General features: G+C 41.8%; 6 protein-coding genes across 10 annotated transcripts in view; all 6 read left to right on the top strand.

Moving 5' to 3' along the window:
- The window catches only part of LOC115775229 (transmembrane and immunoglobulin domain-containing protein 2-like), a 5,271-nt gene extending 1,983 nt beyond the window's left edge, over window positions 1-3,288 (top strand). Inside the window, exons 4-5 of the mRNA XM_030722799.1 lie at window positions 2,080-2,180; window positions 2,474-3,288. Coding sequence (XP_030578659.1) covers window positions 2,080-2,180; window positions 2,474-2,536 — 164 coding nt within the window. The 3' untranslated portion in view covers window positions 2,537-3,288. The remainder of the gene's footprint in view (window positions 1-2,079; window positions 2,181-2,473) is intronic.
- Window positions 3,289-13,715: 10,427 nt separating this feature from the next.
- LOC115775152 (protein S100-A1-like) lies at window positions 13,716-14,563 on the top strand. The gene is made up of 2 exons (XM_030722679.1): window positions 13,716-13,942; window positions 14,314-14,563. Exons 1-2 carry the CDS (start codon window positions 13,802-13,804, stop codon window positions 14,458-14,460), a joined length of 288 nt encoding a protein of 95 aa, XP_030578539.1. The 5' UTR covers window positions 13,716-13,801; the 3' UTR covers window positions 14,461-14,563.
- Window positions 14,564-49,120: 34,557 nt separating this feature from the next.
- LOC115775205 (protein S100-P-like) lies at window positions 49,121-50,356 on the top strand. Its single transcript, XM_030722759.1, has 2 exons — window positions 49,121-49,362; window positions 50,113-50,356. The coding sequence occupies exons 1-2, from the start codon at window positions 49,225-49,227 to the stop codon at window positions 50,251-50,253; spliced, it is 279 nt and encodes a 92-aa protein (XP_030578619.1). The 5' UTR covers window positions 49,121-49,224; the 3' UTR covers window positions 50,254-50,356.
- A 24,730-nt stretch (window positions 50,357-75,086) lies between these two features.
- Window positions 75,087-88,688, top strand: kiaa0232 (KIAA0232 ortholog). Of its 2 annotated transcripts, none has more exons than XM_030722617.1 (8): window positions 75,087-75,382; window positions 77,219-77,786; window positions 78,196-78,336; window positions 83,260-83,329; window positions 83,437-83,521; window positions 83,635-86,989; window positions 87,136-87,225; window positions 87,787-88,688. In XM_030722617.1, exons 2-8 carry the CDS (start codon window positions 77,550-77,552, stop codon window positions 87,898-87,900), a joined length of 4,092 nt encoding a protein of 1,363 aa, XP_030578477.1. In that variant the 5' UTR covers window positions 75,087-75,382; window positions 77,219-77,549; the 3' UTR covers window positions 87,901-88,688. The 2 variants fall into 2 exon arrangements, with proteins under 2 accessions (XP_030578477.1, XP_030578478.1); XM_030722618.1 differs by having other exon boundaries at window positions 87,117-87,225.
- A 4,886-nt stretch (window positions 88,689-93,574) lies between these two features.
- Window positions 93,575-139,340, top strand: tbc1d14 (TBC1 domain family, member 14). 4 transcript variants are annotated; one of them, XM_030722692.1, is made up of 14 exons: window positions 93,575-94,081; window positions 97,277-98,015; window positions 111,683-111,806; window positions 121,456-121,580; window positions 122,975-123,057; window positions 123,202-123,319; window positions 124,597-124,703; window positions 128,909-128,986; window positions 129,078-129,166; window positions 129,374-129,445; window positions 131,867-131,995; window positions 133,252-133,361; window positions 135,648-135,906; window positions 136,028-139,340. In XM_030722692.1, the coding sequence occupies exons 1-14, from the start codon at window positions 94,033-94,035 to the stop codon at window positions 136,094-136,096; spliced, it is 2,151 nt and encodes a 716-aa protein (XP_030578552.1). In that variant the 5' UTR covers window positions 93,575-94,032; the 3' UTR covers window positions 136,097-139,340. The 4 variants fall into 4 exon arrangements, with proteins under 4 accessions (XP_030578552.1, XP_030578553.1, XP_030578554.1 ...); XM_030722693.1 differs by lacking the exons at window positions 93,575-94,081; window positions 97,277-98,015 and adding an exon at window positions 104,119-104,427; XM_030722694.1 differs by lacking the exons at window positions 93,575-94,081; window positions 97,277-98,015; window positions 111,683-111,806 and adding an exon at window positions 116,026-116,204.
- A 1,138-nt stretch (window positions 139,341-140,478) lies between these two features.
- On the top strand, window positions 140,479-141,440 carry LOC115775207 (C-C motif chemokine 3-like). Its single transcript, XM_030722761.1, has 3 exons — window positions 140,479-140,646; window positions 140,733-140,844; window positions 141,150-141,440. Exons 1-3 carry the CDS (start codon window positions 140,574-140,576, stop codon window positions 141,241-141,243), a joined length of 279 nt encoding a protein of 92 aa, XP_030578621.1. The 5' UTR covers window positions 140,479-140,573; the 3' UTR covers window positions 141,244-141,440.
- The last annotated feature ends 2,739 nt before the right edge of the window (window positions 141,441-144,179 follow it).

Raw genomic sequence — 144,179 nt, 5'->3', positions numbered from 1 at the left:
TCTGTTTTTGGTAATGTGCCCCTGACACACAACATAATCATATTTGACTAAAATTGATACTGAATCTAATAAATCTTAATGTTTTCAAATAAAAACTAAACCAAAATGAAGAAACTAACTGAAATGAAGCTGACCAGCTGCTGATCAAGTTATATATAACATTTTCACAGTGGTTGTGATGTAAAAGTGCTTTCAGGGATCAGAGAGAGTGGAAAAGTGCAGTCCGTTTACTTTGGCACGCATACCTACTTGTAACATTGATTACTGAAAGATATGTTGATTTTCATATTAAGCCAGCTAGTATAACTAATGTAATGTATTTTTAATACTCGAAATGGCTCAATTTCACCAGGGTTTCAGCAGAAAAAAACACATAAAAACTTGAAAAACTGTTATTCAGTTTTTGAGAAAGTCCTGCCACAGCTCCCTCTGTATAATCAGCACTGTAGAATATCTCATAGAGCAGAAAGGTCCATCGTGTATTTCTGCAGGAAAACAAAGGGGAAGTGAATCTGAAATAGATTGGAACGCAATTACATTTTCTCAATTGCTAGCTTCATTTCATTAAGTTAAATAATAAAAGTCAATATCAAGAAAAGTACTTTTTTGAAAAAGCTCTGGAAAATATTTTGACACTATCAGTACAAATACAAATTTGACTGTTGGGTCTTCTCTATTATTTGCCTTAGTTGCCTTGAGGCGACTGTTTTATTGTGATTTGATGCAATACAAATAAAATTGTATCGAACTGATTTGAAGTAGATAATAGAAAAAACAAAAGTCTGCATTGTTTGTATAAATGTGGTAGGAATTCAATTCAATTCAATTTTATTTATACAGCTCCAAATCACAGCAAACAGTCACCTCAAGGTGCTTTATATTGTAAGGTAAAGACCCTACAATAATTCCCTCAAATTCTGAATGAGCTGGAAACCTGAGATGAATTTTTCCACTGATTAAGAGATAAAAGGGATTCTAATAGGGCGTCTGGTTTTGATAATATGAGACAGTGTTTTTTCATATGCATATTCAATTAAATTCCATTTATATAGCACCAATTCACAACAATAGTTGCCTCAAAGTACTTTATATTAATATCAGCCTAACAATAACGTAACCAGCACATTCTGATTGTCCACGTCAGTACGTCTCAAGATTGCATAAACCTAGTTTGGTTGCTAGCTGCTGCACACTGTTGTAATAGTCATCTGCACATGGCATTTACCCAGTGCAAAAGTTTGTATATCAAACCAATTAATGTCATTTTTGGGGTATCGTAACAGAGTTGGTGTTACTAATTTAACCACAAGACATTGTTTCATTAAGAAATGTAAGGGGCCAAATATGGAATCCTGTGGTACACCATGGACAATGTTGTAAGAATAATGAAAAATCTATTAATGCAATGGGGTTGTGAAGGGGCAAATAAATGTGGTGACAATGTTCTCATATAGAGAATGCAACGGTTTAGCTTTTAGACTGTTGGCATCAGATTAAAAAAGAAAAGAGGTCAAAACAGATGTAAAAAAATCTAAAGTCCAATTCAAATGAAAAGCCAGTCAGCAAAGTGTGGGTAGGCGCAGAGTGAGCTGAGGCACACGAGGACAGTGGCTGAAATAGTTTGTTCATATATAGCTGGAGGTGATTAATGAATATGGAAAAACCAAATGGCTGTAGTTAGCTCTTTCTCCTTACAGCAAGAAGGTTTGAATCTCCACAAGTGTAGATGTGAGGCAGGTCAAGTTTTCATAATAAAAAAAAAAAATAAGCTGACTAGAAAAGTCCATTCTGTATTAATGGCAAAACTGAAGTCATGTAACTATCACAGGTTTCACACCACAATTTAAACAATGAAATGTTTAAACACAAAAGGTAGGATGAAATTTTTAAACATATTTCTAGCAGTGACAGAGACTCAAAAGGATTGAATGCAGCTCCCAATTAGGTTATAAGAGAGAATGTGATTTTCATCCTACTATTCATTTCTGTGTGTGTGTGTGTGTGTGTGTGTGTGTGTGTGTGTGTGTGTGTGTGTGTGTGTGTGTGTGTGTGTGTGTGTGTGTGTGTGTGTGTTTACAGCATTAGCAGCCAGGGTGATCTACGAGGTTCCGCACATTGACTCTGAGACAGCAGAGATGGACAAACACAGCACAAATTCCTCCAGAGGCTCTTCTCAGTGGGTGAGTGGGGTATGCTTTTTTTGGGGGGGGGGCATTTTAGTTAGTTTAGGCAGACATTAGAAAAATACTAAAAAATGATTTTAAGCAGTCCACAGACCTGCTGATCCAGTTTAACTGAGTAATTCAGGGTGACTCTGGCATTAAGAAATAATAAAAATATATATATATGTAATTAACATCCTGTTTCTGCCTTTAACTCATGCATGTTCAGCTTTAAGTTGTGCACATTAGGAAACACTGAATGTAGATCACCTCAGTCTGATGTACTACTTCTATACCTCTGTCTCTTTCAGTGTCAAGTACCTGTGTATGAATCCTTCTACTTCGAGCAAGTGGATCCCAAAGAAAGTGGATGAGGATCCACTCCAGTATTTTCTCATGTACTTTTTACACAACATATATGCTATATATTCTATATAGCATATATTTTATATAGCATATATTCATTTACTTCAATGTTCAAAGGCATCCAAAAAAATTCTATGGTTGTAAATATGTGTATATTTTTCTATAAAATTTTTATATAATTTTATATAAAAATTTTTTCAGTGATGGAAAAACGTGACCAGAGATTTAAAGACGGTTCCACAGACAATTATATCAGGCTAAATTTGAGATGCTGCTTTTATTTTGATGAGATCAAACTAACACACAAACTCACAAACATGAGAGACGTCAGTGTGGGTTACTAATGCTGCACTGAAGATGCAGGTTTCACAATAGTTACAGCTCACAATAGGCCTGCTGAGTGGAAAGTGTGGTGTTCAGGGGTCGTCGCTTAGTAGGTCAATGACAGGAAGTGGAAAGAACGCCTGTGACGGTCGATGGTCGTTTTGCTGTGTGCCTAGTCATCATACAGGCACACAAAACTTGTACATCTCAAATAAATCTAAGAGCTTAGATGCACATCAGTGAGACTGTAAATCTATTCACTTTAAAAGTAGCTTTATTGATCCCAGAGGGAAATTCATATGTCTGTATGTAACTCAAACAATCAATGTGAGGCTGGGGAAGAATGTCTCGGACTCCCGGACCATCAGCACTGGCACTCCTCAGGGCTGTGTCCTCTCTCCTCTGCTCTTCTCCCTGTATACCAACTGCTGCACCTCTGACCACCAGTCTGTCAAGCTTATTAAGTTTGCTGACGACATGACTCTCATCGGACTCATCTCAGACGGGGACGAGTCGGCCTACAGGATGGAGGTCAAACGTCTGGTGTCCTGGTGCAGCCACAATAACCTGGTACTGAACGCCCAGAAGACAGTGGAGATTATAGTGGACTTTAGGAAGCACACAGCCCCTCTACCCTCCATCATCCTGACTGACACCCCCATCACCACAGTGGACTCTTTTCGCTTCCTGGGAACTACCATCACCCAGGACCTCAAGTGGGAGCCCACCATCACCTCTGTCGTCAAAAAGGCCCAGCAGAGGATGTACTTCCTGCGGCAGTTGAAGAAATTCAACTTGCCAGCAAGGACCATGGTGCAGTTCTATACTGCCATCATTGAGTCCATCCTTACCTCCTCCATCACTGTGTGGTACACTGGAGCCACCACTAGGGACAAACAGAGACTACAGCACGTTGTGCACTCTGCTGAGAAGGTGATTGGCTGTAACCTCCCATCTCTCCAGGACCTGTACACCTCCAGGACACTGGGGCGTGCAGGTCGGATCACAGCCGACCACTCTCACCCTGGGCACAGACTTTTTGACCCTCTCCCCTCAGGCAGGAGGCTACGGTCCATACGGACCAGAACCTCCCGCCATAAGAACAGTTTCTTCCCCTCTGCTGTTGGACTCATGAACAATTACCCTAAGACTGTTACCACCACCCTCCACAAACGCTGATGACCCTATGTCTATGCACCTGTCTGATTGCACTGATGTACATATTAGTGGAATATAGTTTACATTCTTTTATCTTTTAATTAGTCTCTGCACTGTATATTTTGTAAGCTCTAATATCTCTGTATATTTGCAATTTGTATACTTGTATATTGTCTTATAGTTTTTATACTTATTTGTTTTTGTTTTTTTCTGTAAGCACGAAGTACCGCAGCAATTTCCTAATGCTGTGAACCTGTTCACCCATATGGCAATAAAAACCTTCTGATTCTGATGTGTGATTGAAGTCAAGAATTTCAGCTTTGATTCAAGGGGTTTACAAAAAAGTTTGCATGAGCTATTTAAGAATCACACCCATCTACAATCCCCATGAGTAGATAGTGGCATATGTAGTCTACAGGCTTTTACCTGGTTTATGTACCCTAATAGCACCCTTTTAACCGAGTACAAATGCAAGTGAGGGAGGCCCTCATTGGGAAGAAAAATCCAAATAATGCTGGAAAACTGAAACATCTGGGCTTGCTCTGTATCGCTGCTTTTTTTTTTTTCTACAAGAAAACAGATTTACCAATAACAGACGTTACACAGTACATGGCTGCTCATCCCTCTGAAGTGAGTACATGCCAACTAATCTCAGTATATTCTGAATAGAGATATATTCCAGGTGAAGTGGAATAACAGTCTGATGTTAATCTCACAGACAATTACAGCATTATTAAGTTTTCCCCATCAAAATGTTTAAATTTGCACCAAAATGATTCAAATATTTGCCTAAATGAGAAGTAAACCTTAATCCACAATTTCACCTTTTTATATCTCTGTGCTTGTATAGTAGACTGCCTCAGTCTGTGCAAATGCTGGATTTTTACACATTTACAAATTGGCTCGTGCAAATATTTAATGTTTTTGGCCAAATATTAATATTTTGGGAAGGTTTCCCAGACGTTTTTTAAGAAATGCTAACATGACACTTAGCGTCAGTGCTATTGTTCTATGTTCTTGGGTTCCTACATACACAGGTCCCGTGTTTATATATGGCAAATAATGGGAACACGACAAGTGGTCTCTTCCCTTGCTGTGTGCCCCAGGTCTCTGTGGCTTCCTTGAAAGGTTTGTGCACTCATTCATTCAAATGAGTTTTTATTTATGTAGCATCAAATCACAACAACCAGTCACCTCAAGGTACTTTCTATTTAATAATGGTTTAATACAGAGTAAAAAAAAGAAGGAAAACAACCTATAGCAGTATAACTATAGGATGAATTCTAGGTCACCTGATCCAGCACTAACTATGAGTTTTAGGAAAAAGTAAAGTTTTGAGCCTAATCTTAAAAATAGAGAGGGTGTCCGTGACAGCGAAGCAAGCCCTCTGACAGCCAACATCTGCAGAGATGAGGTGTCACTTTGGGTGGCTTGTCTGGAGGCTGACAATGGAGAAGATGTCATGGCTCAGCAAGCAAGGGGACTCAGAATGTAGACTCATACTGAAAAGTCAAAGGTTTATTTATAAATTTGGACAGTTCAGGTCAAACAGGGCAAGGTTTCCAATTCACAGATTTTGTCTCCACTGAATGGTAAGTCCACAAACAGCTGCTCACTCTCACAGACAGGCAGGGGTCCGAATCACACAAACAGACAGGCCAAACACAAGCTCCTCACTCCCGCCGCGTTTCTCTCTCTGGGAACACCAGGGAAATCTGTACGGAGGAAATGCACAGAAGAGATGACAGGTATTTCGTTAAGCAAAACTTCTAACAGGGCAAAACTGAGCAACTAACATGACAATACAGCGTTTACTGAAGGTCACTGCTCTGCTTAAGTAGCAGCCAGGTGCGCTTCAGTGGCAACACGGGAACCCCAGAGGACCCAGGAAACTTAGGTTGAGCAGGCTGGGGCTGTGCAGGGACAACAGCTGACTCCTCTGATGATTGAAGCTGCTCCACAGAACTCGCAGTCCTCCCAAAAGCCTGGAGTCGCACAGGGGCTGCTGTCAAATCCAGAGGTTGCAGCAGAAGCTGGGGCCTGGTCTTCATCACGCTGGGAAGAGTCAGCTATAGGAATGGGCTGGGCCCTGGCCAACCCCACCAAGGACGGGTGCAGGGTGTTCAATCTTAGGGGAGGCCCCTGGAAGAGCAGTAGCCCCTGAGGAAGCCTGCTGTGAAATATTAGTCTCTGTGGAGGCATGCTCTGAGGCTCTGACAGTACTTACTGTGGTTGTAAGCAGCACACAGTCTCAGAGTTAACTGGCCAGAAAACATTAACAGTCTCAGGGAAGACCGGCTTAGCATCAGAAACAGTCTTAGAATAAGCTGGTCGAGGAGGGCAGCTTTTGGGTTGGCTGTGAGGGAATTTAAATAATATGAGTGTGTGCTGCTTAAGCCTTCGGGTTTCTGTGCGTTCGTTTATCAAACAGTATGACACAAAACAAACGGAATAAGGAGTCCAATTATTAAATTTAATAAAACCAGTTCAAACAGTTTACAGATATGTGGGTCAGACTGCATGCCATGAGATGGCATGAAGTACTGGCCCATTCTAATTCAGCTTACAGTTTCATATAGTCACAGCGTATCAGTCTTGGTTACATCATTTACAAAACAGAATGTGGAAAACAGAGAATTTCAACAACAGGGTGACCTCGAAGTCTCCATTGTGTAGTCTTCATCAGTGTGGCTCATTGTACAGTCAGAATACAAAGATCATGATGACACGGAACATTATAAGCTTCTGTATTTTTAATCAGTTATGTTTATCTTCCAATATAAAAACAAATTTCTCAGGGAAGCAAATGTACATAAGATATATATGTGGCATATATCATGAATGTCCCAACAGCTGGCTCTTCCACACAGCACAAAGAAAGTCTCAAAGGGAGCTGGCCCTTGAAATGTTTCCATTATTAGCCAACAAAGCATAGAATATTTATTATATACTGGCTCAGAAACAAATAATTAAAGGCTTGGAAAAAAACATGATTATTCAGTTGTTCAGACACACAACATGAAATGTAATTGATCATCAGTGAAGGTAACTGATTTGGAAAGAGACTGCTTTTTTTAATTTCACACTCATGTTTTTAAAATAAAAAGGCTCCAACAAGCTTCCCTCCCTTTATGGGTGGGTTTGGAGTTGTTGGGGATTATTTTTTACTCAATGAATAAAATGACAAATGTTTAAAAGTAAAACTCCAGTAAATTAATTAATAAATAGTGGCTGAAGCAAATAATAGACGATTAAATAATACATTAGACAGAGAGAGACAGAAAGACAGTGCCGGACCAACTTCACGGCCTTTGGGAGACATGTTTTTTTTATTTATGACCTTTTCAGTCTCAGAGAGGAATATTTTTATCTTATCCTCAAATGTTTTGCCAAAACATGCACGTGTGTCTAAGCAGGGAAGGGTGTGCGTAGGTCATCGTACTCTGTTGCTATGGAAAATAAAACTGCCATGTCATGATTAGGAATATGTGAGAGGGGAAGTGTGTGTGTGTCTTTTATGGAGCTTTAATTGCTGATTGGGGGAACATGTGCCATGATGCTGGAACCAACTACTGGACGAACCAATCTGAGAAGGCCAAGTCTAAACCAGGGCTCTCTTCAACTTTTTTTGAATTGATAGCGCTTGTAGTATAAAATTATTATGTTTAGCTTAGAGCAGTGCTCTTCTGGGGAGGGAGCACAGGCAGCTGGCTGGGAAGGCCTGTGTCTCCCTCAGCAAGATTTGCCCCCATGTACATGTGATTTCTTCTGTTTCTTTGATAGATTAAATGTCATAATTGTTTAATTAAAGTGTTTCAGGTGTCTTCCTTCACAAACAAATCACACGACCTGTCAAAAGGTGAGGAGACAGTAAGGGAACAAGCAAATCCCTGTGCTTGTGATGCTTCTTTTGCAGTGGTCAGAAAGGTGCACAGACTGGAAACCTTTGGAAACTGGAATATTTGCAGCTTCCTTTGAATAATGGCATACATGGCAGCTAGTCCAAATGAAAGAGTGTCGTAATCAGAGGACTCGTGGCTGCAAGCATCAATCTCGTAAAGTCTTTCTCTGCTCTCTGAATTCCGCCACAATTGCAGTCCACACATCCTGTACTTCAGTATAATCTGAAGTACAGGATGTGTGATATCATTCGTGAGAGATATGTTTGACATGTTTCACAGATTATAGGTCAACAAATCATTAACAGCCATTTAAATACAGGCAATCATTTTTTGGCAAATACCAAAAAATCACTTTATGGCAGATGATCACTTTTTGGCACAACAGGCCTCCTGCATTAGCCGTAGCTCTGCTTCGCACCACCTGGTGGGACTCGCACTGTAAGTGTGACTGTGCCGTGACTCCAGATGTTTCTTCAAGTCTGACGCTGTTTCTGAAGCTAGATAGCACTTTGTCACCAGCACAGAGTGCACAACTAACCTTGATATTGTCATCTTTAGCTGACACAAACTCACAACAGTTCCTGTATTTCCAGCTAGAAAACACGAATCTCTCTCCTCCCTCCATTGTTTACGTTTGTGTGTCTGTGTGCTATTATTGTCCTCATGATGAAAACAGGACGTAATTGTTGCATCGGCCAGACGTCACTCCCTGAAATGCAAGAAATAAGCAAAATACATATCTTTTTACTGAGGAAAATGACAACAATAGTAAGGCACAGTGACTTGGAAAAGTAACTAATCTGATTACTGGACTGCAAATAGTAACGCGTTAGATTACTCGTTACTGAAAAAAGTAGTTAGATTAGAGTAACGTGTTACTGGCATCACTGCTAATACTGAATATGAAACATAAAACAGAACTAAGACTATTAAACCATAACAGTGAAAACTGTGAACTAAGGTAGCTTTGGAAACTCTGAGGCTAGGAAACACAGAGGCAAGGGAACTGGGAATGTAAACAGAGAGCCTGACAAAGGACAAGGGGACACTGAGATAAGAAATCTGACGAGGGATGATTAGGGAAGTGTAAACAGCTGTGGAGACCAAGACAAAGCTGAACTGATTCACAAGAGACGAGACAAAGGAAGCTAAACTGAAAGCGAGACACAAGGACTACTGACTCTCAAAATAAAACAGGAAGTGTGAAACTAAATGGGGAAGCCAGACACACAAATAACAGCGCAGGAGACTTGATACATGAGGAGGGAACGTCGAAGGAGAAACACAGAGGAAAACAAAACTCTAATGCCACAGGGAACTAAGAACAAACTAAGTATACTAAAGAGAGAACCCGTGAAACAATATAAACATCAAACAACCCAAGAATCAATAGGATAAATAAACAATAAGAAAGTTAAAAAAAAAAAACATGCTAGGAAACTGTCCCAGCATCAGGACAGAAAGTTCCATGAAAAACTCCAGATGTTTTTTTCTTATAGAATGGACTATGATGCATTCATCATTTTTACTGGGCATTAAAGCCCAGTAAAAGCTGGAGGTGGGTTTTTGTCATCTTCCAAAAGTGAGTCTGCACTGATGCACATTCACTATGAAACTCTATATCAGACATGCATTCAATGTGCTCATTTCAGGAATATCTGTGACAAAAGAATGTTTTGTGTACATTGTCCCATTTAAAAGAGAGAAAAAAGAAAAAAAGTGACTCATGATTTATTTCTTTTGTTATAAATTCAATAAAGGACAAAAAACCAAGAAAACCAAGAAAAACAATTAACAATAATATTTAGAACTTTGGAGATAATCCAAAATAAATGCAAACTGTACAATCATTTCAGCAAGAAATTATAAAAAGCCCAAAAAGACTATGACATCCATGCACACAGTGGCTGTATTTAAACTTATGATCATAACTGTACATATATTAAAAGTAAATATTTGTGGATTGCTCCCCGTGATCTGTCAATAATTGGTATACTCCAGTTAGCATATCCTGTATCTGGGAATTCCAGTCCCGTCTTTTGTTCATTTGTCTCAGATGAGATCAACACTGTGCAAGACTTCTCTTGTACAGAGGCCATAACAAACACCTGACATGGGTGGAGGCGGCCTGGAAGCACAAACATGAATGTGGCACGGAAGCCTCAGGTTAGTCCCGAAACACACGCAGCAACACTTGGGTGTTTGCCACAATACCCTTTATTAAATTTCCCTTCACATGTTTATACTTGCTTTCCGTTTCCTGGCAGGCATTCAGCTCAGCTCAGATCAGCTCAGCTCAGCTCAGTTCAGTTCAGTTCAGTTCAGCGCTCTTCCTGCCAGCTACTGTGTAAAAAAAACATAAACATATATAATCAATCCCACTTCAGGCAGCGCGCAGTTGCCCATCCCCGCTTATGCCCCACTCTGAACCCACTCCCCCACCCCTCCCCTGCAGTCATGTCCCAAACCACACACTGCCATCACAATGAACAAGAGGCCAGCAGCTGAAGTGGAGCTCATCTGATCATCAGGCTGGAGGTCGACGATGATGTCAAAGGAGACCCTCTGAAGACATCTCTGGAGAGTGACAGACTTTGGCTGGGCTGGGAGGTGACAACAGCATCAAGGACCCTGAGATGACTTGGTGAAAGCCTGGTGAAGACAGAGGAGGTGAAACCCCTCCAGGTCCTTGGCCTGTGAAGAAGGTGTAGACCTACAGGTGAAACAGGACCTACTGGCTCAGGCTCTGGCAGTGTGGGAGACGTATTCTGGAATTGCAGGCTCTGGAACCTCGAGCTCTGGCAGCATAGAATACACAGAGCCTGGACTCATGTTCAGGTGGCATGGAAGACATGCTGTGGGCTCTGGTGGTGCAGGACCCACTGATGCAGGACTCACTGGCTTGGGCTCTGGATTCACAGGGAATACAGGAAGCTCAGGATTCAGAGCAGGCGAGGGCTGCTCAGCAGGGGAATGGAATCACAAAAAGGAAATTAACAAAGCTACATCATCATCCTAAAAACTGAATTTATTCTGCAGTTTCTATAAGAAATCGTGATAAGTATATAATAATCACCATTCTCGTCTATATATAGTTATCAGCCATCATAGCGTCTCACCAGTTTATTACAAAACAAATTACACACTTTGAAACACAACTGCACCATCACGTTGCACAAGGACTACAGACACGATTCTTAAAAGGTGCATTTGCATTTTGTTGTCAAACAGCAAATGTCGAGACAGCGCCTTTCATAGGAATTTCTGACGGTTAGATGCTACAGATCTTTTTCAGGTGCACGGTGCTGGTTTTGTTTACGATGACTGAACTGCCTAAACTGCATGTTTAACCAGTAAGTTCAGTTTCCAGTATGTATTGACAGCATGCAATCTACTGTTTCTCACATCTTACATTTGCTTTACTGTAAAATATTTTGAAAATGTTGTGATTATCAGGTCAAACTACAAAATTCAATGTTGCAGTGTCCTAATAACACATCTGCCTTGAGCAGAGAGTGTACACAGTGAGTGGTACTAAGAGCTACATGATAGATCAAGTTTAGTGTCACATTACTTCTCCATAACATATATAGTTATTAGCACCGTGCACCTGATAATATCATATGTGAAAGCAGTGATTAATGAGTAGCAGCCTGCTGGGCACCTGTTGAGCACCAGAAAATGAATGCAGACACCTGACCCACTGAGTCGGCCAGTTTCGGACTGATAACAGTTGTGAACAGAGAGACACTCTTTCACTCACGGGCAACAAACCAAACTTACAGTCTGCTACTATCACTGCCACTGCTGTACTCTGCAAAAGGTGTTAACCACTCCACACATGGCCAGCTTCTTTTATAGTCACCCCTGCACCATCACCATCACCACATCCACATACAGTTCATAATTTTCATAAATTGAAGGTGAAGGTGTTCATCCTACTGTTCTTAAGTTCATTCGTCATTGTGTTTGGCGTCATCCAGCGACAGGAGTGCTGGGACCTGTTATTGAGCCACAAAAATCTAAGATGTACAAAAATAGTGAGTATGATTTCCGAAAAATCAGCTGTGAGAGAACAGAGCACCACACTCATGTACTCTTGCACATATTACAGTTTTCCTCTTGTGGTTTAAGCCCACCCCTACGCAGATGCATAGACAATCACCAAACACACTAAATGCACTGACAGCTGGTTCAAACTTGTTTCATTATTGTGTTTTGATGATAACCACAAGACGGTTCGCAGCTCGGCTCGCACAATGGTAAATGGGCCAGTTCTTACATGGTGCTTTTCTGCTCTAGCTGGGCGCTCAAAGCACTTGATCAATAAAACAATCATTTACCATGCATATAGACTCTCAGAATATATTACCATTGTTGTTCCTTTAATGGAAAGGCCTCGCCTTAAGTCAACAAGTAAGTAACAAGTAAATGAACAGAGCTGCATAAAGCCTTTCAGGTGATGCGTACACTGGGCGTTGTAGGACTAAGGTTGTGTTTACACTGAGTCAAACATCGGCAAGCACTACCTCAACTATAGAAATTAATCTTATCACTGGTGTCAAACCCATTTTTTAAAAGATATAAGAAGAATCCACTCTCTTTGCTGTCATTCCCTGTGCAGCTGCTGCTCCGTCCACCTCCAGTTTTCCCTCTTTACCTGAATATCCACCCGTCAAGGAGAAACCATGACGCAGCTAGAGACATCTATGGCTTGCCTGATGAAGATCTTTGATAAATATGCAGGAAAAGAGGGAAAGCCAGACACCCCCACAAAAGCTGAGGTCAAGACTCTGCTGGAGAAAGAGCTGCCTGGACTGCTCAAGGTACTGTTCACCCGTGGAGAAGCAGATATGTGCTCAACATATGTGATGATATCTGCTCAGCGAGGAGCAGCAACACTGGGTCAAATCTATATCGGAGAAATATGCGGTACGCTGTGTAGTGAAAGCTTAGCATGAAGTTGGAAAAGGGTTGCGTTATTTTCAGGTATAGAGCTGGTTGTGGCTGGTTTTGGTGGGTAAAACAGAAAAGGTCAGCAGGTGCTGTGGAGGAGTTTTGAGAAGTTTGAATGACAAGATCTTGATGAGGGCTGAATTTGAATAGAAAAGAGAATAATTTGTAATAACTGTGGTGTTAATGGCATTTTCTTTTGGTCTATACAGGGAGCAAAATCCAAGAAGACGTGAACAAGCTGCTCAAAGATTTGGATTTTAATGGAGATGGTGAGATTGACTTCACTGAGTTTATGGTGCTGGTCACTTCTGTTACCTGTTTCTGCCACTCCCGCCCTTCCAAGAAATGAGGATAGTGACCACACCCTGGAATGGAGCCCAAAGACAGCAACAACTACAGAGCATGTCTGTAATGCCACTTGTTTTGTAACCGTTGGATAAAAGGATGTATCTACCTGTACATGGCTGTCAAGTGTTGAATATAACAATGTATTTGTTAGGATAATGTTTACAGAATACAGAATACACACTGTAAAAAATATTTCCCAAACCGCGAGGATAAAAATAGTAGTGGTGCAGCCCTACACAGACACATTGACAAATCACATGGGAAATATAGCAAAACAATGTTTTTATCTCAGCTTGCACAGTAAAAAATTGTGCTCTGAATGAGAGGGAAAAGCTGCATATGGCTTTTCATTTGATGTGTATTTCAGGCATTGTAGGATGACAGTTGTGTGACCCCACCTTTGCAACATACTTTAGCAAACACTCCCTCACCTGTAGAGGCTTGTCTGACCACTGTGGCCAAGCCCATTTTTCAAATGGTATAAAAATAATCTCATCTCATTTTTTCCTTCACTGCCTGCAAGGCTCCTGCTGTTGCTCTTCCATTTTTCTTCTCACTTATTTGACCACCCATCAAGCAGCAACCATGACCACCAAACTACAGGCCTCCATATGTCTGCTGAACGACACCTTTCAAACGTATGCGAAAGAAGATGGAAAACAAGACACCCTGTCAAAATCTGAAGTCAAGAAACTGCTGCAACAGGAACTGCCTGGACTGCTCTCGGTACCGTATACACACACACACACACACACACACACACACACACACACACACACACACACACGCTACACATTACAAAATATGCAGACTCATTTGTTGGTGCTTGGTTTTGGTGGTTAACTTGTGCTACAATTAGCAAAGTTAGGACAGTAAGAATATCATCCTGCAGCTGCACAGTTTTATTAAGTTGTTTCTGAAAAGTTTTGAGAATTAAAACTTTAAAAGTATCAGTTTAATTGCATTTGTACACCGATTGTTGAACTTGAACAACAATATTTTACTAAGTGTGAAATTTGTCTAAAAAGTTATGGAGGCACTTCTGGCAGCTTGCAGAATGTAAGCTTACAGCACTGGTGTTATGTTGGTCTTTACAGGAATCAAAGGACCAAAAGGTGGTGGATGACCTTATCAGCGGTCTTGATATTGATAAAGATGGTGAGGTCGACTTCATAGAGTTCATGATCCTGGTAGCAAGCCTAAGTTGCGCCTACCGTGGACAAGTTCCAAAGAAGAGAGAGTAGACACCAGATCCTGGGTAGAGACAGAAGACACCAACAATTGTGTAACATCTCTGTAATTCCCCTTGTTTTGTAACAACTGAATAAATGAATTTATCTTCCTGCACACGACGTGTTGAATATGTGAAGTGTGAAGTGTTGAATATGAAGCTGTATCCAATTAGAAGATATTCGCAGAATACATTCGCACGGTGTAACACAAATAGCAAATAATAGGTGTAGCAATAAAAATAGCCACACAGAAACATACACAGGTACACAACAAAGAAAATACAATGACAGCAGGTTTAAAGTTTCAGCATCATCTTGTGGCAAAGAATACCAGCCCGCGGAAAATGGAACAACAGGGAAGTTAAACCTGTTTATATTTCAACTGGCACAATAAAATCATTATTTACTTTATACTGAATGAAACAATTCACAGAAAATATTTGTACAGGTGGTAGGTGATGTCACCTGAAACATTATGTGGGAATTGTAGGTTGGAGATTGTGTTCACACAGTCTGTAACACCAGCTGCATGAAACAAATCAGTCAGTGCGTCACTCCCTGCACTCAATCTCCCACTTTTACTTTTATATGTCGGTGATTCCTGCTTGTACCCGTATGTGCTATAAATGTACCTTCAGAAAATGAATAAAACAACCACACCCCAGGGTGGAGACAGAAGACACCAACAACTGCGCAACAGTTATATAATATCCAAGTCATTTATGTATTTACATGGTGGAAAAATGAAGTGTGGGGGTGTATGATGGAAAGATTTTAGTGTGGTCAGCGGGATTTCCTGTCCAACTACAGTACTGTGCAAATGTTTCAAGCAATCCCTCATTTCTGCACATTTTGCGAGGAAAATGGGGAAAAGGTGCAATGATTTATTGAAAAATGTGCAAACATAAATCAAAATATTTCACCCGATGTTATTAAACAATAAGTCGATGAGTTGGAACCATTTTGATGTAATTAAACGACATGAAGCTCAAAACCAGTCAGTGACATTCTCTTGGTAAAAAGCGGTCAAACACACAGCTGAGTGTAACTTCATTACTGTATCACAGATGCTTGGAAAAAAGTCCCTCTGCCAGGCACAAGCAGGGGAAGAGGACATTTGCAAAATCGCAAGCGAGTGGTCAGAGTTGCGGTTTTTGGTTCTTATGCAACAGACACAGGATGATGCTTGCTCACAAACACATTGTCAAACATGTGAGCGGTTACAGAGCAGACCTATTTTGAACTTGAGTAGGAGTTAAAAGCAACACAAAGACAAATCGTAATCTGCAGAAAGGCTCCAACAGTTGTGCGGTGGTTACAGCCCTACGGTACAAACTAATACTCCTCGCTGAGCCTGAGTGGGGCTGATAGCTGACCTGCATTGTGTTTACACCTGATTACTCAGATATCACAGTAACAACAGACGAGCTTCAAAGACACTCCAGGGGAAAGTTTAATCCTCTGATCAGAGGCATCGTGCTGCCTCTTAATCCATCTCTGTGATACTTTCTGTCTTTAGGTGAGGGCCTTGGCTCTTTTAGCCCACCAGGGAGCACTGACCAAGTAACACACTTTCTCCAGCCAGGACTGAAGGTAATGAAAGCCTTTGCTTCCCTCTGGTGGCAGAGAAACATTCTCCTCTTCACTTCCACAGTACAGAGGTAGATCATGTGACTCTCTGCCTTCATCCTGAGCCATGCATATCTTGATTTGTGGTCTTCCTGTTAGCTGATTTTGGTGTTCAGGCTGTGCCCAAGGCCGTGTATAGCTGTTTGTGAACCTTAGCTGACCTGTAGTCCACTTGTGAGGTCATTACAGTTTTTCTCAATTGCCAAAACCCTGTTGTCTGAAACAACTGCCCAGTGCCCTGAACCCATTTATTGCAACGGTCACCTTTTTGGCAGAACTTACAAACATATTTTCACTCACTAAAACACATTTTGCACTGTGATGCACTTGGGTTGCATAATAGTAAGCACAGGTAGCAAAAGTGAAACTCAGTGAAAGCACAGTTGTCTCAACTCAAAATTGATCACACATGTGGCTAATGATGTGAAGAAACCAAGATAAGCCAGTACAAGAGAAGCCCTGGTCATTGAGCTGTGTGTGTGTGTGTGTATACATATATATATATATATATATATATATATATATATATATATATATATATATATATATATATATATATATATATATATATGCATGCAAGATGTGTTTTTGCATCTTTCCAAGCAAAATGTAGAGCTTGTAAAAACAAGTCTACGTCTTGATTTAAAAAAAAAAAAGGATATTAAATTATATTAATAACAAAAAATATATACACATCACAGCTAAATTAAAAGGCCTGAACACTTCCATCTTGTGGTCGCAAATGGCTATTCCCGCTAGAAGCACGTTTGCCTTGGATCGCAGTTGAAACTGTAGCGTCTCCACCTCTAATTGAAAGCTGAGAGGCCATCAGATTGTTTCTGGTTGCTTGCACATGCGCGTTGTGGATAACCCTGCAGTCTTTGACACGAGACTGACAGGAAATTAGCGTGATGGATAAGCTGCCAGTGGCTGTGCTTTCACTGGGCTGAGATCAGTTATGAGCTGTGGATTGTATGAAACAGAGGAGCGCAATCTTTTTTGGATTTGAATCAGTACGTTTTGCATCTAATAAAAGTATGGATGTTAACAAATAAATTGGACAATATTCTGGCAATTTGATGATATTTCCACAGCTGTGGTCTTGACTGGTCTTGAAATAAAATCCAGAGTGCTTAGTGTCCGAGACTGAGACAAGACCAAGTACAAGTGCAGTCGAGTCCATGACATGATCGAGACCATTAAAAAGCGGTTTCAAGACCAAGACTGGACTCGAGACCACAACACTAGCAGAACTCTGGAATTGAGAACCTGGTTGAAGAGCTTTGCTCTAAGCTGAAGGACATCCAAAACAAACAGAAAGGTTTGATATCCTTTATCATACCTAGCATCTTTTTATTTTGACTGTGCAAACAAACTGTGTGACAATTGTTTTAATGTTATGTTTTTTTCCTCTCTCCAGCTCGCCAGCAGTAGCCTTGGAAGCGCCTTCCCAGCGGAGAGGACTGTGTGGAAACAGCCTCAGCCGGCTCTAAGGACTGTGTTCTTTTCCCTGAATAAAAACTCATTTAGCCTCACCACTGTGCTCTGCACTTGTGTCCTGGTTAAAAGATGAAATTTAACACCAGTGCAGGACGTGTGAGAACAGAGCTGAACTCAAAAACAGCTTTAATGCTGGAGGCTATTACAATGTTCAAAAACACAAAATGCAAAAATACTAAATCCCAATCCAAGCTAGGAAAAAGTCCACAATACAAAAACCTCGGAGCAGCTGAAGGGAAAACTGGAGGGCATACAGACAGCTTAGGCGAGACAAGGGGAAGCAGGAAACGAGACACAAAGAACACAAGACTGGCAAAATAAAACAGGAAGTGAGAAAGCAGGGAAACAGAAAACTTGACACCACATGGAGAGGCAGACTCACTACGGATAACGGACACAAGAGACACAAAAGGGAGGAACATTAAGGGAGAACACAGGGAGAACTAAACTCTAAAGCCACTGGGATCGTAATTATACAGGAAACAGTAAAAACACAGATGATGATCTATGATAAAAAAAGTTCTTCTTCTTCTTCTTCTTCTTCTTCTTCTTATTTCTACAGGTCCCAACAGTATTGGGATGATCCCCCTGGCTGTAGTGTGTCCTTTGCTTCTCCTCACACTTGTCTGTTACTGCACTCTGTGAAGAAAACAAGGTACAAATGTTAAATTATCATGGAGGCATCAGAGACTCAGTTATATGTGATGAATTGAACTAAGCTACTAAACACATACATTTCTTTCTTTCTACTTTTTTTTTCTTGATCCATGAAGACAGTATAAGCTCAGTTTGACCACTTTTCAAAAATAAAATGTGGGTGAAGAATGACTGCAATGAAACTTATTTAAATCTTTTACCCAAAGAACACGACAGCAAAAATTTGTCAGTAGGGAGATTTATAAATGGGATAGTGTTTACTTCTTTTAAACAATAAACAAATAACAACATTAATAACTACATTAAAAAAGCTCACACCAACCACTGAACCTGGACATTAGTACTGGTGTATATGTAGCAGCTAATGTTTCCATGTGTCTGCTAAAAAGTTGCAGAAGGTGTGAATTAAAATAAAACTAGACTTTAAAAAAAAGGACCGACTGGAACAATATTGTGCAGGCACAAACTAAATTAAACTAAATTAAAATAAACAATATACAGGAAATGTCTTTGACAATGTGATCAAACTGGTCAGAACAGCCTTTGGCTTTGGTGCAGATGCTTGCTGGGATTGGGATATCTACATGACTGTGAGTGAAATGCCTTCAAAAAGATCTGTTTTGTGTAATGTGCCCCTGGCACACAACACACTCATATTACACAGCCTAAAATTGACACTGAAACAAATACATATAAATATTTTCAATTAATAAAAACTAAACCAAAATAAAGAAACTAACTGAAATACATCTGGCCCGGCTAGCTAGCTACTGTGTTGGCTGCCTCAATGTAGAGGCAGTCAACACAGAACAATTAGGTTTTGTTATATGCATATTCAATTAAATTCCATTTTCACAACAGTAGTCGCCTCAAGGTGCTTTACATTAAAATCAACCTAACAATAATATAACATAACCATTACATTCTGATTGTCCATATCAGAATGTCTCAAGATTGCATTTAAACCTAGCTTGGTTGCTAGCTGCTGGACTGTGGTCAACTCTTTCTCCTTACAACAAGAAGGTCTGAATCTCCACAGGTGTAGATGTGAGCCAGGTCAAGTTTTCAGAATAAAAAAACTGTGTGAAAATGTGACTGTAGATTGTAGTATAAGTGATTTAGGTGGGTCTAGACTAGAAAAGTCCATTGTAATAATGACAACACTGAAGTCATGTAACTATGACAGGTTTCACACTACAATTTAAACACAGACTGAACATAAGCTGGTCAAAACATGGAAGGTAGGATGAAAAATTTTTAACATATTTATAACATTAACAGTGATACACACTCAAAAGGACTGACTGCAGTTTCCAGTTACAGTGTATCACAAAAGTGAGCACACCCCTCACATTTCTGCAGATATTTAAGTATATTTTTTCCTGGGACAACACTGACAAAATGACACTTTGACACAATGAAAAGTAGTCTGTGTGCAGCTTATATAACAGTGTAAATGTATTCTTCCCTCAAAATAACTCAATATACAGCCATTAATGTCTAAACCAGCGGCAACAAAAGTGACTAAGAGACTACACCCGTAAATGTCCAAATTGAGCACTGTTTGTCATTTCCCCTCCAAAATGTCATGTGACTCGTTAGTGTTACTAGGTCTCAGGTGTGCATAGGGAGTGGGTGTGTTTAATTTTGTAGTACAGCTCTCACACTCTCTCATACTGGTCACTGAAAGTTCTAACATGGCACCTCATGGCAAAGAACTCTCTGAGGATCTTAAAAGATGAATTGTTGCTCTACATGAAAACTGTTACATAAGCTGCACACAGACTACTTTACATTGTGTCACAGTGTCATTTTATCAGTGTTGTCCCATGAAAAGATATACTTAAATATATGCAGACATGTGAGGGGTGTACTCACTTTTGTGATACAGTTATAATAAGTTATAGTAGAGAAAGTGATTTTCATCCTATTATTAATTTCTGTGTGTGTGTGTGTGTGTGTGTGTGTGTGTGTGTGTGTGTGTGTGTGTGTGTGTGTGTGTGTGTGTGTGTGTGTGTGTGTTTTTTAGCACTAGCAGCCAGGGTGATCTACGAGGTTCCACACGTTGACTCTGAGACAGCAGAGATGGACAAACAGCACAAATTCCTCCAGAGGCTCTTCTCAGAGTGGGTGAGTGGGGTGTGGTTTTAGGGGGGGACATTTTAGTTAGTTTAGAGCGACATTAGAAAAATACTAAAAACTTATTTTAAGCAGTCCACAGACCTGCTGATCCAGTTTAAATGAGTAATTCAGGGTGAGTCTGGCATTAAGAAATTAAAAAAAAAAAAAAAAATATATATATATATATATATATATATATATATATATATATATATATATATATATATACATATGTAATTAACATCCTGTTTCTGCCTTTAACTCATGCATGTTCAGCTTTAAATTGTGCACAGTAGGAAACACTGAATGTAGATCATCTCAGTCTGATGTCTGACTGATGTACTACTTCTATACCTCTGTCTCTTTCAGTGTCAAGTACCTGTGTATGAATCCTTCTACTTCGAGCAAGTGGATCCCAAAGAAAGTGGATGAGGATCCACTCCAGTATTTTCTCATGTACTTTTTACATGTATATAGCATATATTCATTTACTTCAATGTTCAAAGGCATCCAAAAAAAATTCTATGGTTGTAAATATGTGTATATTTTTCTATAAACTATATCTTGTCCATGTTTGTGGTCAAAATTTTTTTCAGTGATGGAACAACGTGACCAGAGATTTAAAGACAGTTCCACAGACAATTATATCAGGCTAAATTTGAGAAGCCACTTTTATTTTGATGAGATCAAACTAACACACAAACACACAAACATGAGAGACGTCAGTGTGGGTTACTAATGCTGCACTTAAGATGCAGGTTTCACAATAGTTACAGCTCACAATAGGCCTGCTGAGTGGAAAGTGTGGTGTTCAGGGGTCGTCGCTTAGTAGGTCAATGACAGGAAGTGGAAAGAACGCCTGTGACGGTCGATGGTCGTTTTGCTGTGTGCCTAGTCATCATACAGGCACACAAAACTTATACATCTGAAATAAAACTGAGACTTGAGATGCACATCAGTGAGACTGTAAATCTATTCATGTTGAAAGTAGCTTTATTGATTCCAGCAAGAAATTCATGTCTGACATAGCTCATCTGCTATTAGTATGAGAATTGAAAAGCCTGATGGCTGTAGGTGCAAATGATTTTCTGTGTGGAGTCTTCCAGTACTGATGTTCTTTTTGATGTTCTTTTTCTTTTGAACGGACCATCAGAACCACCCTCCCCAACCTGCAGGACATTTACACCAAGCAGTGCAGGCTGAGGGCCGTGAAGATCCTAAAACAGCCCAGCCACCCCGGACACTCTCTCTTCTCCCTGCTCCCATCAGGCCGGCGTTACCGCTGCCTGAGGACTAAGACTGAAAGGTTGAAGAAGAGTTTTTACCCACAAGCCATCCGTCTGCTCAACTCTGAGCTCTAAACTGGACTATTATTGCACTATGTAAATATTATAATCTATAATTCCATGTAAAAGTGTGTAGTGTATAGTATATAGAGTATAGTGTGAATTATTTATTTTTATTTTTATTCTTCTGATTTATATGTGTGTGTATACATGGTTGCAGGTACAAATTACATTTCACTTGTCACTGTACTGTGTATAACTGTGCATGTGACAAATAAACACTATCTTATCTTATCTTATCTTTTCTTCCATAAACATGTTATAAAGTGGTTGATCAGAGTTGTTCAGGGTGTCTTCTAACATCTTTGTGTGCATTTTCCCACCACCATCCAATTACTGAGCCAGATTTCCTCACTGGTTTGTCCCGTCTCCTTGCATCCTTGCTGCCACACCAGCAGACTGAAGCCCAGAACATCAAACCTGCCACAAGAGACCGATACATCTTGAGCATTTTACTGCAGATCTCAAGAGAGATCTTAGTTTTCTTAAAAAAAAGAGATGCTCTGCCCCTTTTTGGCTAGTTCATCTGTATTCAGGGACCAGTCTAGTTTGTTATCTAGGTGTAAATAGGGGTGAAAGTAAGCCGGTATGGTCTGGTACTGCGTACCACTAAAAGTTTCTGTGCCTGTACGCAGTACCTGGAAGAGGGGGAGCATCTGTCTCCTGTAAAGCCATATTTCAGACCCAGTCACAGCTGCACTTTGGGTCAGAATAGATCTGCTAGCAATAAGCAGTCTAAAACATGACTTTTTTTCTCATTTCAAATTGTTTCTGAACTGTTCGTGCTATGCTAGAGCCTCACTTCTTCAGCCTCTTGCCCTCAGAGCTCGAGGCTTTCATCAACAGTCAACCTTTGCTATGTTTAGCCTGTTAACTGGCCACGTCTGTGGGACATACGTAGTGCATTTTATATGGCAGGCTAGACCCTCTCATTTTGATTGACACCTCATTCGACCAATCATGTAACTGGCCGTACCAAAATCACCTGAAAAAAATTACATGATTCCCTCTGGTTATTATTTGCTCTGTAAAATCCATTTCTTAACATGATTGGCTGAATGAGGTGTATATATATATATATATATATATTCATTAGGAACAATTTGGAGTTCAACCTCTTACCCAAGGAATCAAACCAGCAGATCCACTTTACCATCTGAGCCTCTGCTGTCCCAGTAACATTCTCCAATAACAAACCTGGAATATTAAGATATTAAGAGGCCAAACCTTTGACTGGTACTGTACTACTGCAGACAACTTGAGACTCTTACATGCATAACCCTCCCTAATGTTTGGGACAAAAACATAATATTTGATGTTTGTAGTTTTGCCTCTGTACACCACCTCAGTGGACTGTAAAACAAACATGTGTGATTGAAGTAAAAACTTTCAGCTTTAATTCAATGGGTTTTACAAAAAATTTGCATGAGCTATTTAAGAATTACACGCATTTACATTCCCCCATTTTCAGAGGTTCAAAATAATGGGAAAATTAACTAACAAGCAGCTTTGTGGCCAGGTGAGGCCTGCTTCCTTGGTATTTCATAATTAGAATGGCACTCAGTAGAGCGCAGTAGAGCCCTCCATCCAAAATTACTAGATCACAAAGACTCAAAATGTGTTTTATTGGTTTCTAAAAACTGTAAAATATGATTTTCCACATGAGCATATATAGTCTGCATAGTCTTTTATTGAGGTTATGTACCCTAATAGCATCCTCTTACAAAAAAAAAAAAAAAAAAACTACATCAAAGTGAAGTATGTGCAAACTAATCTCAGTATATATTCTGAATATAGATATAATCCAGTTAAAGTGGAAGAACACTCTGATGTTAATCTTCCCATTCTCTGATGTTAATCTTCCCATTCTCTGATAACAGCAGGATAGCAGATTCTAAGAAAGCTTGCCTAAGAGAGTTCAGTTTGTGTTGAAGAATAAAAGGTGATCATACCAAATATTGGATTTCAAGCTCATTAGACAATGCTTATATATTTCATTTTCTTTTATGGTAAATAGACTAGTTCTTATATAGTGCTTTTCTACTCTGTTTGAGCACTCAAAGCACTTTATACAACACATTTACCCCATTCATATAAGCACTTCCTTAACTATTCCATGACTAACTATTATGTAACATTCACACTCCAACGCTTGCATCAGAGAGCAACTTGGGGTTGAGTATCTTGCCCAAGGACACACTGGCATGCAGTCTGGAGCAGCCAGGAATTGAACCGCCAACCTTATGATCAGGAGGTGACCTGCTCTACCTTCTGAGCTACAGCCACCCCTACTTGCATGTTTCAAAAAATCATTGCACGTACTTCCCCATCGTCACAGAAAACTATAAAGAAATAAGGGGTAACTCAAGACTTGTACAGAACTGTAAAACTAATTCCAATTCCATTGTATGACAATTTGAAATATAATGTTTTCTAGCTTCTAGTTTTCTCTAGCTCAAGAAACTCCTATCTCAACTCTCAGTGGGTTGCAGGTCACCTGGTGGAATATAAGCCATCCATCCATCCATTCACTTCCGGTTACCCTGTTCAGGATTGCGGGGGTGCTGGAGCCTATCCCAGCTGACATAGGGCGAGAGGCAGAGTACACCCTGTACAGGTCGCCAGCCTGTCGCAGGGCAGAATATAAGCCCTTAACTCATATTGTAGCTTCTACTTTTATACAACTAACGTCCCAGAAGACTAAAAATGTGTTGGTGTTGTTGCTCTTAGCTTGTTAGCCAGCAACTATCACATTGTTGGATGTAGTAAATAGAAAATTATCCCAATATTAAGCCCCCACCACCACCACCACCAAATAATTAAAAAAAAAAAATTAATGTTGTGGGATCACAAATAAAACTTTGAAAGGTTTCCTGGGAGTTTTTAAGAAATGCTAACATGACAGGAGTCATTGCCATTGCTCCATATGTATATGGCAAATAATGGGAACTGTCCTATGTTCCTCAATTCTATATATGTGTTACCTTAAGGTCTATCAGCTGTTTTAGCTCAGTATAGTACATAATGTGAATCTGAAACCCCCATGACCAAAACATCTTTTTTCATTCTTTCTTTCTCTCTCAAGTATGGGAATTCACTTTGAAGCAGGCAGTAATCAAGATCACAAAATGGCTGAAAAGCACCCGATGATTATCATTCATCTCACTCCTGTGCTTATGAAGACCTCTTTCTTCCCTTGCGGTGTGCCCCAGACCTCTGTGGCTTCCTTGAAAGCCTTGTGCGCTGATTAATTCAATTCATTTTTATTTATGTAGCACCAAACATAACAACCAGTCACCTCAAGGTGCTTTATATTGTAAGGTAAAGACCCTACAATAATACAGAGAAAACCTCAACAATCAAAATGATTTCCTATGAGCAAGCACTTGGCAACAGTGGGAAGGAAAAACTCCCTTTTAACAGAAACCTCTAGCAGAACCAGGTTCAGGGAGGAGCAGTCATCTGCTGTGACCGGTTGGGGCTGAGGGGAGAGAGAAAGGACAATAAAGACATGCTGTGGAAGAGAGCCAGAGATTAATAACGATTAAATACAGAGAGAGTGAAAAAGATGAAAAAACAAACAAAACAAAAATAAAAACGCTCCAGGTCCATGATGCACATCATGCGTCATGGGAACCTCCCAGCATCCCCCCAGCCTATTGCAGCATAACTAAGGGAGGATTCAGGGTCACCTGATCCAGCCCTAACTATAAGCTTTATGAAAAAGGAAAGTTTTAAGCCTACTCTTAAGAATAGACAGGGTGTCAGTGGCAGCCCTCTGAAGGCTGACATCAGCAGAGGCAAAGGAGACTCTATGGGGGTCGATGTCAGTGGAGGCAACGCATCACCTCTGGTGGCTTTCGTGGAGGCTGGCAGCAAAGGCTGGTGTCAGTGAAGGGAATGGATCAAGTCTGGTGGTTTGGCTGGAGGTCAACATCGGTGAAGGTGTCCTTCTATGGGCTGACGTTAACAGAGGCGATGGGACACCTCTGACACAGGCAACACTGTATCATTAGACTCTGGGTCGGGGTCTGGGCACTCGGTGGAGCAGAACTCTGGCTCCAGCGACACTGGGGACACATGGTGCTCAGTCTCTTCTGACAACTGGGGCTGCAGCAGCTCAGGTGCAGGATGCATAGGTTGAACAGGAAACTCAGGTTGAACAGGCTGGGGCTGTGCAGGGCCCACAGCCAACTCCTCTGATGATTGAGGCTGCTCTGCAGAACTTACAGTCCTCTTAAAAGACTGTGTTGGGTTGTGATTCGGCTCTCTCTCTCGCTGCCCCTCTTACCAGGCAGAGGCGAGACCAATGGAAACAAGTGCACTTCGATAGTAACTCCACACTTACAAAAACTCACTGGAGCTGAGCAGGTTTCATTGCCAGGATTTATTGAAGCACAGAGTTAAACAAAGTACAAGAAAGCAAAGAGCCCTCCTGGGAGTGAGTGCCTTGGAGCCGCTGCAAAGGTAAATGGTAAATGGACTAGTTCTTATATAGCGCTTTTCTACTCAGTATGAGCACTCAAAGCGCTTATACAACCTGTTTTGCATTCACCCATGCACTCCCATTCATACAAGCACTTCCATTTTTACAAAGCTAAGTGCTTTTTAATTAACTAACATTCACACTCCGACAGAACGGTCAGAGAGCAACTTGGGGTTAAGTATCTTGCCCAAGGATACATTGGCATGTAGCCTGGAGTAGCCAGGATTCGAACCGCTGACCTTCCGATCAGTAGGTGACTTGCTCTACCTACTGAGCTACAGCCACCCCAAAGGTGACAGAGGAAGAGCAAAAAGTGTGCTCCCTCCCAACTTTACCACTGCCTTTTATTGCCCAGACTCACACCTCCCCCTGCTGTTATCAGGGCCAGTGGGCATAAAAGGGTGCTTCCAATCCACTATGAACCATACTAGTTTGATCCTTTTGCAGAGGCTTCATGACACAGTTCTCTGGGGGCTGTCAAAACAAACGACTTTCCCACGTGAAAATATGTCCCACAGGAGCACTACCCCGCCCTTCTATCCATATTTTCACATTACTAGAAACACTTTTAGGGCGGTCTTATCTCAGTACACAAATTTACTCCCTTACATTTTTTTAGTAGCTCAGGTGGGACTTCAACCCCCACTTTGGGACACACAGCTCCCAGCTACTTGACCTTCATACTGGCAATACAGTGTCAAAAGTGCATAGTGTACAAAGGTGAACCTCTAGATATGAATGAGTGCAGTTCTACTAGTGGAAAAAACCCGAGGCCCTGGGCCAAGCAGGCCTCACCTAATGCATGCAGTGTTCCAGTGTGTGAGTGACAATATATGTAACAAACAATATATAATGTGACCACTAATCCAGTGTGTATGATTATAATATGTAACAATACATGGTATAAAATATTGATACTGATGTCAAAGTGATAAAAATACAGCACAACTGGAGCCTGACAGGGGCCACTGCCGAATCCAGAGGCTGGTCAACCCCACCCTAGAAGCAAGGAGTGGTGTTCAATCCCAGGGGAGGCCTGGGAAGAGCAACAGAGCGAAGCTGGCGAGGAGCTAACTGGTTGTAGGATGCATGGGTGTGGAGTTGATGTGCCAAAGGGGAGGCGACAGTAAGGGAACAAGCCAATTCCTGCGCTTGTAATGCTTCTTTCGTAGTGGTCAGAAAGGTGTACAGACTGGGAACCTTTGGTGTCATATCAAGATTAAGGCTAAAGCGGTAGTTACACAAGCACACCCAGTTAATGCCATGTTTTCCCAGCAGTCTGCTCAATAACACCATGCAAACATTCATCATTCTTTATTTGTAAATAGAACCTGATATCATGATATTTGGTAAGAACGTGCGCCTCAAACAGTGCAAAGATGCTTCAGATCATTGAGGTGTGTGAGCGTGTGCGTGCAGGTGTGTAACTGAAAGCATTGCACTTTTCCAGGAGAGGGCGCTATAATTGAAGCTTCGAGTAATGAACCTATTTTCGAAACAATTGTTCAAGTGGTTCAGTGCTTCACAAAAGCGTCATTTTCTCATCACTACTAAAAACTATTAACTAAGGTAACATAACTTTGGAAATACAGAGGCAAGGAAAGTGAGAATATAAACAGACAATCTGACAAAGGACAAGGGAAAACTGAGATAATAAATACAGAGAGGGATGATTAGAGAAATGTAAACAGCTGTGGAGAACAAGACAAAGCTGAACTGAATCACAAGAGATGAGACAAGGGAAGCAAAACTGAAAGCAAGGCACGAGGACTAGTGGCTCTCAAATAAAACAGGAAGTGTGAAACTAAATGGGGAAGACAGACACAAATAACAGCGCAGGAGACTTGATAAATGAGGAGGGAACACCGAAGGAGAAACACAGAGGAAAAACTAAACTAATGCCACAGGGAACTAAGAACAAACTAAGTATACTAAAGAGAGAACACGTGAAACAATATAAACATTAAACAACCCAAGAATCAATAGGATAAATAAACAATAAGAAAGTTTAAAAAAAATTAACTTTGAGTGTTGTCAAACAAATCCTTTTTATGGTGGCAAAGTGAAGCTACCAGTTGTATGATTACTAACGAGAGGCCTTGGCCTTGTCAAGTTAAAAGACATTGTAGCTCCTTCAGCACCACTTATTAAAATATTTAACTGAGTGTATGTATACATTTGAGCATGCATGGGTCTTTTGATCCTGTGTGGATTAGAGATAATCCAAAATAAATTCAAACTTGTGCACCCCATTCTTCTTTTTTAAGTTATTAAATGATGTATGCTATACAATCATTTCAGCCTGGAAAAAAAACACTTCAAAGAAATTATAAAAAGCCCAGATTACTATGAAATTCATGCACACAATGAGTACATTTAAACTTATGACCACAACAGTACATATATTGAAAGTAAATATTTGTGATTTGTACCCAGTGATGCGTCAATACTTCGGGGCACTCCATTCCAGTCTCATCTTTTGTTCATGAGATCAACACTGTACAAGACTTAGCTTGTACAGTGGCCATAACAAACCTTTGACATGGGTGGGTTGAGGCGGCCTGGAACACAAACATGAATGTGGCACCAAAGCCTCAGGTTAGTCCCGAGACACACACAGCGACACTTGGGTGCTTGCCACAATACCCTTTATTGTATTTCTCTCCACACGTTTACACTCGCTTTCTGTTTCCTGGCAGGCAGGCCCGGATTAAGGTGGGTCTGGGCCCCGGGGCAAGGAGATTGCAAGGGCCCCCCCTCCCCCCCTCCCGCTCCGAGCCCATACCAACCCAATACCCCCCCCCCGACACACACTCCCCTACAAAAGTCTCTTTCTGCTCTTCCTTCGTGCAAAATCATCTACCAACTCATCAAAGTTCAGCTGTTGCACAAACTGTGATTCAATTGCAAGAAGTGAGAGGGAGTTCAGACGATTTTGGGTCATTTTCATCCTGAGCTCATTTTTTATTCGAGCCATTCTGGAGAATGACCGTTCCCCTTCACAGTTCGTAATTGGCAGAGTCAAGAACAGTCGAAGTGCGATGTAAAGACTTGGAAAAGTGGACTGCAAATCCAAATTTACCACGGTCTTTAGCATTGTATTTGGGCATCTTTGTTCTTTTGGAATGAATGATTTGAATTGAACAAGTTCATCTGCCAGGCTCATGGTTAGATCAGTGGGATATGCTGCAGCAAGTGCTTCGGCCCTTGAAGTGAGCTCACTGATTGACATATTATCAGGCATGAAAAGAACATGAAAAAGATTGGTCAAGTGTGTGTATGCAGTTAACCGATGGTCAAGACAGGACACAAGCTTGTCAATTAGAACACTGAACGTTTCAATTCGAAACTTTTCTTTTCCACCTAATTTAACATCTGGCTCTGCACTTTCATCAGCCATATGTTTGCGCTTCTTTGTGTGCTGGAGATCATGTCTGTAGTCTTGGGAGACTGAATCAGTAACACTTAAGGCTGATCTTTCAAAATGGGCAAAATTGTCTCTCTGTGCTGCCACAAAATCACAAAGAGAACTGAGAAGCTGTGTTGCCGTATTTATGTTGATGTTAGGCTTCTGTAACTGCAGGCTTGTGGCTTGGAACCGCTGCAGTATTGTATCCCAAAACTATGCCATGACAGCTATCTCTAGGGTGTCCAGCTTGCCACAAAGTGCAGAGGCCTCACTTCTAGTGTCACGTTTCTCCTGTGGATCTTTGGAAATATTGTTCAGTGAATCTCTCAGTTGTGCATAATATTTCCACAGAGCATTTGTTGATTCAGCTCTTGCACTCCAGCGAGTGCCTGACAAGGACTTCAGTGTGAGTTTCACATTTGTATTTCTGAAAACCTTTCCCCACCTGTGTGTTGAAGAGGCACAAAATGTGTACAAAGATTGCAGGAAGTCAAAGAAACGCCCAGCTTCTGGGCTACTGTCAACAGCATTGACACTAACTAAATTCAATGAATGCGCAGCACAGGGGACATAACAAATCAATGGGTTTATGCGTTTCAGATGAGCTTGAACTCCATTGTACTTTCCTGACATATTACTTGCATTGTCGTAAGACTGGCCACGACAGTTACTTATGTCTAGGCCCAGGTTCTCCACCATTGCAACAACACACTCAGCCAAATTGCTCCCGCTATGATTCTCAATAGGCTCGAAACCCAGAAACCGCTCAACAACGTCTCCCCCAGCTTCAACAAATCTGAAAATAAAAGTGAGTTGGTCCACATGTGCAAGATCGGGAGTGGAGTCAACAATAACAGAAAAGTATTTGGCCTCTTTTATCTCACTGATAATCGCTTCCTTTGTTCTTTCTCCCATTAAGTGGATAAATTCCCCACAGATTGTGGATGAGAGATAGGACACAGAGCCTTTGCCCTTGCCTCCAAACCTTTGGAGATGGTCAGCTAGAAAAGGGTCAAATTTGGCCAACAGTTCGATAATGCCTAAGAAATTACCATTGTGAGGTGATCCAAACTGCTCGTCATCTCCCCTGAACGCAAGGCCCCTCTCTCCCAAAAACTGAATTACAGCAACAACTCTTCTCAAAACGTCCCGCCAGTATTGCCTTTCTGCATCAATTTGTTTCATAAGATCAGAATCAATTCTTCCTGTGTCTTTGGAACGACTGTGTAATGCTAACATGCAAGCCTCATGCTCCTCATTCCTCTCATGCTCACCGATACGCTCAGAATGTTTCCAATCAGAAAACCCATTGACAAATGCATTGCACTTACTTGAGAACAGTTTGCAAGCAAAACAATAAATGCAACCAGAGGAAGGTGAGTAAAGGAGCCACTGCCTTTCCACAGACTGACCATTAGGTAGACAGCATTTGACTAAGGAATTTGTGAAACTCCTAGTGCCACCCCCCATGGTCATATCTCTAATTGAGGCAGGGTACTTTTCACTCCGATTTTGAAAAGCAACTGCTCCTCTACTGACCAGAATCGACTTAGCCTGTTCAGTAATGGCATTTGGCCACAAAGCAGGGTCATTAACGGTTTCACACCAGGAGTTTGAGGTCCTAGCTGCTAATGGGATACTGGTCTCAGTGTACTCCTCCTGGTCTGACAGTGAGTCTGCTGTTGTAAGAGTACACGAGTCTGGAATGGCTGTGGTATTTGAGCATGAAGCAGAAGATCCATGACTGGAGATGGTGTCCCCAGCTTCTGGGTGGAAACTGAGCTCTGTGTGTGACCCTGAAGCCTGAGCCTGAGAGGCCAGGTCTACACCGGATTGGATCTGTGTGGGCTCCGGCATGATCAAATCAGTGGTGCTCTCTACACTGCTGCAACTCGGACCACTGATGACATTATCAGCATTGGTATCTGTTAGAATAGATAAACATGTAACTGTTTTTCTATGTATCACAATGTGTTCATCATAAACATGCACATGACCATCAGATTGTAAGCACAAAACATACTCACACACACCCGGACCCTCCAGGTGAGGAAAGCAGGTAACGCCTGTTTCCTGACGTCACACGCACATACACACACCCCCCACACACACTTACGTGATGCTAAAATAAAAGCACCGGCAGGAAGAAGAAAGTCAGACTCTCTTTCAGAGGCACGTGAGTGTTAGCTGACTGAGACTCTCCCTGCAGGTAAAAAATCAACTACGGGTTTCTGTGTCTTTCTTTATTTAACGGTGGTCCGAACCTAACATTTTTTGGTCCTTCGAGAGCCGGGCGGGCAATGAGGAGGTTTTCCCAACGACTACGGAGCGACGCCGGCAGACTGTCCGGACAGCCAGCTGCAAAAGAGGTGCTGCACAAAAGACCTGGGGCATGACATTTGTCGCCAGGCCCGGCTTAATAGGTTTCTCCGCGGTCGCTGGGAACGCTTTCCTCGAGACCCGATCCACCAAGTGAAGACGACAGAAACCAGGTAGGACAAAACGTGGACTACTGAGTCGGACCGGGTCCGATTGCCATTATAACTTTAAGGGAAAGTTGGCTTTTCAGGGAAAACTTTAGTCTACGTCCTCCGAACCGGGTTCGTGAGGTAACCGGCCGTTGTAACTTTCAGGGAAAGTTCGCTTTTCAGGGAAAATCGCCCTCAGAACCGGGTTCACGAGGGGCACCGGTCGAAGTAACTTTCAGGGAAAGTTAGCTTTTCAGGGAAAAGCAAATAAAGCATAAAACGGTACCGTAGGTGTTCTCGCCGAAAGGAGAAAGTAAATTGGTAACTCCCGCCCAACGGAGAAATTTTAATTTGGCCTTAATTTGGAATTTTGGTGTTCTCACCGTAAACAAAGATTTAAAATAGGCGCCATAAATACGCGTATGTGTGTGTGTGAAAGAGAGTGACTGAGAGTGAAAGCCGCCATTGAAGTGGAAGCAGCAGCATGAAGAAAATCTAACGGTTTTCAACTTCATGGTCTGTTGAAGTACACAGTGAAGGGCGGATTTGGGTTTAGGTCTCAATAAAGACACGTGGTCTGTACGAGACAAAGCACAGGCTGATTGTACGTAGGGAACAATGGGTAAGTCCTCGTCGAAATGCGAGGCCGCCGTATTAGAGGGCGATGTAAAATTTATGGAATGGGATAAACAAGGGTCAACTCAATATAAATAAATGGAAGAAAAAATATGGGTTTAAGGGAAACTTGGTAGTGACAGAATGTGAAAACTTAGTAACACAGCTGCAACAAAAAGCAGCATTTTGCAAGAAGGCGCAATTGGAACTGCAGTGTGCAAAGTTCTGGCTGTTACAGGCTAAACCCCGACAGGAACAGCGGAAGGCAAAAGCCACAGCGTTAAAACCACCCACACACGTGCATGCAGCTCTAATAAAGGCAGATGAGGAAACTCACATTGTATGTAGATCCCAGCAAGACCGTAGTGGGCCTGACCCTGCGGCACCCGGAGCCGCGCCATGTTTAGCGGGGGGAGGAGCTAACGGCGTAAAACAAGCCGCGCCATGTTTACAGGGGGGAGGAGCTAATGGGGTAAAACAAGCTGCGCCATGTTTAGAGGGGGGAGGAGCTAGTGGGACAAAACAACATGAGACCCAAGCAAGGGAAGGCTTAACAGCTGTTTCTCCCGCAGCTTTTTCTCCCATTGCGAGCCGCACCAGAAATGGGGAACTTAAAACACTGGCGCACATAGATGTGCATGCCACACCTAAGCCAGCAGGTTATCCCGTTTTATCAGAGTACGGGCATGAAAGGGATTGTTTCAATTGTGGAGGGCCCCCACCCGCACTGGAACCAGTGGCACAAACCTTCCCAATGCTCCAAGTCGCGAACCCAAACATAGGGACAGCTAGCGCCCCTCAACCTCCTACTATTTTGGTTTACCGACCTTGGACTGAAACTGAAATGCAAGAGGCCGTTAGAGGCTTAACCCCACACAAAATTGACATAGAGCAATGGGCGACAGATATAAGGGGATTACAAACCTCGTTTAACCTGAATGGGGATGAAATGTTTCGTGTGTTCCGCAACCATTTTAAACACGAGTGGGGAAGAGTAAGGGACACCTTCACAGGAAGAGATGAGGGCGGCAACATTTTAAGGCATAATTCAGAAATCTTACGGCAAGGGATGGAAGGAGTAATTTTGAGAACAAAACAGACCCTAGTGCCACCCCCAAATTATGACAAAATTAACCAATGCAGACAAAAGGAGGGTGAAGATGTGTACGAGTACCAAGGTCGCCTGGAAGCAGTTTTTAAAGCCCACAGCGGCATTCCTGAAAGTACAGAACCAAACAACCCCTACCAACAACACCTAAAACTAGCACTAATGTCAGGATTTCAGCCCAAATATTCTGATTTTATTCGAAAACACTTTGTAAATCACTCAACGGCTAATGTAAATGAAATTATGAACTGGGCAACACACGCAGAGGGAGTGATACAGAGAAAAAAAGGCGAAAAATCTAAATCAGGGGGGGGCAGTAGCGCGTTCATGACCGACACTATGCCACAGGACTCCCAAGTGTTTCTCGTCGCCCCTTCTCAGAGCAGCCAAGGGAAAAGGTTTCAACACCAGAAGGGGAAAGCCAAAAGTGATGAATGTTACAATTGTGGCCGGAGAGGTCACTTCGCCAGGGACTGCCTGAGGGAAAGGAGGGACGGAAGACGGCAAAGGACAGGTCACAGGAAAGGCAGGAGAGACCCCCCATACAATCCTGACTATGACAGCGACCACAACATAGCATGACTAGACCAGGAACCACGAGAACATGGCCAGGAAATCACTGTGGATTTCCAAAGCATACTGGCCATGCTTTCCAAGCCAGGTGAAAAACCCACAATAATACTCACAGTAAATGGCAAAGACTTAGAGTTTTTGTGTGACACAGGGGCAGACCGAACAGTAATTAGAGAACCGTTCCCAAACCGCAAACCAACAAGAGATAAAGTATACATGAAATCAGCTAATGGACACCTGAGTACTCTGTCACTATCCAGCCCAGTACAAATTTACAATTCTGAACTGGACACGGAGGTCAGAGGGACAGTGGTCTTAAGCCCAGAATGTCCAGTAAATCTACTAGGTAGAGATATGATGGCCAAACTGAAAATAGCTGTTATCCCAACACCCACCGGCATGCAAGCCAAAACTATTAGTGAACTACATCACAATGAAGAAGAAGAAGGAAAACATTATTACTGGAGTCCAGCTTTGCCATTCCAGGCACAGGCGTTGTAGATCAGGCATGATCCTTTGTCAGCTTACAGGACCATCCCGAACTAAAAGACGTTCCAGACCATCTGTGGTCCAAAGGGCCATCCGATGTAGGTCTTCTTAAGACTGCGCGACCAGTAATCATCAAACCCAAAACTGCTTACAGGCCAATTGTGAGGCAATACCCCCTGAAACCAGACGCCCAAGCAGGGATTGAGCCAGTAATAACTGACATGATCAAAGCTGGAATAATAATAGAAATGCCAGACGCTAAATGTAACACTCCAATATTTCCTGTTAAGAAAATAGGAACAGAAAAGTATAGGCTAGTACAGGACCTGCGTGCTGTCAATGAAGCTGTGCAATCCAGAGCCCCATGTGTCCCAGACCCCCACACATTGTTGAATCAACTCACTCCAGATAAAAAATGGTTCTCAGTGATAGACTTGAGCAATGCTTTCTTTTCAATCCCACTGCATCCAGACTCCCAAGACTGCTAGAGACAAGAAAATCATCACTAGCACAAACACCTAAACCAAAAACCAAGAAGCAAATGATGGCCTTTTTAGGACTATGTAATTATTGCAGAGCATGAGGCTGGGGAAGAATGTCTCGGACTCCCGGACCATCAGCACCGGCACTCCTCAGGGCTGTGTCCTCTCTCCTCTGCTCTTCTCCCTGTATACCAACTGCTGCACCTCTGACCACCAGTCTGTCAAGCTTATTAAGTTTGCAGACGACATGACTCTCATCGGACTCATCTCAGACGGGGACGAGTCGGCCTACAGGATGGAGGTCAAACGTCTGGCGTCCTGGTGCAGCCACAATAACCTGGTACTGAACGCCCAGAAGACAGTGGAGATTATAGTGGACTTTAGGAAGCACACAGCCCCTCTACCCTCCATCATCCTGACTGACACCCCCATCACCACAGTGGACTCTTTTCGCTTCCTGGGAACTACCATCACCCAGGACCTCAAGTGGGAGCCCACCATCACCTCTGTCGTCAAAAAGGCCCAGCAGAGGATGTACTTCCTGCGGCAGTTGAAGAAATTCAACTTGCCAGCAAGGACCATGGTGCAGTTCTATACTGCCATCATTGAGTCCATCCTTATGTCATGTCCTGGGCCGGTGGCCCAGTGTTTTATGTTTTCTTGGTATGGTTTCCGTTTTCTCAGGTTGTTTTGTTATCTGTTAGAGTTGCCCTCAGTTATTTCTAGTCCCTCGTGTCTCTCTGTATTCTGTGTCAGGTTTGCGTCTCTGTTCCCTTGTCATACTTCCTGTTTTATTTTGATATTCATCCAGCCCCTGTCTGTTGTATTCAGTTTTGCTTCCCTCTGGTCTCGTCTTAGTTATCAGTGTCACCTGTGTTCCCACCTGTTTCCTCTTCCCTCATCAGCCCTTCTGTGTATTTAAGTCCTGCGTTTTCTATGCCTGTTGTCGCGTCGTTGACGTTTTTGTGCCCGTATGTTCCTGTGCTCCCTGTGGCTTCCCTTCGTCTCCTCTTCGTCTCCTCTTATCTGTCATCCAAGGTTTTTGTATTTGTTTTTTCCCGTTGAAATAAATCCCTTTTAAGTTACGCTGACTTCTGGAGTCCTTCGTGTCGGCCATTCCTCGCCTGTTTCCTCCCCGGCCATGACAGAACGACGCGACCATACTAAAGACCCTGCAAGCTCCGGCCGCTACAACGGCACTCGCCTGGCGCTGGGGGGACCAGCTTTTTTGAACGGTTCCCGGCGACGCCGCTCACCGCCCCCGCCTAAACCGCAGGTCTGCCGCGTGGGCGGACTGTTTTTGGCGCCGGCCGCTCCCTCACCTGCCTCTCCGTTCGCTCGCCCCTCTTCCCTCTCACAGACGGAGCAGCAAGGGAGGGGGAGGGATTCCCGGCAGCTGCGGGAGGAGTTTTTTCCGGCGCCGGGTGGTATAACGCCGCGGCTATCCCAGCCGTCTGCACAGCCGAGTCTACAGCCCGCTTCCGTGGCGTGGAAGTTTAGCTCTCAGCAGCAGAAAGAGCAACTTCAGCCCATCATGTACTCTGCTGCTTCCTCCCTCTCAGAGGAGAGCAGGAAAATTCTGATCCGAAGAGTGGACCGATTATGCTTGGACTTGTTATCTGACCCGTGTAAGGAGGAACAGGAAGTCATCACCACCAGGCTTCAAGACCTGATTGCCAGTTTCCCTTGGCTGTTGGACTCCTTGCACGGGTTAGTGAAAGACTTTGTAATCACCACCCTTCACCTACAGCCAGCACCACAGACCACTGCTGCAGCCTCTCAGCCACTCCTGTCAGTTCCCTTAGCTTCTTCCCAGTATTCCCAGTCAGCTGTAGCTCCAGCTCCCCCTCAGTCGCAGTGTTCCCAGTCAGCTGTAGCTCCAGCTCCCCCTCAGTCGCAGTGTTCCCAGTCAGCTGTAGCTCCAGCTCCCCCTCAGTCGCAGTCCCAGACCCCTCAGTTAGCTCCAGCTCCCTCTGCTCACCCTGCTCCAGCTCCCTTAGCTCCAGCTTCCCCTGCACCCGTACCTGTTCCGCGGGTGGGGGCAGCCACGGACGGGCTGACCTCTGCACCCGTACCTGTTCCGCGGGTGGGGGCAGCCACGGACGGGCTGACCTCTGCACCCATACCTGTTCCGCGGGTGGGGGCAGCCAGGTCCAAGCCTTCGCATCGGTCTTCTGCGTTAGCTGCAGCAGCAGGGTCTCAGTCAGCCTCAGTCGCTCTCCCTCGCCTTCAGTCAGCTCTAGCTCCAGTCGCTCTCCCTCGCCTTCAGTCAGCTCTAGCTCCAGTCGCTCTCCCTCGCCGTCAGTCAGCTCTAGCTCCAGTCGCTCTCCCTCGCCTTCAGTCAGCTCTAGCTCCAGTCGCTCTCCCTCGCCTTCAGTCAGCTCTAGCTCCAGTCGCTCTCCCTCGGTCCCCAGTGTCAGCTGTTTCAGTGCCCTCTCAGTCAGCTCCCTCTCAGGCCCCAGTGTCAGCTAGCTCTCACCTCTCTGTTTCCACGCAGCCAGATCTCCCTAGCTCTCGGCCTGCTTCCACGCAGCCAGATCTCCCTAGCTCTCGGCCTGCTTCCACGCAGCCAGATCTCCCTAGCTCCCGGCCTGCTTCCACGCAGCCAGATCTCCCTAGCTCTTGGCCTGCTTCCACGCAGCCAGTCGTCTCCCGGCCTGCTTCCACGCAGCCAGTCGTCTCCCGGCCTGCTTCCACGCAGCCATCTTCTGACATACCCAAACTGTCCCCTGAGCAGCCCCTGCTGCCCAGGATGACGCCCACTCAGCCGGCACCATGGCCCGCTACAGTCCGCTCAGCTCCTGCTCCCTCTGTAATTTTGGTTCCCTTAGCTTCCCCAGTGTCAGCTTCCCCGATTCCAGTTCCTTTCCAGTCAGGTACCCAGTCAGTCTCAGCAGCGTCTCTGTCTCAGCCCCAGTCTCTCCCGTCGACTGCTGTAGAGTCCCTGGTCTCTGAGTCAGAGTCCCAGTCAGCTCCCCTGTCGCCATCAGACTCACCTAACCTATGCCCTGCAAAGCAGCCCCAGCCTGCGCATCCAGTGTTCGAGCATCCGGAGGATCCCGCTCAGTCGGAGCCGCCAGGGGGTCCCGCTCGGTCCGAGCGCCCGGAGCCAGAGGGTCCCGCGCCGGAGCCAGGGGGTCCCGCTCAGTCCGAGCCGCCAGGGGGTCCCGCTCAGTCCGAGCACTCCGAGCCGTTGGGGGTCTCCGCTCTGTCCGAGCCGTTGGGGGTCTCCGCTCTGTCCGAGACGTTGGGGGTCTCCGCTCAGGCCGAGCACTCCGTGCCCGAGGGTCCCGCTCAGTCCGAGCGCCCCGAGCCAGAGGGTCCTGCGCCGGAGCCAGGGGGTTCCGCTCAGTCCGAGCCGTTGGGGGTCTCCGCTCAGCCCGAGCGTCCGGAGGGTCCCGAGGGTCCTGCGCCAGAGCCCGAGGGTTCCACGCCAGAGCCTGAGGTCGTCCGTCTCCGCCACCGCATGCCCCGCGGCCGGCCTCCAGTGCCTGCTCCTCGTCGCCGCCGCCGCTGGGAGCGCGGCCGGCCTCCAGTGCCTGCTCCTCGTCGCCGCCGCCGCTGGGAGCGCGGCCGGCCTCCAGTGCCTGCTCCTCGTCGCCGCCGCCGCTGGGAGCGCGGCCGGCCTCCAGTCACTCCTCCTCCTCGTCGCCACCGCCGCCGCTGGGAGCGCGGTCGGCCTCCAGTCACTCCTCCTCCTCGTCGCCGCTGGGAGCGCGGTCGGCCTCCAGTGCCTGCTCCTCGTCGCTGCCACCGCTGGGAGCGCGGCCGGCCTCCAGTCACTCCTCCTCCTCGTCGCCGCCGCCGCCGCTGGGAGCGCGGTCGGCCTCCAGTCACTCCTCCTCCTCGTCGCCGCCGCCGCCGCTGGGAGCGCGGTCGGCCTCCAGTGACTCCTCCTCGTCGCCGCCGCCGCCGCCGCTGGGAGCGCGGTCGGCCTCCAGTGACTCTTCCTCGTCGTCGCCGCCGCTGCCGCTGGGAGCGTGGTCGGCCTCCAGTGACTCTTCCTCGTCGCCGCCGCCGGGAGCGCGGTCGGCCTCCAGTGACTCCTCCTCGTCGTCGCCGCCGCCGCTGGGAGCGCATTCGGCCTCCCTCATCCAGACTCTGCTTGGTGGCCCCTTGGCCTCTGCGGCCTCCTGCACTGTGTTTTCTGTTTTGGGCCTTCCCCTACACTCCCCTGAACTATGGACTGTTTTTCCCCTGCAGTTTGCTGTTTTTTGTTTTGTTTTGGCTCCTGCTCTGTTCATGGACTTTGACCCTTGTATTGGACTTTGGAGCTCTCCAGCCTTGCGCCATTGCTTTTGTTTATTCTGTTCTTTTTGCTTATTGTCTTTTTGCCCTCGTGTTCTAGGTCTTGCCCCTGTGCTTCCCCAGTGTTTTGGTTTTGTCCCTGGGCCTTCTTCCTTGTTGCTCCCTGCCTGGTTTTTGTTTTTTTGTTTCGGGCCCTCCTTCCTGGTCCCCCGCCTCCCGCCCTGGTCTGGTTTTGTTTTCTTGTTTTGGCCGTCAGGAGCCGGCCTTTGAGGGGGGGGTACTGTCATGTCCTGGGCCGGTGGCCCAGTGTTTTATGTTTTCTTGGTATGGTTTCCGTTTTCTCAGGTTGTTTTGTTATCTGTTAGAGTTGCCCTCAGTTATTTCTAGTCCCTCGTGTCTCTCTGTATTCTGTGTCAGGTTTGCGTCTCTGTTCCCTTGTCATACTTCCTGTTTTATTTTGATATTCATCCAGCCCCTGTCTGTTGTATTCAGTTTTGCTTCCCTCTGGTCTCGTCTTAGTTATCAGTGTCACCTGTGTTCCCACCTGTTTCCTCTTCCCTCATCAGCCCTTCTGTGTATTTAAGTCCTGCGTTTTCTATGCCTGTTGTCGCGTCGTTGACGTTTTTGTGCCCGTATGTTCCTGTGCTCCCTGTGGCTTCCCTTCGTCTCCTCTTCGTCTCCTCTTATCTGTCATCCAAGGTTTTTGTATTTGTTTTTTCCCGTTGAAATAAATCCCTTTTAAGTTACGCTGACTTCTGGAGTCCTTCGTGTCAGCCATTCCTCGCCTGTTTCCTCCCCGGCCATGACACCTTACCTCCTCCATCACTGTGTGGTACGCTGGAGCCACCACTAGGGACAAACAGAGACTACAGCGCGTTGTGCACTCTGCTGAGAAGGTGATTGGCTGTAAACTCCCATCTCTCCAGGACCTGTACACCTCCAGGACACTGGGGCGTGCAGGTCGGATCACAGCCGACCACTCTCACCCTGGGCACAGACTTTTTGACCCTCTCCCCTCAGGCAGGAGGCTACGGTCCATATGGACCAGAACCTCCCGCCATAAGAACAGTTTCTTCCCCTCTGCTGTTGGACTCATGAACAATTACCCTAAGACTGTTACCACCACCCTCCACAAACGCTGATGACCCTATGTCTATGCACCTGTCTGATTGCACTGATGTACATATTAGTGGAATATAGCTTACATTCTTTTATCTTTTAATTAGTCTCTGCACTGTATATTTTGTAATTTTGTAATATTGTGTTATAGTTATAGCTCTAGTATCTCTGTATATTTGCAATTTGTATACTTGTATATTGTCTTATAGTTTTTATACTTATTTGTTTTTTTCTGTAAGCACGAAGTACCGCAGCAATTTCCTAATGCTGTGAACCTGTTCACCCATATGGCAATAAAAACCTTCTGATTCTGATTCTGATTCTGATTCTGATGGATCCCTAATTATGCCCAACTGACGCAACCATTGCTCTCCCTAATATACGACAACCCCATGGCAATGACAGATGTCATACAATGGACAACAGACGCTGCAGAAGCTTTCACAAGAGTAAAAGAAGCACTGGTAACAGACCTAGTGCTGCCTCTTCCAAATTACAAAAAAGATTTTGTCCAGACTGTAGATTGCAAGGATGGCTTTATGACTTCAGCTCTTTTACAGTCTTTTGGAGATAAATTAAGGCCAATCGCTTATTACTCCAAACGCCTAGATGCAGTCTCACGAGCATTACCACATTGCGTGCAAGCAGTATGTGCAGCAGCACTTGCTATGTAGGCCTCCAGAGAACTGGTGCTTTTCCACTCACTTACACTTGAGGTGCTGCTCTTACAGAGTAAAATGACATTCTTATCTCCAGCCAGACACCGGAGCTGCATAGCTCTCCTGTTATCGCAACCACACATAACTATAGAGCGCTGCACCACTCTAAACCCAGCCACTCTACTACCAACGCCACATGACGGTGACCCTCATGACTGCAAAGTGCTGGCGGAACAAACCAGTAAGCCCAGATTAGACTTGCAAGAGGAACCACTGGCGAGAGGCCACGTTGTGTTTGTGGATGGCTCAAGCCGGAAAAATGATAGAAACAAAACAGACACGGGCTACGCTATAGTCACCAATACCACCATAATCAAAGCTGAGAAACTGCCCTCACACCTCTCTGCTCAAGCAGCCGAGTTAATCGCATTAACCGAAGCATGCAAGCATTATGCAGGTAAAGCAGTCACGATTTACACCGACAGCCAGTATGCCTTTTCTGCCGTATGTTCGTTTGCAGCACAGTGGGCGAGAAGGGGAATGCTGACCTCTACAGGGAAGCCAGTAAAACATGCTGAACTGTTTAAAAAAACCTATTAACGGCCATAAAACTACCATCAGCCCTGGCCATTTGTAAATGCGCGGCACACAAAACAGGCACAGACTTGATAGTATTGGGAAACAGCTACGCTGACAAAGCAGCAAAGCTGGCCGCAAGTGGTAAATATGGCACCTCAGCAATTACACGACAATTGTGGAACGCTTGTGACCCGAAGTGCTCCATGAGATGCAGCAGCAAGCAAAATTGAAGTGGAACAACTTCCTAGGTCACTATTCAAAACAGCAGCCATATTGATACATGCTTTAACACATGTATCAACAGGGGGGGATAGTGAGTAAGACCTATAAGTATTGCTTAGTCGTAAAACCTAGGGGTACAGCTAAAAAAAATCACTGTTTTTATCATCCGCAAGAGCGTAGGACTCGTTGAAAGAACGAATGGTACAGTAAAAAATAGACTAAGGAAATGTATGGCAGAAACGGGAAGGCCCTGGGTAGAATGCATAGACTTAGTAAAAACATACATGCATGTGACCCCCAACAACACAGGGATAACCCCCTATTAGGCATTGTTTGGCTGACCTTTTAGACTCCTGGTGTACACAGAATAACAACAAGCAGAGGAAGAGACAGACTTGAGTGATCGGATGAGAAAGTTGTTCCAAAGCAAAAATGTTGTTGATACAAATAAACTGCCGGAAGGCTCTTCTGCTTCTCCACAGGAACATCCGGTAGCGGTGGGAGACTGGGTCCTGGTCAGAGTGATCAAGAAGAAGTGCTGGAACCAACCCCAGTGGGACGGACCCTACAAAGTACCACTGACCACGCCAACTGCAGTCAAAATAGCAGAGAGATCCACGTGGATCCACCTCAGCCAGTGCAAAAGGATTGAGCCAACCAACGCTGAGTAGGGGATGGAAGTCGGGGTACAAAGGGGGGGGTGAGCCCTAGGCCACCTTCGTCTCAAACCCGTGAAGAAAACAACTGAATCCCCCACTAAATAGGGATGGCTCGTTCACATGCAATGACCACGTGGAACTGGATCTGCACCCTGGGCGCATTGATGACCATCGCGACTGCAACACAAGAGTTGAGCGCCTTTCGTGCAATGGTGATGCAGAACAGAGTGGTTTTGGACTTGCTGGCCGCCCCGCAAGGAGGAGTATACACCCTGCAGCAGTATATGGAACAGCAGACACCTGGAGGGAGTCAGGACTGGCTCTCTTGGCTGACTACTGGAGCTTGGTGGCAAGCCCTGCTGAAAGTCTTAGGGCCACCAGGGGTCATTCTGCTACTGTTTTGTTTATTTTTCAGTTGTATTGTTCCATGTTTAAGGAAAATGATGACGAATGTTTTCCTTTCAGCTTTCTATCAGTGTACCCTTGTGCAGGGTGGGCAGGAGGGTGAAACAGAAGACCAAATATGAAACCCCCATTGAAAATGAGAGACCAAGTGATGGGGGTGGATGTAAACTGGTTTTCAAACTAATGTTTAAAATTTGCAGCAAATGTATGTAGGTGCTTCCCTGAGTGAGACTGACTAGCAGTGGCTGCCGTGAGCGGCGGGGCCATTGAGGAATTTTCCTGTCTTGAAAGAATAGAAAGTGACTTTGGGTCAAAAGAAGGATAGACAGCCGCATGACAGGTTTTTCACCTCAAACTCATTCAGGATTGTATGTGCTATGTTCATGATAAACAGGGAGGAATTGTTAGAATAGATAAACATGTAACTGTTTTTCTATGTATCACAATGTGTTCATCATAAACATGCACATGACCATCAGATTGTAAGCACAAAACATACTCACACACACCCGGACCCTCCAGGTGAGGAAAGCAGGTAACGCCTGTTTCCTGACGTCACACGCACATACACACACCCCCCACTTAGGATCTTCATGGCCCTCAGCCTGCACTGCTTGGTGTAAATGTCCTGCAGGTTGGGGAGGGTGGTTCTGATGGTCCGTTCAGCTGAACAAACCACCCTTTTTAGGGCCATGAAGTCCTGCTTGGTGCAGTTTCCCATCCAGGTGGTGATGCTCCCACGCATGATGCTCTCGATGGTGCAGGTGTAAAAGTTCCTGAGCACCTTGAGTGGGAGCTTGAAGTCTCTCAGCCGCCTGAGGAGGTAGAGACGCTGTCTGGCCTTCTTCACAGTGATGTTTATGTGATGAGTCCAGGACAGGTCGTGTGAGATGGTCACTCCCAGGTATTTGAAAGTGTCCACTCTTTCCACCTCAGCACCACTGATGACAAGTGGATGGTAGTCCCTCTGCTGCTTCCTGCTGAAGTCCACGATCAGTTCCTTTGTTTTGCTGACGTTGAGCAGGAGGTGGTTCTCCTGGCACCAGTTCTCCAGGCGGGAGACCTCTCTCCTGTAGGCTGTCTCCTCATTGTGAGAGATTAGTCCCACAACAGCAGTGTCGTCAGCAAACTTGATGATGACGTTGGACTCTGACGTGGCCTCGCAGTCATGGGTGTACAGTGAGTACAGCAGAGGGCTGAGCACACAGCCTTGGGGGGATCCGGGGTTGAGGGTGAGGGAGGATGAGGTGAGGTGACCCACTCGTACCACCTGTGGTCTGCTGTTCAGGAAGCTGCGAACCCACCTGCACAGGGATGGGCCCAGGCCCAGGTCCAGCAGCTTAGAGACCAGCCTGGAGGGAACTATGGTGTTGAATGCTGAGCTGTAATCTACAAACAGCACTCTCACATAGTTCCCCTTACCAGTGTCTATGTGTGAAAGGGTCTTGTGGAGGAGGAAGGATATGGCGTCATCTGTGGATCTGTCTGGCCGGTATGCAAACTGTAGTGGGTCGAGGGTGGTGGGCAGTGAGGAGGTGATGAATGTCTTGATGAGTCTCTCAAAACACTTCATCACCACAGAGGTGAGTGCTATGGGCCTGAAATCATTGGGGCTGCTGGGGTGTGGTTTCTTTGGGACAGGGACTATGATGGACTTTTTAAAGCAGGTGGGAATCACACACAGTTTCAGTGAGAGGTTGAATATCAGTGTAAACACAGGTGCCAGCTGGTCAGCGCAGGTCTTAAGGACACGTCCACTAATACCGTCTGGTCCAGCCGCTTTCCTGGTGTTTACACGTCTAAACGCCCTCCTCACGTCGCGCTCCGTCACAGTGAGTGTCTCCGCCCCTCCGGCCGGGAGCGCAGCGGGCTGTCGGCTTCCCGACTCAAAGCGCGCAAAGAAGATGTTGAGTTCATCAGCCAGAGAAGCGTCGGCACTCACCGGGTGTGTGTGTGGTGCTTTGTAGTCCGTGATGGTGCGTAGTCCCTGCCACAGTCCCCTGGGGTCAGACTGTTGTAGTTGCTGTTCCAGTCTGCGGCCGTAGCGATGTTTAGCCTCTTTCACCGCTCTGCAGACGTTGTATGATGCAACCTTGTAGTCCTCCATGTTCCCAGAGGCGAGGCCGGAGTTGTAGGCAACGGTGCGGGACCTCAGGGCGTCGCGGACAGATTTATCCACCCACGGCTTCTGGTTGGGAAAAGTCCTGATGGTCCTCCTAAGTGAAGTGTCTTCAACAACTTTCCCAATAAATCCCACAACAGTTTCCGTAAACTCCTCGATGTCTCCGCCCGCGCTGCTGCGAAACATGTCCCAGTCGGTTGAATCCAACGCACCCTGCATAGCGGCCTCTCTTTGATCAGACCACCGTGTCACTTCTCTCACAGCAGGGGGTTCCTGCCTGAGCCGTTGTTTGTATTTCGGCATGAGAAGTACAGAGGTGTGGTCAGACTTCCCAAAAGGCGGAAGAGGCTTTGCTTTGTAGCCATCTTTGAATGAAGAATAGCAGTGGTCTAGGGTCCTCTCTCCTCTGGTGGGGCAGTCGATGTGTTGAATCAACTCCGGTATCAGCTTTTTCAAGTTTGCACTGTTAAAGTCCCCGGCTACGATGAGAGCCGCATCACGCTGGTTAGCCTGATAGGTGGAAATAGCCTCATGTAGCTCGGATAGTGCAGTGTTTGTGTCCGCCTGAGGTGGAATATAGACGGCGCTGAAGATGACCGAAGTGAACTCGCGGGGCAGGTAGTGGGGACGGCATTTCAGGGTTAGGAGCTCCAGGTTAGGTGAACATGATTGTTTCAGAGGGACAACATTCCTACTGTCACACCAGTTTTTATTAATCATTAGGCACACACCTCCTCCTCTTGATTTTCCAGACTCACTCGTTCTGTCCGTGCGATGAACACTGAAGAACTCCGACGGCTGTACGGCGTGGTCCGGTATGAGGGGAGTCAGCCATGTCTCCGTGAGACAGATGATGTTGCAGTCCCTTATGTCCCTCTGAAACTGTATCCTGGCCCTGAGTTCGTCCAGCTTGTTATCCAGTGACTGGACATTAGCCAACAGGATGCTCGGCAGTGGCGTTTGGTGCGCTCTGCGCCTCAGCCTCTCTCTTACGCCGGCTCTTTTCCCTCGGGGCCTTGTCCGTGACCTGGTCCGTCCTTTGTTTGAGCTGGCCCACTGGAAACGCAGTATCTCCCGAGGCCAAGTCGGGTCGGGAGAAAAAGGTGTCAGAATACAGCCAGAGTGCTGTATTCTGATATTAAAAAGAGTCTGTCTGTCATACGTGATATGACACAGAGCAGGCGGAATTATAAAGTCCAAAATTAGAGCTAAACCTAATATATACAAACAAAGCGTAGGAGCAGGTACGACGGCTGCTGACCTCACCGGCGCCTTTAACATGAGGAAGTTCAGGAAAGTTAGTCATATTATCTGCCAGGACATAAACTAAACCCACTTGTTTGACTGGCTTGGTCAGGAATACAAAACACGACTTCATTAACTGGCAGTAAACTGAAAAATTGACTCTTGAGATTGACCGGCCCGTGGACAGTACAAACTGTATTGTTATTGGTCAGCTCAGACACGGAACCCTCTATTTTATTTTGAACTAAACACACAGACTCACTGTCGGCTGGCTCAGAAGCACAAAACATTGTCTCTTTAATAACAATGGCTCAGTTATCATGTTTTCTGGTAAAAAGACAGCCTTACACTGATAAACTGAAACTGTCAGTTCAGGCAGATGAGAAGCTCTGGGGAATAAAGCAGAGTGGGTGAAATTCCAGATGGCCTGGTGTCAGGCTGAAGCGGCAACAATGTGGCAGTGGACCGGAGGTGTGGGGAGGAAGTAAACTCCTGAGTTGGGTTCCCCATACCAAACAGTTCATGTTTGGGGGTTTCTTCTCAGCTGAGTTACAGCACGTACCAGCAAAGCAGTGTCTGCCAGGAGCCAGGGCTTGGATGAAAATGAAGTAATCCAAAACTAACAAAATAAAAAAGGACGCTGAGATGCAGACTCGAACATACAAACTTGACACAGAGACAAGACATGCAAACATGAAGACAAGAGATGGAGGGACAGAATGGGATCACAAAAGAAAATTAACAAGGCTATAATCACCCTAAGCAAAGAACTGAAGGAACAAACAACAGTGAGGCTCAAAAACATCTGAACATCATGTTAAACAGGAAAAATGTAGGTAATTTAGCACTGGAATGTGTTCCCTTCATAAAACCAAAAAGAAATCATGAACCCACAAAACTCAAACACTCTGAGTCCAAGACCCAGGGACCATGACAACCTTGGTCATTGTGTGAATGTTCATCTCACATTGTGCACATTGTGTATTATTTATTGTATATGCCACTCTTGTACTCCACTTTAAATTTATTCTTTAGTTTCTATAAAAAAAGAATATTATAATTATATAATAATCACTATTCTAGTCTATATATAGTTGTGCAGCCATCATAGCATCTCATTAATTTATTTTAAAATGAATTACACACTATGCTTTGAAACAGAACTGTACTATCACATTGCACAAGGTCTAGGGACACGATTCCTAAAAGGTACATTTCTTGTTGTTGAACAGTAAAGGTCAAGACGGCGCCTTTCACAGGAATTCCTGACGGTTAAGCTCTGCAAATCTTTAAGGTTCACGGTGCTGGCATTGTTTACGATGCCCGAACTGGTTAAACTGCATATTTAACCATTTTGGTTGGTCCACAATATACACTAAATCCCAACAAAAGAGAACAGAGTGTGAGGAAATAATATCCAAGAACTGCCCCACCCTTTTATCACAGTTAAAAACCAGTAACGCAATACAAAGAGAAGCCATTAGGCCAAGGTCAGGTTGACAGCATCCGATCCACAGTGAGTGGTACTAAGTGCTACATGATAGGTCAATTTTGGTGTCACATTAATTCCCCATAACACATGTGTGTTCATGATAATATCACATGTGAAAGCAGTGATTAATGAGTAGCAGCCTGTTAATTGCCAGAAAGTTAATACAGACACTTGACCCAGTGAGTCAGCCAGTTTCAGACTGATAACAGTTGTGAACAGAGAGACACTCCTTCACTCACGGGCAACAAACTGAACTTACTGTGTGCTGCTATCACTTCCCTGCATGCCATTGTTGTACCCTGCAAAAAGTGTTAACCATTATACCCATGACCAGCTTTATTACAGTCTCATAGCTTTCTTCTGCTTGCAAACTTGCACCCCTGCACTATCACCACATCCATATACAGCACGTATTTTTTTATAAAGTAAAATTCTAGAGGATGACTCAGGCGCTCATGCTCCTGTTCTTAAGTTCCTTCATCATGTGTTTGATATTATCTAGCAAGAGAAGTGCTGTGACCTGTTATATGACCACAAAAATGTAAAAAAATAGTAAATGAGCGTGATTTCCAAAAAATCAGCTGTGTGAGAGGACAGAACACCACGCTCACGTACTCTAGCACGTTTTAAAATTTCCCTTTTGAGGTTTAAGCCCACCCCTACGCAGATGCATAGATGGCCACCAACCACAGTAAATGCACTGACAGCTGGTTCAAACTTGTTTCATTACTGTGTTTCGATGATAACCACAAGACGGTTTGCAGCTCAGCTTGCACAGTAAAACAATCATTTACCATGCAAATAGAATCACAGAATATATTACCATTGTTGTTCTGTTAATGGAAAGGCCTCGCCCTTAAGTCAACAAGTAAGTATAAAGTAAATCAACAAAGCAGAGTAAGGCCTTTCAGGTGATGCGTACACTGGGCGTTGTAGGTCCAAGGTTGTGTTTACACTGAGTCAAATGTTTGAGCAAGCACTACCTCAACTATAAAAGCTAATCTTATCACTGGTGTCAAACCCATTTTTTTAAAGGTATAAAAAAGAATCCACTCTCTTTGCTGTCATTCCCTGTGCAGCTGCTGCTCTGTCCACCTCCAATTTTTCCTCTTCACCTGAATAACTGTCCTTCAAGCAGAAACCATGACGCAGCTAGAGACATCCATGGCTTGCCTGATGAAGATCTTTGATACATATGCGGGAAAAGAGGGAAAGCCAGACACCCTCACAAATGCCGAGGTCAAGACTCTGCTGGAGAAGGAGCTGCCTGGACTGCTCAAGGTATTGTTTAGCCATTGAGAAACACATATATGCTTGACACAGTGCTGATATCTGACCAGTGAGGACCAGGCACATGAGGTCAAATCTACGTAAAATGATATAAATGACCACATTTATCTATGAAATATACTGTATGCTGCGGGGTGAAAGCTTAGCACGAAGTTAGAAAACATCCTGAATCACGGTAGGAGTTAAAACATAATTAAGTTATGGAATAATTTTTATAAAAAGGTTGCGTTATTTTCAGGTATAGAGCTGGTTGTGGTTGGTTTGGGCGGGTAAAACAGAAAAGTGTTTGCTTTTTTATTTTTTAATAAGGTATTGTTGAGGAATTCAGCCTCAGCCCCAACCGGTCGTGTCAGATGGCTGTCCCTCCCTGAGCCTGGTTCTGCTGGAGGGTTCTTCTTGTTAATAAGGAGTTTTTCCTTTCCACTGTCGCCAAGTGCTGCTCATAGGGGGTCGTTTTGATTGTTAGGTTTTCAATGTATCATTGTAGGGTCTTTACCTTACAATATAAAGTGCCTCGAGGTAACTATTTGTTGTGATTTGGCACTATATAAATTAAATAAAATTGAACTGAACTGAACTGAACTGAACTGAATTGAATTGAATTGAATTGAATTGAATTTTGAGAAGTTTGAATGACAAGATCTTATAAGGGCTGAATTTGAATGGAAATGAGAATAATGGAGGCACTTTGGGCCGCTTACAAACTGTGATGTTAATGGCATTTTCTATTGGTCTATACAGGGAGCAAAAAGCCAAGAAGACGTGAACAAGCTGCTCAAAGATTTGGATTTTAATGGAGATGGAGAGGTTGACTTCACTGAGTTTATGGTGCTGGTCACTTCTATTACCTGCATCTGCCACGCCCGCCCTACAAAGAAGTGAGCATAGAGACCACACCCTGGAAAGGAGCCGAAAGACACCAACAACTACAGAGCATGTCTGTAATGCCACTTGTTTTGTAATAGCTGAATAAAGGGATTTATCTACCTGTACATGGTTGTCAAGTGTTGAATATGAAAATGTATTCCCTTGGATATTTACAGAATACAGAACACACACTGCAATAATATTTCCCAAACCACAAGGTAGTGGTGCAGCGACAGCGATTTTAAACCCATATCCAAAAGAGCACAAGGTTCATATCTCAGCTTGCACTGTGGAATAGTTATTTACTTTGCACAGACTGCAAGTCCATTAGTAAATAACAAATGCTGCAAATGGCCTTTCAGATGATGTGTATTTTGGGCATGGTAGGATGGCAGTGGTCTTGCCACGGTATGAAACCCCTTCTTTGCGACATACTTTAGCAAACACTCCCTCACCTGTAGAGGCTTGTCTGACCACTGTGGCCAAGCCAATTTTTCAAAAGGTACAAAAAGAATCTCATCTCCTCTTTTCCTTCACTCCCTGCGAGGCTCCTGCTCTGTTGCTCTTCCATTTTCTTTCTCTATCCATTTAAGCACCCATCAAGCAGCAACCATGATGCAGCTACAGGTCTCCATTTGTTTGCTGCTTGACACCTTTAAGAAATATGCAGAAGAAGATGAAAAATGCAACAGCCTATCAAAATCTGAAGTCAAGAAGCTGCTGGAAAACGAATTGCCTGGAATGCTCACGATACTGTACTTCCTTTAAGAGGCATACATGTAGACTGTCTATATGCTACAAGTTACAAAATCAGAAATGTTGGTGATTGGTTTTGGTGGTTAACTTGTGCTACAATTAGCAAAGTTAGGACAGTGAGAATATCATCCTGCAGCTGCACCTTCATGGAGTTCATGATCCTGGTAGCTAGTGTAGCCTGCGCCTTCTGTGGTGATGAACCTAGCAAGAAGGGAAAATAGAGACCGCACCCAGGATGGAGACAGAAGACACCAACAACTGCATAACATCTCTGTAAATCCACTTGTTTTGTAACAGCGGAATAAATGAATTTATTTTCCTTTGAAGTGTTGAATATGAAATTGGATACAATTCAAAGATATTCACAGAATACTGAATGCACAGTGTAACAGAAATAGCAAATAATAGCTGTAGTAATAATAATAATAGCCACACAGAAGCATACCCGGCTGCACAGCACAGAAAATACAGTGACAGCAGGTTTAATGTTTCAGCATCATCTTGGGCCAAAAAATACCAACCAGCACAAATGGAATAACAGTGACGTGCAACCACACAGCACAAGGTTTATATTTCAACTGGCACGATAAAATTATTATTTACTTTATACTGAATGAATGAAATAAATAACAGAAAATGTTAGCAAGTCAACAAGTAAATGAGCAATGCTATATATGATGGTTCAGGTGATGTCACCTGAAACATCATATGGGAATTGTAGGTTGGAGATTGTGTTCACACAGTCTGAAACAGAGCTGCATGAAACACATCAGTCAGTGCTACCTCACCTGTAGAAAGGTGCTTTATTACTGGGACCAAACCCATTATTCTAAAGGTAAAAAAAAAAAGCTCCCCCTCTTTTTCTTCTTTCCCTGCACAGCTCTGTCAGTCTCCTCTTTTTACTCTTTATCTGATTCAGCAATCAAGCAGAGACCGTGTCAGATCTAGAGGAAGCCAGGGATTGCCTAATGAAGACCTTTGATAGGTATACAGGAACAGAAGGAAACACCCTAACAAAAAAAAATTGAGGTCAAGAAATTGCTGGAAAAGGAAATGCCCAGTACACTGTACACTTCCAGGGAATCCTATATGTAGTCTTACTTTGGATGTTTATCCACTAAATGTACTATACGCTATAAGTTACAAAATATACAAACTCATTTGTTTGTGGTTGCTTTTGGTGCTGCAGTTATTAGAACAATCCGAATGACACCCTGCAGCTACATGTTTTTTAATATTTCAGTAAGATGCTTTTTAAACTTAATGGAACTTATTGTAACTTGTGGAGCACATAATAAAAATAGCTTGTGCTGGATTTGAGTTTTAAAGGAGGAAGCACATTTGACAGCTTGCTAACTGTAGTTTATAACACTGGTGTTCTATTGTTCCGCAAAGGATGCAAAGAACCAGCGAGGTGGGAAAGGTGTTTAAACAACTGGATTTTGACTTCAGCGAGTTAATGTCGGTGATTCCTGCTTGTACCTGTACATGCTATAAATGTACTTTCAGAAAAGGAACAAAGCAACCACACCCTGGAGTGCAAACGAATACTCCTCGCTGAGCCTGAGTGGGGCTGATAGCAGACCTGCATTGTGTTTACACCTGATTACTCAGATATCACAATAACAACAGACGAGCTTCAAAGACACTGCAGGGGAAAGTTTAATCCTCTGATCAGAGGCATCGGGCTGCCTCTTAATCCATCTCTGTGATACTTTCTGTCTTTAGGTGAGGGCCTTGGCTCTTTTAGCCCACCAGGGAGCACTGACCAAGTAACACACTTTCTCCAGCCAGGACTGAAGGTAATGAAAGCCTTTGCTTCCCTCTGGTGGCAGAGAAACATTCTCGTCTTCACTTCCACAGTACAGAGGTAGATCATGTGACTCTCTGCCTTCATCCTGAGCCATGCATATCTTGATTTGTGGTCTTCCTGTTAGCTGATTTTGGTGTTCAGGCTGTGCCCAAGGCCGTGTATAGCTGTTTGTGAACCTTAGCTGACCTCTAATCCACTTGCGAGGTCATTAAGCTCAAACTCCTCTTTCTCCGCTTCCTCTACTCCCTCCCCCTGGTCAGGGCATTATGGAGGCTTATAGGGATTAGGTGTCCAGAGTGGAGGACGATGTGGCTCTGGAGCTAGAAGACATAGATGGAAAGGGAAAGTCTGTAACAGGGAAGTTTATTATTTATTAATATGTTTGCTGACATTATGAAAAATCATGTTTGGATTTATATTTGTCTCGTCACATGCTTTTACTGCACTGTTAATAAACAAGTACAATTAAAGGTGTGAGTGGGTATAGGTTCGAGCACTCCTTGCTCAGTGTAGTCTATGTTGCTTAGCTTGCTTGGGTTTGGGAGTTTTGTCCTTGGGACCAGTTTCTGTCTTAGAGTGTGGCTGGGATGTCATGCTTGGAGAAAATTCTGCTGCATTTCTCTGACAAATCTGCCACATAAGGGACGACAATGTTGTTCCAGTATTGTTGTTCTCTTTGTCCATAGTTGGTGTCTGACTTGCTTTCCTGTGCATCTTCACTGAGTTGATGAAGACCCAGTTGGGATAACCACGTCTTTTGAGGATGCCACTGTTCATGTTTTGGACCGAGAACAAAGATAGTTTGAAAGAGGAGTGACAGAGGCCATCTATAGCCACGTATCTATTAGTACCTATTTAGTGCGGCCTGGTACCAGGTAGCAGGTACTTTTTTAGAACTCACTCAGCCAGGGTTCCAAGCGATCCGAGGCGATCCGAAAATGTGACGCAGAACAACAGCATGCCACTGACTGGCCAGGGAGTGTCGTCACTAGTTGAGTCATGAGAGCGACTCCTTCACTAGAATCAACCCAAACCCAACAGCAAGAAACAGAGGTGGTGGCCTACGACACTAGCTGTCAGCTTCCTACAATAAAGCCCAGAGATCCCTTCCAGGTACTTCAAACTCCGCTCACACTTACTTCAGGTGACCTACTGAGGTCACCTTGAATGACAAGGTCTCACAGGTCTCATGGTGGTTTCACAGGAAACCCTTTGTGGTAATAACCCACACATTTTTTTTCACACCTTGGCTCGTGTGATGATGAGTAAGAATGGGTCAACAACCACCTCTAAAGGGAACAACCCCCACCCACCTTTTGGTCTTAGAACTATCAAAGCCTCTTGGATAAGAGGTGAAATCATAGTAATAGAAATTGAAAAGTGAAAGTTATTACAAAGTGAGAACAATCTGATATTATTATATTATGATATTGATATTATTATTTATCTATTATTTTTTTTACCAGCACATCTATGTGGTTGTTGCCAGAGCACAAGGACTAAACAGCTTTGACAGGGAATAGAATGATAGAAAATTTTTAAAAAGCACACACACAATGTCCACAAAACAGAGGTTACAAACTATGAAACACATCAGAAAACCTTTTCAGTTTACACTGAAAGCAATATTGAGAGAGGGCGTTCATCCTACATAAGTAGTAGTGCTGAAAAAGTTGAGACGCTTTATAAAATGCAAAATAAAAACAAAATGTATTTATCTGCAAATCTCATGAACCCATATGTTATGCACAAGATAAATATTAGCACAAATTTTATTTAATGGAAGCTACAGATGTCAGCTGGGATAGGGACCAAAAAGAAGAAAAGAAAAGAGAAGAAACAGCTGGAGCAACATTTTAGAATGAATTAGGCTAACTGGCAACAGGTCAGCAATTATTTGGTGCAAAATAAAGAGCACCTTAGAGAGGCAGAGTTTCTCAGAAGTTAAGATTGGCAGAAATTCACCAATCTGCAAAAAAAAAAAAAAAAAAATATATATATATATATATATATATATATATATATATATATATATATATATATATATATATATATATATATATATATATATATATATATGTGTGTGTGTGTGTGTGTGTGTGTGTGTGTGTGTGTAAAAAGATATTTTTTATTTTTTGCATCTTTCCAAGAAAAATGTAGAGCTTGTAAAAACAAGTCTACATCTTGATTTAAAAAAACAAAACAAAAACAATATTAAATAAAATATATTAATAAAAAAATATATATAGGTCACAGTTGAATTAAAAGGCCTGAACACTGCCATCTTGTGGCCACAAATGGCCATTGCCGCTGGAAGCACACTTGCCTTGGATCGCATTGGAAACTGTAGCGCAGGGATCCTTAAATATATTTGACTCAGTTGTGTTGTATCAGGAGCAACTCGGGTCAGGTCACAGGGCTCAAGCCTTTAATTCAGCTGTGATTTATCTTTTTTCTTTTTTTTTATTAATATACTTTAATAAACCTTTTAAAAATCAAAATCTAAGCTTGCTTTTCCAGAGCTGTCATCCTCAAAGGATGGCAGCTATAAACCTGTGATTTCATAGATCATGATGCATCACTGTGGATTAAACAGAGTATGAAATGTTTGAAAACAAGACCACACTCCCCTTGAAATAAATGGTGAACATGTGGAAATTGTCACCACCTTCAAGTTCCTTGGCACCTACATTTCAGCTGATCTCTCCTGGACTCAAAAGACCACGGCCCTCGTGAAGAACGCTCCTCACCATCTTCGCTTCATCCATGTCCTCAGAAAAAACATCTGGACTACTGCTGGCTGACCTTCTATCACTCCTCTGTGGAAAGTGTACTGGTGTACTGTCTGCGTGGATGGTACATAAGCTATCCAATTGAGGAGACTTGACTACGTCTTGGGTGAAGCACCCACAATTTCGTTGTACTATGTACAATGACAATAAAGGGCTGTTCTATTCTGAGAGCTCAGTCCTAAACATCTTCAGCAGTGATGTTAATCAGTATAACACTGATGGGGAACATTTTTTATACAGAATAATTATTTTAAACATAAGTATCTCTCTCCCCACCACCTTCCACAACACTACTCCACCACCCCACTCAACATAACTATAGTGACTGAAAATGAAATGAAGGGCCTGATAATAGCGCATGGAATCCAGATAGATGTGTGAAGTGAGCCTTTAAACCAGAGCAGGGAAAAACACGAGGAGTTTCTTTGTATTGGAAATAGTTGCTGAGAGAGCCTCTGTAGTTATACATGACTGGGAGTATTCACGTGACCTTTTTGCATTGCAAAGGAGGACAGGATCACTTGTCAAACAGGTCCTGCTCAACAGGTTAGAAGGTAAAAAAGTATCTACACGCCCATTAACCTTAACGTATTCAGTGTTCATTAATTCAGTGTGCGTATGACTAATATACTTTAATACACGATATAAAAATAATAACAGTAAATACCAATTTAAAAGTGCTAAAAATTCCCAACAGTACAAATATATATATATATACAATTGTGGGATCTGTAAAAATATTTGTGTACGTCATGTAGATGCTTGCCCTCACAGTGTTCTAGGCAATGTCTATGCAAATTTTCATCAAGCTTGGTCCAATCATCTAGGAGGACATAGAGAACACACAAATATACACACACAGAGAAGGCCCAAATTAGGCCCCAAGCAGAATGTGATTTGGAGCCCCCACCTCCAGCTGAACCCATCACCAGCCACCCATTTGAGCACCGCCAATATTAAGTGTATATTGTCCATGCTTGATTGATGCTGGCAGCCGGTGCATTTACAAAAAATGTGCTAAAGGGGAGAACAGTCAAAATTTAACAACAACAAATTTAGTCTTGTTTATTTAAATATTTATTTCTGAATGAGTTGAAAATGAAACCTAGCGCTACGCCAGCTTCCAGCTTTGTTGGACAGTGTGCAGACCAAAGCAGATGGCACTAACACCCAGAAAGCTTAAAAGTCAAAGAAACATCCAAACTTTGAGGGATTTTCTAACTACACACTCCAAACAGGCTAAAATGTGGGGTGGGGGGAATCACAGGTCTGTGCTGTAACATACAGTCAGTGGATCTTAAAGCCACAGTTTGTTTTCCAATTGAAGCAGCTTTTATTTAAAAGAAAAAAACAAACATTTGCCATGGTAACAACAATGTCAACATAAGTCTAAGTTTAAGTATACCTGGTGATGTCACAGTCTTCTGGAATGTCACCACAATTCAAAAATAACTGTGACATCATTTAAGATTAAACATCAGAACCCTGTAAATAGGATGGAATCTTGAAAATACATCCACAAACTCTCTCGTGTTTTACAGAGCGGTCTTCTAAGGCACAACCGAAGGATTCAGTTACAGAGTTAGCATAATATCATCTGCACTCGCTGGATCCACAAAGATGCCGCTCTTACTTCTGACCTATCACTTGCTTCCCTGGGCTTTTAGAAAAGCTGGACAGCTTATCAGCTCAACCCTGAGAAAATCTCAGTCACCAGCAGATTTGGAGTCCCTGATTGAAATTCAGGAGACCACAGCTGAAAAGCCCACCTCTGCGCCTGAGACCAGTGCCTGTGAGACACAGGAGCTCTCTGTCTTCCCTCTTTCTGATGGATTTCAGGAGAGGAAACAAGAAAACAAAAAAGAAGAAAAAGACAGAAGATCAAAAGTAGAGAGCAGGAAAATACTGGTCACGAGGTCACCAGATCAGACCTGGGCTCCTTGACAGAGAGACAACAGAAGAGGAAAGAAGAAAAAAGAGAGAAGATTGAAAGTAGGGAGGAAGAAAATACTGGCCACGAGGTCACCAAATCAGACCTGGCCTCTCTGAGAGAGAGACGTCTGAAGAGGAAAAAAGAAAAAAGAGAGAAGCACCAAAGAAGACGAGAGCAAGACAATCTGGACCACATGCATATTCCCATCAGTTTTGAGGGGATATTTCCATCTGAAGTCTAACCGAGATGGATGGAAGTGCAGCTCTCATACTGAGATTATTGGCTCCAGAAGACCTCAGAATAGCTGCTAAAATTTGTGTTTATGTTTTTGATAGTAGAAGATCGATTTCAATTGGCTTACATTCTAAATTATAGTTTCTATAGAAGGAAAAACAGCAATTGCCTCAAGTACATTAGCCTAGCCAGTCGCGACAGATGACTGCCCCTCCCTGAGCCTGGTTCTGTTGAAGGTTTCTTCCTTTCAAAAGGGAGTTTTTCCTTCCCACTGTCGCCAAGTAGGGGATCCTTGGATTGTTGGGCTCCTCTATAATACTGCTGGCACTCCGCAGTATTATGGAGGCTTGGGGAAAATTGTTGTTTTAAATTGAATAAACTAAAAAAAAAAAACAACCAAAAAAAAAAAAACGTTTCTTTTTGGGTTTTTTGTCTCACTCCTCTTGGAGATTGGCCACATGTATTGAAATCTAAGGGAATGATTATCTGTTATAAAAACACAGGTGGGTCTGCAGATCTCCACTTTTGGAGCCTGCCTGTCATAAAACTTTGTAAAATGCAACACAAGGTTACAAAGTTATGTGAACCAAAGATGTTCCTGCATCCCACCACCAAGGTCTCAAGCATATATGAGTGTTGACTATAACAGGCCTCACCTTTACCCCAGTAACCGTAACATCTTCAGTGTTCATTAATTCATTGTGTGTGTGACTAATATACAGTTGTGTTCAAAATAATAGCAGTCTAACATGAGCAACCAGATCAATCAATATTGTTGGTAGAAATCATATTGCTATATGGCAAATAATTTACCAGTAGGTGTAGCAGAGTCATAGAAAACCAACAGACCCAACATGCATGAGATGCATGCTCCTGAGTCTGTGTAATTGAATAATTAATTGAAAGGGGCGTGTTCAAAAAAATAGCAGTATAGAGTCCAATCAGTGAGGTCATTCATTCTGTGAAAAAACAGTCGTCAATCAGGTGACCCTTATTTAAGGATGGAGCCAACACATGTTGTACATGCATTTCTCACTGAAAACCTGAGAAAAATGGGCCGTTCCAGACATTGTTCAAAAGAACAGCGTTCTTTGATTAAAATGTTGATTGGAGAGGGGAAAACATATAAAGAAGTGCAGAAAACAATAGGCTGCTCGGCTAAAATGATCTCCAATGCTCTAAAGTGGAAAGCAAAGCCAGAGAGACGTGGACGAAAACAGAAGACTACCATTCAAATGGATGGAAGAATAGCCAGGATGGGAAAGACTCCGCCAATGATCAGCTCCAGGGTGATCAGAGACAGTCTGATGTTACCTGTGAGTACTGTGACAATTAGAAGACGCCTGTGTGAAGCTAATCTGTCGGCAAGAAGCCCCCATAAAGTCCCACTGTGGAAAAAAAAAGGCATGTGCTGAAGAGGTGGCAATCTGCCAGAGAACACATCAACTGGCCTGTAGAGAAATGTAGAAACATTTTGTAGACTGATGAAAGTAAGATTGTTCTTTTTGGGTCCAAGGGCCACAGACAGTTTGTCAGACGACCCCTAAACACTGAATTCAAGCCACAGTACACAGTGAAGCATGGTGGTGCAAGCATCATGATATGGGGATGTTTCTCTTACTATGGTGTCAGGCCTATTTATTGCATACCAGGGATCAGTTTGCATATCGTTAGCCTAATAGCATAATTGCCTAAGTCATATTTTGGCAAAAATTAAGATATCTATCTAAATGAAACTCACTGTTAGCAGAGCAGAATTAGGTAGGTATCTCAAAATACAGTATGCCAAAATATGACTTAGGCAATTATGCTATTAGGCTAACAATATATCAAAATACTTGAAGAGGTCATGTTGCCTTATGCTGAAGAGGAAATGCCCTTGAAATGGGTGTTTCAACAAGACAAAGACCCCAAACACACCAGTAAGCGAGTGGCATCTTGATTCCAGACCAACAAAATTAAAGTTATGGAGTGGTCAGCCCAATCCACGGACCTTAATCCAATAGAAAACTTGTGGGGGTCACATTAAAAATGCTGTTTCTGACACAAAACCAAGAAATGCAGAGGAATTGTGGAAAGTTGTCAAATCATCCTGGGCTGGAATACCTGTTCACAGAAGAGGCGCCTGAAAGCTGAAGGCTCTGCCTCCCATTCTACTCTTAAGTATCCTAGGAACCACAAGTAAGCCAGCAGTCTGAGAGCGAAGTGCTCTATTGGGGTGATACGGTACTATGAGGTCTTTGAGATAAGATGGTGCCTGATTATTCAAGACCTTGTATGTGAGGAGAAAAATTTTAAATTCTATTCTAGATTTAACAGGGAGCCAATGAAGAGAAGCCAATATGGGAGAAATATGCTCTCTCTTTCTAGTCCCTGTCAGTACTCTAGCTGCAGCATTTTGGATCAGCTGAAGGCTTTTCAGGAAGCTTTTAGGACAGCCTGATAATAATGAATTACAATAGTCCAGCCTAGAAGTAATAAATGCATGCATTAGCTTTTCAGCATCACTCTGAGAAAGTATGTTTCTAATTTTACAAAATATTGCGCAAATGCAAAAAAGCGGTCCTGCATATTTGTTTAATATGTGCATTGAAGGACAAATCCTGGTCAAAAATGACTCCAAGATTTCTCACAGTGTTACTGGAGGCCAAAGTAATGCCATCCAGAGTAAGTATCTGGTTAGACACCATGTTTCTAAGATTTGTGGGGCCGAGAACAAGAATTTCAGTTTTATCTGAATTTAGAAGCAGGAAATTAGAGGTCATCCAGGCCTTAATGTCTTTAAGACTTTCCTGCAGTTTAACTAATTGATGTGTGTAATCTGGCTTCATTGATAGGTAAAGCTGAGTATCATCTGCATAACAATGAAAATTGATGCAGTGCTTTCTAATAATACTGCCTAAGGGAAGCATGTATAATGTAAATAAACTTGGTCCTAGCACAGAACCCTGTGGAACTCCATAATTAACCTTAGTGTGTGAAGAAGACTCCCCATTTACATGAACAAATTGGAGTCTATGAGATAAATATGATTCAAACCACTGCAGTGCAGTACCTTTAATACCTATAGCAAGCTCTAATCTCTGTAATAAAATGTTATGGTCAACAGTTTCAAAAGCTGCACTGAGGTCCAACAGGACAAGAACAGAGATGAGTCCACTGTCAGAGGCTCTAAGAAGATCATTTGTAACCTTCACTAATGCTGTTTCTGTACTGTGATGAATTCTGAAACCTGACTGAAACTCTTCAAATAAACCGTTCCTCTGCAGATGATCAGTTAGCTGTTTTACAACTACTCTTTCAAGAATCTTTGAGAGAAAAGGAAGGTTGGAGATTGGCCTATAATTAGCTAAGACAGCTGGGTCAAGTGATGGCTTTTTAAGTAGAGGTTTAATTACAGCCACCTTGAAGGTCTGTGGTACATAGCCAACTAATAAAGACTGATTGATCATTTTTAAGATTGAAGCATCAATAATTGGAAAGACTTCTTTGAACAGTCTAGTAGGAATGGAATCTAATAAACATGTTGCTGGTTTGGAGGAAGTAACTATTGAAGTTAACTCTGAAAGATCAACTGGAGCAAAAGAGTCTAAACAAATACCAGCAGTGCTGAAAGCAGCCGAACATGAAGAATAATCTTTGAGATGGTTATGAATTTTTTCTCTAATGTCTAAAATTTTATTTGTAAAGAAATCCATGAAGTCACTACTAGTTAACGTGAAAGGAATACTCGGCTCTACAGAGCTCTGACTCTTTGTCAGCCTGGCTACAGTGCTGAAAAGAAACCTGGGGTTGTTCTTATTTTCTTCAATTAATGATGAATAGTAAGATGTCCTAGCTTTACGGAGGGCTTTTTTTTATAGAGCAACAAACTCTTTTTCCAGGCTAAATGAGCATCTTCTAATTTAGTGAGACGCCATTCCCTCTCCAGCTTTCGGGTTATCTGCTTTAAGCTGTGCGTTTGTGAATTATACCACGGAGTCAGGCACTTCTGATTTGAAGCTTTCCTTTTCAGAGGAGCCACAGTATCCAAAGTTATACGCAGTGAGGATGTAAAACTATTGACGAGATAATCAACCTCACTGGGAAACATGTTGTGGTTCTCAAGAGAATGTTTATTCATCTCCACGTAGTATTCTGTAATTATGATTTTTCAGGAAAAAAGAGCAGCGGAGGACTCACATTAGAATCAGTTTCAGATTAAAGTCAATCAAACTGAAATCAAACATTAAACAATGTGTCTATTCAAATGAAATACATGTGTTACACAAAAACCATCTTTTCCCATACAGATTATTCACAGTTTTTTTTTTTAAATATCATGGATGCAGGATCAGACTTTTCAATGTGCCAATTCCACAGGAACCGCACCTTCAAACAGGTGGTGCAGGATAGCTGGTGGAAATCCTGTCAATGGAAATAAAGACAACACACACACACACACACACACACACACACACACACACACACACACACACACACACACACACACACACACACACACACACACACACACACACACACACACTTTACCTTTCCACGTGCTGTGTACCTGTCAGAACAACTGACAGTCAGTGTTACTTATCATCTTCTTCACAATACGTCATGGATCCTCCAAGGGGTTCAGGCAAGTTGCCTAACCAATCAAACAGTCATAATTGATCAGCAAGCCATCTGGTAGTAGTTTTAGCACTGTGGACAGGTGCTGCAGCCTGGAGGAAAACAAAAACAGCATCTGCATAAAGCTCATCAGCAGATTGAAAACAAAGTGCTCCAAAATTCCCTGGTACACAGTTACATAAAGTACTAATAGACTGATAAAACACTGTAGAACAACCACCTACACCAGTAAATGATATGGTGCCCCAAATCATCACAGACAGTGGAAACTTCTTGATGAACTGGTACACAGCTTATAAGGAGCTGTTGTTTAGCAGCTCCTGTCAGCTGGCCGGAGGGTTGCAGCCCTGATCTGCTGAAAACCAGTAACTGCGACAACATCAGGAATAAATAAGCATCTTTGTGTATGTTTTTTGCTAGAAGTGAAATCAGCAGACACCTGTTCTGATTCAGTGACCCTTATTTTTCCTCCACACCATCCACACTCACTCAGTGGCTCACAGCATTGATGCTCACCTCTGACCCGTCCTGGGGTCGATGGAAGTCTAGCTGTTATTGCACCTGTGGTGGTCATTCTCACAGACATTCAGGAAACCTTTCGACACTTGATGCGTCCTCAGGAGTCACGTGATTTGGTTGAAATATTGTAATAATTTGCTTTTTTAAGTCTTTTGAGTAATAATTATCAAAGGTAAAATAAATAAATAGAAGAATTGACATTTCTGTGTATTGTCTAGAATATATTACATTTCCACTTTGTTAAATAACTGATGGAAAATATTGATGTTTTTCACAATATTCAAAATTTTTGAGATACACTAGTATGTCTATGTACTTTCATACAGATGAACTCCTTCTTTAATGATTGGAGTCCATAATATTCACTGTATGCATTTGTTGCAAAACAGCAGTTTGAGTTCTGCCACTCATCCTAAAACCATTACACAACCGTACATGTGAACAGTTTTTTTTGTGGTTTGAGGAAACTGTTCTGTGGCCTTATTTTTTCCCCCGACACAGTGTCTTAGGTCAGGTCAGAGCAGCTTGTTGATTATCCAGTGGATTTTTTTTTTTTTCTGTTGAAGACTTCCCTTCAACAGAGCGAGACCTGTTTCTTAAACAGGACTTATGCAACAACATATCACCAAATTACTCCCATGCCACACATTCTTTTGAACTGAGGCCCCATCTACACGAGAACATTTTCAGATGACAGCGACAAAGTTTAGATGTGTTTACACAAGAACGGTGTGAAAACGAAACTTTTTTAAAACGGGCTCCAGCGTGAACTCCAATCTCCATTTCCATGTAAACGGTCGAAAATGCTACCTTTTGAAAACGGGCGCATTGGCACGTGTGCATTATTGCTGCATTTCCAATAGTACCTACTCAGCGTGGGTCGACTTGACTCAGCATGACTCACCACAGTCTTGTTTTGTTTCCATTGCAATTGAGGACCATCTCAATGTGAGTGGAGTCGATAAAGCAGCACAGGCAGTAGTCTCTTGACATAATTTGTATGCAACTCAAAACGCAACAGTGGATGAGATAGAGGCAAGCTAACATAGCTAAGGCCAGTTTACTATCGTCATCATGCAGAAGTCCCCAATGTTTTAATGGATGAAGGTTATGTATGTATGTTGTGTGCACATTTCAGATGGCTCTCTTGTTGCAAAACTAGTCTCCATTTTCTTGCTGTCGAGATTTAAAAATGGTGCGGTTGATTCTGGTGAAGGAGTCGCTCTCATGACTCAGCTAGTGACGACACTCCCTGGCCAATCAGTGGCATGCTGTTCTTCGATGTCACATTTTTGGATCACTTGAAACCCTGGCTGAGTGGATACTAAAAAGGTACCTGGTACCTGGTACTAATGGAAATTCCTACAAACCGTGCAGAGTCGAGCCGCGCTGAGTAGGTGCTAATGGAAATGCAGCAATATGGTTGTGGCCCACATCGCCAACTTGTGGCCTGTGTAACGTTTGGGTTGTGTTCGGTGGTGAAGAGGAGGCGGCAGACGTACTTAGCAGACAGTCAAAAACACACAACCACACTGGTACTGGGAATTCCACAGTGTTGTCCTTTAATAAACACACTCTTCACAACCTTATAAAGCCCGGTTGAACGGCTGCTGCATTATCGCGCATGAAAATAAGCAGTGTTCATACAACCCATAACTTTACAAAGAGTTAGGGAGAGAAAAATAGAGGTCCGCCTCGATCCATGGGTCCATCTGCCAAAACGTTTCTCTCACGTTCTCTACAGAGGAGTGGTGGCACACACTAGTGACATCACCAACAAATGCTTAGACTGTCGTAAAGAGACACCACACAATTACGACTGTTACACCTGGCAATAGGAACTGCAGCGTTTCCATGTAAACCAGTGGTTCTCAAATCCAGGCCTGGATTTGAGAACCACTGGTGTAAAGGGAGATTGTTTCTGAAACGTTTCCGCTACTTTTCGAAAACAAAAATGGCAAAACGACACCGTTTCCACTAAATACACTCTCGTGTAAATGAGGCCCGAGGCTCCAGTGTCATGGAGGCCATTTCTGTCAAACATACAACTGTTTTCTTTGAGGGGTAAATTCTTGCCTTTCCTGCTGGATGCTGAATTATGAAACTTGTTGAGTGTAGTCGTCATTCAAATGGCCAAGAAGTCCAGTTAGACCAACCAGAAGTGAGTCTCATTGTAATTAACTTTTGACTCACTCACAACAAACAGGTTTGTCTTGTCACTGTGAGTTATGTATTCACTTGCATTTCAGCTTCTTTAATCCACCTCTATTCTTTTTTTACAAAATGTGGCCAAATAATGGCCCAAGGCGTGACTGCATTCTTTGTTTCCTTGAAATGTCAAAGAACAAGTTCAGTAATAAAGGAATATGAGGACATTTAACGAATCTAAATCACACGTGTGCAGAAAGATGTGACGCTGAAGCATTTAATTGGTCTGCATTTTTTAATTTGATTTTCACAGCTATGAAACACTGTGCATAAATATCTTACTCTTTGATTTTCAGAAATGGCTCCATGATGTCAGAAAATGCGATTCAAATAGGAAAAACTGCAGTCGGTTTTTTTCTTGGTTTTTTTGCTGGTTCAATGTAGAAGAAATAGCAAATAGCAAACAAATGGTTACTTTGACATTTTACATGGACATAGGTTTTGCTTAAGCACTGAGGGAGGCACTTAAGGTGACATGGGTGTCCATGGGTGATACAGAGTGTGTATCTATTTCTTCAACAGAGGAAAACTGCAAAATCAGACACCAGTCAACAATACTTGAATTATATTTATAGTACTATCTCTGATGAGTCAGCACAGCAACACAGACGCAGAGGTGATTTACTGTTGTGTCCTCGTTTGGGTCTCCCTGGCTCCAGGTTTGAGGGTCCGACTGTAACAAGTATAACAGGCTGCTTCTGTCTTTTGTTTGGTGGCATAAGCTGTTTAAATGCACATGTGACCTGTTCATGTCAAGGACAGTGTATGTTTATTTAATAACTCCTGAATTTAAGCAGTTGGATTTTTTTTTAAAATGCTTTCCGCTAATTTTCTAAGTTTTACATGTGCATGTCACATATGCATGTGATTTGGGATGCTTTTTAAGACTCATCTGTATCATTGCCCCCCCCCCCCCCCCCCCCCCCCCCCCCCCCGACTGTTAGAAGACCTTTTGGCTCCACCACTGCGTGAGTTTGTGAGTGGTGAGCATAATCAACAATAAAAAAAGATGCCACAAAAAAGAAAAGAGATTGAAAGTTGTGACTGTCTGACTGACTGAGTCACCATGCTAGAAATATGCATGTACTCCAAATACATTATATATGAAACAGGTAAGCATCGTGAGGCATTACAGAAATGCAAACTTGATCACTTGCATGGACTTAGTGGTGCAGTGGTTGGTGCTGTCACCTCACAGCATGAAGGTTCTGGGTATGAATGTAGCTGTAGCGTGTTCTCCCTGCACCTGCACCTCCTGCTAGTCCAAAGACACGCATGTTAGATTGTTGTTGTGTAGGTTGTCTGTATTATGGTCTACCGGGGACCTGTCCAGCTGGGATAAGGCCCAACACAGAGGACACACACAAGATCTTTCTTTCAGCTTTTAAGCATTAACATAAAGCTAACAGGAAAGTTGGTGAAAACCACCCCAGAGAGCACTTCACAGAAAAATACTCAATTCTTTGGTTGGTGACTGTAACGAGCTTTACTTTGGTACATGTTGCACCCAACATTGCTAATTACAGAAAATATGCAAAATTGGCTTTAATTTTTACCTATTTTTTTGTACAAGATAAGAACAAAAGTCTTTTACTTTGCATTTAAAAAATTTGGGTAAATTTAGTGTCAATTTGCATTCTTAACTATTTGTTGTTAAACTGGATCTGGTCACACAACAGGAGAAAGAAAGTGAACTATTTTGCCACATATGCCTGAAACTGTAAACTGTTGAACTGACTATCAGTTTCATCATTTGCAAACAGCAGACAGGTTGACTGAGGACTGTGAGGCCAGGCCATTTGCATTGAGAGCACATTCGTGCCTGTGCTGTACTGATAACAGGCTCTCTGTGGAAAGACTGTGACCCTGTGCTGTAATCCACATTTTCATTGCTTTCACAGCCATTCGCTCGTGACGTAATTAAAACCAGAAATGTTTGTGTGTTTTCCTGACATGAACAGACCCGCTCTCTGTCTTATTCACTTATGCACTGACATACAGCCAACCACATGACAGGAAGACTTTGTCCCTCTTTATCGTCAGCGGCCCAAGAAAAGCCCCTCGGCACAGACACATTCACACATTATCTCAGCATGACATCACTCTCAGCCAGCACATATCTCAAATTGTCCCAAATCATTAGCGCACATAGGAGCCTTTTAATCGGGCATTTGCTTTCACATTTTATTCTCCCTGCAAGATATGTGTTTGATATCTGCACTTTAATTCCTTAGACATGACTGAAGATCATTATCAAGAACCATCAGAACCACCCTCCCCAACCTGCAGGACATTTACACCAAGCAGTGCAGGCTGAGGGCCATGAAGATCCTAAAACAGCCCAGCCACCCCGGACACTCTCTCTTCTCCCTGCTCCCATCAGGCCGGCGTTACCGCTGCCTGAGGGCTAAGACTGAAAGGTTGAAGAAGAGTTTTTACCCACAAGCCATCCGTCTGCTCAACTCTGAGCCCTAACTGGACCATTATTGCACAATGTAAATATTATAATTTAAAAAGTGTGTATAGTGTATAGTATATAGAGTATAGTGTATAGTGTGAATTACTTTTTTTATTTTTATTCTTCTTATTTATATGTGTGTGTATATATGGTTGCAGGTACAAAATACATTTCACTGTGCATTGTACTGTGTATAACTGTGCATGTGACAAATAAACACTATCTTATCTTATCTAAGAAGGTCTGCAGTTGTCAGTTAGCATTTGTTTGTGTACCTATTTGCAGTGTTTTACAACACAAACTAGTCTATTGTTGTTAAGCATAATGCAATGAGCAACGAAATTTTAATACTGCTTTAAGCACCTTGAGTTAAGAGGCCTTGTGTCATCACAGGAAGAGGCCCAGAGGTGTCAGACACATTGATCTGCATCGACTGACTCACTGATTGATCTCTTTGTTCAAGTGATAACTGACAACAGGATCATGTACTGCTGGATTCTCCCACAGCAGAGGACAGCTTGAGCTTTTGCATGAATGTAGTCAGTAGAAAAGTCAGGCTGCAAACTACACATGAGACAGTATTGTTATGATGTCTTTTCACATGTAGAACGTCTGCATCAAACACATTCTCACTGGTGTTAGCTTGTAAGCTATTATGGATATATGCACATATATAAGGATTAATGGCATTGCACCAAAGCCTTCAATCAGCCCGTTTAGTTGGACTGCAGGAGTCGGTGGTGTTCCTGGAGTCATCTGCATCAGTATGACCACATTCTTTTCTTATGACTTTTTATCAGAGAATGAGAAATGAGTGGCAACAAACATGCAACAAAGGTCCCCGTGCAGGCTTGAGACAAGCTCGTGACAGCTTTAGTGCACAAAAAAAAAGAAAAAAAATCTGAATTACCCAGATGATTTGTATTTATTTAAAGATGCAAAACATGCACTAAAAAAGACATTTAGCAAAACAAAGTCCATCATTTTATAGCAAGCTATAAACAGATGGCACAAAATTAGTGGTATTAGTTTTTCCTAATGTACCTAACTTTTTTATTTATGTATTTAAGTTTTTTATTTACCGTATTTTTCGGACTATAAGCCGCTACTTTTTTCCCACGTTTTGAACCATGCGGCTTATAGCCCGGTGCGGCGTTTCTGTGGATTTTTCTTTAACCACCAGGGGGCTCTGTAGCAGGATATGAATCATGGGACGTCAAAGTTGGAAATCAAAGAAGAAAGCGCCAACAAGTGCTAGCAGCAGGCACAAAAGAGATTTTTTTCAAACTCCCTCATCATGGAAACCACAAAAAGAACTTCCTATGATGCCGCTTTTAAGTTGAGGGCTATCGACCTGGCACTACAGGAGGGAAATAGAGCCGCTGCACGTAAGCTCGGCGTGAACGAATCAATGGTGAATTGACTTGTTATAACTCAAATTTGGGGTTGTCTGTCCCCCTCTGCTGAGTGCCGAGTAATTGTGGAAAACCGAGAGCGGCGGAGATACCAGCGGCTTATAGCCCGGTGCGGCTTATATATGTACGTTTCCAGTTTTTTCCAAAAAATTTGTAGGTGCGGCTTATAGTATGGTGCGCTCTATAGTCCGGAAAATACGGTATTTATTTAATGGAAATCCTCTTAATATTTGAATGCTCACACATTATTAATTTCCACAGATACAAACCCTCATGGCTGAATTATATGAGTCACACATTCACAGATCTGCACTATTCTATCAGCATTTTAGTGCTGCAGATATTGATGCATGTTTGCAAGTTGAGGCATGATTACAGTAAGAGGCAATAAAGATCAGACTAGGAGGGACTGTCAGCACTGCAGGTAAAATACAGACATTTACATACTGAGAGGAGATGATGAGTTGTTTTTATTATTATGGCTGGAGGAGAGGTACAGTATGCAGGCTGAGTGCTGGCAGAACCATTGTGTGACTCTGAGCGCAGGAAACAAAGCATCGTTCAATCGGGCCAGTCAGTGGAGGAGTTGTTGTGAAAGCGCATACAAATGCATATATGCAATTAGTGGCCAGACAGGGAGCAGACAGTGGTAAACATGTCTGGAGGTGAGAAAGAGGAACCAAAGTCACATTGATCTTCCAATTATGTTGATTGGTCTGTTTGAATAATGCATCAAGTTGTGATTGGTCTCTTCATGAGCATTTACATTCTGCCAAAGGATTAGTGTTGTAAGAAGTGTGTCAGCCTCACAGGAGGTGAGAATCACTTGCTGTTTACTGCACATATGACTTAAGTTCCTACAGTACTGAATCCTGACATGTGATTTGATTCCTGTGGGGTATATGCTTCATGAGTTCAATCATATTATGTTGATATCACACGAATAACTTCACTGTCTGAAATAAACCCAATAAAAGAAAAATGTATTTGATACATACAGTAATTAATTACTTCTTACTGTGTAATAACAGACTGCTCAGACCCTACAGGACAACAACAGTATAGTTATTTGTGACAAATAGTAAATAAAGTATTTTACCCAACTCTACATGAATGCAAAGTGTTAATAAAATATCATGAATGGTTTTCCTTTTTTTAATTACTATTTATCATTACTGGTTGTACTTGTATCAGTAGATCAGGAGCTAGTAGAACTAGCTATTTGTAGCTAAGCTAATACTCACTTGACCTGGTTATACCAAGTCTTACCATGTGTGTTATACAAGTGCTCATAGAATGCAGATTACCTGGTTGCAGCACATGCACTAGTTTTTTATTTAAAATTAATTTTTACTAACTATCACATGTAACTGATGTTAAGCTGGCTGAGCTTTTCTAATGGTGCTCGTTTAGGGTGAAGATCAGGCAATATAATCAGTGGCTAATACAGAATATGGTTTATCACAGTTAGCCTATTAGTTCTGTTTTTTCTTGTATTATTGTTTTATTTATGTTTTATTCATTTTTAATGTTGATATTGAACTTTTTTTTGTTTGTTTGTTTCAGTTAGTTTCAGTATTAGAACTTCTTTTTTTTTTTTTTTTTTTTAGAACATGGGAGGCATTTGTCAAAACTTGTGAATTCAAGAATGACTTCTCATGTCTATTGTGTTTACAAATTTGACCAAAATTGTTTTCATTTAGTTTTGCAAGTGCAATTATTTTCAGTAGTAAGGCTGGTGACCTGTACAGGGTATACCCTGCCTCTCACCCAATGACAGCTGGGATAGGCTCCAGCCAGATGAACGAGATAAATTACTGAACTAAAAAGGCTGCACAATGCAAACTAGTTTTACTTGAGGATAAACTGTTACTTGTATTTAATATTTACATGAACTCTAGTATTTACTAGAACTAGTAGTGTTAGTGTAAGTTCATTAGGTTAGCAACAATTTCTCTATCATTCTATACTCCATACTTACTCTGAAAGATGAAAAATTAGATCATGTTTTCAATGTGTAAGCAGAACCCCCGAGGCTTTGCAAAGAAGTTCCTTGTTGCATCTTATATGTTCTGTACAAAACCCACCATTTTATCTGAATGTCTAAATTTTATACAATTAATAAAATTCTAATCCCTCAAAAATTAATCTATGATATATGTCAGTCTTCTACAGTTTTATGCTAAAAAAAAAAAAATCACAATTCCCACTTTACACTGTAGATGTGAAGGTCACAGTTTTGCAACTACAGGTGACAGCAATGATCCAAGCTAATTGTTTCCAAGAACTTAAAATTGCTAGCTGTGATGAACAGGGTTGCCTCGGTGACCCAACATGTGAATGAGAACCAGCTTCACCTCGAGAAGCCGCCGTGAAGCCCAACTACTGTACAGAAAGCAAAACTACAGCTTTGTGAGAAACGCTTCACTTTCACAATATTGTTGTGGAATCACCCAGACGCTTCCTGCCCTACCCCCGCCTCCCTAGCCCCTTTGCTGTGAGAGGATTATAGGGCATCTTTTAACTGTGCCATCTGCTCCAAATTGACTTTCAATTAACAGTGGCAAATGAGAAAGCTATCAGAGCAAAGAGCAGAGCAGACTGAGCTGTTGCTCTCTGAATGGAGGATCCTGTACCACATCCAGGTCATATCTGCTATGAAAATGCAATGCTGACATTTATCAGAGGTTTTCAAAAGTGGACGATTTACTAAAGAGACCAACTTTTAATTACAATAGGGCCTTTGCACATTTCGGGCCATAATAAGACTAGAATGTGGCAAAAATTGACAGAAGTTTTGTTGAGCTTCGTTCCTGTTTCGATAGATTTCATTTGATGTCTGTAAGGAGATTTGTGGTATTACAAAACCATTCTTTCCACAGAGCCCAAGGCTGTATATTTTAATCCTCACAAACAGTTTGCAGTGACTGCTGTGTAAATTCGGTGATGATATTCAGGTGGAGATGTCAAACAACAGCCTGGAGCTAAACTGCTGCTGCGCTCACGGTTCAGACTCTCATGAGATGTTATCATGTAACAGGAAAGGCAGAAAAAAAAGTGAGGCAGAAAGTAGACAATAAACATAACACTCAAATAAATAGAAAATTTGTAGAGTGTGCACAGAATGTTGATGTTGAAAACCCACAAAACACCCTTGTGGCTTTGGTCTTCAGGTTACAGAAGGTCAGTATCTATCTGACTTTTACACTGCAGCTAATATTACAGTGTATTCACAGCTGGGAGTCCAGGGATTCAAAGATGCTTATTTGTCATAGCATTTTCTGTTGTGATGGTGGCTACAACTCTGGGGAAAAGCCAATTAGTCTGGGCCTTGATAGTACTAAACCTCTTCCTCTACTGCAGTGGGATGAACAAGTGATGTCCTGGGTGGTTGGACTGTGATTTCCTTATGTGTCATTCAGCACACACAGAGTCCAGGTCCTGGAGCTCAGCTCCCACCAGCCTCCGTGCAGTCTTCACTACCTGGGACAGATTTGTTTTTGGTCCTCTTTTGTGCAGCTCCATACCAGATAACACAGTTCACGCAGAGGATACTACCATTAGTACTCCTGTGGAAGTTTTTCAGCACCTGATGGGCCAGACTCAAATGTTTTAGCTGTCTCTGGAAAAAACATCCTCTGCTGGGCCCTTTTTACCAAGTTGGAAGTGTTTAGAGTTCATGTCAGGTTCTTGGTGATGTGGATGCCCACAAATTTGACTGAGTCCACCCTTTCCACCTTCTTTCGTCTGATATGTAGTGGGGGCCGTGTGGTCCTCCTGACGTCAGTGGTATTATCAGTGGTATCCTTAGTCTTAGTGGTATTGAGGACAAGGTCATTATCTGCACACCACTTCTCCAGATATTGAACCTCCTTCCTGTACCAGCTTTCATCACTTTCATGAGGTTTCATAATTTTCATGAGTAAGTCCAACAACTGTCTTGTCATCTGAGAACTTGACGACAATGTTTGAGGAGTGCATGTGGATAAAGTCCTGGGTGAAGAAGGTAAGGAGGGTTAGACTGAGTACACAGCCCTGCAGTGTACCAGTATTCATGATTATGGTGTTAGATGTTAGTTTCCCTATCCTGATGTACTGAGGCCCCTTGGTCAAGAAGTCCATAATTCGTGAACATAGTGGAGAGCCACAGGTTGGTAAGTTACTAGATCGGTTTATGGGGGGCTTTGGTATTGAAGGTGCTGCTGAACTCCACAGAGAATCCTTACATAGGTGTTTGGCTGCTCCAGGTGGGTCAGGGCTAGATGAAGTGCAACTGAGACAGCATCCTCTGCGGTGCTGTTCTCCCTGTATGCAAACGGATGTCTGTCCAGGTCTGCAGGGATGCTTTCCCTGATGTATATTAACACTAACCTCTCAAAACACTTTATAACGACAAGGATAAGGGTGATGGGATTACTAAAAAAAAAAAAAAAAACCTGCTGTCACAGCAGGGTGCCAGTTCTCCTACTGTTCTCCAGAGTTCATGTGGGAATGATAAAGGCACTTTGGAAATTTGGCTCACTTGCATAAAAATACATTCGTGTCCAGACTCTTTTCCCACGTTCTCCCTCTCTCTCTACACATACACACACACACACACACACACACACACACACACACACACACACACACGTACACACACACACACACACACACACACACACACACGTACACACACACACACACACACACACACACACACACACACACACACACACACACACACACAGAGGCCACATTCAGTTAAAGAGAATTGCTTCTGGTGAGCGTGTATCTGTATATGTCATGGTGCAAACAGCTGGTCAATAGGCTTTGACTCATCCTGACACAAAGGTCATAACCCCTGGAGTCAGATAAAGAGTGCCACAATATAGATCCTTATTAGAGGGAAGTCCACAGAACAAGCACCACCAACCCACTTTCAAAACACAAACACTTGTGCTTAATTTATGGTACAGTGATTGCGTCCATTTGCTGAGGAATTTGCCTACGAAGAGGGGTTTTTAACAAATGTAAACGCTCCACTCTTCCAGAATTCCAACTGTACATTGATCGGTGTGGATGACACTGTGCATCGGTCGAATGCTGATTGATTGACAAGTGGGGTGGAAAAGCAAGGATGGGAGAAGCAAAAAAAAAACCCATCAAAGATGAAAAATACAGCATGAAAAGTACAGACAGTGACTGCAATGGATACTTTTCATGGTTTGTATGTTGTATGTTATAATTTCGCTCTTTTCCACTGCTGGTTGATCGACTAACAGCAACACATCAAGAGTAGCCCACAGGCTGGCCGTACCACATATTTTTGATACTCTGATGCTGTCTCCATCTGACAACAGACGCTCTCTGCAGGTAGACCGGCAGCCCATATCTGCCAATGGACTGCGAACGCAGGACGACCACTGAACCATAATTTCCCCATTAGTGGGACTCTACATTGTCCTTATCATACAGATAATTCTGGTGAGTGTGGGTATGGTCAACAGCTGCTTTATCTCTTGCTACTAACTTGAAGAAATGGACAGAAATTCATAGAAAGAGCAAAGTATTACCACAGAATCTGCTACAACACAAATCTTATGTCAAACTTATTAAAAATATATTTTTGAAAAGTTTCAAATTAAGAGGACATCAATTAAGTTTTCTTTTTGGATTTAAATGGTCTCCCATTGTGGTTTCATTTATAAATTTGTAATGGAAAATATGACACAGAAACAGTGTTACAGTGAACAATGAGATTTCATTGTAACTAAATGTCTATGTGAAATTTGAACTTATTGTGTATTATTGAATTTATTTTCAGCATTTAACCTGCTTTACTTTAGGACAGGATGCTTTCCTCTCTAATTGTTTCTTCTTCATGTTTGCATTGATATACAGTGTATGTTTGTGTTTCCATCCTTAAGACAACACAATTTGGTAGGGGGACGCCGGATGGGAAACCAGATTTCAGGGGGTGGAGGGGACCCCCTTTCAGACCCGCCCTTGTGAGTATAAACGATGCACTAGATGGACATCTGATGCAATACCACAGCGGAGGGATCAACCTATACGAGTTGGATCAGCGGAGGTTTGCCTTGTTGCTTGGATACGAACGTAGAAGGCGGCGCGTTCACAGTCGTCTCTGAATGAAACTGCTATTGCACAGCGGACATTTTGGCTCTACGCATAGTGTGTCGTTAATCCATGACCTTTATTTCTTGTTTGAGCCCGAATGACGCCAGTTTCCTTGACGCTATTGAAGACACACTGGATGTGAAAACAGCGCCATTTCTGTCGGCGTCCATGATAGCTATGCGACTGAAACAGATTCCAGAGCCCGAGCTCGGAACAGCAGCGGGAGAGAAATAGCCGCTCCCCTCTCGCTGCGTCTCTTAACTTCAGCCCAGGCAGGTAGGTAAAACCAGTGACCTAAATTGGAGGGTTTTTTTTCGCATTGGGGTGTCCTGGTACCTGTTTGGTGTTTCATGCTTAAGCAGCATACTTTTTGGCTGTATATGACGATATGGCGCAGAGTTTTGAAGGGAAACGTCTGATAGTCCTCTGTAGGCTACCGGGCAGGCGCTCCTCCTCCCCCTCGGTCACAACAACAAGCTTAGCTAACCTTAGTTGTTTCAGTTTGAACAGAACGCTTCTGCTTTTTATTTTGACTTTGTGCTGTTTTAATGCGCTGTGTTACAGAGTGGAAGTTGCTCAAACGTTAGCTTGTTGATATATTTAATGGAGAACTGTCAGGGCTCTAATGTCACCACATATTAGAAGCAACCTCTGTTTACCTGGTCGCCACTTAAAGTAGCGTTAGCCTTCAGATAGAAAATAACCTAATTAAACAAACTCCTCAGCATAATTATCTATGCTAGGTCGTCTTATTAATAGTAATTAACCCGTACTATGACCAAAAACGAGACGCTGTCAGCAGCTAACTTGGCTAGCGGCTCATTAGCTAAAGGTCGGTGGTCAAGCTAACCTTGCCGTTTGACTGCAAAATGACTCTGATGGCATAAGTCAGCGCAACGTTAGCTGACACCACAGCTGTTGCCAAATGACAGACTGGATGGTATATTGGCATAGTGATGACATTTATGTTAAATACTAAATATTGTTTTGGGTTTTCCTGTAGTTGCTTTGCCGCACTCAGTAGCACAACGGCGTAACGTTAATGATAGTTAATATTTGCACGTAGTCACAATAAACCCACTTCCCTGCAAGTTAAAGCTGCACAAATCTGTTTTTCGATGTGGGATAGATGGAGTGCTGTTGGATAAAGTTGGTCTATTGATAATACCGTGACGAGCTAACTGCCGGCCGGGACTGGTGTGCATACAAGAAACAGCTGGGTTGGAGACTCTGGTCAGCCATATTTAGCAGTTTTCGAGATAGCCAACATTTCAGCTGCTGTGCATCTTGCACTTAAAGTAAACCTTCTTTTATGTGAAGGTGTCGGCTGCTGGAATAGCGCGGTGGCATGCTGTAAAGCTTCTTATCTAGCCATTTTTTTTTTCTCGTCTGTAACGTAATTTATAATATGCCACTGTTGAATGACGAGCGGTGGAGCCAATCAAACTGGCGCAGCCTCCATTTGCTCTTCACGTCGGTGCCCTAATCCACCGCTGCCATATGTAACACAGGCGAGCCTTTTCCTAATCGCTGCCCGCAGTTACACTCAACTTTTGGTTTTGTCGCTAATCCAGGACGCATTGGGCGTAATTAGTCGTAAAGAAACAGTGCGGATGTTTTTGATAGTAATAAAATATGTGTTACACAAAAGTGGTAGAACAAGAAAGATTGTTTGTTTTTAAGCATTATATTAAGACGTTTCAAAAAGACTTGGCTATGACCGATTTTTCTGTCACATAGTTGTGTTGCATGACAGAGAGACTTAAATAGCATGGATATTTGAGATGGTTTAATATTTATGCGAAGGGTCACTGCCTTAAGTGGACTGTATTTTGAGGAAATGGCACATCCCCATTGCTTAAAACCAAGATTTTGTGTGAGTAATCCACTGAGAGAGGTTGAACATATTTAAGTTGTTAAGTTGTTTAAAGATTTGTTTATCTGACACTTATCTGCTGCAACTACATATGTCTTAACATTTGTTTCTGTTTCTTTCCCTCTGAAGTAAAATAAAATATAGTTTTTGCTCCTAAGGCCTTTTTTTTCATGCTGCTTGGCTGCTTGCATTCTAAACTGAAAATATTTCTGAGAAACTTGTTTGCTCTGTTTCAGGTTGTGCCGGTGAAGTAAGACGTAGCCCAAAATGGATCCCTCAGACTGAGACGCAAACACGTCTTGTGTTTTGCTCAGCAGCTGAAATCTATCAGCATTAAGCCATGCCTGATGAGTAAAATCTCCCTTTTTTGCTCAAAGCAATAAAAAAAAGAAAAAAAAAAAAAGAAAAAAAATCCTACATGCCTCCCCATATAGTTTGTTCTGCTGCAGTGACAGCCTCCTCTTCCAGATAGGTTTATTGCCTTGGCACCTTTCTCCACCAACCACCCAACAGAAAATACCTATCATAATGCTGCTGCACCCGAGAATGGCCAATACCTGAGGTCCCATGCGTCCAGTGAGCACCGATTCAGACGGTCCTGCTCCTTCTGAGAACCTCTCTTGCCCCTACCCGCTTGTGGGCCCCCTGCCTGCCTCAAAGATGTCGCTGCTCCATTCGCTGGGTCCAGTGCAAAGCTGGCTAGGCCAGGAGCTTGAGAAGTGCGGGATTGATGCCATGATTTACACCCGCTACGTTCTCAGCCTTCTCCTGCATGATAGTTATGATTATGACCTACAGGACCAGGTGGGAATTTACAACCCTAAAAAGAAATTCTTCCTAGGGGTGTCAAATTTTTTTTTAAAAGTTGTACATTACTCTTTGAAATTGTTTGTTTTCCATTGAGCATGGGAAGCTGGTGTGGTAATAAAATGGCCTCATTAGGGGAACAAATCAATTTGACAGGACAGGTTAATAATGGGGAATTTCTTTTACATGGCAGTTATACCACTGAGTAATTCCTCTTTTGATCTGTATTTGCGGTTATATTTTTAAATATGCAGTAACATTTTGGTGAGCAGATTGTTTTGGTATGTAATACTGAAGAGCAATATTACCACACATTTAATGTACCATAGAGCAGTCATGTACAGTTATATTGTTTTCACATTTGTATGTGCTTTGTGGCTGACTCTTCTTGGTTTGTGTGTGAAAGGAAAATGACATCTTCTTGGGATGGGAGAAGGGAACGGGGAAGAAATGGGGCAAGAGCAAGAAGAAAGGAGGGACCGACCTGAGTCTAGAGGAAATGAAGAAGCAAGCCGCTGTGCAATGCCTCCGCTCTGCATCTGATGAAGTAAGCACTGTTCTACTTGGCTGTTGTAATCCTGTGGTTCTTCAGATGATTATTATGAGGTCAAGTTAGGTTTTATTTTTTTCCTGTGCTTTAAAATAATAAAATCACTGCTTTGGAAGCTGATAAATCAGTTGACTATCATTGACTTCACTTTTGGGAAACTTGTGAATGAAAAGTGATATGAATACAAGAGGCATAGTGGTGCTAATTATGTAAGGAATCTGTTACTGTAGTATTTTTGTTGTTTGTTAAGGTGCAGTCATGCAGCTTCTAATTGATTGAATTGCAGTGGATAGACAGTGAATAAAGCTATGTCAGTATGTGAAGCCAAAGCAGTGGAAGAGGGGAGAGCTGTATTGAAAATGCATAGTCACCTTTTTGGCTGGGTTGTCACACTTTCAATTAGTCTCCATCAGAGAGGCTATATTAAAGTCAGGTGTCAAGTTTTTATTGAACCTAAAATAGTGTTATCCTGACTTGAATGAATGACCTTCAAAATCAGTGTCATTTGTGTGTAAGCATTTAGGGTATCCCAGCAATTTAAGTTATATTTTATGTCTGTCTGTTTTTGAGTGGAAAAGCATCAGAAAGAATTTGCTGACATTTTTATCTATGGTCAGCTATAGTAAGAGGGGTGTGTGCTTCAGCTAAGAATGACACAGTGTAAATAGCTGAAGGGAGAAAAGGGGAGGGATCTGCAAGGCAAGAGGAGGAGTGTGAAGCTCCTCCCTGGGGACTGGACTCTGCACTCTATTTTTTAACCAGCACACACTGCACGGAATTGCAGCAGAGTCTGAGGGTTGTCAGCTGACCGGCATTAGCACAGTGATGCAAGAGGAAACACAGGGAAGGAGAAAATGTTGCTTTGCTTTTTGGTATAGTAAGGAGTGTTGTTTTCTGGAAGGATGAATAACAACTGTGTGAGCTAAACTGTGCAGCAGTGCTGATAGCGAGGAACAGCTGTTTTTTGTTTTCTGTTTGCTTTGACTACTTGGTTTTAGTTGGAATTTGATTGCGGTTATCTTATTACACGTTGCTGTTTAGTCATATCCTGTCGAACTATTGAAGGAGGCACCACATTATGACAGTGTAAATAGTAAATACACATTGTTGAGAAGTGCGGGTTAATTACTTGTGCTTAGTCTTTTTATTTTTAGCTCGGCTGTTTTGTAGAAAAAGTTGAGGTATTGTCATAGCCTTGGCGGTGTCTCAAGAATGATGTGACCTAGGATGTTCAAATTCACATCAGAGCTGCAGCTACAAAAAAATCCAAAAAAACAAAAATCTCAGACAAGTTTGAATCTTGGTGACCTTGACCTGAAGGTAAAGGTCAGAGGTCAAGATTTCTGAAAATCTTGCGAAAGTGATAACTCGAAAGATTCAATTCAGTTTTATTTATATAGCACCAAATCATAAAAAACAGGTGTTTGTTATGTGGATTTTTTTTTTAAGTCTGTGTGTCGGTCTTTGGCTATGCTTGCTTAAACATGGAGATTGAAACATTATGAGAATGTTTAGGTTCTAGACAGCATTCATCCATGCGCAAGCTAAAACCATCAAACTGTTCACTAATTTTACTATAACAGCACTTTGTCACTCCCCCCCCCCCCCCCCCTTCATTATTTATTTATTTATTTATTATAAAGGTTAGGGAGAAAAAGCTATCCAAACCTACCAGGCATTATATGGAAAAAGTAATTGCCCACTAAACTTAATAACTGGTTGTGCCATTCTTGACAGCAAGAACTGCAATCAAGCATGCGTGATAACTGGCAGTGAGTCTTTCACATCACTGTTGGAGGACTTTTGGGCCTCTCTTTACAGTATTGTTCATCAATTTTTTTTTTGAGCCATTCGGAGGGGGGACTTCCTGGTGTGTTTCCAGTCATTGTCCTGCTGCATACCCCAAATGCTCTTGAGCTTCAGGGCACAAACTGATGGCTGGATATTCTCCTTAAGGATTTTATTTTTATTTTCTGACTCCAGACCATCACATTACCACCACCATGTTTGACTGTTGGTATGATGATCTCTTTATGAAATGCTGTTATTTTACCCCAAATGTAACGGGACTAAAACTTTAAAGAAAGTTTGTCTTGTCAGTCCAGAGAAAGTTTTCCCAAAAGTCTTGGGGATCAACAAGATGTTTTCTGGCAAATGTGAGATGATGTGTTCTTTTTGGTCAGCAGTGATTTTTCTCTTTGAACTCTCCCATGGATTCCATTTTTGCCCAGTCTCTTTCTTGTTGTTAAATCATGAATCCTGGCAATAACTGAGGCAAGTGAGGCCTGCAGTTCTTTGGATGTTGTTCTTTTCTGACCTCTTTGCTACGGCTGCCACAACATACTGACAGATCCTGTACATGTATTCATATGGCTTGGTATTAACATTGGTAGGGACATGAGTCTAATTGGTTTTCGGTGACGAATCAGGGTCTGGTGCGGTGCTAATTACACCCACAGAGCAAATATCCTATTGTCCCTTGCTAACCATGCCTCGTGATTGGTAGGGACATAACAGGCGTTATTTGATACTTCTCAAGAGGTGCAGGGCAGGTTACAGTGTAGATTTCCTGCTCGATAACTAACGGTAATTAACACATAATGTAGTTGCACAAGCATAACTGCCGGCAATCTTGATAGCCACTTACATAAGTCACATTTTATTGCCGCAAAGACGCAATGCTGCCGTGTAAATCAGGGGTTAGAGTATATGGAGTGTAATGTGACAAAATCATTTTAATAATAATCGTTTTTTTGTCGATTACTCTGTTTTTTGTGATCATTTCGAGCCAAAATTTAAATTTAAATCAAAATTTGATTTATTGCAAAGCCCTACTCTTGTCTGAGCCGTTGATGCACTCTTGGAGTAATTTTGGAAGGCCAGCCACTCCTGGGAAGGTTCACCACTTTTCCAAGTAGGGCTAGGCGATATAGGCTCAAAATTATATCGTGATGTTCTGGGGCTGGGTGATATGGACCAAAAATACTATTGATATTTTATAGCTGAATGGCAATATACAATATATATCTCAATATTCTTTCTTCCCAAAAGGTATAAGCAAAAAGGTACTTCTGAGTCAAAGCTACATGTCCCAAATTTCACACAGGCACTTTTATTAACATTCAGCTATAGATGTACACGAGAAATTGCTCAAAAATAAACTATTGGTATATTTAAATAATAATGCTCCTCAAATAAATTAATGCTTTTTTTCCTCTTAAAAAAAGAAGACTCACAGCTGTGCTACTAAAATATAAACAGAAAAGAGCAAAAATAGCAAAAGGCTGCCTTATTCTTAAAAAAGCCAGTCTGAAGTGAAGTACACTTCACCATAGTGTTTCCTCCTGTGTGTACTCCTGTACATCTAGTACTCTGTGCAGATAACACAACATGTAAACAGACTGAATGAACAAATTTCCATCCTCCAGTCAGCAGGGTTCTAGCTAGCTCAGTAAATCCATAGACATATGTGCTGACATATCACAGCAACGGGCCCGCCAGCCAAATGCGACATCTCTGCCGACTGCATCAGGACTCAAAAAGACCCACTTCCGCTATTAAGGTCACATGACTTACGGTACAACCCAACAGCCAGGTAATCTTGGGGGGTCTGGCGATGCCAAAGCATACAAACGGACACAGTATGAAGGCTGTACAAAAAACACAGCAACAGCGGTGGATTTCAGATTTTCAAAACTCTCCAAAAGTCACAGATGCCACTGTAAAAAGTTGCTAAATTTGTCACTAGTCGTGTTTTGGAAAAAAAGTCACTAGGGGGTCTGAAAAGCCACTAAACCTAGCAACAAAGTTGCTAAGTTGGCAACACTGCTGTGCTGTCACTTCCTGCATGATTTAGAGTGAAGCAGTGAGGGAGAGAGGTGGGGCAGTTTGAAATTGTGCAGAGACAAACTGGGATAAAGAGAGAGGTGAACTGGTGGATCTACAAGTATGATTGTAACGCGACATAGACTGTATCGATATAAATGATATTGTCTCATCTTATATCATGCATGAAAATATATTGATATTTCTTAAAAACTTGATATATCGCCCAGCCCTATGATGTTCCAAGAATTTTTTTGGGGGGGTGATATAGAAGAAAATGAACATAGCAGAATTTATAGGTGTAAACAAATGAAGAGCATTTTGCCTTTTTCTTTTCTAATGGGTTAGTGTTCCCTTTTCCACCATGTAACTGCATCAGTAATTTCCATCCACCATTTGTGCTTCCTGTCAAACACATTTGAACTAGCAAGTGCTCCAGTGACACTTGGTGGGGTCATTTATTTATGTTTGGGTTTTAGATCTCCTCTTTCGTAGCCTGGTTGTACTTGACAGTAGAGCTGTGTCATATCGTCCCATCTGTGATAATACTATAAATATTTATTTATAGTTACGTAACTGTTAGTAGTAAGTAAGTAAATTTTATTTATTTAGCGCTTTTCACAGACACTAGTCACAAAGTGCTGTACATGCAGAAAACACACAAAAACAGACAGTAAATAAACACCATAATATCTAAAAACCAATAATGTAAAGCTAAAAATAATTAAACACCATAATAGCTAAAACTAAAATTCATTAAAATTTCTCAATAGAAGGCCTTTTTAAAAAGGAAAGTTTTCCAGTTGTGAACTGGTAAAATTTAGCAGAATGCCGGCTAGAACCCTGACATTCTGAGAAAGTTTCAATCACTGTTTAAGTGAGTGACAGACAGACTTAAAATAATTAAATGGAGCAAATTTCAGTTGTAGGAATATAACCTTTGTTAAATATGATTATCTTTTTACCTTTATTTATAAGTGTGTGTGTACCTCATGATATGGATTGTTCAGTGTCAGTTGGATAGTTTAGGTTTTGTCATTAGATACAGCACAAAAATATGAATCTCAAATTGTTTTGTCTTTTTCATCTGTGCAGAACTCTGGAATTGAAAACCTGGTTGAAGAGCTTTGCTCTAAACTGAAGGACATCCAAAACAAACAGAAAGGTTTGATATCCTTTATCATACCTACCATCTTTTTATTTTCGACTGTGGAAACACATTAAGTGATGATTGTTTTAATGTAATGTTTTGGTATTTAATGTCTTCTGCAGAGGAAAAACAGATTCAAAGGAAATCTGATGGCTCTCAGTCTCCAGAACGAGCTGAGTCCCCCTCTTCAAAGGACCAAGTGGAAATGTAAGCTATATAATATGGGCATTTTCTTCTGAAGAGTTTGTTATACTTAAAAACTAAAGGTGACCTGTCATATTTGTTATAAATCACATTTCCCCTCTGTCGTGTGCTTGCAGGTATTATGAAGCCTTTCCTCCTTTGTCAGAGAAACCTGTTTGTCTCCAGGAAATTATGACGGTGTGGAATAAGGCTAAGGCCTGTACATATTCAAGCTCCTCATCCTCTGCAGCCCCACAAACTAGCACAGACACCTCTTCCCCCAAAGATTGCAACAGTGAAGGTGAAGCTGCAAAGGAGCGAAACCTCGAGGCATGTGGTACCATCACCGCTGTAACCAGTGAGAGAGGTCAGCAACGACGAGGCAAGAAAGAGAAAGAAAATCGATATCATGGTGGCGCAACAGCAGAAGAGAAACCTGCTGTCCACTCTAAGAGACAGATGAGACACAGATCTGAGGGCAAATACCGACCTAGATCTTGGTCTTCTGGCTCTAGTGAAGCAGGCTCAAGCTCAAGTGGGAACCAGGGTGACTCCAAGTCGTCAAGAAGCAAGACAGTTAGAATAAGGCACAAGTCCAGGGAGGCTGCAAAGAACAGGAGAACACGCAACAGTGGGCAAGTGAAGCTGCAGGTGAAAGTTCTTGACAAGGAAGAGCGAAGAAACACAGGGGGAAGCAGTAGTGGCACCACCGGCGGCACTACCAAACAACCACAGCTTTACAAAAAGGGGAAGAGACCGCTGAAGGAGATTCGTAAAGATCCAGGCTGGGTGGAAGCAAAAGAGTTCGGAATTGAGGCCAGGAACAAAAAAGAATACATGGAGGAGCCACTTTGGTACACTGAGCCCATAACAGAGTATTTTATACCTTTCAGCAGCAGAGAAAGCAAGTTGGAAACAAAATATCGAAGCAAGGTGGACTCTCCTGATGGCTTTTCTTTGTCAACCAACATAGAGAGGCTGCCAGAGAGAATCCAGGGAATCTACATTGCCAATGAGAACTACCAGAGAGCATACCTAGCAGCAGGCTCGTTTGTGGATGGGCACTTTGTGGAAGGGCCTGGCGAAGCAGAAGAGGAAACTGCTGAACTCACTGGGACCTCAAGCTGCCCTCAGCCAGAGGATAGTAGAGATTTAGATGACAAGCATCTGTCTGAATTCACTCACTTCTATGAAGTAGATATTTATCAATCCATATTGGATACTAGTGCCTCAGACTCAATACAAGAGAGTCGGATCTTAAGCATGATTCGACAGAAAAGCAAAGAGCAAAGAGACGTTGAGGCAGAATGTTGTTTAGTGTTAGATGGCCTTGAGCAGCAAGGGAAAAGTGCAATGCAGGAAGCTTCGGGATCTGTTGGATATTTAATGGAGGATCTTGAAAACATGGCTCAAGTGTGGGGATGTTATTCACCATCTACTTCAGAGGATATAGATGGAGAAAGCTTCATAGGAGACTCTCCCATCCGGCTCTCTCCACTCCTTGATAGTGTTTCATTCACGCTGAGCAAACTATCAGGACATCTGGAGGAGTGCCCCATTCCTGAAGCCACCAGTGAACCATCCTGCTTCTCTCTTTTTGAGCTGCAGTATGACAGTCCCACTTTTCCTTTTCCATGCGACTCACTCACCGTTGGTCACGAAAACAACACAGATTCTAGTAGCTGTCTCGACCCACATTCTAATAAACAGTCTCGTTTGTTAATATGGACCAAAAATAGTGCCTTTGATGAAACTGAACACTGTTCTAATTTATCAACGCGAACATGCAGTCCGTGGTCTCATTCAGAGGAGACTCGTTCTGACAATGAGCAAGGAAACGCTCCGGCAGAAGATGCTGCTCAAATTGGCAATGAAGAGATTAATTGTATTATACCTCCTCTGAGTAGTACATATCTAGAGGATGAAATCTTGGATTTTTTGCAGGAAGACTCTGGCTCTAAGTGTGAGGAGGTCGGTGTTAGCACAGCATCCAATCAGGCCTTCACCAAAAAATCTAAATTGGAGTCCATTTGTGGTATAGCTTTGGAAGAGGACGAGAGTAAACAGTACAGCACTGGCATGTTTTCGGACAACACAAACCAACAGAGTGATGACTACACCTCAGGGATAATAAAAGACATTTGGACTGCGATTGGAAATGGCAAATCTGTAGTGTCAAGGCAAGGAGCAGAAAAATCAAGCGAGGGCCTCTTCTCAGAGGAGTCAGGCGGTTACTGCTGCAGTTGTCTGGAGGTGCAGGCAAAAGGAGTTCCAATTCAGGGACCTCAGAAAAAAGCAGTGCAGCGGTCAGAATATCACCTTTGGGAAGGCAAGAAAGAAGAACAGGACTTGGCCAAAAACAAACTCTCCAAGGCAGATGGTGCTGGGGATTACATGACTCCGTCCAAGCCCTGGGACTTGAACTCTGACAAGGAGAGCACGTCGTTCATCCTAGGAGGAGTATATGGAGAGTTGAAGACACTAAGCAGTGATAAGAATTGGGCTGTTGTGCCGCCAAGTAACACCCAAGATAACCTGCTACAGTGCGCTGCTGCAGCTGCATCTGCTTCTAGCTCAGACATGTTCACCATCACTGGCACTGATGTGATCATGAACACAGGCAGCTGCTTTGCTCCTGGGCACAGGCCCCTGTGGAGGCCTCTGGTGTCCTTTGGGCAGAGTGACCAGGCCATTAGAGGAGGTGGCGATGGATTGAATAAGGGATTTTCTTTCATCTTCCATGAAGATTTGCTTGGATCTTATGGAGGCCTGCATAGTGAGGAGCAAGGTTTAGAATACCCGTTCACATCCTTCAGCCTGAACAATCCCTTCTCTCAAGTCCTTCATGTTGAGTGTTCCTTTGAGCCTGAGGATATGGCCTCGTTCAGTCCGGGGTTCAAGCCAAAATCTATTCTTTGCTCAGACTCTGAGAATGAAACTTTTCACCCTCGATTATATGGCATCAACAGGACACAGTACAGGGCCATTCGTATTTCCCCCAGGACCCATTTCCGACCAATATCTGCCTCTGAGTTGTCTCCGGGTGGAGTGAGTGATTCCGAGGCTGAGTCCGACAAAGAGGAGATGAGTTTTCCCGTCCTGGCGCCGGTGGACGTCTTTGATGATCCTCAGGCAGACCTCAAACCTTTGGAGGAGGACGCAGAGTGCGAGGGCCCTTATTATGGGAAGTCAGAACTGGAATCTGGTAAATTCTTACCCAGATTAAAGAAGTCTGGCATGGAGAAGAGTGCTCAGACCTCTCTGGACTCACAAGAGGGCTCCAGTACCCTCCTGCCAATTGCTGAGCAAGAGATTTGCTTAGACTGCAAAACGGCAGCAGCTGTTACCAGTGCAGGTGGACAGACGGACATTTCAGTCTCCAAGATTCAAAAAGAGGAATCTTCAGGCGAAAAAAGGTCCTGCTTATGTTCACCAGCTGGTCACATTCCCAAGTATGGGATTGCTTATAACTTTGTTGGAGATGTATCAAAAGTAAGGGTTCCTTCAAATTAAAAATATCTATGCAGTATTTTGGTATCTGCTGTGAAATCAGTTTCTGTGATGTCCTGGATGTCTGTTTGCTGAAACAAACTAACTGCTGCTCATTTGTCTTATTTAGTTCTCTCTATTAAACATAGGTGGACAGGAAGGAGCTGGCAGCCAGCAAGATGAGTGCTGGTGGCAGAACGCAACCTGTTCCCCCCTCTTCCCTGGATCTCAATGCACAGGTATAATTATCTTTGAAAAAAATATTTAATTGGTGATTCTAAATTGTCCATAGGTGGGAATGTGTGTGAATGGTTGTCTGTCTCTCTGTGTTGGCCCTGCAACAGGCTGGCGACCTGTACAGGGTGTACCCTGCCTTTCGCCCTATGACAGCTGGGATAGGCTCCAGCCCCAACCCTAAACAGGATAAGCAGAAGAATGGATGGACCGATATTTGTTCCCTATTTTATTCACACCATTATTTACAACATAAAAAAGTGTACTTGTTAGTGTTTTATTTTTGCAAGATTGGATTTTTTTTTTCTCAGAATGTAACTTACTGAATTCTTATCTGCTTTACCCAAAAGCAGAGTTTGGAAAACTGGTCTCTATTAAGAAAACTGACTTTTATTTTATGCAAACCTACTGCTTTTTTATAATTTGTTGTGGCAATAGTAAGTTCTTCTAAATTGTCAGTTTGGAGTTGTTGCTTTTATAATTTACTACTGGGTTATCTGTAAAGTCTGCTTGTAGAGTTCTAGTTGGCAACAATCTAACCATTTTCTCTTGCTTTCCCTCTCCAGGGAGCAGTGACATTTGAATACTCAGCCTGTTGCCGAGAGGAAACATTCCTCTCGTTTTGTGACTGGACCTCTACCAGCAAAGATTCAGGGTCATCTCAGAGCTGGAAAACCTAACGTAGGCTAATTTTTTTCTGAGACGCCCCACCAAATCCCCCAACGCATACACCCTGTTGGTTTTCATTTACTAACTTTAAAAAAAGGAAGGAAAAAAAAAACAAAACAACAAAAAAAAACCCCTTGTGGAATCAACAATCGGATCAACAAAAATAGGAAAAGTCAAAAAATATGTTCTGTCTTTGAGTGATGACATGTGCGGATGTGCATTTTTAGAATTTGTTTGGGTTGATTCTTTCATACACTGGTCCTCTTTCGAGTCTCACAGTTAGCTAGTAGGGACAATCTTTTGTTCAATCCTTGTCAGTTTTGTTCCCACCATTTTTGCTTTTGAACTAGGACTCTGGTAGTTGGTGTCTGAATGGTTGTACAGGTATGTTTGTCCAGCCAGCCTCACTCCTCTTTTTTCTAGTTGTGTGAAAACGACTGCTATTGCATCCTCTACTTTGAATCTTGTGTTCAGAAAGGCGCTAAAAGGATGTTGAGTAAGGGTTTTTTTTTTTTGAGTTGCATAAGACTTTTGAGAGTTGAATTTAAATAGTTTGTTTGGACGACTTTCTGAATGTGAAGTAGAGAATGTGCGCAGCTTTATTCTGAATCTCCGTAAATTCCCCATGTGTGAAAATTTGTCTGATTTATTTATTTTATTTTTTCTTTATTTTATTTTTTCTTTTATTTCTTTTTTGGAATGGTGATAGTCTTTTCACATGCTAGTAGTAGATATAGTGTGGTTTGTGAGGCAAAAATTCCAAAAAAAATTTTAAAAATAAAAATAAGAGGAAATCAAAGGATTTTTTTCATTCTTTTTTTTGCAAAAAAAAAACAACCTAATAATCTACTTGAAGATGCAATGCTGTAAAGACATTGTGTGTGTGTGTGTGTGTGTGTGTGTGTGTGTGTGTGTGTGTGTGTGTGTTTGGGGGGGGGGGGTGTAATAACTCATAAGACATGACTACAGCCTTTTTTTTTTTTTTTTTTTTTTTTTTTTTGTAGACACCTGTGTTGCAACTGAATGAGACATGGTTTTATTTTACGTTTTTGTAATTTCAGTGGTACAGACTATTGGTGCTATAAATATGTCAAAAATGTTTTGAGGTTGCAGTTTCATTGTGACTCTGATTAATAGAGGACATAATTTTGTTTGTCCCTCAGATTATCTCTGAGAAAATTAAGAGAGAACTTGCCCACGCACAGTTCTTAGTTAATTTGGCTTGATTTTTATTCTAAAGAAACTTCCCAGTTGTCAGGCCTGTAACAGCAGAAGAATAAATACTTGCAGATATTAAATCTTAGATTTCTACCAATCCTTTCAGTTTATTCCTCGCTAGTAGAAAGGCCAAAATTCGTATACTGCAGCTAAATACATTAATAACAATGCAAACGGTGATATAAATGTTAAAACCAAAAACAAGGCATAACTACACTAAGGTACAAACGCTTTTGTTCTCCATATGGGGGGTGGGATTTTTTTTTTTTTGTTTTTTTTTGTTTATTATGTTGAAATATTGAAACATTAAGTAATGACACTGTGTTGGCATAGAACCTGTGAAAGCACTGGTTCAGACATTATATATATATATATATATATATATATATATATATATATATATATATATATATATATATATATATATATATATATATATATATATATATATATATATATATATATATAAAAATAAATTAATTAATTACACACACAGTACCAGTCAAGTTTGGACACACTCACCCTTTCAGATCAATGGTACTGTATATATTTAAAAAAAAAAAAAAAAAAAAAAAATCTTATTTTGTGAGTGTGAATGTCTGCAGAGGTGAGCAATACATTCACATCAATGCAAATGCATTAATTAGTGCCCCTAACATGAAGTTAAACCCTGAAAAAATTGGCTATAATACACTAAAATCTTTTTTTTCCATGTGACCTGTGCATCAAAAACATTGAGTCAAAGCATTTGCAGATAAGTATGTTTCTTAAAAGCTGTTTTTCTGTTTGATTTTCTTTATTGTCTTCTCAAACAGTTTGAGGATAGTAGCAGTGTGCTTTTTTTTTTTTTTTTTCCTCTCCCTTCTTTTCACATCATACCACAAAACTGAAGCACAGATTACCAAAATCATCCCTCCATTCTGGGTACTTTGACACGTCAGCAGTGTGCACTGTAATGCACTGTCGCAGGTGAAGGTGTTTCTATTTTGGGCCATGACTTTGACATGGCTCTCCAGAAAATGAAGATTTAAAGGTCCAAAGTTTTAGTTCAGTGCCGTTTCACTTAAAAAAGGGCCCCCCAAGTAGCTGAATGGAAGGTACTCAAATTCAGGGTCTTGTCACCTTTCTTTGACAGTCATGAGACACTCAGGAATTTTTTAATATAAGCATACTGCATAATCTACACTCAGACCTGTGGCAGTGCATTGATGCATTAATATAAAACCTTTTATTTGATTGTTGAACAAAGTATCGACAGGAGTTCTTTCCAAGCAAACTGCAGAGGTGACTGTCTTTCATTTAGAGCTGTAGTTTCGGGGGGGGGGGGACTAAGCCATTGTAGATTGCATAAGCAATGTGGAAGGGAGTCCAAGAGCCCCAAGTCCTATGCAATGCCTTGGCGCATGTAAACATATGAAGAGCATATGGAGAAAAGTCATTCAGTTATTTTTGCATGTGACTTACTTTTGAATGAGGGACACCTGAGACAGAAAAAAACCAAACTTGTGTAATGTCTCTAAAAATACAGCATGCTGACATCACACTCCATCTGTTTTAGTTGGATTATTATGGGTAAAAATAAACTTACGAGTGAGGTTAAAGTGATTGAAAGAATGTTACGACTGTGTAAAACTGTCAGCGTGCTAGAAATCACAAAAACACTTACTTGGGAGTTCTGTATTTAACTCTTCCATTTGGATAAGTTGTTGGAAACAAAACGTGTGATGAGTAAATGCATTCAGTGAGGGTTTATGTATTTGGAAAGACTTCTTACAAGCAAAGTTTCAACTGCGCTGTGGTCTGAAGAGCATATGCAGCACTGAAAACCCCAGTTTTCCTGGTATGTTCATTCCCAAGTAGATGATGCTCCTTCACCCTTCCTCTCCTCTATGTTCCTGAACCCCATTTGTCCGGAGTAGCTGTGTTCTTATTTCATGTTCACCCTGAATAAATTATTTTGTTTCATTGTGGATTTTTTCTTAACATCTAATAAAGGAATAAACCCAACTGCAGTCTGGACTCTCCTGTCTTTGCATTAGCCAGAGTATTGAAGGGCAGTAAGAGCAGCGTGCCATTTTAGCTCCACAGCCTCACGGTGACACCAGAGAGCAGGGTGAGGCACGCAGCTAGCTCCTTTATAGCAAGCCGGGCTTGAGCCTTTACTCTTATGCTGAATGTTCAAATGTATTTTAAAGAAATTATTATATATACCTTTTATATATTGAAAGACGTTTCTGGACGATTTTCAAAAGCTAATATTTTAAGCTGTTGCTGAGTTTTAATTTATCATCTACGCTCAAATGTTTAGGCTAAACATTTATCATGTATTTCAAATTATCCACACATTTGGATTGTGTAATTCTAACAGAGTAATAAATGTGATGTCCATTTGTCAAACTAACTGTAAACCCATTGTATTTAAAAGGCATACAAATCCTTCCAAATAAGAGAAATGTCTATCCCATGTGTGGATTTTTTTCTTTGGTGTCTTTCTTTGCATTTGAAATGTTGCTTGTGTTAGACTTCATCTGCAGCCTGCTGCTTTGGTTTAAAAAGCTAAAGGAAAATAACAGTTGATACGTCAAAGTGTTGAAAAACTAAATAGTTTTTTTTCCCCCTTAAATTTCTGGATATTGGATATATTTGAGTTTGATTGTGATTGTGTTATTTAATTAGGGGCTTTTATTTTTAGTGTTAAAGCATCTTGATAACATCCTGTAAGTAACCAGGCATTTGTTAATAATAGTAGCAGTAGTAGTAATAAATAATATATGACAAGTTAAAAACCAAACAAAACAATTTTAAAAAAAGTCAAACGTTAAAAATGTTAAAATGAAAAAGCAGATGACTATCAGATGTATTTGAAAGTTATAAATAAGCCCAAATTGTTTTAAATACACATTTGCTATCTGTTTACTGTGTATAGGAAACAATTTGTTTAATTAATGTTACATGTGCACACTTTAGGTTCATGACTTTATTTTAGAAGATACACTTACTAAAACTGTAATCCACATGTATGGAAAAAATAACTGAAATTGGTGCACTTAAGTATTTCACCCTGGCATTTTTTGAGCGTGGAAACTAACACCTAGCTTTGCTGCAAGCAGAAGACGGACAGTTTGAGCAACGTGTGCTGGTGTATGCTACCAGCTCTGATAGTAATTTCCAAATCAGACAATGGGATGGAGTACTCACTATATATTTAATTTTATTTATATAGCGCCAAATCAGAACAAACAGTTGCCTCAAAGTGCTTTATAATGTAAGGTAGAGACCCCACAATCAAAATGACCCCCTATGAGCAGCACTTGGTCATAGTGGGAAGGAAAAACTCCCCTTTAACAGGAAGAAACCTCCAGCAGAACCAGGCCTAGGGAGGGGCAGTCATCTGTTCGAGACTGGTTGGGGCTGAGGGGAGACAGGAAAAATGACACATTAATAACTTATTATTAAAATAATAAAAAGGGCCTAAATCACAGCCTGTATGTGGCATAAAATTGATCAGACATCAAAATTGTGTTGGCATAATCATGAAATTGAGAGCATCTTTGAGCAAGTTTTGAGTAGATGTCACTGAAAAACTGTCTGTATCCTATAGATGTCAGTCTTTGTCCAGACTAGGTATGAAAATGTAAATGGTGCATATAATAGCTGTGCTGATGATAATGCTGGATTTTCTATGAGCCAAATAAATGATTTTAATAAACTGGAGACACTGAACTAAATTATTTCAGAATGAAAAAAATGCATAAGGACTTATATTCTGTATCCATCCCCTATTTGTTTTTTTGTTTTTTAAATTGTCGATGTCTATTTTTTCTAATAAGCTATTAATGAAAAAATACTTCTCGAGGTCACTACGATATTCATCTGATGAGAAATACCATCACCGAATGGATGTCACCGCAAATTACTGCTGCTGACATACAAGAAATTATTTTAAAATGTCATAATTCTATACTATATTTTGTGTTGTAAAATTTCCTGAAGCTGCTTCTGTAGGATTTTGAGTGAAATTTATAGATTTTAAAAAGTGTTTTTCTACATTATTTCTATAGTATTTTCGTTCTTAAAAGTTTGAAAAGTTCCTACCAGCCAGCAGGCCTATAGCAATCTGAACTACAGATACCTCTTAAAAGTTATCACAAATAAAGCTTGGTTTGAATTTGATAAGCACATAGAGCATTTTTTTGGGACATGTTAGTTTACAATGCTATATTTTGAATCTACTTGTGTTGAAATTTGTTCAATGTGATATTAATATTAGAAAATTCATTTTTAACAGCAATCTGGCATTTAAAAAATGTAATTGCTTACATCACTAAGTGGTTAGGGAGCAAACGATGTAAATAATAAGCCCTCAGGTTGCGATTATTAATGCCTTCAGGTCCAGACAGGTGAATCCATCGATGGGGAGCATTCTTGACTCGATTAGATCGCACTCTCTGTATAAGTTTGTTTTAAAATGGCGGCAGAAGCATCGACACAGGTACAAAATCTTAACGATTCCGGAGAAACTTGAGAAATGTGCTTGCTTATATGATTCGCAGAAGAGCGGAGAAGCATTTTCTTTCTTGATGTGATGCCTTGAAGGCTTAAAAAAACACGCTTCTCGCATTTTAAACAGAGTTGGCTCCGTTTGAGGAAGCGCTGGTGAAATTAGTGAGTTGGCGTCAGCAGCAAGTGCACTTGGCGAGCAAGTGCGAGTCGACGCGGTGCTTGTGTTTTCACCGGCCGCATTCCTCCCCGTCTTTGAGTGAATTTATGCGACAACAAATGAGCTGACTTCGGTGCTGTTTGCCTGCTTTGAGCTCCGGGGAGGAAGCTGGGAGGTGATGGTGGTGCAGCACTAGTCACAGCATCATCATGGACCACTCCGGCCATCGCCTACCTGTCACCCACCTGTAGCTTTAACCCGCGGCATGGCGAACACGGCTCACGGCACGCAGGACCGGAGGGAGAGCCACTGTGGTACGTTACTGTCGTGCACTGTCTCACTTCTCTGTGTTTATCGCGGTTAGGCAACATTACATGTTCGCCGTGACCCCGACACTGTATGTGCTGCCCTCCCTGGTGACGTGTGATGTCACGCCAAAATGCATTAGCACCGGTTTTAAAAATTAAACTTATTTGATATTGTGAATTTACAGAAACATTAAATAATGACAAATAGAAGAATGTGTCTTTTATAGAACTGACCTGGAATTCGGCATAAATTTAATATACCAAACAAACAAATCTTGCACTTTTGCTTGGCCCACTTTTCAGAATCTGTTCTTCAGCTTATAAAATATTACATCTGCTCATGGTACCAATTTAATGACCATATTATGACTTGACGAACAAGATTTGTGTGTGTGTTCAAATGGGTGGCTCAGTTAGGCAGACAATGAAGGCAATCTTGTTCTTTCTGTTTTATGACCTTTTAATAGAACAAAAACGCGCTGGTGTGTCCTCACGCTTCACAGCTAATACATTTCAATGCTTAGTTGTTAAGACCTAAGAATTTCAGCAATACATAGCAGTAATATTAATAAGGATGACTGCACGGATTCTGACATTTATTGATAACCTCCAGTTATAGTTTATTTCCACAGTGGCACAACCTGTTGCAGTGTTTTGCGACAGTCTGTCAGGGTCACATGACAGCCTGCAGGTCGGGGTTTAGTGCTTGGGTAAGAATCTGGCTGTGTGTGTGTCAGTTATTTGGAAAACACCCAGGCTTTGACTTTCCAAGTGTATTTAATTTAATGATTTGGGCATTCTTGGTTTAATTTTTTACAGATTACCTTATCTTAACATGCCCTTCATTACTTTCTGTGAGGCAAAATTTAAGTTAGGGCACTGTGAGCTATGCAGGTAGAAACACTGAACTCATCATGTGTGTCCTAAAGTTTCCGTTCATATCCCTTGCTGACGACACGCTCGATATTTCCACTGAAACACAAACCGCCCCCCCACATCAGAATCAGTTTAATGAAAGGATTCCTGAAATTCTCTCATGTCACTGCTAATGCAGCTTAGAGCTTAGGCCCACTCGCTCCTGAGCTGGAGTTGAAGCATGATGTAGCCCAGCAGAACACATGTTCACATTACATTGCAGAGTCCAGTTACGGTCCGTGTACTTTAGGATTGGTTTTCACCGAGCAAGGCTCACACACTCGTGTATCCAGTGTCAGTCAATTAAACCTTTGATCATACTGCATTTAGTAGAGCTTATATCAGTGTGGTGTACAGTCAAAACTTACTTTACTGCACTTTGTCTGCCTAACTCATTCATTCTAATAAAGCTGTGGTTATTGATTAAGCAGTTGTTCATTGAAAAGTTTGGATGCTCATATTAAACATGTACTAAATTTAAAATAATGAGAATAGGATATGCATAAGCAAACCCTGTGGGCCAAAACTCAGACTTCAGACTGATCTAAACCCCCCCCCCCCAGCCTTTAATGATGTCATTGTTACAATTCTGTGTGAACAGAGGCCCCGCTCACCTGTTGTTCAAACTTTCCATTTGTGAAGTGTAGCCAATCAGAAGAAAGCTGAATTAAAGAGAAATGGGAAGTTGTCACAGATAGTGGATCAGCTGAGGAGCTGCACCAAAATAAAGAATTTAGAACTGTGAATCATGCAGACCAAGAATAAAATTATAGGGCTGGCAAATTACCATAATATAGCCATTTTAAGCTAATGAAACCATTTAGCTTGCACGCGCAAAGATTTCATATGTGGTCGGATTTATGTTACAGTCACACTATGGAAAACAGTGGTTGGAGACTACGCCACAAGCAAAATTTTTGCAACCATGTGTACTTGAGGTGTAATTTCCTGGTGGCTTTGAAGACGGGGGGACTGGTCAGTGGTCGTTTGAAGTCAGTTGCTGTCTTTAAAGTGACTTTGGTGCATGTGGACAGCAATAAAACAGAAATAAGATGAAGTCAGTGTAATATCAGTCTCCTTTCAGTTTGCAGTTAAATGGGGTCAGGTTGGCAATTGTGTGCAATCTGTGATAATACGGCAATTAATCATGATACATTTGTTGAAAACTGCAAATCTGTACACAGAAATCCATATTAAACAACTCAACTGATTCATATTGACTGCATGCTTACATTCAGTCATAAATCTGAAACATGCTGACATGCTATAGATGCTGTAGGATGGTGATTTAATGCTGTAAAACAACATGTGATTTTTTTTTTTTTTTTTATAGCTGTTAGCTAAAATGGATAAGCAAATAAGTGTCATTACTAAAATGAGCTTTTATCAATTCAGAGCCATTGCTAATGTAAAACCTTATCTCCCACAAAAGGACTTGAAACGGTTATTCATGTTTTTATCACTTCCTGCCTGGACTACTGTAATTCCTGTACTTGGACATAGATCAATAATCTGTGCACTGCCTGCAGGTAGTCCAGAGTGCGGCAGCTCGTCTTTTAACTGGTATAAAAAAGCATGAACACATTATCCTGGTCCTTTCATCCCTGCATTGGCTCCCTGTTCATTTTAGAATAGATTTTAAGATTTTATTGCTTAATTTTAAACCTTTAAATGGACTGGAGCCTTTGCAAGAGCTTTGAGGGCATCTAATCAGTTGCTCTTAGAGAAGCCTAAACTTAATTAAAACAGAGGTAATCGAGCTTTTGCAGCAGCAGCACCAAAACTATGGAACAGTCTACCTCTCCGTAGCCTCACAGCTCAGATGATACACACATTTATATTTTTACATCCTTTAAGATCATTCCTTTTTATGGTATTTTTTTTTTTAAATATGTTCTATTTTATTTTATTTATTTATTGTCTTTTAATGTTGAGTTTTCTGCTAATTTTCTGATTTAAGTGTAGTTCTTGGGGCTGTATACTTTCAATTTACAGCACTTGGGTCAGTTTTGTTGCTTTAAATGTGCTATATAAATAAACTTGACCTTAACAGACTTGCTTTTATAGGACTATAATCAGAATATTAACCAGTTGTGTTGAGTCTTCTGCTGTAGTCACAGAACAGTTGGACTCATCGGTGCAGACTGACTCAGACTGATAGCATCTTGTTCTGCATTTATTTAGGTTTGCAAACGCACACCAGTCTGTGTGTGTGTGTGTGTGTGTGTGTTTATACACACGGATGTGTTATAAACTGTAGTAAACTGAATGTTATGTTTCTTATAGGTGTGTCTGGAGGAACCATAGTGGAGAATGGCTCTGTGTTCAAAGACCCAACCAACCATCACTGCCATGAGGCTAGCACAGCTGCACACAGTGAAGCCGTCCTGCCCAGCTACAAGCCATCCTGCTCCTCCACTACTGTCTGTTATAGCAGCCCACAGAAGAGTTACTCAGACCTGGACCCAGACAGCCACAGCTTGACTTCTCAGGACTCAGGTATCCCCACTCTTGAGATCAATCCTCCAGAGCCCTTCCTTCACAGTCCCCAAAGGCAAGGTGACGGAGGCCTCGTGTTGGACTCGAGTCATGACTCTCCTGCAACATTACCTCTGGATGATGATCCCTCTGATGGCGCCATCGTACGTAAATCTTCCACTTTTCCCCGCAGTGGCTATGACAACATCCGCCTCTTTAGTCCGACCCTCAGATTGTCAACCACGGTGGGAGCTGGTGTTAGGGGCGGAGCATTAAACCGCAGCGATGACATCTCTGTGTGCAGCGTGTCCAGCATGAGCACAGAACTGTCCGTCTCCAACGAAGACATCCTGGATTTCACAGTTACTTCCGACTCCAGCGCAATCGTCACTTTGGAGACAGCCGACATTGGTACTGACCACTTCTCAGATGTGGTGCTGTCATCCTCAGCGGGAAATTCCAGAGACTTATGGAGTGCAGAGGTCATGCAGAAAGAAGAGGATGGGAGGCAGAAAAAACTGGGACCACTAGCAAGTTTATTCACAAGGTAAGTTCATGGGTCTGTACTCTTGCCTTTATTCATCAATTTGTACTCTTTTTGCATCTATATTGCTGACTAGACTAGGAGCAAGCATTTGGTAACAGTGGAAAGGAAAAACTCCCTGTTTTTCCCTTAACAGGAAGAAACCTCTGGGAGAACCAGGCTCAGGGAGGGGCAGCCATCTGCTGCGATTGTTTGGTGGGTGAGGGGAGGGAGACAGGATAAAAGGCACACTGTGGAAGAGAGATTAATAATAACTGATAATAAGTATAAAGTGTTGTATAAACACAAGAGCATGAAAAGAGATGAGTGAAGAAGAAATGCTCAGTGTATCATGGGAAGCCCCATCAGAAAATATTTGTATGTTACAGTTCTTCAGAAAGCCCAAAGAACTATTCTCAAGACCACTAAAAAAAAAAACTACAAAAACAATATAAAAAGTCTGGTTTCAGGTTAGAAGTTTTACAATGCAGCATTTTAGGCAGGGTTAGTGAGATAATTATACATTCTGTACTTCTTCTTTGACTTGCAGAAGTAACTCGCTCAAGATTGCATCACAAACCCCCCTGACCCCTCCCCACCACTCTTGGGAATTGCAGCTCACCCAGAACATGCCCCTGACCTTTGCTTAATGGCTCAACATTAGTTTGGCAGCAACTTCAAACTACTGCAGTGACCTAGCTCTCACTAACATGTTGTCTCCAGCCACGACCAAAGAAAAGTGGCTTGGCATTGACATAATTTGATGAACAAAAAAGAAAGTTTGCTTAATTTATTTGCACTTGTTTCATTTCAGCTCAGTGTGAGAGTCTCTACTGCATTCTATAATTTATGTTCACACTAGTTTCTCAGCACCGAGCGTTACTGTTTGTGAGCATAGGTGCAGTAAAAGCTTCAAGTGTTAAAATGAGCATAAAGAAGGGGAAAAAAGCAGAGAGCTACTGATGCTTTGGAGCTTCTGACTCGTCTCAGCTCACTTGACTACAGTTTACTGTTAAGTTACATGACTGCAAACAAAGAATTTGTTGCTGTAGCACATGTGAAATGCCTTCAAACTGTTGACTTGATGCTGTTAGCTTCCTCCATACTGTCAGGAGCAGTGGTAGCACGTTGGCAATCCATTGGCATCTACACACTGCCTGTCTATCTGCAGAGAGCATCTCTTTTCAGAGGGGAGCAGTGTCAAAAAGATGTGGTATAACTGGTCTGTGGACTGATCTTGTTTGTGTTGTTGTTGGCAGCCACTGTGTGTACTTTCCATACTGTATTTAAAAAAAAAAAGTGGATGTTTATTTATTTTTGCGCTTCAACATTCAGATAATGCACAGTATAATCCATATTGAGCAATGTGCAGTTGGAATTTTGGAGGACTGCACCAGAGCACGTTTGTGTCGTTTGAAACCCCTTCACCACTACATCCGAATATCAGATATGTGCTTCCCTACCCAGTACTTGAGATCCTGAGGGATTTCCTGGCAGGGAAAACCCTCAACAGCATGATTTGCCCTAAGAGAGTCTGCACTGCTTCTCTGTTTCTGAAGACGATGCTGTCATGACGTTGCATCTAATGGGTTACTTCCTATTTCTGTATGTGTGCAACTGAAGGCGTGGCATTCCTTCCTCTTAAATAGATGCATGTAATTACAGAGAGCACCTTAGGGGAACAGCGGTTTACTAAGACTGCTTAAGGTGAAGTTTGAAAGTTAAGTGCATGGAAAAGGCAAAAGAAGACCAGTTCTGTGCTAGTAAGGAGAGTAAAAATAAAAACGGAGCACAAATACTAAACTAAGCATGTGAACAAGAAACTTCTTTTACCCAGAAAGACTATAATTATTTTACTCAGCAAAGTTGGACTGAAATTGCTTGAAGTTTGTTTCCAGTTGGTTTTATACTCATTGACCTTGATCACATGTGGCCTTTAAAGACATAATCAGGCAGGCTTTTGATTTGCTCTCACTGCTTTGCCACATTCCTCTTTCTGTTGGGGTTCCAAGACCTAACAGGAAAGGGATTTCACAGCACCTGTTTTTTTTTTTTTTTTTTTTTCATCAGGCTCCAGGTAGGAAATTCTGTTCATGGCTGTGACGCGACACTTATTGGGGTGTTTTGACACATCTGAGTGCTTTAAAGCTTTGAATCAAGTAAAGGGGCTGAGTTATAAATTATAAAATATCAATTTAATATTAAATGACATGCAGTGAACTTGAAATTGTATTATCTAGTAGAGATTAGTGTAGCGTACCTTTCACGCTTGTTTTTTTAATAAGTTAACTATAGATGTGCTGAACTTAACTGCTGGTCGTTTGGTGAATTTGGCTTTCAGGCTATCACACACGTTCTTGGGTGCACTTTTCAGCTTTTAGCTACATTTTCTATCTGACCAGGTGTTTCCTCAGATGTGCGTTTGGAGATTTGGTTTGCTTTTTGCTTTGGAGACTTTGGAAAGAGAATTGTCTGCATCGAGTTTTGAAAAGTGTAATCACATCTGAGACTGTTTTCGGCTTGCTGCCACCACCATTGCTGTGTGTGTTGTTCAAAATGTTACAGGAGTGATGTTGCATGGTACGTTCTCTTTCTTCCTCTAACCCAGATGTACTCTACTACTGAAATTTAAGACTGATTAATTTAGTGTAAATGTGAGTCAGTACTTGGCAGTATTGACATCCCCAATGAGGTTGCATCAGGAAGTGATTTGGACGTAATTTGGTCGAAATGCTAAAAAGTACAGAGTTCAGTACCCAACCCCAGTTGAGATGCTTTTAATAACCGTCTGTGGTCTTATTAAGAGTAGAGATGACCTTGTTAAAATGAGTTGATGGTTTATGAACAGGACTGTCTTTTTAGGCTGTTTCTTGCAGTGTTTGTGAGTATACTGCTTTGGTCCAGACCAAAAATTCTCAGAAACCCTTAGATGAATGATTTGTTTTTACACAGAGGATGATCTTCTAATTTGTTGGCTCCAGCAGCACCATAAAGTTGAGCTTACACTATATTGCCAAAAGTATTCACTCACCTAGGCATATAGGCTGCTTCTACAAACATTTATGAATCACACTCAGGAGCTCTGAATTCCAGCGTAGTACCGTGATAGGATGCCATCTGTGCAACAAGTCCAGTCAAATTTCCACTAAACATTCCACAGTCAGTGATATTATAACAAAGTTGAAGTGATTGGGAATGACAGCAGCTCAGAGCGGAATCACCAGATGCTGAAGCACATAGTACACAGAGGTCGCCAACTTTCTGCAGAGTCAGTTGCTACAGACCTCCAAACTTCATGTGGCCTTCAGATTAGCTCAAGAACAGTGTGTATGGAGTGCTTCATGGAATGGCTCAACCCCTTAGTTCCAGTGAAAGGAACTCTTAATGCTTTAGCATTAAGAGTTCCTTAATGCACTCAGGAGCTCTGAATTCCAGCGTAGTACCGGTGCCACGGTACTACGCTATGTTGGCCTTCTTGTCCAACATCTGTGTCTGACCTCACTAATGCACTTCTGGGGCACCGGCGTGGCGCAAGGTGTGAGCAGGTGACCACGCATACCAAGATATTTTGGGCAATTTCTTGCTCCCAACTCAGTGGGAACAGTTTGGGGATGGCTCTTTAAGGTCCATAAAGATATGGATGAGTGACTTTGGTGTGGAAGAACTTGACTGGCCTGCAGAGTCCTGACCTCAACCTGACAGAACACCTTAGGGATGAATTAGAGCGGAGACTGTGAGCCAGGCCTTCTTGTCCAACATCTGTGTCTGACCTCACTAATGCACTTCTGGGGCACCGGCGTGGCTCAAGGTGTGAGCAGGTGACCACGTATCCCGCGTGGAGCGGGAGCGGTTGGCGCAGGCTCGAGTCCCGTCCTGTTGCTATTTACCACGTCTTCCCCATCTTCCCCCCCAAAAGTCTCATCAGAGGATGTACTTTTATCAGAAGCTCTGTGGTTTTATTGTGGACTCTACTTTTATGAAAATGTTTAATTCCTGTTTTATTGAGTCTGTTCTTACTTTTAATGTCATCAGCTGGTTTGGATTTTTAAACGTTAAGAACAGGAATAAGCTGCTGGGAATTGTAAAGGTATGCAGAAAAATTGCTGGCTCAACCATGAGCAACCTCTCAGACTTACATAAGGTGAGACCACCCACTGCACCACGAGTTTAGCTTGCTTCCCTCCAGATGCAGATATCGGGTGCTTGGATGTAGGATGAATAAATTGAAGGACTTTTTTGTTCCAGCAGCGGTTATGTTTTTAAATGATGTGTTTTTTTGTATGTTGTCACAGCATAAGTGTTTGTTTCTTTTGTACTACTGGCTGTGGAAATAATTGCCCTTTTTATTGGGGACAATAAAGATCTTTGAATTGAATTGAATTCCCAGAAAAGTTGAAGCTGTTATAGCTGCAAAGTTTGGGCTGACACCGTATTAAAGCCTATGGGTTAAGAATGGGATGTCAGTCAAGTTCATATGCATGTGAAGACAGAGGAGCAAATACTCTTTGGCAATACAGTGTATCAACTTTGGTTTATAAGTAAGCTTGTGAGTGTGGACACAATTCACATTCACATTCAGAAATGACTTAGTTCACAGTTAGTTTGTGGGAAATAGGGGTGGGTGATATAGCCTCAAAATTATGTCATCATATTTCAAGAAAAATTGTAATAATATTTCTGGCAATATAGAAAAGAAAAAAAACATATCTGTTCTCTTCCGCTTATCCTGTTTAGGGTCACAGGGGGGCTGGAGCCTATCCCAGCTGACATAGGGAGGGTACACCCTGTACAGGTCGCCAGCCTGTTGCAGGGCCAACACAGAGAGACAGACAACCATTCACACTCTCATTCACACCTGTGGGCAATTTAGAATCACCAGTTAACCTAAACCCAGTAACTGCATGTTTTTGGACTGTGGGAGGAAACCGGAGTACCCAGAGAAAACCCCACACAAACACGGGGAGAACACGCAAACTCCACACAGAAAGGCCCGGGCCAGGGTGGATTTGAGTGTGAGTAAATGAAGGGCATTTACTAGGGCTGCAACTATTGATTATTTTAGTAATCGAGTATTATGTTGATTATTCCACTGATTAATCAAGTAATCGGGTAAAAAATACTTTTGTCTTATTTACAGTTCATCTGCATATTTTAACTTTTGTAGCTCAACTGCAGATTTTTTGCTGTGTGAAACAAACGGGGGTGGATGAAGCATTCATCTTCCATATTTTGCAAAGCATTGTGTTTTGTTGGAGGTTGTTGAAGTAGCTCCCTTTCAATCATCATCGGAGACTGACACACAGCTCTGTCATGCCTGGGCTTGTATTGTTGTTACACGCAGTAGGGAACATAAAGGCATGGTGTTGCAATAGCATTGATATCGCAATATAACCTTTTTATATCATCTAAAAATTTCTAACAGGATTCTATATGATAGTGGGGAATGCTAAACTAGCTACTAATGGACAATAAATTCCTTAAAATTACAGGACAGTTTCTAAGATAGCTAAAATCCCCCCCCCCCCCCCCCCCCCCCCCCCAAAAAAAATGAAAGCAGTGCTGTAAAATCCCATATTTGAGTGCAGTATATTAAAAAAAAAAAAGTTTAAAACTATTAAACTTTAAAACTACTTTAATAGTATTTGAGATATTCATGTTAAAACATGCCTTCAGATTTCAATGACCAAAGAAAAGCAAAGTGATGGTGGATGGACCTTTTTTTTAAAAATAGAAAAGTAAATTTCTAGAAAAAGTATTTGATATATGAAGCTAAATTGTCACAGCAATCATTTTAATAATTTTATTTGGACTCTAATATTTTTAGGCAAATCAGATTTGATAATTTGAGCTGGAATGATCCTAGCTTAAATCCTCTCTTCATGAATGCCTGGAGGTTGCGCCTAGGAGAACAATAACCTGCTCATAATTGAAGCTGACGGACTGTTTTAACCTTCAGGGATGTTTGTTTTCTTTTGGGAGCTGAAACTACAATCGGACCTGGAATTTGCTTCTTATGTTTGACTTAATGAGTGTGTTAAATGGCACTCCCTCCCTCGAACTCGTCATGTTTTTACTCGTTTGCCACAAGGAGAAGTTACTCATTCACCGAGTGCCCCTCAGACGCCTGCTCCTCACTTATTCCTCCTGCTCCTTCCTTCCCATTTGTTTAGAAGTCAGTCTTGTCATTGAGGAGGTGGGGACACGCAGGAGCAGCCCATTCCTTCCCACTCTGCCTGAACACAGTAGCTGTGTAGGACTTTTCTTACGCTGTGTAACAAAAACCATGAGCACAGAGGGACTTGCTGAGCTTTGAGTTCAATCACAGGTTTTTGCTGTTTTTTTTCTTCTTTTGAAGACTCCAAGCTCTTGTTTCTCTGCTCCGTACTTGCTGACAGAGCAGGATGGCAACTCCATCACTTGTACTGTACATCGACAGGTAGGATAATGGACAGTATTTGGTGGCATAAGTTTGTTTAATGGTTCACATGCCGTGGCGACTGTGGCCTGTTGTTTCAAAAAATGAATTTTGTATGTAAGTGACCAGCAGTGATTTGAGGAAAAGCTGAATAAAGTGGCTGCTGTGCTGCACAGCTTATTTGTTCCTGACTTTAAAAAGCTCTGTTCCTTGGATTTAGTGTGTTCTGCTTGGCAGCCTGGAGCACTTCTGTGTCCTGTTTAGTTTTGTCTTTTATGATTCAGGTGGGGACTCAGCTCAGTCTTTCTACTTGCGCTGGCTTGTTTTGATATTTCTGTTCCAGGGCTCCTTATTGTGAATTCAGGCCTATGAACTGCTGGGATGCCTTATCATCTCAATTTTAGACATTAAGATTGAAAACCAGGTTTGTAAAAATTCCTAAAACCCTTTAACGTGCAATGCCTTAGCTCACAGTGACCATGCAAATAAGCACCTTTTCTTTTGGACTTTCTAGCTGTTCCATTTGAACACTTGACCGTGGCTGCAGCCATTCAGATGTCACGTTGCGTCTTTGCACCTGACTGTATGCAAATCATGTTCCTGCTTTGTGGCATACATTGAAAGCTAAAAAAAGCACATGGCACCCACACGGGGTGTTGAGTAATTCAGGACTTAAAGTCAAAGTTTGCTTCTGTTGGTCTCTGCACTTTGATCTGTGTTGCATTGTTTTATAGTTATAACTGGGGTTATTCAAGTTCACCACTCCCTGCTGACTGTTTACTTTTTCAGGCACGTTAGATATTTTATCAGTATTGCTGCAGTGTTAAAATCTAGTTCATTATTGATTAAAAGTATTATTTTTTTTTTAACCAAGCTTTGAACCACATTGTGGTCTTCATCAGCCTCAGGGCGTCACAAGCATGTGCACTCCTGCTGGTCCCAAGCTGGGATAATTGGGAGGTTTGCATTAGGAAGTGCATCTGGCATAAGGTGGTTTGGAAATTTGAGTTTAGTCTTGGTTCCATGAAGCACATTACACTCATGATATTCTCTCTGTCTTCATCTGCGCTCCGAGCTTGTCCATTGCCCACTATTTCCTGGTGTGCTTGGCATCATTGTCCTGTTGCATGACTCAATTTCTGTCAAGTTTGTGGAGCAGCCAAGCTGTCAGACAGTTGGTTTCACATTTGACTTTAGAATACATTGTTATACAGAGGAGCTCAGTCAACTCAACAACTGCAAGGTTTCCAGATCCTGTGGCTGCAAAGCAAGCAAACCATCACCCCTCCACCACAGTAGTTGATAGCTAGTATGAGAGGTTTGTGCTGATATGCTCTTTGGTTTTTGTCAGATGTAGTGCTGTGCATTATGGTCAGACATCTATGTTTTGGTCTTATCTGTCCTCGGATACAAGTTTGTAAATCTGAGTCATCTTTAGAGAGAAGAAACTTTCTAGACAAGCTATACTCGTTCAGTCTTTTTATTTGTAGAGTCTAAGATGTTACTCTTGGGTTTTTTTTTTTTTGCAGTTGACAGTTTCTCTAAACGTTGCACAGTCTGATCTTGGGGTGAATTTGCTGGGACCTCCATGCTTGGGAAGATTGTGGCATTGTTAAAACAGACCTGAATGCTCCAAACCAGAAAACAACCAAAACTTGTGTTTTTATAGATGTGGTCACCCTTCCTGGTGGTCATATATTTACCACCAGGAAGGGTGGTAAATATATGCTTGCTTACCCTGCTTAATTCTTTACAGGACGCCACTGAATACTTTGAAAACTTTTCACACGACTGTACAGGGTCTTGGTAACTCCCATGCCACATCTTGGTATTGATTCTCCAAGTTTTTGGAACTCTGGAGAAATGGAACAGCATTCCTTTTCAAGATATTTCCTCTCATTTGGTGTTTTGATGATGGTGCTGGAGAGCATGGGTAAGCTCACCCATTCTCTTGGGTATACACTACACACAGATTTGCCCACTTGTCAAGAATGTAAGGATGGCTCACTTTTGACCATAACACCCCCCCCCCCCCCCCCTCTTGCACTGCACCATTAAAGTCTCCAGATCACATTTATCTTTCTGATGAAAATTTCACTGCAACACTACTACATTTCTCCAAGTGGACATTTGTAGTGACTTGAAGGACCCGCTCTTCTTTTTTCCTTACATATCTTATGTATGTCAGTGGCATCGTGGCCATCAAAACTGCACTGTCAACCACAATTTCCAACATTGTTTATTGATGTAAGGAGGTGGGTGGGGTTTCTTTTCTCATAGCCAGAGGTATCTGCAATTGACTCATAATTCTAACAGTAAATATATGACGGGAAATAAGGGAAAAATAATGGAGCCCCTTTAGTGTACTGCATCTGTTGTTTATGGAGCAATTGATTATTAATTATTATTATGATTATTATTATTATTAGCTATTTTCTTTTTGAATTGTTTGATTTGTGTTTTCAAAGCTCCAGAAAAAGTAACTAGTCCTTGACTTTCCTCAGTTTTTGTGTTGCCCCTTGTCTTTATCAGATATCTTTTCTCGTCTTTTACTTCCTCGGAATCTGAAGTTTAATGTTTCTGTCCTCTGTTTTCTGCTGGTGGAGTTGGATGGCTTTGATTACAGTAGATATTCCAGTATTCAAATGACAGCTTCCTCTACATTTCAGTGTGACATTTCGCTCAGCAAGTTATTGGTGTCTTGTGACTTCTCGCACTTCTGTCACCTTTCTAAAGGAAATAAAAATTGTATGGTAAATGAACTGGTTCTTATGTAGCGCTAATCTACTCTAGCTGAACACTCAGTGCTTTATACAACATGTCTCATTCACCCATTTACACAAGCACTTTTATTCCTGAGTGCTCTCTGTCTAATATTCACACACATTCACACTTCGATGAATGTGTCAGGAGCAACTCTGGGTTCAGTATCTTGCCCTAGGATACTTTGGCAACCACCAACCTTCCGATTAGTAGATGACCTGCTCTACCTCCTGAGCTACAGCCACCCTTAAAAAGGTGGTTACCTTTGTGCAGTGGTTGCTGTTCTGAAAATAGCAGAGGATTTAAGCTTAAATGTCACTGACATGCTGTGTGTCAGTGTATGTTTACAATCTGTAAAATATTAAATATGCTGGCTTTTAACAGCTTTCCTGTCTTGCAGCTTATATCCTTGGGAGCTACATTCCACTACTTTCATTATCTTTGTGTGCTACAGTTATCAGTAAGCAGAGTGGAAAATATGCAGGGCTGATGTGAAACATGCTGCTACAAAGGAGGCAGGATTTGGTGCATGTTAATTATGACTTGCCAATAGTTACTCATTAAGATCAGGCTGTTGTTTTCAGTTTGTCACTGGAAACTGAAATGTTACTGTGGTAAATCCTTACCAAAGTAAAAAAGTGGTTAATGTGTCTCTTTGGTAACTTTCATAAGCAATTATGGCAAACAGATAAAGCAAACCTGCTTTTATCTTTCTTTCATCTTTCCTAAATCCACTCCTCTTGATATGTAACTAGTATGCTCAATGTTTGAAGACATGAATGGAATATTTATATGTATTATTTGCATTTTGTTTTTTGTTTTTTTTGGCTGTAAAGCTTGGATGCTTGCTGTGTTTTCCAGGGTTCCAGTATGATGGTGTTATAATTCTTCTCTTTTTGTGTGGGATGGGATTTTGATGTTGGGATACTGGATAATCTGCAGTTTATGCATAATCAAAGATGCTGCACCATTAATTCTTACCTAATAATGCTGAAGAAGCTCTTCAGGTCTCAGCATTTTGGGGCCTGTAGTGCGTGTATTCGCTTCTTGACTGAATTTAATAATACAGATTTTTAAATTGGCTTCTTAAAAAAATGTAAAGGCTCTAAGGGCTCAAAATGTGGTCTGTCTTGTTTGACCCAGCAGCTGCTGAGAAAGGTTGTTTAGGGGACCCACCACCACCACCCCAAGTTTTTTTTAAAGGGGCTTTAAAACCGTTAACAGTAACAGCAGGCTAATACACTGCATCAGCTGGATCAATGGTTACATCTTTTGTTAAAAAAAAAAAAAAATCACGTTCTCTTTAGCGGTTGCCACAGTGGATCATCTTCCTCCATCTCACCCTATCCCTAGCATCCTCTTCTGTCACACCAACCCTCTGCATGTCTTCCTTCACTACATCCATGAACCTCCTCTGAGGTCTTCCTCTTTTCATCCTGCCTAGCAGCTCCATCCTGAACATCTACTGTCTAATATATCCACTATCCCTACTCTGCACATGTCCAAACCATCTCACCCTCAGCTCTCTAACTTTGTCTCAAAGCTGAGCTGTCCCTCTGTTGTACTCCTTTCTCCTGTCCATTCTGTTGACTCTGCCAACTCCAGCTCGGCCTCCTGTTGTCTTGGCAGTGCCACCGTCTTCAAGCTATACATCATAGCAGGTCTCACTACCATCTTCTTATTGATCTTTCTCTCTGCCTAGCCAATCGATACAAGTCCTTTTCTCCTTAATGTCCAGCCTCAAATACAATTCACTATAAATCTTTTTCCTTTGCCACACATCTAGCCTCCCAGTACCCCTGTCTGCTTTCTTCATTTCCCTGACTATCCACTGTTTCTTTGCTAACTTCTTTCTTTGAATGCTTTCATTGCACAACCAAGTCTCCTTGTCCTCTTTTCTCTGTCCAGATGATACACCGAACACCTTCTGGGGAGTTTCCCCTCAGCGATACCATCCCAGTCATCTGGTAACTCTTTACCACCCAGAGCCTGTCTCAACTTCCTCTTGAACTCTGCAATGTTCTTCCTTCTTCAACTTCCGCCACTTAATCCTTGTCTTGGACTCCCCTCCCTTCCTCTTCTTGATGCCCAAAGCCATCATACAGACTACCATCCGACACTGTCTAGCTACATTCTCCTCTGACACCTTGCAGTCTATCTAATTCAAATTGTCCCATCTGCATGAGATGCAGTCCACCTGTGTGCACCTTCCTCCCTCCAAATCACCTTATGTTCCTCTTTCTCTTCTAACTGATGTCCAATTTTGTTTAAAGTAAATAAAAGTATTTCCCAGTGAGTAAGCCATGGGTGATAGCAGGATTATAATACATCAGTGGTAGTCATCTCATGTGAACCACAGTGTCCATAGTTTGATTCTACTTGGGGATATTTGGTGTAGGTCATATTTGTAACGCAGCCCCTGCATTTCCTGACTGGCTCTACTGTAACTACTGAAACTACTATAAAACAGAAATATTACAAAGTCATAAAAAAGAAAAATTGCAAACCAGTTTATAATAGCTGTAGCATTTTAGTAATTGAACTTTTCACTGTGCAGATTCATTGTTAAGTAATGAGCAGTGTTGTTTGAGTGCACAGCACAGTGATTGATAGCAGGAAAGCATGGCTTCTTTGTGATTTGATGCAGCTTCTTCTTGCTGACACTCATTGGTAACATTTTATAACTATTATTAATGAATAACAGTTTACTGGTTAAACCTCAGAAGACAGTTATTTAACTGTTACCAAAAAAAAAGAGATGATGGTGTTTTATTGATCATTTGTTTTCTTATAACTTATGTTTGTTTGTCGTTAGTGTGATTGTGAGTTTGATTAGCAAACTCACAATCACACCAGAGGCAATGTAAAGCTGTAAATGCTGCTGTAGCTGTCATTCTGGTGAGAAGATGGCAGGAAATGTGAGTTATAGTGAGCGCAGCAGAAGGCCACATGTCTTGCATAAAGACATTTCCAAAGCAAACACAGAAGCTTGCAGTACACGTGGTCAGTAGAGTCTGGCCTGTGTTTGGCACCATGTTTCCTGTCATCACCACTGTGGAGACACAGATCGTGGGTCAAGCTGTGCAGCACTCAGCAGGTCAGGGGTCACACTGATCCATCTGGGACAGTTTGTGTATTTTGACCTATTTGACCTTTCCCAGCTTCTGTACAACTTGTTTACAGCCAAATCTTGGTAGTGTAATACAGAAAATACTACTTTTTTTAAGCTGCTGAGTGAAACCGATTGCATAAGGCACTTGCTAAGATGAATATCCCTTGATGAAATTCAACCTTAGACAAACAGCAGGGTATGGGCTCTTTGATGCTGCAGCCCTCCTATTATGCCTGTTCTTACCCTGCTTGGTCAGAAGAGGCTTTTTATTTGACCAATTTAAACATGTCTTTTCACAGCAACGCTCTGTTCAGGCTTTTAATTAAAGCCCCCGCTAACAGCTCGATGACATCACCTCATTGATAAATGAATAAAAATAAAAAGGAATAGCTGGCTAAATGGCTTGGTGAACATTGCATTAAAAAAAAGGCTTTTGAGCCGTTTCGCATGTAATGATTAAACTCCGGGTGGATGAAAGCTAAACATTGCGCTTTCATTGTAATGCAGATGAGTCTGGATACTGCTAATTTGAAGTGGGAATATACAAAATTCATTGAAGGTTGCAATTCTTCAGTGAAAGCAGCAATAATGGTTTGTTTTTACACCCTTTAGGAGCCTTTTTGCTTGATCCATGCTGCACACACAACATAGTCCTTGTCTGGTTTTATTAGTCCTATGATGGCTCAAACTATGTTTCACACACACATTATGGACAGAACTACTGGGCCAGCTATATATTACAGCTACAAGAGCTGTCTGGCCATGGAGCTCCCAGCCCACAGTTTTTCTGTTAATGACAGAGGAGGTTTGGAACTTTGCAGTTATTGGGTCAGTAGAGCGTTGGTGACTTTTAGGCAGGCAGGCCTCAGCACTTTGTGATCCCACTCTGTAACTTTATATGGTCTAATACTTTGTGGCTGTGCTGCTGTGGTTCCTAAACACTGCCATTTTGCAATAATACACTAAGAAATTTCACAAGCTGACGTGTTGGAAAAGTGGCACCCAATTCTAGTACCATGCTTAAATTCAGTGAGCTCTTCAGAATGATCAATTCTTTCATAAATGTTGGTAAAGGCAGGCTGCATGACTAGGTGCTTGATTTTATACACCTATGGCATTTGGACTGAAAACATCTGAATTCAAATATTAAGCAGTGTGGCCAATACTTTTGTGCATATGGTATATGAGGTTAAATTGCTCACTGGGTGACCTATACTCCTTCATTATTAAACTCAAAAATGCAATCTGTGGATTTATCTCAGCTGTCCTCTCCAGTAGTAGAGACATCTAGACTAGTGTTTCCCTTCATTGACTGCTTTAGTTGTGATGTGGGTAGTCCACTCCTGATGACCTAATTATTCTTCATTCTAATTCCCTTTCTATGTCTTTCTCCTCTCTCAGGAGCCTGTTTGCCAGGAGAGTGAAAGACAATCAGCCGGTGGAGCAAAAGGATCCTGGCTGGAAGCTGTTTGGGAAAGTTCCACCTCGGGAAAGCCCCATCAAAGACCCTAAGAAAATACAAAAGGTAGAATATATATTCAATTCTGATGAGTGAAAAAAAAAATCAGGCCAGGGTTTCACCAGAACTTATTTTGCTTCTGGCTTGTATCAACACATCTGCGCACATCTGCTTGTTTGAACACATTTATTTCATTCCCAATAAGGGTGGAGATGTGGGCAGTAGTTCAGAAGTCTAGAGCCAAGTTGATGTGGAGCTAATCATTCTGTTGGGTCAGTGCAACCCTTTCAGTCTCTTATTCTCATGAATGTTTTGTAGATTTAAACAAATGTTAATGAAACTGTTAGTTGTATATGTGAATAACAATCAGATTTTCAGCAATCTGTCCAGCCAATTTTTAGTTATCTTGGTCTGGGTTACAAGGGTAGCAGACCAAGTAGCGATGTACAGATCTCCCTTTTCCCACTCCGTCACTCTTCCCACACTTGTGAATAAGACCCAAAGATATTTGAAATCCTCCACTTAGGGCAGCAACTCCTCCCTTCCCTGGTATGGGCTTTCGACCCTTTCCCAACCAAAAACCATTGCCTTAGACTTGGGACGTGACGATTTTCATTCCCTCTGCTTTTCACTCATGGCAAGATGTTACCCTCCATATACACACTAAAGCTGCTCTGGTGTTAGCTAGGCTTGTTTTAACTAATCAGAAAAGTTTAGGTGTCCTGTTCTGTGAGCCAAGGTTAGGTTTGTTTGTTGTATTGCCCATTTGTTCAGCTCTGTATGTGCTTTGTTTGAACATGGCCTTGCTGAGTTTATTAGAACAGAGGACTTGTCACCACTAAGCAGCTGATCTGCTGCTTAGTGGTGACAATACAGAAAAAATACTGACTAGTACAAACCAATAAGATTATGAAGATGCCAACAGGAAACAATAAAAAGTAGAATAAAATTGTACTCTACAATTTGATAAAGTCAGTACTTTTTTTTGAAGTGTTGGTCATTCCCAGACAACCAACATATTGTTGGGTACTATTGTTGAAAACCAGCCTTCCACATGTGAGCTGTGAATTAGGCCGTGCCAAGGCCAGATCAGCCTGTCAGGTATGGTTTATCTGGCTGCAGAAGGTCCTGTGATCACAGGCTCAGTCAAACTGTACACCCAGCTGTCTGGCACATAATTAAACTGTTGGCATTATATTGATAAGTTGACTGACACTAATACAAGTCAGGATTGGCTCCATGATCCAGGTTCCAGCTTAGACACATTGAATCCTGGAAGCACAGAATTGAATCTGTGCTTCTGCAGCATGTGCAGCTGTCTTTCAAAGGTCAAACTGATAAAGCAGCTAGCTTTGGTTCAGTTTTCTGCAGAGCTTTAATGTTGTACTGGTCAAAGGTCAAGTCCAGTAACATCATCACTACTTTTTAAGACCAAAGACAGAGCCTTTGTCATTAGTTGTTACGACTCTCATAATGACCAGGAGTTTAAAATATTAGGATCATGGGTACAATCTGTTGTATTCTTGAATCGTACGAGCAAATTGCACTGAGATGAAAACACTCCCCATTGACATTCAGGTTCAGCCACTATGTTTAAGATACCACTTTCAGAAATGCAACCAACCACTCCTTCTTTGGGTTCAACAGCTCTTAGAAACAGTAAATGGCCCAGCAAATGTTGAGCCATTCATTCATTTAATCAAGGCAGGGAGTATGGTCATGGTTTGGGTTATATGTGAGAAGGCAAATTTTCTGCATGGTCTCTATAGCAGTAGCATGTTTATTACAATGCAATGGACTTTTGGAAGACGGATAGCTGAGACACCAGCAAAAGCTCCTGAATGACTTTTAATGCAATGTCATGATGTATGTAACATTTCGGGCACAGCTGCCCTTCCTCAGACTAGTCTTACATACATCATGGTATTGGAATAAAAGTCATTCAGGAGAATTTCTTATCTTGAATTGAGAAAACTCAGGATCCACCTACTTCATGCTGCCAGCGGTTATTTTGTCCAGCTTGGCTTGAAGTTGTTCGACGTCATTGACATTCTGTTGTCTGTGGTTGCTGATAATTGCTTCCTGAACTCCAGCTTTTCAATGAAAATGAATTTGATATTAGCAGGTGTCTCTTCCCATATAGCCTAGTTAAGAATCAAAAAGTGCATGTTTGGCTTTTCAGACACAGTGGCTTTTGCCATTTTTATATACAGTCTATGCTTTTGACAAAAATGCAGGTTTTGTATTTGTAGCTTAACTTATTTCAGTGTAAACTAGTGTGTAACTCTACAAGCAACTGTGTTTGAAATGTAGACATTTGAAATGGTGAAAAACGGAAGCAGTTTTTTTCAGTTCTTTTTATGGCTGCCTTCAATGGAAGATGAAATCGTTCTCTGGCTTTCTGCATGCAGTGGCCAAAATGCAGCAAACGGGTGCATGTATACAAGTAGCACCTGCTAAAAGGTGTTAGCTATTTCACACCTGTGTTAATATATGCATGTTTGTCTGTTTTTCTCTGTGACTGAGTTTAGCGTGGAGCAAACACAACACACGTATGGTATGCAGTATTCAAAATGTCAAGGTCTTTGAGAACACTGTCAGATAGCCAGCTGGTGCCTGAACACTTAGAATTTCCCACTTCCATTCAGGCAGACAGGAAAATGCCTGAGGCCCAATAAAAGCACAGGGTAGCTCTCTGCTCGTAAAATAAACCAAAGAGCAAGATGCCAACATGTATTTAGAGCCATGAGAAACCTGTTGTTGTGCTTCCCTGTGTCAGACACCAAGGAAGAAGCACTCATTTCAGTGATCTCTGTGCATTTAAAGGCCAGTTAAAGGACCTGTCAATGTCTGGCCTTTTAACAAGTTTGCTTTAAATGGTAAAAGCACTGTTGTCTCTGTATTTGTATTGGTTTTAAGTTGCATGCTGACATTTTGCCCGCCCTCGCACACACGCTTGCACACTCTCAATAAGCTAAGTCTATCTGTGGCTGTAACCCTATATTGAGCCTGAGGAATCAGTTAACAAGGCTACGATTTCAAGCTTTTGTTAAGCTGCAGCCGCTGCTGTTTCAAGGAGGGGTTACTGAACTCTGTGTGTGGAATGTTTTATTTGACTACGTTATTGATGAGCTCTTTTCCCCTCTGAGAGCAAAGCTATGAATCATGTTTTATTCTATCATTTACACTAATTCTGCATTGGTGTGACTCCACTGTGTTTTAAGGCTTCAGTCTGGGTCAACTTTGCATTACCAACTTTGCATTTACTAGTAAAATAATGCATAACAAGAGACCTAGATAAATTAAATGTAGGAAAAAAATATTTGCACCTAATTTATTTTAACTTTTTTTATTTATTTAATTTGTTTTAAGTGTACTGTATAATGCAGTTATTTGTCATGCTGGTGTCTCCTGTCTCTCCGTGAATCTATCTTCTCACGTGTGTGAGTAGTATAATATGACTCAAATTACAACTCTTTGTTACATAAGTGCAATAAAAGCTTCCCAACAAATGTTCAGAGATATGTAAAGCATTGTTGTTAAACCACAGTTTGTATTTTTGCAGCAATTTTTGACCTGACTGCCAAGAAAAACTGTTAGTGTAGCAACTTAAAATGCCTCCAAACTGCTGATCCTTTCCTGTTAGTGCCCCCATGCTATGTTAGCTCTCTCGGGCACCTGGTATGTTTCTGCTATTGCATGTGTTTATTAAATACAGAACAACTTGGAAATGAATTGAATAGAATAACCCACACGCTGGCTACACCCTCGTCCTCATCCTTAGTCATAGAACAATAGCAGATCGTTTCTGAGATTGCTTCTACGCAGCTCGATATTTGTTCTCTCACTCACAGTACAAATGTTAATAAGGAAAACTTTCTGGACACTTGTATGTTGGAATGGCAGCTGAATGCTTAGCAATGAAATAAAAGCCATACTTCTCATTCACATCTGTTCTTGTGTTGTGTGGCTATCATTAAAGCTCTGTACATTTATGTAAATGTAGAGCTGCGGCTGCTCATCCCGTCCTGACTGGATTAAGAGAGTGGAGAGCAGAGTGGCTATAAACCAATCTATTACTCTAGCGTTGACTAGAGCGCCTGCCAGGGGCACAGCAGAGCGCAGAGCTTCTTTCAGTGCAGCGACACAGTGGCGCTGATTTGCTGACACACACGCAGCAGCGGCATTGACAGACTGTATGCAGACTGGATCAGTGTAGCGTCACTGCTCAGAGAAAGAGAGAGGAGGCAAACAAGGTGTCATGCTGCTGCTGCATCCTGCGATGCGATGCCGGGTGTGTCCCTCTGTCAGCAGCTCGACTATCCCGCTACCCTTCTCTTTCACCTCCTGGGTTTCCTGTTGCCAGGAGTGAGCACTGTGGAGCAGGAATGATGCTAGGCTAGGGTTTTGGAGACGAACCCCCACCGGAGGACTGGCTGTCTATACAGAACTGCAGCGTTCATGGTGAGTGAGCAGCTGCACTGTGAGCATGGTGACCCACCGTCTCGCGCCTTGTCTGGCAGAATCAGAGGACACAGGAAGAAGGCAGCTCGGGTATCCCATAATAGCCTCTTTCAGCTCACTGTAGGTCTGTGCTTTGTGTTGGGGGAGCAGGGTGATGATTGCTGGAATGTCTTTGAAAAGATAAAAATGTCTAGATTTTGGATCTGTTGGTAGTGATGGCCAGCTAGGGGATGTAACATCTCCACTGCATGAAACCTGACCTGTAACTGTCGTTGACCAAGTATTACAAAAGTACATGTAACAGTGTGACAGCACCATCTTCTTTTTTGGTTTATAAAGGCATCCAAGGGATTTCCTCCTGTTACCACTGATGCAGTTTAAAGAGACACAGCGCTTATTTGAAAAGCTCTGGATTTCATCAGAGTGTTTGATGCCAGTATTTGTAGTTCCATCTTTTTCTCTGGATATTGTACACTTTCTGCCAGATCAATATAGCCTTAGTAACACACTCCTCCTCAGCTCCCTTGTGAGAACTGTAATTGAGCAGCCTTCATGTGCCAAAGACGCTACATGCAGTTGAAATCCTCATTGAAATATAATTGAATTCATTTCAATTATCCCAGCAGGGTGTCAGGTCAGGTGTCATGTATAATATGGGCTACACTGGCTATATTAGATTGAATTGGTTGGCAATAAAAACAAAGTGCCATTGTGATTCTTGATTGTTTCTGACTTATATTTTTTTTTCACCACTACAAGCTTTTAATCTGTTGGTGTATAGAAACTCAGAGATTAAGAAAAAGGAGAAATTCAGTAGACTAAAGTATCACCATGCCACTGCTGCTGTGACACACATTTACAAACCTCTGGGGCTGAAAAATCATGTTTGTGCTGTTGGTATCTTTTGGAGCATATTAATGGTCTGATATACATGTCTTGCCATGTGGAATTGTCCATTAAAGATTTTTATATTTCAGTTTTGGTGAGGGAAGTTCTAGTGTTTTTATTAATCAGTTTCTTGGTACTAATTAACAGCATCTGTTAATTAGTACCAAGAAACTGCAATTAACAGAAAAAAAAAACCCTACAACCTAATTTAACAGAGTTAGAGTTTTCTATCTACTGTTTACATCATGGTGTTCTCAAATACCAGGCACACCACACAAGCTGACATCCCTAACAATCGGAGTTCTAGGTACTTTTTAATTGTTGGGTAATGATCTTACAATATTGGAGAGAAAACCCCGACAATTAGACAAACCCCTATTAAAAGGCACTTGGCAACAGTGGGGAGGAATTTTACCAGGAAGAAACCTTCAACAGACCCAAGCTCAGGGAGGGGAAGCCATCTGCTGCAGCCAGTGGAGGGGCTGAGGGGAACAGAGAGGCAGACATCTCCCTAAAATATGTCCTAGTGGTGTGTGTGTTTGTTTTTTAAGGAAAGTAAGCTGCACATCTGACATCATTTTATTGCAGTCCCTGTAGTTGTCCCATAACTAGTAAACTGACCCTTGAAATACATTGTTTTAATGACTTTTTTTTTTTTTTTAGCTTGTAATCAGTCTGTAAAAATCAATGGAATCATAATGAAATTTATTACTCTTCTGATTAGATAACCTGTAAACTTGTCCTACAAAAGCTGTAAAACACACCATCCTACTTCCTCTTTTTTTTTTGCATGCTTTTTGAGGTTTGACTTGAGCAGCTTCTGGTGAAAAGCTGACTTTCAACCATTTGGCAACCAGGCTAAGCAGACTGCTGTGGCCTTTCAGCTCACGTTAGGAAAGCCTACAGCATTTTCCTGAGGATTTGATGCAGAAGCTACACTCCTTTGCAACATAGGACATTTTTAAAAACAGGAGGGACAGCAATCTTTTCTCGAGCTGAATTTCATTTGTATGCGAGACTTTGACATGTTAATAACTCAGAAACTGCGAGTCATTAAAGAAGCATCACGCTGTCATCTTCACAGAGCAGCTTCCTAGTGTCTATAGCTTTAAACTGGAAAGCCCATTAGCAGCCAGTATATACACCAGTGCCAACCAGGCACCCAGAGAGCTCTTACATCACTACCAGGAAATTGGAGAACTTTACTGAAAGCCACAGTGACAAAGCAGGTTGCCCTGGCTGTAGGTTATCATGGGATCCAGTTGCTACTGCAGCTAACAAGTACAACAGGTGACAGGTGGCCTCTGTTCCCAGAGCTGACTCTTTAAGAAATATATCACATCGTACAAAAGTTATTTATATCTTTGTTTCTGCTCCTAGATGGCCAGGTTTCCTGCTTTATTCTGGCAGCACGCCATTAGTAAAATGTTGCTGTATCGTTCCCCATGAAACACTGAGGCATCAGGAGGCATGCCACAGTCTGAGTTATGTTATTTGATCAGTGGTAAGCTTGTTCCTCAAAGGGAAACTGGGTGAGAGATCTTTGATCACCTATGCATGTCAGCAGTTTGAAACCTAGTATCTCTGTGACACAGTGCAGAGTCAAGCCAGTGAGATAATGAGAACATATAGTACTCATGCTAGTATGTAACACTTAAGTTGTAATGCAGGAAAAAGCCGCTAGCAAATGAAAAGGCTCATCAGTGATTATTAGAGCTGATAGATTATGGCAAAAATCCTAATTTTTATGATTTTGGTCAGTATTGACATGTTTGTTTAACATGATTACTCTTAGAAACTTCAGCCATTTATTGGACCTGAAGAAAACTGTGGATTTCAGTGAAACTTCAAATGTAATTAAACTGAATTTTATTTTATTGTCTTCGCAATGATAACTCTTAGCCCTCACCCCCCAAATGGTAGTGAAAGATGGCTGCTCCTTTTTAAGTGTTGTAGTTTAGGCATTTTTCTTCCTCACACCCCTCACATCTTTTCATCACCACCTCAGCACAGCCACGCACACGTCCTCTCGTCTTTGGTTTCACATTGCTGCTTGTACCTGCATTGCTGCTGTACAGTTGCCAGGTTGCCCTCCCCACTCCTCCTCAAAATCTGCCTCACCCTTGCTCTTCCTCTCTCTGCAGTATCCATTGATTCCCAGGGAGCAGATCTCTGATTAACCTTTTTCTTCTTTAACCTGCAGCTTCTTGAGTACACATTGTGTTTAATAAGCCAGCAGCACATGACTGTTACATTTTTTTTTTTATTCAACAATTGAACAGCTATGGTTGACCAAACAAACCCGGCAACCATGCATGAGAGAAATTTTACTATTCTAAGTTAACTGAGCAGCTGTACATTCAAGTTTGACATATGCCTTATGAAGTGGAACATGTTAGCAAAAACTTATCTTTGTCATGCAGTAGATGCAGGGAAACCTGAGAATCAATTTGGAGGCATATTTACAAAATGCAAGTCTCTTAAGAGAATTATGTGACTGCTAAATGTTTCACTACTTTAAACAGTTGCCTGTTGCTGCTGGAATCAGTGGCCAGAATAATATGACTGAAATGAAATGGTAAATCTGAAAGTCTAAAAACCAAAACAGTGAGCTGAAAGATGATAAAGCCATCCAAACTGACTGAGCTGCAGTAAATTAGTGACAAGTATTTGTGGAGTCATCACATTATGTATTGACTTTACACCCATATTTCAGAGCAATACGTTATCAACAATGTTATCAACATTAATGTTATCAACATGAATGCTACTTAAGCATGAGTAGTGGTTATTTCCTGACAGCAAATGGTGATTTTATGTGGTATCAAACCAAAGCTGATAAGTCTCCAATCTTGCAGCCCGGTGATGAGCTTCAGTACAGTGCCGTCAAAGAACAGACGAGCACTGAGTGAGTGAGAGACGGACACATGCAAATTAGATGAAAGAGGATATGGACACCAAGTAGGAGCCAAACAGGGGGAAGTACACACAAATGAGACTCCTGCCTAACCCTCTGTGTAGTACTCTTGCTGTCTAACCATCTTCCATCATGCCCATGTTTCTTCTTGTTTCTGTGTCAGTCGAGCTCCCCTGATACCCAACACCCAAGTGTTGTTTTTGGCTTTCTTTGTTCAAGGTTTTCAGTCTTCTCCTTGAACTATTGCGTCACTTTTGCACTATTATTTCTCTTATCTTTTACTTGCACAGAAGCAGCTTTCATGATGTGTTTGTGGCCTATCACTTCCGTCCAGCACTGGCTTTGCACAGGCTCCTAATGTAGTACGACAGTACTACATTAGGAGCCTTCACATATTCATGTGAATATTAAAAGACAAAACATATCTGATCCATTTCAGCTTTATTCTACTTGCTAAGAGGTCAGCTTACACTTGAACTTCATATTAGGCTAGCTTCTAGATACTGTATATTTAAGGATTAACCACTCTTTCACAGCTCTCAGAAGCCTCATCCGTACACAGTTTGAGTGTGTACATAGTAGCACCAGAACTTTACAAATGGTTGGATGGTTGGTTCAAACAGCTCTGGGATGAATTGCACTGCTTTTTAGTTTTGCACATTCTTGGTTCACAGAGGATGCACCCATATCAGCTTATGATCCCCCATTTGATTCATGTTGAAATTGCAATCTTTTCACTACATTGGTTTATGCTTAATTGGCATAATCAACCACGGATTTGTTTGGTACCATTTGTGCAAATGTTTACATGCTAGCATATTAAAAGAAAAATTGTTGTTTTATGTGACAAATTGTATTTTCCTTAACTATAGGTACAACCACTCAGTGTGTGTGTGTGTGCTGATCAGTGTGAATGTCTAGGTGGTGGCACAGAGTTGAGTTAATTACTGTCAGACCTCAGCCTGCATTAATAACCAGCATAGTGCATACTGAAGGCCATTTTGGTCACAGTTGGGGTGTGTTGTGCACTCTCATATTGCACTCACTTTGTTTACAGAAGCTTCATAATTAACTAGCAAGACATTGTAAGAGGTCCTGTATCACTCCCAGTGGTGGAGCAGCTGGAAAATGTTCAGAGGCCATGTCGAGGTTGTCAAGAGATTGTTTCTGTGTGATTTCAGGTACAGAGTCATTTATGTACGAGTCATCTCGTCTTTTGTCCACTTTCCATTCTTAAACATCTGGTTTAAACATCAGTTTGCATCTGGCTGCAACATCGTGTTCTTCACTTCAGTTTAGATGCTGCGTGCGTATCTTCATGAGCAGGAGTGTGAAACTAAATATAGATCAAATGAAACTGACCTCAAAAGCAAGCTGGTTTCCCTGTGACACAGTTACACTCATACTTCTTTGTTTCTATATCTAAACTGTGTTGTTTGTTGTCAGGAATATGAAACGAAGAGTGGCAGAGCTGGATCTGGCAACCCGACATCTCCCAGGCAGAGCGTGAGGAAAAACCTGGATTTCGAGCCCCTCTCCACCACTGCACTCATACTAGAAGACAGACCTGCGTATGTAAACACAAACACAGTGCAGTCACATTTTTCTTTTTCTCACTGCCAGCTTAGTTTGCTTATCAGTCATTAAAGCCAATCTCCTTTTTCCTCTTATTTCTTATCAGTCCTCCTTCCTCTGCCAGGTCATTGGGCTCTCTGCAGCATTGTTTCAGCTCTCACTGTGTCCCTGCTTGTATTGCAGATGGTAAAAGAGACGTGCTGCTGAAAGTTTAATGGCCCTTCCTGAGCCTGGCTTCATTACCCTGCTTTTGCATTTTTGGCCACAGCGACTTTTATTGACAGTAGAGAGAGACAGGAAATGGGGGAAAGATACAGGGGAAGACACACGGGCAAATTGGCGACAGGCCAGGATGCGAACCCGCGCCGCCCGCACCGCAACGCGGTATATGTATGTGGCCGCCGGCTTCACCACTAAGCCACCCAGGCGCCCCGCTTTTTTTTTTTTTTTTTTTTTTTTTTTTTTATATTTTTTTTATATTTTATATTTATATTTATATTTTATATTTTGTTAATATTCAGACAGACATTCTTTGAGTACTGCTATTCAGCCATAAGTTAACTGTATGAAGGCATTATATTTAGCTACATTTCCTCTGTGAACACCAGGAAGCTTATTTTAACACCATGACACCATGCTGCTCCCTTTGCAGCCTGCAGCCTCCTGTATGTTGACACTTTTGCTTTTCTACACCCGACCTCTAAATCTGTTGGAAAAGTGTACATGATGCATAACATGCATGCCCTAATTTCCTTTAGGATCAATGTAGTATCTGTCTATCTAATCATCACATTTTAATAATTAACCATAGCTTATAAATTGTAAACTTTATTTTGCTGATAAAGAATGAAATGATACATATCATTTAGAGCTGGTATAACTGTCATTAGTAATTTTTTGGGGGGAATATAAATATAACAGAAATTGATTTAAATCCATCCATCCATCCTTTTATCAATATTTCAAGCTGCTGGTGGTGTAATGGTCTGGGGGATATTTTCTTGGTACACCTTGGGCCCCTTAGTACCAACTGAGCATTGTTTAAACACCACAGCCTACATGAGTATTGCTGCTGACCATGTCCAGCCCCCCTTTGACCGCAGTATACCCATGTTCTGATGGCTGCTTCCAGCAGGATAATGCACCATGTCACAAAGCACTAGCAAGACATCAGCCAAGTGATAAAAAGGGTCATTTCATGTTTGTAATCTTATAAAATAGGGAGTTAATTGAATTTTACTGGAATATAAGCAGTAAAATTGTTCACTCCATAAGTACATGCAGCTTCCAGTCATGTTCTTTTTATACACCACAGGATTGCTCAGCATGAGTAATTCAAGAGTGCATAGTTGCTAACCACTTTATCATTGCCTGTGTGTGCGTGTTGCAGTAACCTGCCTGCCAAGCCAGCTGAGGAGGCACAGAAACACAGGCAGCAGTATGAAGAGATGGTGGCCCAGGCTAAGAAGAGGGGTGAGTTCACTGAGGGCTGCAGACTTTTTGTTTCGCCACCCTGCTCTCGAACCTGGCTCACTATAGGATAGTTCAGACTCTGTTTCTGTCCAGTCTGCTGTCCTCTCCTTCCCCTTATAATTTTATGTTTAACCACCTCTGTAGAGTTAAAAGAAGCTCAGAAGAGGAAGAAGCAGCTAGAGGATCGATGCAAGCTTGAGGAGAGCATCGGCACAGCAGCTCAGACCTGGAATCAAGAGATCCTACCTAACTGGAGTACAGTGTGAGTACAAAGAAAGACTCTGGCTAGAATAACATAATTATGTTATTGTCACTGATGTTTTTTTTCTTTGGATTTTTTTCTTGTACAGACTCGAGTGAGATTTTTGAACAGAGCAGGGCTTCAAACAAACGGCTATGTCATCCGATGTGTTTCCGTATTGGTACTTAATGATGCATCAACCTGTCTCGGTTTGGCCTTGGAGCTGTAAAAAGACAGCTTGGTTCCTATCTGGAGCTGATTATATGAGATATTAAATACAGTGAAACACCCTCACATAGAAATAAAGCTCATTGTCACGTTGCTTCTTGTTATATACAGTTGTGCAGTTAAGTTCCATCCTAACTGCTGGAGACACTCATACAGCATTGGTGATATAACTCCAGTTTGTAATGTCTGATAAATCAGTGCCTTATCAGTGTTTAGCATATGTCCACATTTATGGTGACTATAAACTCCAAGCCTGATGTTGCATGGATGCATGGATAAATGCATAAACGTGCCGTAAGATGTGATTATGCCCTCTATTCCGAACAATTACTTTCAGAATTTGATGTTGTGTCACTCGCGCTGATTTCTAGAGAATAAGTTCTGTGTTTGGGGAATTACATAGTTAGATATAAAATAAATACCAAGTCGCTGTGTGCTTTTGTTTGATTTTTTTTCTGTGTAATTGTGGCCCCAAAGAATACATAATGAACCACAAACTTTATTAACTGTTACTCCCTACCTGATGTCCTGCGTATGCATTTCTACTTGTCTGTTTTCTTAAAAGAATCATCAATACTTTCTCATGCATAGCTTTTAATGTCAGCATTTTATTAGGAACGAATACTAAGCTGCTGCTGCTGTACTCCACCACTGAACTACTCAGACATAATGATTTAACAACACATAACTTGTTTTACCAGCCTGACTGCCACGTGTTCATACTAGTGTGGTAATTTCAGTGGATCTTCATGATGGTGCTAGGCTCCTCCTGCAGGTGTAGACCTTGGATTAAGATGAATGATGCTCTCCACAGTTCCCAGCTGTGCTCTTTAACCACAAAGATTGTACTACAGATTGTTTCTTTAGTTAGATGTCTAATGCGATCAACAGTACAAACAAAAGACAATATGGATGGTGTTGTCTGAAGGAAAGTCTTTTCCTGCTTTCTTTGTAGAATCAGTGGTTCCTGAAAAAGATTACTTCCACCTTATGGCACTGTTCTATAAATGGTGGTTCTCCCCAGGATTCTGATGTGCCTGACTTTTTACTCTTATCCATAACTGCTGCAGGTGTACATCTCGACGCGTGAGGGACCTCTGGTGGCAGGGCATCCCCCCCAGTGTCAGAGGGAGGGTGTGGAGCCTGGCTGTGGGCAACGAGCTCAACATAACACATGGTACGTGGGAATGAGTGTGTGTGAGTGAGTGTGAGTTAAAATCTGTTACAAAAACATACATCAGGTAACATAACTAGCTTAATAATGTCTTAGCTACCACAATCACACAACACACTGCACTCAATAACTTAAAACATGCCACATCCTTTACTGCTGTATGTCCTGGAAACTTAACCTAACAGCTTACAGCTATGCTTACCTTAACCTAACTCCAACCCCTAAATTGTGGCTTCAAATGTAACAATTTATTTGGTGCGGGTCTTTTGTTCTCCAAAATTGGGTGCTGTCCCTGTGATGTGATTGCATGAGTAATAAAAGGTACACACAAACAGATTGGTGTACCAATTTGTCTCAGTGTTTGAATAAGGGGCAGTGAGATGGATAGAGGATGGAAGAGCGTGTCCATTAAGAAGGAGCGCGGTCCAGTAATTCCCCTGATACAAGAGGGAACGGGCAGCATTCCAATGAGTTCTCTCACCCTGCACTGACATTACACACACACACGTATGCAATGCACTCGTCTGCCTAGCACAAAGTTAAATCGGCATCCCCTGCCGTGTGTGTGTGTGTGTGTGTGTGTGTGTGCGTGTGTGTGTGCGTGTGTGTGTGCATGCGCATGCGTATGTGCGTGTGTGTGAGCTTCCCAGCATCCTCAGGGCTACTCGCAAATAAGCACTCCCTGACTGCTGAGCTGGCCTGCTCTGCTTTGTGCTGTTCATCGTTTTAAAGGGAGCCACAGGATACTTACACACCAGGACACGTTCTGCAAGGCACATTCCCTTTAAAAGTTGTGAATCATTTCATGAGCAACTATTTCCTCACTTTAAGTGAAGTATTTTTATTTTTGCTGCTAATGTTACTAGTAATATTTTTCCTTTGACTGGCTTGAAGGCCACTGGTAACTGTTTTTTTTCAGCACTGTAGCCAGGCTGACTAAGAGTCCGAGCTCTGTTGAACCAAGTATTCCTATAACCATAATTAGTAACAACTTCATGAATTTCTTCATAATTAAAATTTTAACCATTAGAGAAAAAAATTATTTAGTTGTCCCGTGGACATATCATTATGCACAGCAACTTTTAAAACTGCTGATATTTAGACTCTTTCTCTCTAATTGATTTTTTTTTTTTTTTTTTTTTTTTTAACTTCAGTAATTACTATGTACCACAAGCCTTTAAGATGGAGATAATTACACCGTTGCTTAAAAAGCCATTTGACTCAGCTAATTATATAGGCCAATGTCTAACCTTCCTTTTGTGTCATAAATTCTTGAAAGAGTAGTTGTAAAACAGCTAACTGATCATCCGCAGAGGACTGGGTAAGAATTTCAGTCAGGATTGACACGGGGCGAGAGGCAGGGTACACTCTGTACAGGTCACCAGCCTGTCGCAGGGTCAACACAGAGAGACAGACAACCACTCACACTCTCATTCACACCTATGGGCAATTTAGATTGAGCAGTTAACCTAACCTGAGTAACTGCATGCCTTTGGACTGTGGGAGGAAACCCACGCAGACACGGGGAGAACATGCAAACTCCACACAGAGAGAGGCCCGGGGAAAACTGAGGTTATTGTACTTAAAAATCTTGGTGGCCACCCAGATACTTACTCTGGATGGCAATACTTTGGCCTCCAGTAACACCGTGAGGAATTTTGGAGTCCTTTTTGACCAGAATATGTCCAACAGTGCACAAATTAAACAAATACGTAGGACTGTTTTCTTGCATTTGAGCAATATCTCTAGAATTAGAAACATATTGTCTCAGTGATGCTGAAAAACTAATTCATGCACTTATTACTTCTAGACTGGACTATTCTAATTCATTATTATCAGGTTGTTCTAAGCTCCCTGAAAAGCCTTCAGTTGATCTGGAATACTGCAGCAAGATTACCGACATGGACTAGAAAGGCAGAGCATTCTTCTCCCATATGGCTTCTCTTCACTGGCTCCCTGTTAAATCCAGAATGTGATTTAACCTTATACTGCCGAACATGTCGAACGCCACACAGCGTACTTCAAAACTGCTGCTGTTCGCAGCCTTCCGGAAACAAATACCATAATACCTCTATATGGCTGTGAAGTGCAATTTCTGAGCTTTCAGGAACCGTTTGAATTTTTCCGATAAGGAGAAACAGACGCTGAGTTACAGAAAAAAATTCAGCTGATCAGAGTTCCTTGGATCAGCTGACTCGGTGGTGATGCGCTACGTCTTAACCAGCTGTTTGCGGCTAGTAAGGGCAGAAAACCGGCGCTTCAGCGGCGATCGCCCGGAGTTAAGATTAAAATCCTTCTCATGTACAATGTCTTGAATAATTAGGCCCAATCATGTCTGAAAGACCCAATTGTACCATATTGTCCCAGTAGATGTCTTTGCGCTCAGCAGAGGGCTGCCCCTCGCTGGGGCTGGTTCTGTCTGAGGTTTTTTTTCCTGTTAAAGGGGAATTTTTCCTTCCCTCTGTTGCCAAGTGCTCGGTCATAGAATATAAAGCGCCATGATTTGATTATTGTAATATGGGCACTTATCAGTAGTTAACAGATGTGACTACAGCAGAAACACAGCAAAAGCTGAATGATGTGAAGGGGAATTCATTAAGCATCGAAGGACCTCTTATTAGTATTTGTAAGATTTGACCAGCTCTTATTACGGCTGCCACACGCATGCTTCTGGGTTATTTCTGGCAGTTAGGAGCCTTCCTGACTATTTAGCTGCAGTCACATCTCGCAGACACCATCACGGTACAAGCAGAGAGCGCAAAAGTGGATGTAGCTACTGTTACATCACCCGTTGGTTTGGAAGTGTTTGTTTTGAAGCCTCGAGCATTTTTGCCATCACCTTCCTGGTGTTTTGAAACCAGATTTGACAAGCGAGGGGTACAGCTGACTGTGAGACAACGTGCCAGTCAGAAGTCATTTGCCAGTGAGGATATCCTGCATAATATCGCTTTCTGAATGGCCAAAATTTACAAAATTGACTTAATTCTCTAGGACCTAAAAGAATGACTGAGCCCAAAAACTTATCAGTAAAGTGTTGTAGAGGGAAGACCAAAGGCTGTTTTCCCATAGTTGCATATAGGACCGGCTACCACAACTGTCGCTCATTGGTGGCCTTTAAAAACAATGTTTAAGGCACTTCTGTGTTGGCTTCTCTTTTCAGGCACATACGTTCGGTCCAGCTTTTATACTGTCTGTTAGCACTCATTCTGAGTCACATCTGAACACAAAGACATTTCATCTCCTATTTTTAGATTTTTAGTACTCATTCATGAGTGACCTTAGAAACCAAAAGAAAAGTCTACATTGTCTAAAAAGTCTACTTTGCCTGTGTGGGCTTCCTTCAGCTTACTCCCACACTCCAAAGACATTAAAGTTCAATTCATTTGTAACTCTAAATTGGCAGTTGGTAAGGTAGATAAAGTGCTTTAGATGTATAGAATAAAGCACCGTTTGAATGCATGGTTTAAAAATGTGACTTGAAGTAAGCCTAGAGGAGAACTATATAAAAGCGAGCCCAATAATTGCCTGAAAATTGTCACATTTTTCTTCAGTATCTGCGTGATATAGTGATAGATCCTGCAAACTGGAAATGCTAAACGCTAATTCAGCATAAAATTAATTATTGGCTAAAAGAATAAATATACCTCACTGAATCCCTGTCAGCTTTAAACACTCCAACCCCAAATTAGTGAAATTATAGTTTCAAAGCTCAAGATATGGTTAATCCAAACAAGAATAACAGGCCTCTGTTAAAACTTGAGGTTAGGGTTAAATATCATAAAAAATAAGGATCGTGTGGATTCTTGTTTTGGGTTTTTGGTTCCCTTCAGATTTTTTCCCTTGTGGACTTCTCTTTAGAGTCCAGTTTTTATTTCACGCATTTCTGAGCCTCTCCAGCCTACAAGCAGGTTGTTGCAGCTGAAATTGAACTCAATAGCACTAGTGCAGAGCTCCACATCCCAGCTAAATATTCAAATCCAGCATCTCAGCACTAGAGGGCAGCAGCAGTTCAAAGGAAAGTCTGTAACAGTCGGTTGGGGATGTGTTTCCTTCGATCACCATCAATGTTGCTGATGCAGAGCACCATAAAGCTGAGTCCTTTCATTTCCAAGAGTGACTTCTGTTTAGTTATAATATTCACTGTCTTCAAACCTCCCCTCCTGTCTCTCATATTCACTGTACTGTGCTGCTGTTGTGTGTCCATGCAGAGCTGTATAACATCTGCCTGTCACGGGCTAAAGAGAAGTGGACCACAGCAGCACCCTTCTCAGAGACTGAAAGTGAAGGTAGAGTTTCAAAGAAACCACTTTAATTTTATAATAATTTTAAGCTCATATCTTTCCTGTTTGGTTTTTAATGTGCCACAATGTCTTCCAGATGCTGGTTCTTCAGACAGGGAGTCGAGTCTGGAGCTGATCAAGCTGGACATCTCGAGAACTTTTCCACAACTGTGCATCTTCCAGAAGGTCAGTGAGAGAGTGAGCAGTTATATCAGTTTCAGCTGCATGCAGATAATAGGATACACCAAAGGGAAAAAGTGACTAAACTGACCTGGAAACAGCTTTGGAAAACTTGAGAATCCAAAAATGTAACACCCCAGGAAAGGGTGTGTGTGCATTGTGTGTTTTGGACTCGTTGTTCCATTATCTCATCTTTTCTTTGTTCATCATCAGGGTGGGCCCTATCACGATGTGCTGCACAGCATTCTCGGAGCCTACACTTGTTACAGGCCTGACGTTGGCTATGTAAGTCACACATGCTTAACAGATATTACATCCTGTTGTGATACTTCAGTGCTCACGTGTGTGATAGTGACTGATGCGTGTTACATCTTCAGGTTTATGATAAAACAGAGCAAGTTCCACATGAATGTATCAAGTAGAAAATATTGTTTAATCATGGGATTTCTGTATTTAAATGCAGAATATATTCATAGATCAGACTGTAAAGATCTGATTGATCCACATGTGTCAGGTGCTCTGATTTAACAGATAAAGCAATATTTTTTTTTTACAGAGTAGTTCAGATAGTACACTGGACAGGTCATTTATTATGACACAAATTATGTGTAAAACTGCTTTATCTCTGTGACTTTGTGTCTTCTTGAATTAAAGTGAACTTTCTTAGAAATTTTACGTGAACTTTGAAATATTGCACCTTTGGCCCATTGTGTATTATGAAGGTTACACAGACTTTGATCTCCCACGTAACACCTACAGCTGTCTAATATTAGCTTAAAATAAGACGGGTTGATTTCCACTAAGTGGGAGGTTACTGCCACATGAGGAGCTGAGCGGGTTTACCTAAAAGTCACCACCTGAATATGGTGACAAAGACAGTTGGCGTGACTGCCTGTGAGGTGCAGCTCTCAAACATTTTATTATTAGTCTGAATAGCAAACTCCTGCAGAAGTAATTGAATACTCGGGGCCACTTCTTGCTCATTAAGTAAATAAATGCTTTTATTTACTGTGCCTTGTTTATCTTTAATATTGTGTGTTAAGTACACACATGAATTCGCTCTGAGGGCTTTTCATAACTAATTCACTGGTACTTTGACACTTAATAACACTCACAGGCTCGATTTATTCATTTAAAAAAAAAAAATCAGATGCATGTAGAAGATGATCCTGTTGAAAATATGTCTGAAGAAAATTCTACAGCTTTTTATGCAGTGAAAATTTGAAAAAATACCCTTTGTTTTTAGTCTCGAATAAACTTCTTTCAAATCTTTCAGTAGATCCATTTGAAGCCGTCTGAAGATCTCCACTGATAAAGGAGATAACTCCTAGAACCTGTGCACCTCAGTGGTAGAGTGATCCCAATAAACTACACATGGGGCATGTTACTAATGCTCAGTGACTAATAGTCATTGAATAATCTTGTGGGAAAAGGCATTAGGAAGTGCTTTATAAGTGCTAGCAACTGCACGTTCATAAGCAGCTACATATTGGTTATGTTACTGAAATAGGCGTATTAGGTGTGCTCAGCTGCATTTTACTAGTGGAAATTTAGACGGAGCCTCAGCACTGAACATAAATATTAAGGGCGAATCATTGTTTCATATTCTGATAGGACCAAATACTAAATTGATGACCTGGCATTATTGTGTTAACGGGTGACACGAGCTCAGGGTAATTTCGTGATTGATTGCGGTACATTTTCTCGGCCTCATCGCTGGCAGTCATAAGATCAGCTCGAGCCCGTGTCACGTCACTGCAGTGTCATTCCCAGGAGATCGGGCAGGGGGTTTCTGTAGTATGAAGATTCCATTTAAAGGTTCGCAGACCTCAAAAAAGTTTTCCTTCCATTCACCCTTTTCTTCCTTTCAAGGAGATTTTTGTAACCATGAGCATGAGTGACTCACTGGCTTTCAGGCACACATTTCTCACCATTTCCTGACCTCCCTCGTGATGCTTTTCTGTATTTACTAGAATCTGACAGATTAATTTGGGATTGTAAGTAGAAGTTGGTTTTTAAAATTATTATTACAGTGTTGGTCTGTTTAAAGAGAAAAAAAAAAAAAAGACTACAGGGGGTGTGATGGGATTGATTATTTTATTCATTAAGTGGTCCAAACCTACAAAATACTGAGTTTACATCATGTGAGTGGGAAAAGCAGCAAAGGATCATCACATTTAGGAAGTGTTAACCCCATAAATGTTTGTGAGAAAGAAGTAATTATCACTGGTAGCAAATAATAATAAATAATAATATTTTTCAAAAGTCAGCCACTACATACTGTTTATGCTGTCAGTGGTATTAGACGAGAGCTGTTTCAGTATCGTCACTGTGCGCTCTTACATTAAAATTGCTGCATTTGCACTAATGAGCCATGCTTGTAGATGCTGTGGTTTGCCTTGCTGCTCCTACCCGCAGCCCCGCGTTGTTGTCTATAGACAGACAGAAATGACTGTGACTTCCTGCACTGACCCCAACCATTAAGCAGCTACACACTCTGTGCAAGCCGTGTGCAGGTTTAATTCTTTGCATTTCTTCGTCAGCATTTCATCACTCTCCCCAGCTTTATTGTCCACACTACTTTTAATGGAACATCACTCAAAGCACCTTAACTGATTAACGGTGTCCACAGCTCACACTATGTGCATGTAATGGTGCTGGGAGCACTTGCTTATACAGACTTTTGTGTCTTTGTGTGTGTTTAAGGTGCAGGGGATGTCATTCATCGCTGCTGTACTCATCCTGAACCTGGACACAGCCGATGCCTTCATAGCTTTTGCCAACCTGCTCAACAAGCCGTGTCAGATGGCCTTTTTCAGAGTCGACCACAGCCTTGTACGTACATACAGGCCACAGCAAGAATGTGCACACCCACTTACATCTCACACAGTGCCTATAAATATGCAGCTTCTTTCAGTAACATCAGATTGTTCAAGTTTCTGTTATTTTTATCACACACCTCTTACACAATATAGAGATAAATGTAACTTAAGTGAAAGCAGTAATAGTCCTGTTGCCACTACAGCTATTCTATATGTACAATAAAATATTACCTCTCAAATACTTATACAAATATAGTACATAGATATGGAAGATATGGAAAACACAAAAATATTCAAATAAATGGATGAAAAAGAGGAATACAGAATCACATGACAACATAGCGCATTTTTTAGGACAATCATTTGTAGTCTAATTATGTGAGGAGCTTAAAACCATATATTTATACTATGTAGCAATATTTTAATATAAAAAAATTAAAAACAACACATTATTCCATACTTTTTTTAAAATATTGCAATTAGGTCTGCAACTAACCGCAATTTCAAGTATGTATTAACTTCATATTTTGTGAATTTATCAAGAATTTGGTTTATAAAATGTTAAATGAATGCCACAGTTCTCCAAAGCCCAAAAAGGATGCCTACAGATCACAGACTGTATATAAAAAATGGGCATAGCCATTGTGATGACATCCGTTGGTTTGTGAACCTCTTGAGCAAGCCCTCATCAGGGCCTTTGCTATTGCATTTTTGGGGAAACCAGAGGTTAGGCTGTCATATTAGCTAATGCTAGTGCTGGCTAGCTAGCTTGTTTGGCAATGTGCATTCATAATTTTTTGTGATATTAAATGGGATGCAAATTTTTGCTTACTGAAGAAACCAAAGCAGCATTGGTGTGTCTTGGTGCAACTCAGTGCTGAACACAATGCAGCGCTTTAACTTAATACAATTTTAAATAAACAAATAAGCCTCTGTGCAGTTGTCATGAACATTTGAACTTGAATGAACATGCTGAAAATGAAGATTTCTTTAGTTTTATTTCAGCTTTAAAAGGAAGAGCTTATCAGTAGTATTCAGTGAATTTCATTGCCTGTTGTACAGCAGTGCTTGTGCTGTTCACTCCAGCTTCATAATAAGCTCTGTAGTCTTACGTGGCCAGCCAAAACTCCCCATCATTCTGTGTGTTTATATTTGGCTCCGTTAAACCTTAAGCATCTGCCGTTTGTTTCTGTAAATGACTCAGTGAACAAACTAACAGTGTGGCTTGTGCATGATTCTCTCTAAGACCACCTTCTCTGCTCTCTGCAGATGTTGACGTACTTTGCGGCATTTGAAGTGTTCTTTGAAGAAAATCTACCAAAGCTCTTTGCACATTTCAAGAAAAACAACTTGACCCCTGATATTTATTTAATAGACTGGTGAGTCCTTCTCTGTGTGTGTGGTGTTGCCTCATTTTTTTTGCATATTTCCTATTTTGTGAACCGTGAACCTGTGTGTGACTTACTTTCATTGATTTCCAGTTTGTCATTTCGCTTCTGCAACAGTGACAGTCGATGAATGTGTTCTCCACCCACATGCACAGTGCACTTTGTACCCCATCCTGCTGAACACACGCTACATGCCTTCATCTCGAAACATGACACTTGCCTCACATTCAGTTTGTCATATTTTCAGTGTCAGGTGTGTTTCTGAGAAAACAGGAAGGGGCTTGTATTAGTGGTCACTAACCATTTGTGGTGGAAATTTGCCTCTGTACTCTCACTTTAACCACATATATGACACCTAACGAGGGCAATAATTCTGTATTAATTATTTGTTTTCATTTACTGTTACTTTTAATATTGTGAATTATGATCTTTTTTTAATTACACTTAAAATTGGAGTATTAAAATGTATATTATAGTATATTATATTATATTATGTAATATTATGTTATGTTATATTATATTATATTTAGGGGTGGGACTTTAACGCGTTAATTTCGATTAATTAATTACGGGGAAATTAACGCGTTAAAATTTTTAACGCATTTTAATCGCACTTTGCACCGTGGAACGTTTCTCAGTGCGCGAGTTCCCGGCATACAGATTATATCGACGCACAATGTCCAAATTAGGGGCCGCATCCTGCGAAGGACCCGGCCCACGTCTTTCGCAGCCCACGAGCACCACAAAGGGAGGAAGTGAGCGGCTAGCCTTCATATCAGCTGCCGTCGCCTCTGTGTAGCTCATGTCGCCTAGCAACCATGAGTGCGAAGCACAGCTGTGTAAAAGCAGCTGTTAAACGGAGAACGAACTTTTTCTCCATTTTGTGGTTTAATTTTAAGTCTTTAATTCAAAATAAGCTGTTAAAACAAGCATAACACATTTCAACATCAAGGAATACAGCTGAGAGAATGATTAATTTCCAACTATAACAAGTGAGACATTAATGTTGAATAAAACTATCCAGTTATGATGCTTAACTTTAATTTCTGGAGTTTGCTTATCACAGGAGCACTTCCACCCTTTGTTGGTCTGTGTAGTAGACTGGTGGGAAAATAAACAAAATCTTGAAGTTTAAGCTTATGTATATTGATTCATTCATCAACTAAACTTAAATTAATATTTATCATGTTAAATATTGAAATGCGATTAAAATGCAATTAATTTTGATTAATTAATTACAAAGCTTGTAATTAATTCGATTAATTTTTTTAATCGAGTCCCACCCCTAATTATATTATATCCAGGTCATATACCACCATAATCACCTCACACACCTGTTGAGGCACAATATGCGCTGGTATTCAACAAGCTTCTAAATTCCTTTGGTGTTTCTAACCACATAGAATTCAGTCTCTCTGAGCTCAGGTCTGAAGGTGATCATTTAGGTTACAGTTCCTGGTGATTTTTAAAATGACAATTAAATTACAATATAAAGTTTTGCTGAATCTGCATCTGTGCTTAGCTTTAGGAAGCTTTAAAGCTTAGGTCATTTCCTAGTTGAATGGCCACTTTGGATCAAACGACACAGTGATGCAATTTCTGGATAAAGTGGCAGATACGTCTCTCGGGTGTTGGCGCGGAATGAAATCCAGAAAATAAACATGCCTCCGAACTGCTTTTCATACCTGCTAGCTCTCTAATGCAGCTGTGTGCTAACATGCTTACCCATGCCGCTTTAACATCTCGGTATGGTGGCACCGTGGTGCCTTACACGTAAAAGGTCTCCAGTTTGAGACTGGTAGGAGGCACAAATGGGATAAATGGGAGGGCTGCGTCAGGAAGGGCATCCGGTGTAGAATCTGTGCCAGGTCAGATGTATGGATCAGGAATCCACTGTGGCAACCCCTTGGGGAAAAAAAGAAGCAGCTAAAAGTATTTCACAAAGTCAGTGTTATTGACAGCTTGTTCCCACTTCCATTATTGGTGTATTTTATTTATTTATCTGTTTTTTTGAAGCATAATAAGACCATATTAGGACAAGTGGGTGGATCTGGGAAGTTGGTATTTGAAGTCAAATTTCAGTAAGGAAAGCAGGTGACTCTCAGTTATATTGTGCAGTTATATTGGTTCCAAAGATGTGTCACTTCTTTAATATGATAAAAAAGCCCCTTTTAAAATTACATTGCCATTTGTGTTTTTTTTGGGGTTTTTTTAACCTAAAAGAATTAGATTTTCAGAATAAGCAGAAAACTCCTTCCCCTTTGTTTGTCCCTCTAGGATCTTCACTCTGTATAGCAAGTCGCTGCCACTGGACCTGGCGTGCCGGGTGTGGGACGTGTTCTGCAGAGATGGTGAGGAGTTCCTGTTCCGCACGGCACTGGGATTGCTTCGTCTCTACCAGGACGTCTTGACCAGCATGGACTTCATCCACATGGCTCAGTTCCTCACTCGCCTGCCTGACCTCATCCCTGCCGAGCAGCTCTTCCAACACATTGCTGCTATTCATATGAGCAGCCGCAACAGGAAGTGGGCACAGGTGGGAAATTTATCTAAATCCTGTGCCTGAAAACATTGTTTGCATCTCTTACTACACTAATACACAGTATGCAAAGGTGTTTTTTTTGTTTTTTTTAAGCCCTGCTTCTTCCTCTCCTCAGGTCTTACAGGCACTGACGGAGCAGAAGAGATCAGGCGTGAGGCTGCCTGGTGCTGAAGTGTTGAGCTGAGATAGGAAGAAAACAGTCTCACTCAACCAGGCCCCCGTCCTGCCTTTGGAAAAGTCTAGACTCTTGCCTGACTTGATGGACCAAAGAGATCTTCCATCAGGTTTGGGGACGTGACAGGTTGAAGCTGCTGTGATAAAGCTCTTCTCCAGAGGTGTGCCACTGCTCTGAACCAGGACACTGGAGGGGGGGGGGTCTCAGTGACTGAGCAGGGGGTGTGAAAAAAGGAATATGAGGCCTTATTAACTTCCAGCACCCCTCCTCTGCTCAGAGGCCCAATAGCAAACTGGAAACATGTAGCCGGGAAAGGCTGAAGAATGTAAAACGCACTCCCACATATATGATCCTACCAGACTGACTCAGTTCTCCACAGACGAGAGGAAACCACAGAGATACCAGTTACTACTTCAAGTTCTTCACTTGGTTTTTGAGTCTGTGCTGTCAGCACTTAGTCCCACTCATCTGTTCTTTTGGTTTTGTCAAATTTAGCTTAAATGTGGCCACAGTAATGTCCAGAAGTTGCACCCTCATAGTCAGATCTGTTAATGACACTGTTCAAAAATGTTGTGGAGCCTAGGCAGTCTCTGTGTGTCTCTGTCTCTTTGTAACAGCACCTTTCCCCCCCCCCCCACTCACTTTACTTTTACTCACATTCCTTTGTGTCCTTTTGATCGCAGTTTACTTTCATTAGCCTCTCACCTCGTCACTTTAGCTGTTCCATGAAGACAACTCTTCTAAAATGGGGAGAGTTTTGAAGGTTAAAATCTATGAAGTATAACATAAATGCTCGTGAGAGAACCTGTGGTGTGACACGCTACATTTAATCAAACATTTTAATTCTTTAAGAGGTCATAAGCTGCCTGTGGGAAGTGTTTTTATTAGCATATTTATATTAGTGAGACTGGAGTAAATAATACATGGATTCCCCCTGCACTTAATATGTTTGTGGTACATTTTAGCTGGTTGGTGTTTTAATTTCTGTCGTCTTGGTGTGAATGTGAAGGCTTTTGTACATTTATTTAATATTTAACAAAAGTAAGGATTTGGTTCAGTCAGATGAAGGGTTGTTTCTGAGCTTCTGTCTGCACATTTTCGCTGCATATTTCAGCTCTTTTTAAACACGTACTAGATCATGCAAGTGGCATTGTGTGCACTTGGCTGCATAAGGTGTGTGAACGTGAAAGGTGAAAAATCATCTCCACTAGAGGGCAGATTACAGGCCAGTAAGATGATCTCTTACCTGACGACAACAACAAAGGTGATACACTCTTAACAGGTCTGAACTTTCCACTGTAATTTTTATTTGGTGCTGCTGCTAGCGACTTTACATCCGATTCTGATATACTGCCCCTGCTGGCAGTGGGTGTGATTGCATGTTTTTGAGGGATGCTCAGGAGCAGAGCACTTCAGAGTCTAGACACTGAGTTCTCAGTGGGGTACTAGTCCAGTTTTAAAAAACGTACACGAGGCAAATTGTGTAGCGCTCGTATGCTGTTTCTAGTTGCCTTATCCTCAGACAACAGTGATTAGATCTCTTTAAAGTTGTGGAGGTGGAGATTGTGTTGGTGTGGGCACAAGACTCCTGTGTATTCAGTGTGCTCTGAGCATCACAGCAGATTATAGCAGAGCTGACAGTCTCATGCTGGCAGACAGTTCAATGCTACACAGCCTGCATAACGCAGTTAGTCCCAGCCGCATTATATTTGCATCAGTTTGAAACAGAGTTGTCTGTGCACAGTTCACCTGGTCCAAACTGGAGCAATCCAAAAATAGTAGCCACACTTGCCCCACTGAAGCTGACGTTCATATGTGTATCATGTCTGTGTGTTTAGGCTGCAGTTTAAGGATTTGTTGCTTTTTTTTTTTTGTTGCATGTGACATGAAATTGAATGTGGTTGGTGGCTTTAAATTGTTTGTTTTATAACGCCTTTACTAGGGTAGGCGATCTGACTACTTGACAATATTCAGTTACACAAATTAGTCAATGAGCATGCTGATTGCTGGATGTTGGAGCTCCACGCAGCCTGTCACAGATTCGGCTGATTTTGTGTATGTAGAACACAGCTGCATGTGTGGGGCCACTTTATGTGCTAGTTCATTTGTCAGATTAATGTGGCTGCTTTGAGCTGAGGTTGTCACTGAGTGCTGAGGCCTTCACACTGCATTCACACTGTGGTTATTGTGCCACTCATCCTCACCAGTAGTGGGCGGGACCAGCACTGGTTTGATCGGATAAACACGGAGTATTTCTTGATGATCAGTGATCTTTTTTTTTGTGAGGATCATGGCTTTCAAAGCTCAGTTTGCACACACTTCATGAGATGTATGAGGAGATGTCCTGTTATTGCTTGTGAAGCTGCTTCATGTGTTGTGTTATGCTAGTGATTTTGTGTGTGATGGAGTTTCCTTCTGTCATTCCTGTAATATTGGTGAACCCTCAACTGAGGCTGAGCTTCCTTAAATCCCGGGACCACAGCTGAATTCCGACCATTCTCGACGGGCTTCGACAACAGGAAGACACCTTTCATTTGAAATTCATCGTCGTCATCATGGCTGCTAAAATACAGTCTGCTGCGTTTTTGAGTCAGCACCGTGCAACACGATGTCTGATCGCTCTTCTAAATGCACCACCCCCTCCCTCCCTCGCCTCTCTACCACCACCACCACCACTACCTGCCCCCACTCCTCTACTGTGGTGAAACACCGCAGGCCTGCAGTAAAGCTTTTTGCAAGCCATACATGCAAAGCTTTGAGTTGTGCCTCTCACCGTCTCTGTATCTCATGGCTTAAACGGGTTGTTGGTTTTCATGTTATTTCCCCACCTTTTCTTTTCAGGTAGCTGACTGCAAACTGCAGTGTGTATGTGTATGTTTGTTTGTTTATGTCTTGTAAGTGTAGTTAAGTGGTATTTTCACCTGCTGGTTACCAGTTAATCGTTACATTAAAAGTTGGCCTGGGTGTGAACCGACCCTCACAGCTGTACCTATCAACACTACCTTTTGATCCTTTGGTCAAAAGGGACATTCAAACTAAATTGGGTTATAAGATGTAATATACCATTGCTTGATAATCACGTTGATTTGCTGTATGTCTTAAATTGTTTTGCCTTCTATTCCTTTTTTTCCTCCAAGAGACCTGTGTACTGTAGAGGACTGATAGACATACATGGAGACAGCAGAGGGTCACCATGCAATATTTCTCACTTGAAATGTATAAAAATGATGGTTTTATTATAATAAAAAGCTGTACAGAGTCAACCAGGAGCTGCTTTGTTTTATAGCTCTCTTCTTGCCTTTTACACTTTAGCTTGTGGAATCGAATTTCGCAGACTGCCTTTAAGCCTAACCAGAGTAAGAGCACGACGGACAGTGTGGTTAATGCAACAGTCATTGCTGCAGCATGATGTTGTGGTGTATTTAGTTACCTTCTTGTGAAAAGTTTGTCACTTTTTATTTTGATAATGTGAGATAAGAGAACACGTGTCAGTGATTTATGTGTAAGCTACACTTTTGCTTTGATTTTCCATGAGTGGTGATAAAATTAATAACTGAGTAAACATGGTGGATACACAGGCACAGCCTGCACATCAAATCCAGTTCTCTAAAGCAGCCGTTCCCAAATTTCAGAATGTTGCAGCCCAGATTGAAATGTGAAAAATCTCCTGCAGCCTTCTCAGACCTTTAATCACATCTCTGATCCTCATACAAGCAGAAAATTAAGATTTCTGTTTTCTGATCGAGTCCATAAACTTAGTAAAGTGTAAACTAAGGTCATTAAGAGCAATTTTTCCATAGACTATGATTGGAGGCATGACTTACTAAGCATATGATGGTAACCTGTCTGCAATTTTGTACATTTGACAATGCAGTTGAAGAAGGTCTCAGTCACACAGGCTGATCCACAACCTTCTGGCAAAAATAAACAAGTAAAAGTGTGTGTGTGTGTGTGTGTGTGTGTGTGTGTGTGTGTGTGTGTGTGTGTGTGTGTGTGTGTGTGCATACCCCTCCCATAGGTGGTATGTCTAAATTTTTGCTCTGAACACCACAGTATAGTACTCCATATGAAAAACAAAACACTGTTGTTGGCTATTTTTAGTGTTTTTGAGGCGATTACATTTTGTGACTTCTGAGTTTTTAGAATTGGGGGGGGGGCTGTAGAAATTGGTTGTGCTGCATATTGGTGTGATGCTTTGAGCTGTATCTCTGGGCTAAACCACAACTTCATTTCCTCTCAGTCTAACCAAGTGGAAAGTTCTGTCAGAGGCATTTTCAGCACCTTTGAAACCACAGCCCCCCCCTCCCTCTTTCGCACCGATGACACCAGGTTTTCATGTGTTTGTTTTTTTTTTTTTTTCATTTTTGATCTTGATAAGTGTAACACCACACCACCTTTGATTCAGAAGTCCATTCCTGTGACTGAAGAGCAGCTCTTGTCTTTATCTTCATCATCATCATCAACTCCTGAGGAGTATTAGATCATTATGAAGACCGCTCACATCCTTTTGCTCTGCATCCTGGGAGCTGCTTTGCTGTCTACTGTTGACTGCAGCAACAGTGAGATTACCTTAAATTCCATCATTAAACAGAGGTGTTACTTTTTGAGAGAGTCTAATGATACATTGTTAATGATCTTTCCTCAGGTGGAAATGGTCCAGACAACTGCTGCTTTGTGTTCTATCCAAGAAGAATTAACAAAAACCTCATCAGATCATATAACCTGACTGATCATCGGTGTGCAAAGGCTGCAGTCATGTAAGTGTCAAAACTGTTTTTTTCTTTTTTTTTCCTTGCCAAAATGTTTAATTCAATGGCTGAAATGAGTATATTAAAAAATATTCAGTATTACATTATAACTGGACAGCTCTTGGACATTTAAGCATTTTTTATGTTTATTATGACATTCAGAAAAATACTCCAAATCTCATAATTTTACTTTTTTTGTATATTTTATTTTAGATATTGCTGTTTTGGTTAATCATACTTTTTTAATTAAAAAAAAAAATGAACAGATTGCTAGTTATGATAATGACAGCAGCATTTCCACCTTTTTGTTTCAGCTTGGTTACCAAAAATTCTCGTCAAATCTGTGCGGATCCGTCTCTGTCCTGGGTCGAGAACATCATGAAAACTGTGGACGAGAGCACTTTTTAAAGCAGCAGCCTGCTCATCCTTACATCTTGTTCCTCATTATCATATAAAATGCATGCAACTGATTTTTGTGATAAGTGCAACTCTGTTACAACTGCTTCAAAGTTTAGCTTTCGAGTGAGCCTGAAATAATCCACAGTCATGCCCTTTGATTTTGTAATGTCTCTCTGATGCTTTGTATTGTGTATTTTATCCTCAGAATAAACATCACACAAATACAGCAAAGAGTGTGAAAACTTTGTTTCATCTCTTAATTCCTTCTAAGCTAGAAGACAGTCGAGTCAGTCAGTCTAAATTAATAACACATTTTATGGTTGTTCTGAAGTGCATTGAATACAGGACATTTCTCTAAAGTACAATTAATTTAAACACAGTTTATCTGAATGGATTATACCACATTTGTACACATTACTTTAAAAGAAGATCTGCCAAACTAAGAAATAAAACTATAGCAACAAATGTTCAGCTCACCTTCTGAGCTCTGACTAAAAGAGTTAGAATTGGAATTGCATTTGGAATTAAAAATAATCAATTCTATAATAATTTTCTGGTCAGGCCTTTCTCCAGGTGAACTCATTAGGACACTTGATAGATAGATGACCCATCCCTTTTTTCACAACTCACGTGATTATGTACATCAAATAGTGGGTCAACAACCACTTCTGGGGGACGACCCCCATTAGGGTTTAAATACCTGGGTCACTCCACCAGTTGTAACCCCAGTATTTGGGCTGTAGGAGGAAACCCACACAGATGCGGGGAGAACATGCAAACTCCACACAAAGAGGCCCGGGCCAAGGTGGAATCAAACTCAGACCTTCTAGATGCCATTTTAGCCGTGAGGCAGTAGTGCTAAGCACCATGGCACCGTGCTGCCCTGTTTCTGGGGTTAGGTTATTTGATCCCCTAAATTGCCCATTGGTGTGAATGTGAGTGTGAATGGTTGTCTGTCTCTCTGTGTTGGCCCTGCGACAGGCTGGCGACCTGTACAGGGTGTACCCTGCCTCTCGCCCTATGTCAGCTGGGATAGACTCCTGCTATACAGTTGTTTAGGCATGCTTTTTAAAATTTTTTTTGGTTTGCATGTGTCCAGTTTCCTCATTTTTTTTAACAACACCCTGCACACCACAACAAGATATACCACGTTTTGTCTCATACATTCTTTGGGAATCAGCAGTTATAAAATACAATTTGTTATTACGACAAAGTGCCTAAAGATATCATTTAAAAATGTTTTTTTGATAAGTTGTCTATTGTATATAGACACAATGTTGGTTCATCCCTTGAGTTAGGCACTTTTTGTATGCTTGAATGATTCATAGGTCAGTGTTAAGTGACTTAACAAACAAGAAAACCTTCCTCTGGAAATGGTCAGGTACAAGGACTGGACTGAAATAACAGCCAAGAAAAACTTTGGGTCAAGACCAGTTTAAAAATTACAACAAAATCTGGCTCAAAAGTAGCAATCAGGTCAAGGTCAGAGGTCAGGTTTTCTGAAAATCTTGTGAATGTGATATCAACAGTGATGTCAGCTAAGTGTATGATCATTTGTGTTTGAGTGTTTGATCCTTTGTTACCAAGTGAGGGGTAGCGCTGATGGCTGCCAGACTTCATCTTCAGAGCCTTTGATCAGAAGGTAAATTTTCATTTGTACAAACTAAATGAGTTGTTCTGTCCTAAACTCCAGAACAACTTCACAACTGGAGTTGTTCTGTACTAAATTTGTTACTCATTGTCCCGGCCTCGCTAAGCACTGTGACTTTTAGCAGTAACTCAGCTATACAGGTAGCTAAACACTTTCCCATCCGTCCACCAAGAAGCACTCCATTTGGTTCTTTAGCAGGGTTTAATGAGAATCGTGTAAAACTGTAACACACAAAGGTACAGAAAATGAATGCCAGCTAGGCTAACACATTGGGCTAACACAAGTAAAAATGTCTATCTTCCCATAAACATGACAACGAGTTACAAATTATGATTTATATGACAAGCAAATTAGAACAGTACTTACAGCCGATGCCGTTTCTTCTTTTTTTGCACTTAGATTAAAGAAAACACAACAAAAAGGCTTCTTTCAGAGCACACGGATCAACCGGCCCTCTTCCTCTCTGGTAAACAAGCCACAGCAATAAAGGTAACCACAAGATGTCGTCAGCGAACTAGCAATAGACAAAGCTACAACATTTGCCACTAGGTGGCCCCAGCAGATGAACCCAATACTGAACAACATTAAATTAAACAGGTTTCACTACACTCCCCGCCTGGCGTCTTTAAGAGATGCCACTAATTCAAATGTCCACCTTACTAGGTGTCAACAGAAGAATCAATTCTGAGATTGGTCGGCTGAATGTCTTTACACCCTGATGTCTTGCAACTTTAACATCCACTTTCCTCACAAGCCCGTCCTTGCTGGGGTATGTCTTATCAACAAGTCCCATGGGCCACTCGTTGCGCTTTGCAGTGGAGTCCTTCAGGAGGACAACATCTCCTTCCTTGAGATTTGTTTTCTTTACGAGCCACTTTTGATGACCTTGAAGGGTGCAGAGATATTCTTTCCGCCATCTTGTCCAAAAGTTGTTGGCTAGTATCTGAACTCTCTTCCATTGACTCTTGAAGACGTCCTTCTCTGTCAGGTTGTCTGGAACTGGAGGAGGCGCTCCTATTTTCTGAGTAAGAAGCATAGCTGGAGTTAAGACCAGTGGAGCTTCAGGATCTGTGGAAACCGGCACAAGGGGTCTAGCATTAACAATAGCTGTGACCTCTGCCATGAAGGTCACCAAGACTTCGTGGGTGAGCTGAGGTTGCTTCACATCTAGGAGTAGAGCATCTAGAATGCGGCGAGAAACCCCAATCATTCTTTCCCAAGTCCCACCCATGTGGGACGCATGGGGCGGGTTGAATTTCCATGTGCACCTCTGTTCTGTTAGATAGTCTTTGAT

Source organism: Archocentrus centrarchus, assembly GCF_007364275.1.
Source record: "Archocentrus centrarchus isolate MPI-CPG fArcCen1 chromosome 18 unlocalized genomic scaffold, fArcCen1 scaffold_23_ctg1, whole genome shotgun sequence".
Lineage (NCBI taxonomy): Eukaryota > Metazoa > Chordata > Actinopteri > Cichliformes > Cichlidae > Archocentrus > Archocentrus centrarchus.
This window is presented reverse-complemented; position numbering and strand designations above follow the sequence as displayed.

Bases quoted from the DNA above. Each gene is read 5' to 3' on its own strand.
- LOC115775152 (XM_030722679.1), top strand. From the start codon at position 13,802: ATGACCACCAAACTACAGGCCTCCATATGTCTGCTGAACGACACCTTT. The intron at 13,943-14,313 runs GTACCGTATACA...TGGTCTTTACAG, and splicing joins AACTGCCTGGACTGCTCTCG to GAATCAAAGGACCAAAAGGT.
- LOC115775207 (XM_030722761.1), top strand. From the start codon at position 140,574: ATGAAGACCGCTCACATCCTTTTGCTCTGCATCCTGGGAGCTGCTTTG. The intron at 140,647-140,732 runs GTGAGATTACCT...ATCTTTCCTCAG, and splicing joins TACTGTTGACTGCAGCAACA to GTGGAAATGGTCCAGACAAC. The intron at 140,845-141,149 runs GTAAGTGTCAAA...TTTTTGTTTCAG, and splicing joins TGTGCAAAGGCTGCAGTCAT to CTTGGTTACCAAAAATTCTC.
- tbc1d14 (XM_030722692.1), top strand. From the start codon at position 94,033: ATGGCGAACACGGCTCACGGCACGCAGGACCGGAGGGAGAGCCACTGT. The intron at 123,058-123,201 runs GTGAGTTCACTG...CCACCTCTGTAG, and splicing joins GGCCCAGGCTAAGAAGAGGG to AGTTAAAAGAAGCTCAGAAG. The intron at 129,446-131,866 runs GTAAGTCACACA...TGTGTGTTTAAG, and splicing joins ACAGGCCTGACGTTGGCTAT to GTGCAGGGGATGTCATTCAT.
- kiaa0232 (XM_030722617.1), top strand. From the start codon at position 77,550: ATGCGTCCAGTGAGCACCGATTCAGACGGTCCTGCTCCTTCTGAGAAC. The intron at 77,787-78,195 runs GTGGGAATTTAC...TGTGTGTGAAAG, and splicing joins ATTATGACCTACAGGACCAG to GAAAATGACATCTTCTTGGG. The intron at 87,226-87,786 runs GTATAATTATCT...TTCCCTCTCCAG, and splicing joins CCCTGGATCTCAATGCACAG to GGAGCAGTGACATTTGAATA.
- LOC115775205 (XM_030722759.1), top strand. From the start codon at position 49,225: ATGACGCAGCTAGAGACATCCATGGCTTGCCTGATGAAGATCTTTGAT. The intron at 49,363-50,112 runs GTATTGTTTAGC...TGGTCTATACAG, and splicing joins AGCTGCCTGGACTGCTCAAG to GGAGCAAAAAGCCAAGAAGA.